At 28.4% G+C, this 108414-nt stretch overlaps 1 protein-coding gene and 1 pseudogene across 3 annotated transcripts; one reads left to right on the plus strand and one right to left on the minus strand.

Annotated features, from left to right (window-relative positions):
* Window positions 1-554: 554 nt before the first annotated feature.
* uex (metal transporter uex) lies at window positions 555-103923 on the minus strand. 3 transcript variants are annotated; one of them, XR_016190270.1, is made up of 13 exons: window positions 103090-103923; window positions 89951-90207; window positions 83494-83764; window positions 82266-82937; window positions 17125-17299; window positions 13929-14120; window positions 9751-9897; window positions 9535-9675; window positions 8773-9045; window positions 7207-7460; window positions 6462-6536; window positions 6203-6333; window positions 4077-4217 (listed from the first exon to the last, which is right to left on the minus strand). XR_016190270.1 is itself a non-coding variant. In XM_089219532.1 (13 exons), exons 1-12 carry the CDS (start codon window positions 103393-103395, stop codon window positions 5156-5158), a joined length of 2853 nt encoding a protein of 950 aa, XP_089075658.1. In that variant the 5' UTR covers window positions 103396-103923; the 3' UTR covers window positions 4078-4217; window position 5155. The 3 variants fall into 3 exon arrangements, 2 of the variants coding, with proteins under 2 accessions (XP_089075657.1, XP_089075658.1); XM_089219532.1 differs by lacking the exon at window positions 6203-6333 and adding an exon at window positions 5155-5245 and having other exon boundaries at window positions 4078-4217; XM_089219531.1 differs by lacking the exon at window positions 6203-6333 and having other exon boundaries at window positions 555-4217; window positions 103090-103922.
* On the plus strand, window positions 96030-96812 carry LOC149060315 (uncharacterized; annotated as a pseudogene).
* Window positions 103924-108414: the final 4491 nt, after the last annotated feature.

Raw genomic sequence — 108414 nt, forward strand, 5'->3', positions numbered from 1 at the left:
TATTATTGATAGCATTTCTTATTTTTAGTTTACAAATGTAATTATGTGTTAAATCATATATTTAAAATAACTTAAATATTTGAAAACAAAGTCTTTGCTTTAGCAGCTACATATTATTCTCTAAAAATTTGATAATAAGTATATAATTTTTCTCTTTTATTAACTTTAAATAAATTGTAGTAATAATTGGGTATGCAGATTTACGATGTTAAGTATCTATAAGACATATTAAGTAGGTAGCTAATAACTAATTAGTGATGAGAATTTAGTTGATATGTAGATAGCAAGTAGGTATAATATTTTGTCCTCAATTATTAAAAATGTAAGACTACTAAGACTTGTGGTTATGAAAAAAGGTTGTGCTATTGGTATAATAATGCAGTAAATTATTAGATACATAAGTCGTTCATTGACTTACTAGTTAATATGTACCTAATAACTGTATTTTTGATCAACATTTAAATTGATTTATTTTTTTCAAGAAAAAAGAAAAGTCCTTTTTTTTAGGACTTTAGGTCAAACCTCTGCAATAAATAATTAATAAATACTACAAATAAACATTAAAGTCAATTTTCTATTTATCTATAATTATAATAATAAACGTATAACATAATATTACATGTACTGGACAACAGAATGGGTTTTAATACCTGATTATTATAATTATAATATTAAAAAAAAGATTATTTGTATATCATTTTAACACGTTAAAAATAATATATAACTGTATGGATACTATAATATTTTTAAGTACTATAAAGGTTACTCTAATTTGATTTAACTCCATGCTGGTGTGTATGTTAATATATTAAAGCTACTTGTGTATATATAAATATATAGGCCCCAGAATTGGTACTGGCTGTGACAATTGTATAAATAATACTTAACTCAAACCATTTAACATAATTTAATCTCATCAAACTGTTGATTTTATAGATAATTTAAAATTCAATTATAGCCGAACATTAAGGGCAGCACAGCCAGTATAAATATAATTTTTAAATTTTTAAACTAAATCAATTACAAATAATAGATAATATATTTTGTCTATTAAACATCAAGTTATAATGGCATATTTGTTTTATTATGACCATCAATTAATTAATAGAAGATTAAGTGTTTAATATTATAATTATTACTAGGTTAGTCTATACAACTATTGTGAATCAGCAATGTCAACTAAACATTTTTTATTCGATCATCACTGATAATATAACAACTAGTACTTGGCTGAAAAACGATTATAATTATAATTTAATTTAATTTTTTTAACCTTAAAATTAGTTTATATAAATTATTATAATGCCTAATCTAAACCCAACAGCAATATAGTTTTTTAACAGACTGAACGCGATAATAGAAATATCCATATTTGTCCCATAATTTTATCGCATAAACACTGTACACATTATTAGCAAATTAAGTATAGCGAAAAACTATTCTAAAAAAATAATAATGATATAAATAATATAAATAAAATAAATAAAAACAATATTTTCTTATAACACGACATTAGATGATTAAAAAACTATAAACTAAACATATAATATAGTTATATGCTCAACAATAATATCTTCAACATTAAAATATAATAATATATTATTGTATATGGACACAATAAAAATAGGTACAATAAGGCACCTACATATTATTTAGTTAATATTAAAATAGTAATGGCTGATAACACAAAAATGTTTTTTGTTTAGAAATGATTATACTATACGGTAAAATAAACAATTTAACAACGAATACTTATACACAAATAATAATTATAATAATAATAATAATAATAAAAAAAAATGTAATATTTAATATTTATTATTTTGATCATAAATTATGACAATGCGAAATGATAATAATTATTGGTGTCAGTAAGATAATAATAAAATTCAGATGTATACAAAATGTTGTATAGATACCAACTTAAAAATAAGGAAAATGCATACAACTAGAGAAATGGGCAAAAACAGAGACAAAAGTAAAATATCATATTATTGGTAGGCTATATTTTGAATGTGTGTGTACAACAGATATCTTTTTTTACCGAATGAGCGCTCATAAAACGTAATTTATGTGGGTTTAAGAGGAGCCTTCAAATACTGCATAAATCGTTATGGTCTTCTATTAGTTATATTCGCGAACAATCTGTTATAAAATTATTCAAATTTTCTAATTTATATGATACTATTCATCATTATAGATATAGATAGGTATTTTGTTTGTAGCATATAATGTGCCAGTACGACTTTACGACATACCTATGATTAAATATATCACTTTCAGACACAGATGGTTCGATAGTGTTTTAAATTTTGTATAGGATACGTTTGCGACATTATGATTCATTTGATGTTTCAGGTGGATGAAAAAAAATTATTATAATAATAATAAGTCCAACAATAATCAGGCACCATAATTAAATGTCTACAAGGTGCATGTTCGTACCAATACGCATAGTTGTTATATTATATTTTATTTTAATTTTGTCATCATGTCAGTCAAGCGCAATGTGCCAAACCACAATAATTGATAATATAATCGGACTCTTGAGTAGGTTGGGAAAATTTTGATAATCATCAGTCGATTATTGTCGAATATTAAATTAGTTCTAAGATTATTATTTAGCTTAATTATATCATAAGGTATCTAATATTATAATATAATTACTTACACGCAACAGATAAATATTACGAAAAATTTAGTATACAAACATTAATAATTATAATATTATCAATAATAATTTATTATTATATATAAATATATGTTTATAAACTCCCAACATTACACTTCTCCCCTTCCACATTAACTAATTATTTTTGTTCCAACTATTCTTCTTTTTCTTAAATTTTTTTGTCAATGAACATCACCATATTATATTATATCATAATATAAAATGAACAGTAAGCTTAAAAAAGACTAGTCAACTCTGAAGCTAAATATTCTGTAACGAGTCACCAAACGTTATTCCGATTATTTTTATAACCTATAATTACTTAGACTTTAATTTTTGAGCGCAATCCTAAGAATTATAAAACGCCACTTACTGTGTTAATTTTAAAGTCAATTAAAAACTTGTAGAACATATTTCTATACATAGCAATATGTAATACTCAAATTAATAAAAAAAAGTAATAACGAAGTTGAAGAATGTATTTTAAAGGTAAACGATTTAATGTTATGTTTCAATTTAAATTATTTTGTTTTTTTTTTTATTCTATTATAGAAGTAAAATATTACTTATTTCATTAAAAAAAGAATGAAAGAAAGAACAGTACCGATATTGCATAGATTCGTCGATTTTTTAATACAAATTAATATCAAAAAATACGAGGACTCGCTAACCTCTGAGATCACTCTGAGGGGTCGTAAATCGGTTGAAAATTTAAGAGACACGAAAAGCCTTGGAGATTCGCTTTTGCATATATACAAAACGGATTTCCGCGTCACCGGGACACAAAGCTTAATTATACACGTAATATTAATATATAATATATAAATGGGTGTGTAGTATGTATATATTTATAAATAATATGAAATAAACAAAGCAATTATATTATAAATCGTAAAAAAAAGTACAATAAAATAAAAGCTGGTTGAAGTAGTTAGTCACTAGAATGATAAAATGGGAGTCGAGTCATCAGTGTGCAGCCGTTAAGGCAGTTTAATTACTATGTTTGTCCTAAACTAGGGTAAAGAGAGCATAAATAAATTTAAATGGATACATATATTGATTGACTCTCGTATTCAGAAAGACTCTGTTGGGATTTTTTGGACATTTACTGAACACAATAATGCTGGACTAGAACTACCTAAGTCAAAAATTATACGTAACACATAACAATAAAAAAAAACTTATAAATAATACCGGCTACGTGCTTATGTGTAATCATTGATTAAACAAACAATCAATGGTGTAATGTACGTCCCTAAATAAACGTTATTTAATCTAATGTAAAGCAGAAAAAAAACATGACAATTATAAAAGAACAGACTAACAATTAATATCATTATCGATAGACCTAAGATGATGGATCAGTAGCGTCCGATTTTGTAGTAGCGGCCATCGTGTTTGTGCCCAAAAGTGTGATTTTTTCTTCAGCTGATGCATCAGAGGTACCTTGAGGTGTTCGTGAGAATGCTACGGCTACAGGTTGAGTAGGTTCCGCGTTGTTAAGAGATGTTGAGTTGGCCGAAATTGTAGATGGCTGTACTGTGGTCTGTAAGTAATATACATTTTATTTGACAATGGTAAACAAATATTATAGGCAACATGTATTTGAATTATATATATAAAAAAAAAATGTAATTAAAAATTAATACTCAATATTTTGTATACTTTAAAGCTCAAAGTACAATAATAATGCGCGTATTTTTAATATACTATTGTGTATTTGTGTAATGCGTGTATGGGAGGTATAAGAAGAAATAAGAAATATTATTTTATTTTGAAAAAAATAATACATAAATTATAAAATGTTTGAGTTTCAATGTTAATTATTTATATCAGCATGAGAAGATTATGTTATATTGAAGTAAAACAACTAAAACACATACTTGACAAATGTGCACTTTAACTACCTATTTTTAAATTATTAAATTGAAGCAAATTTAATTATACATCTCATCAACTGTTGTAAGATGCCATATGCATTTGGATAACATTTTAAAAAGATTCAACGACAAACCAATTGATAATTGGTTTTAAAAAATTCAACTATTAAATTATGACATACATTTTATGACATAATACAATTATACAAATACAGTTTGGTTATGAATCAGTACTGTTTTGTATTTGAAATAATTTCACAAAGAATATGAGTATTGTGTTTGTTTGATGGGTGTTAATATATAAAGTTTGCGTAAAAATTAAAAATCTAAAATAGGTACAATTTGAATAAATACTAACATGGTAGAACAATTTGCAAACAAATGTTAAAAAGCATATCATAATTATTAATATTTATGCATTGTTCATATATTATAAAGTAACTTTAAATAAACATGTAAAGTATTGAACCAAAATATATTGGTCATTAAATTACTATCAGTCAATGTTAGAAACCAACTAGAAATCAAATCAAGGTTAAAATCGTAAATCAGTTAGTGAACAACTTTAGGCATTATTTTATGACACTCGCTCACTCCTACTACCTCATATAAACAGCTCGTTGCTGTTTCTTTTTGTATTACTCGAACGCCCTTCAGACTTGAGGGGTACAATCGAACTTTTACGGTGATTTATCTGTGAAGAAAATATTATTGTAAAGAATGTATACAATATGTCAATATGTGTATATATATGTATGAATGTATGTATGTATGTATGTATGTATGTATGTATGTATGTATGTATGTATGTATGTATGTATGTATGTATGTATGTATGTATGTATGTATGTATGCATGCATGCATGCACTCATGTACAATGTATACCTACTATTAGTGGCGTACACAGCATTTTTCAATAGGGAGCGAGAGGGGGGAGGGCTGGGAATCACTCATAGTTTTCACAACTTTCAGGATTTAGTTTAAAAAACAAAGTGGGTAGGTACTTTCTTAGTTCTAACAGATTGAATCATTAAAATGTTTATCATAAGAAAAATATGGAAATAAATTAAACTTTAATTTATATTTCGTCCAGTATAATAATTTTAGACGTTTTGGTGAAAAGTATTTGATTTTTGTAAAACTCCAACTTCTCCCAATTGTTATTTATGGTAGCTATAATAAGCCTATATTACTAAATCAACTCATTCAATAAACTAATTCGTTGATGTGTATACGAATACGCCCTTGATTACTGATTTGCTACAGTTGAAATTAGATAAATATAAAAGAAAATATGCTGCAATGAGAGAGGTGGGCTTCATTCCGTTAGTTCCTATCCTCTCTGCGTACGCCAACCCATTATTATCCAAATAGGTATAAATATGGATCAATACATATATTTAAGTGTATCACTAGGATAATTTTAAAAACAAATTTGCCGTAATAACTCTAGGTCATGAGCTAGGTATATTGTCTATTTATTCGTAATGAATGGACAAAATCGAAACGATTGAAGCCAATTGAAAATGAATATGATAATATCATAAACGTGGAATAATATTTCAAAGCGTGCTTTTCGCATAGTGACGGCAAAATCATATTTTATAGTAAATTATTTTACTTTTTTTTTCATTTCAGTCTCCCACTCACCATCAAATGATTAAGAAAGGAAAATATAATGTTTTGGTTTACAGACTAGTTTCAAGCAGTTTAAGTGTTCGCGGTCTGGTGGCAGCGAACAAATCCACCTAAATACGAAGTGCGAAATCTGAGATGTTGGGCTGAAATGCGTTTACACCATAAATATTGAAATTACAGAAACTGCATTTTAATAATTTTTTTCTGTAGTTTTTTAAGTAGTGATCTCTTGTGATGTGTATGAAATTTATAATAGATCGCTGCGCTTTACCTGAGATGCATTTCTAGTGACGTCTGGAGAACCTTGGATACTCTTGCGATCTTCGTCTCCATAAGTATGGAACAGCTTTAACAAAAAGTAAATAAAGATTTATTAATCACTAAATTAAAAGAATTTTATATGAAATCAAATTTGCTGTGCAATTAAACCACTGTAAAATTTTTTAATCGAGTAAAATATAAATATGCTGAAATATTTGAGGTGATTTAATGAGGAGAGGGAGCGAGGCGGAGAACCTTATTTTAAAATGTAAAAAATAAAATTTATTTAAAATATTATTAAGTATAATTAATACAATCATGAATTCTATAGAATAAAAAAAAAAATAAAACCAAAATATTAAAAAAATACCAGTCTGAGATCCATGAAATAGTGACTGGTTTAACATTGTGACTGTGGAGATTTTGGAAAATTAGCTCTGTTGTGTCAATAAATTATGCAATACGTAAGTGACTTTGATTGTGTCAGTAGAAACACTATAAATACAAGTTTTTCTATTGAATTTAAATAAATAAATCTGTCCAACATAAAATTATTCATCATAAAGCAAATATTTTTTTTTCAATTTAAGCGATAAAAAAAGAAAATTGTGTTTGGGACTTTGGGTAGTTGGTCTGAGGGACATGAGCCTCCTGAGGGGAAATAATAGATAAGGTTGCACACTTAATTCCTAGACTAAATGCTCGCCTATGGTGTATTTTTAATAAGAGTCGTACAAGATTTTGAATCTAATCACCTTGTCTACTTCTTCGTCGAATTCACCAGCGTTTGACATTTTCTTAGAACGTTCCATGAGCGTAGCGCGTTTAGCTGCCATATAAAATGAACGTTTCACACGTAAATACATCACTTCAGTAACGGCACGCACTGAGTAATCGGGCACGAAAGTGTAACGCAACATGGCATCGATGTTGACCGACTGTATACTGCCCATGTTGTTCACAGTCGAATTAGCCATTGTAGGGTTGGCTCCGGACGGTGGTGACTCGCCTGAAATAAATTTGGTAACATTGTTAAGACTAAAGTAGTACTATATCGTAGATGGTCAGCGAACGTTTCCTCGTGTATATAGGACTATTGAGATTCAATCGTATATCTATTTATAGACTTCTGGTCTTTAGATTTTTTAGTAAAATTAAAGATCATACTTTAAAATGCTTAAATTTTGGTTCTTATAGAATCGAATAGGCTATTATATGGCACTTTCCTACTCCCTCAAAGTTCAAACAAACAAACTTTTTCTTAACGTTACCTCCAAATCACTTAAACCTATATCACTCATTATCGTCAACAATCTTTTCTTAGAGTACATCCAAAATAATTTCCCCAATTCTACCTTAATTTATACCGATGGTTCCGTTTCCTCTTTTTCAGTCGGATACGCTTTTTTCATTCCCGATTTACACATCTCCATGTCCAACAATCTACCCCCTTCTGCCTCTTCATTCACTACAGAATGTTTCGCAATATTATAAGCCCTTTCAACTATTTCTACCCTCCCCCCCCAGTACCTACCTCATCGTTTCCAATTCCTTATCAAGTTTTCTCAGCCTCTCCTCCAATTTTTTCAATTTCCGCACCTCTCCTATTTCTATCAGGATCAAGAAACTCCTATATAAACTTACTCTTTTAGATTTTATAGTGGAATTCCTTTGGGTGCCCGGCCACTCTGACATAAAAGGTAATGCAATAACGGACTCCATTGCAAAATCTACCTCCTCATATTGGTGACCTCCTCCAACTCTAATTCACTGGACCAATTTTTGTCCCCCTTATTAAAATCCCATACATCTAATTTATGGCTCAACCAATGGAACAACCTAGCCCCATTATGCATCTTGGTACAAACATATTTCACTATCTATACTCTCCCAACCTTGGTTTCACAACTTCGAATTAAATCGTAACATAATTACTTCTTTTTCACGCCCAAGATTTGAACACACCTACCATCACACTCTTATAAACTGTCTCTCAATGACTCTTCTATATGCATGGCACATATCCACGACCCCGTCATCTGCGATATTTCTCATATACTTTTTCACTGTCCCTCTCTGGCTCCCCAACGCAATATCCATCTCGCCATAACTCACTCTTTTAAATTCACCATAATAAATAAATCATTTAAATGAAATAAAATTCTAATACAATCGTTTTACAATGTAGTAATATTAAAATATATATTAAATTTTGAGTATGCTTAAAAATTATAAAAAAAAAAAAAAATATTGAAGAATAATCTTAATAATAAAATAAGGGAATGTGTGCTTAATGAATCCCTATTTTTAATCTAACTCACCGATTCCGATGTTCTGGTGTAAGGCCTGCGATCCAAAGTATGTAAATGGCCCGCTTTCGAATACAAGATTTTCACGGCCGACGGTGACTTCGACACGCCCTTCCAATATGAGCACAAAGTAATCGACTGGTTTGCCCTGCTGATAAATGATACTGGCCGGATCAGACTTAAATCTTTCTTTATCTTTCATTTTTATGTGGAATATCACGTCTTGTTTGAGCAGTCGCATTAAAATAGTTTCCGATACAACGTCTGTTTTGAAAGCTTCGACACCTATTTGGAAAAAATCATGAAATCAAAATGCGTTTACATAAAATGTATTAATAAAGCAGTCTAATAATATTTAAATGTACATATTATATTATACAGAGAGAACTTCTGTATCGGTGTTCTTACACAAATATCAGCTCATCAATATCATAAACGATCGCTTCTTGCCTAACTATTTTAATATCCAAAGGAAATCAGTAATTACACTTTTAAAATCTCAACATAAATAAGTTCTAAGATTTGGTATCTCAAAGCTTCGATAAACACGAAAAACACGAGACAACAATTAAAATGTTCTTATTTCGAGTGAACCCAAAACTACAACGTGGAAATAATAATTTTGGCTCTCTAAGACAATTACAAATACCCCAAAAATTATAATTAAAAAACACTTATTAGAAAAAACAAATGATTGTCTGGGACCATCGCGGTGAGACATTGGGACTATAAGTGCATAATATTATGCATACAAGAATATACATATGTACATACTCGATGACAAAAACTGGAATGTGGCCAAAGTAAGTTGTGGAGAAATGTGGATACGTTGGTTTTCATTGCGCTCAGCAAATGCTGTGAAATCTTGAGCTCTGAGTGAACGTTGTTGACGACGTTGTTTCGAACGGTTATCGGCTGAAAACGATATAAACAAAAAAAATTGTGTTAGTATAAAAATATTTTACAGGCACTACTTGACACGCTACTCACTGTAGACATCAGTTTCGTCCATGATCTCAGCTTGAATCAATTCTTCAATTACATCTTCAAGTGTTATTATGCCAACGGTTTCATAGAACGGATCGCCTTCACCTTCGTTATTCACACGATGAACAAATGCCATATGTCCTTTAATACCTGTTTATTTTAAAAGATAAGAAAAAAAAACAATGATTCTGTTATACAAATTGTCTCACTTAAACGATGTGAATATTATTTCAAAAGCAAATTATTTTTTCACGGGAAATTTTTTGTTGTGACTACGATAAGTAACTCCGACGTTGAAGCCTTTACTTTAATTTAAAAAAAATAAACTTTCATTGTATTCTTGTTTATTAGTTATCTTATTATTGTTACTATTATAAATGAACGATAGCGTTTAGGTTCCTCAGAAGCTAAACTTAAGCAAAACAAAAACAGAAATCATTATTTTAAATTTATTCAATTTTAAAAATAAAATAATTTATCTGCCACTTTTATACGTAGTGCAATAAAATATCAAAATTTTAATTAAATATTCTTGATACTATATCCACAAAATATAATTATGGCATTTAGAACAAATAAAGATTTAAAAGTTTTTGACGTTAAAATATATTACTCTTAGTTTGACATTTTATTAATATTGATTCTTAGAAAAAAAAGTTAAATGCGGGAATTTCAGTGCCGATATAGAATTTTTATAAGCCTAAATACATCACTGTCAAAAGTTAAATTATTATTTTCAAAATGATAAAAAATACATTTAAACGAATATATACATAATACAATAATACATATATTATATGTAAAAACGCGTAACGAGTACGATTTTTTCATGTAGAATAGAACTCAGAAAAGGTTAATATTTAATGGCAATTTATAAAATAGAATAGCATTTGATAAAAAAAATTTCAGATGCATGCTCTTTGAATGTTGAAGGGTTTTGGGTTAATTATTGCTATTACAAAAGCATTTGCTTTCAAGTTTTCACATTGCATTGAGTTTAAGTACGGTACACGGGCATTCAAGTGTCAGAATACTCAGAATGTTAAGTTTAGGTATATGTATAGGTACCTCATTAATCTGAGTACTTAGAATCCCAACAGCATAAGTAGTTAGCTTATAGCTTTAATAGTTAATCATATTTCTAAAAACAATAATAGGTACGATATTTTCGACCACAGTTGGACTAGGGTTGTTGTCGTCTGATAGGGAGTTTACCAATTGTACTTAACATCGCCTTTTCATAAACCAAGAGCGCTCAAAACATTGAAAGTCGAATAATGATAGACCAGCAGTTAAGTTTGGTCATTTGTATGCTCGATTGACCAATTTATTGTGATAAATTAAAGCCATTGCATTGGTCATTTGAATATAACACATGTATAAATAATATATTTTATTATAAACAGTACAAAATTAGTTAAATTACTTAAATAAAATAAAAATAAAAAAGTAGGTCCCTATATCTGATACTATTATTCATCATTTATTTTATAATATACAGATAAGCCCTAGCATAGGAGTTTTCGGTCTTGGGTGACTAAAATTCTTCTACGATGGCTTATAAAATTAATAGTATCATCATTAAAATGTTATCCCGAGTTATTCAAAACAGTATTGTACACTGCAACGGATTAATTAGGTCGATTAATAACACATATTTTATAGCAGGCGATATTGAAAACGTCATTCCGTCTATACAGGGTGTCCCACAGAGATCTGGCATTCTGACAAATGAAATATACAAACTTACAAATTGGCTATATTGAATATTTCGAAAAAAAATTTATCAATTTTTAAGTTTTTTATTTTCAGTATTAAAAAATAAAAAATGTATTCTAAAAATGTAGCGCAAGTGTTTATGGATTATATTTAAAAGAATTTTTTTTAAAATATTGATTAGAACAAAAGTTATTTCATTTGTCAGAATGTCAGATCTCTGTGGGACGGTTCGCGGTGAATTGGTCGCGAATACAATTGGTCGCCAGGATAATTTATCGTCAAACGAATATTTTTAGTTTTTTAGTTATTTTATTATAATATTAGGTATATTTCCGAGTTTTATGTTTTTAAAGCTTCTCACAGTTAATTAAATTTAAAATTATAATAAATAAATAAACAATAATAATAATAATAATAATAATAATAATAATAATAATAATAATAATATTAATAATTATACATTTTAATTTAGTTTTTTAGTTATTTTATTATAATAATAAGTATATTTTCGAGTTTTATATATTTAAAGTTTATATATGTAAATATAAATATTTATATATAATAGCATATAAGACCACAATCACACAGTAAATTGGATTTACTGTACGTTATTTAAAAATAAATATGAGTATTTGAATCTTCTAAAACAATAAACATAAAATTCAGATGTGTATATTAAATATTAACTATGTAATTGGTATAAAAAATGTATAATTATTAATATAATAATAATAATAATAATTATTATTATTTATTTATTTATTATAATTTTAAATTTAATTAACTATGAGAATCTTTAAAAACATAAAACTCGGAAATATACTTAATATTATAATAAAATAACTAAAAATGTTCGTTTGACGATCAATTATCCTGGCGACCAATTTGCCCGCGATCAATTCACCGGCGATCAATTGTTCGCGACCAATTCACCGGATACCCTGTGGGACACCCTGATAGGTACCACTCAAATTCATACCTATATGTATGTTGATTATTATTTGCGTTTCATAAAAAATCTCATATTGCTAAAGAATATTATGGTTGCTATTAATATTTTAAATGCGAGATTTTTACTTATATATTAGCTCAATTTTAATTTTGTGGTACCAATCATTAACTACCTATTTTATATTTTTAGCTACTCCAATTTTTTAAATGGTAATTTTGTATATAATTGTTTAATGTATGCAATTGTAATACTTTGTTACAATAACAATAAACAAAATATTACTTCTTTTAAAAAAAATATATAGGAATATTATAATAAAATATCACTTGCAAATTTGCATACTAACTAAAATAATGGATATGATTACAACACAAATATCTTGTAACTAATATATATATATTATATATGTTATGATGAATGTGGAAATTATGACATTGGCCGGGAAATTTAGTCATTAACCTAAAAATCGAAAATAATGTCCGGTCATTGTACTCAATGGCCAGTTATGAGTTGGTCTTAAGCATTAAATAGATCTGCCTAAGTAATTTGAACAGTTTATGATCAAAAGAAGATACTCCATGCAGGAGGAGTTATGAAACATACTCCTTGTAAGTATATCTCTGTCCTTATCGAAATGCATAAATCAGAATTTAAAATGCTTAATCAGCACCAGACAAAAAAACAACAATTGCAATCTTGCGACTTAGTTGAAAATGCTATAACTATGTCAACTTTGACAACTCAATCTTTGGAATTTACGCGAAAGGTATCTTTTTTTTATATAGATACTAGGTACATAATATTTAGTTACCTACTATAAACTTTTTTATGTGCCGTGTTTTTGTATGAATTTAGTTATTTTCTGTTTTATAGTGTCTTTATTTTATTTTAGCATATGCATATACACTTGTGTCCCATGTATTGGACACGAATTTAAAAAAGTATTATTTTTTTTTGATACGAAACCAATGTAACCGAACTTTATAAATCTTGATAATTTTGCCAAAACCATTACGATACAGGAGACAACGGCTGTTAGTTTTATAAGTGGTAATTATAAATTATCTCAACGTCTATCTCAGTTGGAATATCTGCGAAGTGATTATTTTTAAAAATCTATAATTATAATACGTACTTGGTGTCGTGAATTATTTGTTAGTTTTAGTAATTTTGATCTATTATTTGTTGAAGCTTAATAATAGTGTAATTTAGTAGCAACCAAAATTGGTGAAATAGCAACCAAAAGATCTCGTATCCACCAAATGAAAATGATACATATTTTTTAACACGTCGGCTTAGGACGTTATACTAATTAGCTAATTATTTTTTTATTTGGTATGATTTTGTTCGAACTCGGATAGGGTATGCAGGTTATTAGAAGTGATTGGTAATTTAGCCAAAGCTATATAATGATATGTTGAATAATATCAACCGGTTCAACCTCCTTTTCCGAAATGCGCAATGCGCTCGACCATCGCAGTGGCAAACGGCCTGCACAACGATTATTTACCTTCTTTGAACTGCTTGAACAGTACGTCGAGTGTGGTGTCTTCAAATACGAAATAACACGGATTCTGGTAGAATTGGCACAGCGTTTTAAGCAATGTGTTGTCGTCGGGATCGACCAGCGCCAAGTCCTTGATGTACAACATGGTGACAATGTTTTGACGGTTGCCCTCGTACACGGGTATCCTCGAATATCCTGCAGATAAAAATAAATAAAAACAACATACATGATTCAGGCATGAAAAAGGAAAGAAAAAAAATTGAAAAACATTTTGAAAGCAATCTGCAAATGACGGTTATCCGCAAATGTCCGCACGCGCGAACACGTGACATTCGTGGTATAAAATGGTAATACTTTAAAAGCCGCCGAAAGTTGAGAATACATTTGAATTGATTGCGCGTACGTGTGAGTGACAGCGAGCTAGAACGTGAGTTGAAAGATCTTAAGATACCCTCGGGGCTATATTATTAAGTACCTACACATTTCCTAAAGGTAATTTCTAAAATGTGCAGATTTGATGCGAGACACACACATATTGATCCGATATTTTACACGCAGTAGGTTAGCGGGTATTTTATACAGTATTATATACGTTTCTCGTAATGTAAATACAAATGCGTTTTGAAGTCGAGAACAACCCTTCGGCCTATTGGAAAAAAAGAATAACGTAAAAAATTTCGCACGAGTTACACGCCGCTGCTCTACGTCGTTGCCGGTACGGCGGCAGCGTTATATTTATAGTTGGGACTTGGGCGGTGGCGGCGGTTCCCCTTTGGCCCGGTGCCCACGGACTTCTCAAAACGGATTTAATTTAAATTTAAATTTAAATTTTTTTAAACTTTTTACTCGTTATCCGCTGCCCACTCTATACACAACGGGACCATTGATACCAGAAATATTTATGAAATAATATAAAGTCGAAAAATCTTTCAAATGTCGCGCACCTGCAGAGTAGAGTATATAACCACCACGGCTCGGGAAAAATATAAATATAGATCATAATATAATATGCGAACCGCATGGCGGACAGTATACAGGCGATTGCCAAAAATCGATTTAAATATATTTTGTAGATTCCTATGGTTTTTATTTTTATTTTTTACTTTTATGATGACGGACGACTGCTGCGGCAGTTATGTTATTCATTAAAACAGATATGGTAATTATATTTAACAATATAAAATAATATTATTGGTGTTAAGACTAAATTACAATGCTATGTACCAAATATTTTTGAAACCAAAACGGTTTGATCAGAGCACTCGGGGCCGTTTGCGGCGGAGAGGCAACGGGACTATTTTGCCCCATTTTTGGAATATTTTCAGGGGGCCTTAAAGTCTTGTTGTATAATCATTAATGACTGTCACCGATATTGAGCTATTTCTCGACTAGGTAAATGTACCGATTACGTCTTTATTATTGGTGTAAACAAATAATTTTTGTTGCTTCAGTCATATAATGGTAATAACGATACTCCAATCATTTATATTATATTGAGGCTCAATTTGCTACGGTTAGTGACGAGTGCAGACAATATACAGGGTGTCCCGCGAGGATTTACCCATTGCGATATCTCATATGAAATAATGAAGATATATCAAAATTCTGGTTTTATAATAAGATTCATAGGGATAAGATTTACAATTATTTCATTTTTTAATTAATTTTTCTGAAAATATTGACGTTTCAAAATTTTATTTTCATTAATTTCCTGATTTTTAATACTTTTTCTAGTTTTGAAGAAATTAAATATGATTAAAAATTTATAACTATTAGGAACACGGAAAGTATTCGGCCGGCCGTATAGGAATGCGCGCGGCGCGGTGGGTCACATGTTAAATGTTTGATAACATTATGGTGTTAAATAATTCGCAATTTTTCTCGAAACTAAAAAAAAATATTAAAAATCAGAAAATTAATGAAAATAAAATTTTGAAAAGTCAATATTTTCAGAAAAATAAACTCTACAAAATGGCTATCTTTAATACTTTTTTAGAAATAATTAAATATAAAAATATATTTTTTAAACTTTTTTACCAGAACATTAAAATAAATTAAAATATGTATTAATTGTAGTTCTTATCCCTGTATTTTATTTTAGACCAAAACCACGAACATTTACAATCATTTAGGAATAAATTGTACGTTTTAGTATATTTGATAGTACATTTCTAAAAAATTGTTGAAAATGTAATGCAGTACGTGAATTTTAACGATCTTGGTTGGTTGAGGGTTGGAATAATACGTTTGTAAGAATTGTTTTAATCTCAGAGAGTATTTTGTTTATCACATCGTATTATGATCGTCGAAAGGCTCCCATGTCAGTTTGCCGCAGACCCCGAAAACTCTCGGTATAATAGTCCTGGCTAAACTCACAAACAATCTTTCGTTTGGACACATACGGAATTAATATTGAAATGGAAATAATCAAAAAAATAAATTAATATGGCAATGTGTTTATATCAAACATATTATATTAACACGCAAGAGTAGGCATATAATTGTTTTGTATTTTTTTTTTTTTACCTAATCCGAAGATATAGCCATAGCTGATTGTCATATTATACGCATAAATAAATCGTATTGCAAACATTTTAATTGTATTTTGTGAATGTTTTTAGTATTTCGATAACACATAACAGCATGATGTACCTACACAGTATGTACAGACACGTTATATTATGCACCCCATACTTCCAATTATTGATTTTATGTTAAAATTATATGGTAATAATATTTATTGCTCGGGCGTGAATAAACAAAACAGTTAAGAATTTAAATTTATTATCATTGATTTACTTAATAGTTAATGGTAACTATATTATATATGCGTAAAATTTTGACTAAAAGTTGTATTTTTGTTATCTTTCAATATTACTTTGCTATGGCATTTTATCCAATAAAAAAAATCTTATCATTTACTATGAAATTGATTTGTTTTAATACACCACTATTCAGAGGAACTTTGCATAATACATTAAATTTTTATCAAAAAATATCTTTAATTTAGTTCAATTATTTAATTTAAAGTATTACAATTATTATTTAGTTTAATCTGCCAATTATATACTACACTGCGATATACCAACTTGCGGGTTAAAATATGCCGAACGAATAGTGATTACAGTGATAATAACTATTTCGTTGATATCAGGTCGAAACAACTGTAAAATATATAGGTAGTAAAATCTTTACATACCGGATTTCATGATTTCTGAGACGGTTTCAAAGTCCAACACCGTATCGTATGACAGCATGTACACGTCCTCCAATTTGGTCATTACATCGCCGACTTTTTTGCGATGGAGTTCGAGGGCTCCAGAAATGATATTAACTTCGTCTTTTTCCAAGTCGTTGTATTCGTCACCAGTCATCTATATGGAACGCATAAAAATACATTAATACAAATTTGTACGTCGTTAGGTACTACAAGACAAATAAATGTAAACTTTGACACACAACGCACAAATACGCTGCAGCGCTATCAAATAAATATGTATATTAATATTAAATCAATAAATAATTCATACAAAATATCGAGCTAAGAATCTCATATTATTGGGATGTATTTTTATGTTATTACTTTTGCATCACAATATAAAATATGATGTTTCTAAAAAAAAAAAAAACGAATAAGAGACATTGTTTTAATGCTGAACATTAAAAGAAGTATTCAAAACTATACGGCGTGTATATAATAATATGATGTATTATAGTAGTTTTAAGAAATAATAAAATTTTCCTTCCTCGTTGAGTTTATAAGTGACTACTTAATTTTATTTTGTACGATATTTAATTCATGAATATACGAATATATTTTAGTTCTTTTGGAAATATAATAAATTATTCATAAAATCGGGCACACAATAGTTCTGCTCCGAATAAATTTACTTATTTTTCTCGACAAAACGGCCCTATTGCAGCACGTTGGTATAGATACAATACGATGTTCGGTGTTATATGTATACATATAGTGTGTCAGGTCTTGTTAATGATTTTTCGTATCACTGCGAAACAACGTTTCTTAGCATGTGTAGGTGTACACACACAGTAATCATTGAACGGTTAAAATACGGTAAGATCAATAACTCGGCGGACTGTTGGTTTATTATTATTATTATTTTTTTTTTTTTTGCAGAAGCAGTTGACCTCAAGTGTTGTAAACGTACCAGTGATTTTGACTGTAAAATTCGCTAAGCATTTTCATAAATGTGATTTTTATATTTTAGTCACCTGTACCTACGATTGATTGGCAAAGTTAAAAGTAAAATTTAAGTAGACAGCTGTAAATCCTTGTTGGCAACTGCAGTGGAATAGTGAAATGAAAGCGAGTCATGGTAAAACGAATTAAAATTGTTATTATTTTTCTTGTGAACATTATCTTTTCTGGCCAATGATGATTCAGCATCAATTAAGCGATGTAGGATTTTTTTTTTTAAATTAACTCAAACGAATATGACATAATAATAAATAAGTAACATAACACAAACGACCGTTATGCAGTTATCATTACGTATGTGTAACTATTATATTATATAATTTATGATGAAAAATCAACTTCTAGTGTAAAATTTTGATAAGATTATCAATAAATCGACTAACCTGACAGGTTTAACAAAAAGTTTCCAATATAATATAATTAGGTATTTAAAATCGTGTAGGCATGCTTAAACGTGATGTTTCTTTCACTAAAACTTGAAAAGATGTTGATTTTTCTTTTTAATTCATCCACCTGTAATATTAGACACTATTGCCGGGGACAGGCGTATCTGCAGGTCATGTGTTCAAATGAAATTGATTTTTCGTCGATTACAGTGACGACTGGACGAGATTAAAATCGCACGACTCAAAACGTTTGCGTTTCACAGGTGCCAGTAAATAATGTTATTGTCTGCACTTTTTTGTAGTAGTCAGTTGATAAAACGGTTTCAATGCGAAATCGAATCAGAAACATAAACGGATTACGATGAATGAGATAATTTTGGTAACTGATCGAAAATACCATTATTGCAATATATCGATGGACATTGGTATAATGTAGTTTGAAAAGAAAAACTTTTAGAGATCTTATCGTGTGAACCGTACCTACAAGGTATAGTACCATTCAATTAAACACAAACCTTTAATCAGTCTTTACACATGTCTAGCGACTTTTAGACAGTGTGCAATTCAATTACAAGTATTTCCAAGTTTTTGCAGAGTTGGAGTGACTTTTTTTTTTCTTAAATCACGCGACAGTATAGCTGACGGCGGCTATTAAAATCAAACCGTTATTGACCATTTGCGGTTTAACCGGTGTATACGTTTTATCACTGGACGTGAATTAATAAATTATTGGAAAACGTTTTATATAGGGGAACCATATATAATCACGAATAGGTATAAATAAAAATCAAGTACGTGTTCAAATATGTTTTAGTTGCATTTCATCAGTAATAAGATTTTTTAAATAATGTAGGTACTATACTGTTGAGAGTGTAAATACTAAATATAAACCATAGAATGCGATTTACGCAGTTATTTAAAGACAAATCCATTTCGTGAAGTCTGTAAAAAACAATCTTTGCAGCTGTAATAACCGATCACTATTGTTAGAAAAAAAATAGTATAAACGATTTTTAATTAATAATAATTAGTAATGATTTTAATTAATTCAAAAATAAAATTCAAGGTATTGGAAATACACTTGGGAAAATACAGAGTGAAAACGAATAGTTTAATACTTTAATTCTACAATTTAAAAAAAATGTACTTTAGATCAGCACGATCTGCACGAATGTCTGGAACTCTCATTTAGAAACGAATTGCTTACGCCTCCAACACTATATTATTTATTATTAATATCGATAACCGTTCGCAAACAAACCTCCAGAGAATGCAATGATGTGAATATGTGCGGTGGTGCAATATGTGACGATCTACAAACGAAGTTGACCTACCTAATTATTATTAGTCGTGGACCGCGGTGTGTCCTGGTTGTAAACTGGTGACCAACCAATAAAATCCATCAACAGGGCTCTATGATACACAAATTAAATTTAACGTTTAAAAAGCGAGTTAAGCGAAATTGGTCGATTAAAATAAACGCGTTATGCCTTTACAGCATTGGCACAACTAGGGGGAGGGAGGCGCTTAAGGTTTTTAGCATCCCCTAAGTCAAAATTAGGACCCTTAAAAATTAATTTAAAAGTCAAGTCTCACAAAGTAGCCCCTTGTTCAAATATCTGGCTGCGCCGATGGCTTATATAGAGCAACTATTTGTTGTCTGTGCAATATAAAAGGTTAGGTTAACGGGCTGTCACGGTCGGTATATGTATGACAAGTTGTAAATTTTAATATTACCAACGACATTTTGTCGACCCACAAATGCTCGCGCAGTTACGTACATATTATCCTATTCTCATAATAAAAAGCGTATAGAATCATCTAAATAATGTATGGCATTAAAAGCTAAACAACTTGAAGAACAATGATGGCGGCGGCGTGTTTATCGCATCCAGACACAAGGGAGCCATAAATTTTGAAGTCGTATCTCCAATACTAGAAAACATTGTTTAAGTAACAACAGGTATATGTCACCAGCGGTCATACCGGTGATTTGAAATTTTTAAGGTGCAAACTACTGATTGTATAATATAGTAAATTGTATTTATTATTTTTTTTTTGTTAAGAACTTTCAGTATAACTTTATTATAGTTCAACAATTGTCAATTACAGATTAATACCTATATAGATAGGCGAATGATTTAAATATAACAATAAAAACAAATGGTAAATTGTAATTGTAAGATAAACGGTATATTATTACACTTATTTATTTTATCAATTAAAGAGTTAATGAATCAACATTTTTTTTTTTAATGACAATATTTTTTTTTAATAGTTTTCAAATGTTAAAAAAATTCGGACTTATCTATTTGAAAAATTCCTAGTACACTCTGGGGTCACTTAGACATAGAATTCCCATCAAAAAGCGTTAGACTGTTGGCTTACCTTCAACGCGGTGCTTATCACTTCAGCAATAACCGAGTTCAAAAAAATCGTAATGCGCTGCGACGGCAATAATAATAATTAATATAACATTATGACCCCGTTTACAGAGAAAAACACACATAAACGCACACTAATAATATTAATCGAGTTTCACAAATAAAATATACAAAAGGAATAAGAGATGATAATACGTATTATTATCATAACAGTAATATATAAATTGTGGTAGGATTTGGAATGCGCACTTACAACACGGTGGCTTACGCGAAAATAATATAATAATATTATTGTTACGATGATGATCGACTGGAAACGGTTCCCTCATCGTTTTCTCCCCACTTTGGAATTCATTCCACTTTGCAGGTCGTGCGAAGGTACCTATACAGAGAAACGTTTATAACGACGTCTTGTGAATCGTTCGCGTGCTGCCCCCGACGAGGGGGTGCGAGCTAAAAACGTGTACCCCACCCGGTGACTATTACCGCCGTTACTAAAAATATTGTACGGTTATTATTACTGCAATAAATATATACCTATACAGCTATTATAATACATACATCGTAACGCTGTAATGTTGTCGTGTACCGCGTTTAATAATAATAATAACAACAATAATAAACCCTTTCGCAAAAATGACGATTATCATTTTAGAGCGGGCGAACGCGACTCGAGTTTTCCGAGCGTGACGAAAAGCGTGGAACGAAAAAAGAAAAGAAAATTACCGATGGGACGGACAAAAAGAGGCGGAAAAGAGTGAAAACTTGCGCGTCATTATTTTACATTATAATGACGGCGCGGCGGGCGGGAGAGGTCACAGTCCTACCCGAGTCGCGAAGTACGCACGACGCCTTAACTCCATTACGATTACACATCTCTACTTTTCTTTTTTCAGTAGGTAGGTATATTATTATTATATTATGTAATATGATGAGCTACACATGAATGATGCCGAGCTAACGTCGTCGACGTATAACTACAGTCAAGACCGTGTTTAAGGGGAGGTTCGAAGGGGCAATAGGCCCCAGGCCCCAGGAATATGTTAAAAAGGAGCAACAATATTTATATGGAGATAAAAAAGTTTTCTGAAAAATTATAAGTTATATTAATAATTCAAATATATTAATATTATTTACCAGTCATCACTTATGGCATTTGCTTGTTTTTTTTTTGTTTTTAATTTTATTTATCTATAGTTAGAATTGCTTACTATAACTATAGTTATACAGTTAATAGTAAGCTAAGTCGGGGACGGCCCTGACTGCAGCACAACATTAAGGGCGCCATTATTATAATGTGAACAATAATACACATATATATTATATGTTTACGTAGGTAGGTAGGTAATATAATATTATTAAATATATGGCAGGTATTATGGGGGCGTACAACGAGCAAATGTTTTCGTGGATAAAAAACGTGCGCGTGTCACTTGAGAAAGTCATCTATACATATCAAGTATTATAGGACGCCACTTGTCTGTTGGAGCGATGTAACAACAACAATATTGACGCGCCGGGAAAAGGGTTAATTCCTAAGGGCGGTCGTTGCGTGTGCAGTACTACCTTTAAGGGTTGTGCCTATATCATATATTAAGTCATCAAAGATAACAATATGTACATGTCCGAACCACACTGCACTACAATATAGCTGCAGTATATGGTAGTGGCGCACAGTAGATTTTTCACAAGGGTGTCGAAAATATATATCTCGCGGTACCCACCCACCCCACAAGTAAAATCTGAGTTTATACTCTTTATACAATTATTAATATTGAATTAAACAAATGTTTATAAAAATAACATCCGAATTCACCCAGATCCAGTCACACTCATCCAGTCACCCACCAATTCTCTGAGGGGTGTCAGTCGACACCCCTGACCCCCCAGTGTGCGCCACTGGTATATGGATATATGCAACGGAGCTGCAGAATTGTTTGGAATACACTACGACATCGTACATTACACCCCCCCCCCTCGACCCCGGTTATGTTTCTTTTTTAAATTTTACATTCATTCAGAGCACTATTCACGCAATTTTCAATCATCATTTATTTTTACGTCTAAACATTAATGCTGCAGGATGCAGTTCTCTACGGTGGGTGGTCCCCACACCTAAAAAAATCTACTATGAGATTATTATGTTACAAATAAATTATTTGTTCGGTCTTCGGTATATGGTACCCATGCTACGTTTGCATTGCTATAATATTATAATACTACGAACATGCTGTACAATGCACATGCACTTCCGATACAACGTTGCAGTCCAAGGACAATTGTCCCTATTTTTCCTTTTCTTATTCTATACATATATACCTGCAAGGTTACCTATATTTTATATTATTGTCATATTATACTGATTAACTTGCGATTTATTGATTAATGCGACAAATCAATTTAAGGTAGTCGAGTAAACAGTACATATATATACCTAGGTAGGAATAGTGATGAGTTTTTAAACTCAATAAACAATTTAAATGACTCGACTATAGACGATTGATATGTGTCTATATATTACAGTGTCGCAAAATGTAAATTATTATCATCATCATTCATCATACCTATATTGTACTGCGCTACGTGGTTTTTTATATTTTAGCAATGCGTCTATATAATATATGTATTTTCGGCTTTATTTCCAACACTCGTGGAAGAGTCGAGCCGGAGTGCGTGCAGATCTGCACAATTCGATTCGATACTATTTTGCGCACAAACCTCATCGGTATAAGTTACACACTCTCCACCGCCGTGGTACGTATTATATAATACTATAATATTCTGCGATGTATTTATTGATTTTATTATATTATACTGTCGGTGCATGTATAATGGATATATAATACGGCGAATAAATGTACAAATTTTTTTTTTTTGTTATTTCCTATGCAACTATAATATTGGCAGAGTCCGTTACCGCCTTACCGGTGGTAACGGATACAGATCTGTCTATTACCACGTTTATATAATGGCGTTAAAACCCTCGCCCTATGTAGTTTGAGAATTAAAAACCGATTTTATTTCAAAACTGTTTTAACGCCATCACATAAACGCAGTTAATAATTAATTAAATAATAATATGTGCAGCGGCTCGGACGATGGTCGAAACGAATTTGACAAATTTTAAAATGAAAATGAATAAAAGTCAGACTTGTCGCAGGGTTTGTGGCTTCGTGCCGTTTATTTGCACAAAACTATGAACGAAAAAAATCCTCGTTTGGTAAAAATAATAATATAATCATCATCGAGACTAATGCTAACGTACGGCGTGTGAGGTGCCAGGGCGATAAGTTGGGAATTTGTTGATATTTCAGGCCTAGTCACTGTTTGTCGACATCTTATGAATAGGGCTCGGATTTTAAAGCAAATGCTTCTTTTTTTATACATATATCATTTTTATACATAAATTCGTTTCACGTCACTCTCATTCTAAATAAACCAATTTATTTTTGCTTATTATTGTGTAAATGCTTTTTTCTAGCAGTGGAATTTTGATATTATGTTTATTATATGGTATAGGTATAGTAATAAAAAAAAGTTTAATTCAATCAATAAGAAAATCCGGAATACACAGCTGATAATGATTATGTTGTAGGTATGGTTTTCTATATTATGTAGAAAAACGTTCTGTCAGACAATAGAGTCGCAGTTTCATTACTGAAAATCTTTCCAAATACATTTTAGAGAATTTATTTTTAAATTTTTTTAATTCAGTTTTACACATAATTCATGTTAATTTTTGGTCGTGTTTTACTTTTGCTCTTTTTAGAAATAAATACGCTTCATTTTTGCTTTTTTAAAAACAATTTTGTGCTTTTTTGTTATTTAATATGTTTTAAAATCTGAGCTCTACTTATGAATTATGATAATCCATAGGTAGCACAATCATATAAATATATATATAATTAACGTGATTAGAGATTAGTTAAAAAGCTACGAAATAGTTTTATGGTAGTTAATATAGTAATATGCTCGTAAAAGTAGCAAAATAAAAATTAGTACCTACTAACTAGTATTTGTGATACAAAAATTTGAAAATCATAGGTTATATTACAATGAACACGAGTTTATTAAAAATACAATAATAAAAAAAAAATTTTTTTTTATTAAATATAAATCGACAACATTTCAACTGAATAAAAATAGATACATTGTTACAAATTTTATTATCACTCAGTTATTTCTGCAGCGTGCTATCTGATCCAAATATAAGAGATTACAATTTTCGTTATACTGGCGTATTTTTTTCCCTGTCAAAGATATTCGAATATTTTTAACAAAGAACCACAAATACACCGCACCGTATCGTAACTAGATTTTTGTTTGTTCACCATATAAATATCCAAAAATGTAACGCATGACAACAACACCATGGCAGGTTTTGTTTTGTTTTGATCGCGACGAATATATTAAACGTTTTGGTTTAATCGATGGTATCGGATTATCTATTTTGTACATTAAACACATTTTTTCTAACTCATTCGTGTGGTATTCACATTATGAATTCGATTTAATTGCTCTACAACACATTCCAAAAATACAAACTATTGATTGGTACAGCAAATCACTTTACGCATACACAGATTTTTATAAACTATACACTTATTTATGGTTTCAACTTTATTATGTTTAGAAAACTATAATATTATACGCAATGGCGAAACGTTACATGTTGCAGAATACATTCTTTTTCGCATCACAACAAAATTAGAATCGAAATTTGTTGAAAACAGACGTTGCGTAAACATTCTCGGTTTCCCATTGTTTTTACAGTTTTAGTAAGTATTTTCCGAGCACAAAGAAAAGTACTGCAGAGAATACTTTTGTATTTCTAAAGTACAAACTACGTACAATTTTTTACCAGAAACCTTTGTTGGTGTTGAATGTTGAAGAATTTTTTTCTGCTACAAAATTTGGTAACGTCGGACGCATAAAAACAGAGACGATTTTTGAGCTTTTCTTAAATACTTCAACTTTATAAACGTTTATAGAAAAAACAATTACAACAAATTTTTTTTTTTATTCTATTGTATTTTATATATTTTTCATAGTTAAATATGTATGACGTCAACATAAAATTAAGTATAATAAATAACCTAAGCATACAAAATATTGACCTACACGCCTGTTATAAAACTTTAGAAAAATTTTAGTCTTTAAAGGTAATTTATTATCTTGTCACTACAAACCTTTCTTGAGCATTTCTACAGTATTGCGGTTTCTATGTCATTAAGGTAAGATGGATGAGTTGGAAAGCTTACAAAGATCTTTTCTGCAAATTCATTTATTTCAAATTGACTTTGAATAGTTAAACTATAGAATATAGAGAGATAAAAATTACCATGAAAATATTTTACTAGTCGGCTAGTCATTGTCTAAAGTTTCTGAAAATGAACGTATAAAGAAATACTAAATAACCTAATAAATTAATAAACTTATTTTAAAGTTTAAAAAAAGTCATATTATTATTATTATTTAGTATATTCCATATTAAATCTTACGAATAACTGTATACTATGCTACTAGAAATAGTAAATCTCTATATTTGGTTAAAATAATTATCTAGCCAAAAATCAATAGTATCTAGAAACTTAAAATAATCACATGGCTAGATAATTATGATCTAAATAAATATCTATCAAGGTATTATAAATAAATATCTAACAGGGTGATTCTTTTATCAAACAACACTCATTATTTCAAAAACTATTGAGTTTTTTCAAATTTTTTTTTTTCAAAACTATCTTAAAACTATCTTGTTCTAGAACTATATATATATTTTTAAATATTTTCACCCTTATATTTATCAGGTTAACCATTATCAACTTTTGATTTTCAAATGACAACCTATACTTAAAATTTCATAAACTAAAAAGGCTATTTTTTCAATGAATTTTCACGTTTAAATTTTCATTTTTCGTTAATCCGTTTACAAGATATAGCCTCCCAAAATTGGGTGGTTTTGGGTGGTGTTTGTGTGTTATAGGTGTATGGTAGGTGGTATTTACACACAAACACCATATAAGTGTTGTTTGATAAAAGAATCACCCTGTATATATATAACGCCTAAGAAAAATTTGTTTTATTAAAATAACAAATACTCAATCGGATATGATGTGATACGACAATCAATAACAAATAAACCTTTAGTTAATTTATATTTTAATAACTTTATGGCCATGTTCAGTGTAATACACAGCAGAGAGCTGATTGAACGATAATCGAAACATTTTTCTTAGATATAGACATCTCACATGCCATACATCGATCGTGAGTAGTATTGGCGGTTTTCTTTTTTATTTATTTATAATAGACATACGTGAAATATAAATAAAACGCTTTCATATAATTGAATCATTTTTATGATTTTGGAGTAATCTTAGAGCAAAATCACCAATCACAAAAATTATAGAGGATACTTACTGTTTGAGGGTACGGCTTATCGCGGTTTTATATTTTAATATTATTTGATGTTGTCTTCAACTTTCAAAAAAAAAAAAAATTGTAAATTTTAATGACGTTTTAATCATGAATTGTAACACACATTGAAGAAATTGAATAAACATACAAAATATTCACCAAAAATTTCTTAAATCTCTATAATTATAATATACACTCCATTTACATTAAGAAGAGTAATTTCGGCATCGACCAGTTTTTGTCGGGCCGTGGTCAGGCAACACACCATCTGTGTGACGGTTAAGCCACGCCCTTGCGCATAAGTCAGCCGCCGAGGTTTCTTTTTAACGGAATGGAGTATAGTCTAATAGGTAATTAAAATTTAAATTCTGAGAGTAAAAAGATAGGTTAAGTGATTAAATTGGATTTCCGAACCCTTTAATTATCCATAAGGGCACCCGCATTGCAGAACCAGCGGCGCTAGCTATAACCAATTCGATAAACATGTGCAACAGACTTCAAAGATATGTACCTTAAGAGGACGCTACACCCGCATGTGTTGTCTTCGTGTTGTCAAGTGCGTAACATAGCAAAATCTGTTTAGCGCGGGACAACTGTTCTCCCTCAATATTTATAATAGAATTTTCAAAATTTCACAACGCATAGGTAAGAACTTTATCTGTGTCATAGCGTCGTTATTTTTTTGATAGCACAAACCAATAATTTTAAGTAATTTAATGAAAAAATAAAAAATAAATGTATTTTCTTAAGCTTATAACTTTAATTATATTTATGTTATCAAAAAAACAACGACGCTATGACACGGATAAAGTTCTTACCTATGCGTTGTGAAATTTTGAAAATTCTATTATAAATATTGAGGGAGAACAGTTGTCCCGCGCTAAACAGATTTTGCTATGTTATACGTTTGTAAGACGGAGACAACACATGTGCCGTCCTCTTAATTAAACTACAAATTTTTTTATCGTTCACTCTGTTCAATTTTGATTTTTGATTTGAACACTCATGCTGGACCATTTTAAAACAGAAAGTTACTTATAAAAACATTAAAATTTGGAACACATAATAAACTCACCCTCAAATCAATACTATAGAAAATCAAAAATTTTAGACTCTGGGCGGAACGGGAAATGTATTTGTATTCAATGTTGTGTGGTTTTTTTTTATTGTTTATTTAACTTTTTTTTTGTAACTATCATCAGCCAAATAAGTGTGCCTTAAAATAATTCAATCTCCAACTTCAAGGGAATATAAACTTCATAAAATAATTGGGAATATCAAAAAAAAAAAATGGAAAAACGGGCAATTGTACGAAACAAATTAAAAAAAAAACAACATCTCAATATTTTTATTATATAACTACCCTAGTCTCATATTTGAAAACTATATTTTACATTAAGTATAAAACTTTCGATTTTAAATTGAAAGATAAGTACACAATATTTTAATTAAACCTGATCAATATTTAACTTAAAGTGATCATAAAGTAAAACCATATAGGCAATAAGAATATTTATTGATCATTCTGAACATCTCAAACTAATTGCAGACTCAATTAAATTAAGTTTTTAAATAATTAACCATCTATGTCTTTCAAACCACTTAAAATTCGATTTAGATAGATCACAAAGTTTAAAAAAAAGTCATTTGATTAAAGATTTATCTACTGAAAATAAATTGGTGATCTCATTTGAAAATAATAATTTTATCATCAATCTTTAAATTATATAAAAAATCTTAGTATTTTAAAATAGTATGGTTCCTAAGTATATTTAAAAGTTTCTAAAATCAGAATTTGAATGCAATATTCATTACTTATTAAGAGGTCTCATACAAACATAGGTACGACATGGCAAATTTTCGCTCACTGTTGTTTAAATTGAGTGCTGATAGTTTTGATAATATTACGGAGTGAATTGAATATTGACCTACTATCAAAGTTTTGAGAGAACATCATTGTCTTTGCTTAAACGTTGGTGGTTTTATCAATGTTTTTATTTTCAAACAAGATATTATGTATATGTGAAATATTACTAATTAAAAATGCTTATATCTCACTTAAAAATTATAATATTGAATAAAAGCCAACGCTTATCCTCAGATAATGCTCTTACCTAAACGTAGTTTGACAACAGGTTAATTCACTATATATATATATATATAATATTAAAACTAACGACACACTGTTGAACGAAAGTGCAGTGTAAGTGTGTGAGACGTAGACGACGAATGTATGGAAAGCGTCATTGTCTTTGGTAAAACGATTGGTGTGTGTGTGCTTGGAGAATCAATCTGTTGTATATATTAAGAAAAAAAAATGAATTTTCTATTATTTCTCCACCCACCGACGACTGAGTAAAAACGTTGAGAGAAATGCATCAGGTCGCACAAACAAAATATAGTGTTTATAGGGTTAAGTAAGTTGGAAGAACACAACCGTTTATTAGCACGACCTACACTGTTCCATCTATATACACCAGCAGCGGTCGGTGTAAACTAAGTTTCTAATAATAATGTACCTACTTTATAGGTAGGAATTTTAGACTTTGGTCTCAGAAAAGTGAATATATGTAATATAACCTTATGACGTAAGTACTATTTAGACGTTATTCTACAAAAATCAAATTTCACAAACACCGTTTTCAATGCGAGTGAGGGCGACACGTGTTTGTAGATATTATATTGTTGTGCAAGTTTATAATTAACAAACTACTTCGATTTTCATTCAGTCGAGTATTATATAAGAAGTTGCTTTTTTTTTGTAGTCCCGAGAATTTAAAATATAACAATACGGAAATAATAAAAATACAACTTCCCTTCTGGAGATTCGAAATTGCAATTTCTACAATCTTTTGTATGTTCACCATTTAAGCAATTATTTAATAAAGGAAATCAGCGTAACCTACATAATATAAAAGAACTTTGTTAGTATCTATACCCTACGAATATTGTACACAAAAAAAATTTGTTGTAGGTGCATTGGTAAAGCGATGACTTATAGAAACGCATTTCAGCAATAATTGGTAAAACATAAAAAAAGATCAATTTATACGTACATATATAGAAGGAAACAAATCCCACGGAATCAATCAGTTAGTTTAAACCTTATATACCTATAATGTAATCAATCGAACAATTATGAAGATATATAAATCACAGTATACAATTCACAATGGCTTATAATAACATAATAAACTATAATAATGTGTCATGTTTGTTTTTTAATTGAAGCCTTTGGTTACACTTCAAAAAACTCACTCATTTCCGTTTGTCACGATATTAATTTTGAAATGTGTATTTGTACTGTTTTGTATATAGGAGAATAATGTGATACTGAAGCCATTTACGGATTTACGAGGTTGAGTTTTCTATTTATTGGCCACATTCGGAGATCATAATGAATAAACTTTATACAATGACATGTTTTAACTAGGTACCTAAAGGCAACTTAAAAATGAAAAATTATGAATGGGTATAAATAATTTAACAAATTGTATTAGGTACTTAATAGATGATAAAATAAATACCTATACATTTTTTAAAAAATAATTTAACTATAATAACGGGTAATTTATAGATATAATAAGCCTCAGTTGTAATATTTTTGGCATTTAAAAATATTATAATTATATACATATATATGTTTTTGTTGATTATAATTTATAATCATATGAGTAAATTCTTTGAGTTGAACGATATTTATGAATACAATATAAGTACAAATATTAAAAATGACAAAAACCTTCATGTTCTTTGGAATAATTTCATTAATACATGTGTTGGGAACCATTCTATATTTAAATAATTTATATAAATATATGTTTTGGCACGAAAACAGAATTGCGTTTAAACAAAAACTGTCACAAAATCAATTTTTCGTCAACTATATACAAATTGTAATTTTTTTTTAATGTTTATATGGTTCATAAATCACGAAGAATACATTAAATAGGTACCTACATATGTAATATAATGTTTAATTTTTAGATGATATATTTTTTGAACAATCATTAATGTTATAAACTTAAATTGTATACACAACTAAATGACTGAAAATAAATATATTGATAAATATCGTGCGGTCATAAATTCGAAGTGGTCGATGATTACTCTGATTAATTGTTTAGTGTAAAAGCTATCTCAAAATATATGTTACATATTGTATAATAATATATTATATTTAACAGATAAATACATATTGTACCATAACATATATTTAACAGATAAATATATATTTAGATACATATTACATACTATACTTGATCAACAAAGTAAATACAAAGTTAAAATAGCAAGAATCAGTCATTTTTAAAATAAAAGTGAATGTTGGAGTAAAATAGGTGCTCGTAATATTGCAGTGCTGCACACTAACCTATTATAATCTATATCAAAACTTATTTAGCGTTTCATTACAAAAATAGATATCAAAAAGTCTTCAACAATATATTGCATATTTTGTATGAGATCTTTTTTTTTTTTTTAATGGTAAATAAGTACCATAATATCAATCGTGAAATGGCCTATTCCTACAATCGATATTGATGTTAAAAATAGTAAAGGTAATGCAAATTTAATAAATTACTCAGTTTTTATGGAAAAGGTTCGCAGTAGCTGATATAGATATACGTGTCAATTATACATTTTACAACTCAAGTACCTACCTACTAATATTTTATTACCAGCAAAATAAAAAAATTGACAGTAGGCTAAATAAGTTATCTTGAGTATTTTGATTTCTTGGTAATATTTTAATTTTTTTAATAAAAAAATAAATCAAATCAATATTAATTAAGCAAAAAGATTAAAATGAAAATGTCATGATTTTTTTGCTTAATTAATATTAATCATCAATGACATCGGATTTATGCATTTAACCGAAACATAAATTTTATTTATATTTTACTCGAGTGATGTTTTACATCAATAGTTTTTCCATTTAATTAAATAATATCTACTATTTACGGAATATAAATTAAAAGCTTGTTATCGTGTATTACTGTAAAAGACAACACAATTGCATGCTGTATTTTTATATTTTAATACATATTATTGTATAAATATTAACAGATATAATCTAGGTGAAATAAAAATTTCATATTTCATAAAAGAAATTTGAATATTTGTTCGGTGGCGGAATTTAATAATAAGCATATTGTGTAGAAATGTTTATTTCTCATCACTCATAAAACCACAAACACTATAATATGACACATGTATAATATAATGTACTCTATAATATTGAAATATGCAAATATTTATTAGAGTTTATGTGCAAACAGAGTGAAGGTATCGATTTATTTTTAATCCTTTTATCCATTTTTCCACATATTAATAAACTAATTAAAATTGTTTAAAGGGAAAGATAAATTTCTGTGATTATAAAATATTTGCAGTATCTAGTATGTTACCATATTTACAATATATATTTTTTTTTAAAGGAGTTATTTTTTCAAACTGTAAATTATAGTTTTTGTGTTAACCCAAAAATGGAATGATTAATGATCTCAAACAAAGTAATAAATTTAGATACTCTATAATGAATACTTTATACGAAAAAGTTAATTTTAGTTAATCAAGCAAACTTTATTAAAATATTAAACAAAACATACACCAAATATACAATATTGCAGTACGCACACACTTATACATATTTTTAAACTTGTTTTTACAATTTTTTACCGTTCAATGTAAACAGTAATTAAAAAACAATAATTTATTTAGTATAAATTATAGTAGTATATACTTAGCACAGTTGGAAATAGAAATTAAATAATTCTATAGAATTATATAAATACATATATCTTATATATGCGCAATTAAGTAGGTTGCTATACCGCATATGAAATCTATTTTTCTCATAAATTGTTTAAATTATATACCAATATATATACATTTAAAACAAATCTAAGCTAAATATTAGATAGTACATATATACAAACGATAAACAAGGGTTAATACTTTTAATTGTAAATAGATTTATACATGGTTCGAGTAACATTTATATTATACTATCACGCCTGTTCTAAGCTTGTATGTTAAAATACAGGAACTACCTAATTAAATACATCGACAAGTATAGAAAAGTAAAGAATGTTAAATAAATAAAGATTTTTTTTTAGATGCTTCAGATTATAATTATATCTAAGTAGGTATATATTAATTATATGTGTACCCAATACCTACAGCTACTATTACCTATTTATAATAACACATTTATTTAATATTTATATAAAATACATGTTTGGGACATTTTAAATGGAAAAAGTGATGAAATAATTTATTAAAAGCTGTAGTGTGTGGTCAGGTTATTTTAGAAGAAAATTGGTTAAGTTTGGAACAACTTTTCCTGGCACGATTTTGATGTGTTTTTTTAAAACAAAGTAGGTATTAATACGAAAATATTTAAATAATATACATAACGGAAACAGGTAAAGGAATGTATAAAATGTTTATTAATTGCATAGATTAAATATATCAAGAAAAGTATAAAAACATAAAACAAAAGTAAAAAACATGACAGTAAGCCAAAGTTTAAAGTTGAATATTAGGTATATTTTGGGCTTGTTATTATCATACATTTTAGAATCTAGCTATAACATGATAAAATTACAAATTCGAACAATTATTTAAATAAACAAAACAAATGGTTATAATATTTACTGTACAAATAATTTTACTAAATATTGTTTGGATATAATGAAAACCTATAATCTTTGAGAATAAAAAATATATTTTAGAGTTTGGGCGAAGCGAGGATAGAATATTACTAGTCAAATAATAATGTTACTATATTATTTTAAAGTCAACGTATAGCAAAATATGCATTGGTTTTACAATATTTATTTTATTACATTTTATTGAGAGTAGGTACTTTTTTAGATGTAAGAAGTATTTAGAAAGTGTTATATACCAATACCACATTAGGGAATCAGTAATCGATTCTAAATGGTGGGCACTTGAAAAGGATATTTTAAAATATTTTCAATATTTTCTACAAGCACCAAGATAGACTACTGGCAAAAGAACGCCGAACAAATGTCAAGAAGCGCTCAGAATCGTTTTTCAAATGCGATGATTTATTATTGCTCTTATGTTAATTATAATATATCACAACAAAAATACTGTTTCAAGTACCTAACCTATATCTGCTGTGTCATGTCTAGTTTTATTTATTTTTGCCTGTACCTACGGATTTGATAAATTATTAAGGACGAGGAGAGCGTTTCGTTGGTTGTAATTTAAATCGGGATTTTATCACATAGGTATAAGTTTTTTGTTGAAGATTTTGGCGGTTTTCAGAATTCAGTTATATAGTTACGTTATTGTTATATAAGAGTTATACACAAAAATGCTGAACAGCCATATGCGGTGAAAACTTACGATAAGATATACGCTATCGGAAAGTCGTAAAACTTATATGCATAATTAAACTGTAAATAATATATAATAATGTAGGTGGGTATATCTGCTGGTTCAGCTGTAGTTATAAAGCACGAACTGTACGAGAGATGTAGTAATTATACCAAACTGAAATCATAAAATTTAAGAGGAAATGAATAAAATAGAATTTCATGAAATATGTGTGGATTTCAATATTTAAAAAAAAAGAAAAATTTTCATTGAAGTATTATGTCGAGGTTAAGCGATAGTTTTACCGTTTTTAGAATATATATATTATATATATATACAATGTCAACTTCCTACAGTACATTTATTTAGTTGTTTCAATATTATTATTAGACAGATATTAGGATACCATAATGATGATGTTTTTGGTGCTCATTTTGTTTTCATTACAACAAAATCCCTTAGGGGAATCGACCACGCGTACACTATGTATATGAAGAAGTTCAATTCGTATATTTATTTAAGTGCACCTACTCACATAATATTACCTCAAAAACACGACATTTTATCCATCTAGAATAATAAAAACTTTTAATAGTCAAATTGTGAGCTTAAATAAAAATTACGAAAATACCATATAATTCCCATTGACAATTTAAATGACAATACAAATTATATTAATATATATATATATATATGCCAGCCACGAGTAGAAATGTTAATTTAAAATGTTTCAGTTTGATTATTATAATTATTAGTTGTCGCCACAGTCGCTGTTGCTGTTAAAAATTTTCAGAGGAAACAAGATTATTTTCCCTCTTTTGAAGAAGAATAATGTTGGTTAAGCACCTAACAATTTACGATTAAAATTACGTTTTAAAAATGGCACATTTTAATCAATAACTAACAAATTTGAGAGTGTGTTGTACGCGACATTTACTTACGAACAACAAATAGTTGTTATTTTCTTCTCCGAGACTATTTTATACATAGGTACCTATTTGTTATTTGCTATTGATAAAATTCTACACGAAAACCCAGAGAAAAATATAATGCAGTGGTTCCCAAATTTTTTTTCCGCGATGCCCTTTTTTAAACCAAATATAGCTACGGTGCCCCGCTGTGAATACCATAAAAGACAGGACACACAAATGCTCATTAATAACGAATTTTTGGAAAAAAAAAAATTTCTATAAATTTTAAATTATTTATATTATGAGCCGTAGACCGCGAAGCCCTTAGAATGTGATCCTGGTGTACAGCTTGGGAACTGCAACTGGTATAATGGATATATAATTCCAAAATCTGAGAGCTTTTGTAACAGTTACTATCTCCATTATAGCTATCCCTACAGTGTCATTTATTCTGTCAACTGAACTCTACTGGTGTAATTTTCGTGATACATTTTGAGACGAGAAATTTCTGCGAATCAATATATGCAATCATACGAAATTAGTAAACAAAAAGAATCTATATACCCATGTCTCATTTATTTTTATATCTGAAACGTTCGAATGAAAAAATCTGATTGGTTTCTGTACCAGGAAAAGGTTGCGAAGGTGAAAAACCAATTCCGCAAAATCACATCAAAAGTTGAATAGATGTATACAGACATTGTTTGTACGATGGTTTTAAACTCATTGCTTTTGATTTTTATTCTTTGAACAAGAAAATGAAAAACCTTTTTATTTTTACAGCTAGGTATACTGACGATTAAGGTGATGGTTTTAAATTCAATATATTTTTTGTAAACATTACTTTGGGAAGAAGCAGTGATCGATTTTCATATTTTCCATAGGCTTCAGCACATACTACTGATTGGTTTATCCAGAAACATATTGAAGACATTTAAGTCAATATTGAACCCGATTTTACTGGTTTAAGTGGGGGTTTTTGTTAAAAATCAAAAATCGCTCAGCAACTTTAAAAAAAAACGAAACATTATTTTCAAATTTAATATTAAAAAAATTTCGATTCTTAAAGCCGAATTTTACTTATAAGTTAAAATATCTTTAAGATCAATAAAATAATTATTAATTATGTAAATAATAGGTATCTATATAAATAATACAAAATCAAAACTCTTAATAAGGCAATAAAATTGTATGTATTTTCAGTATTTTATATTATAGACAAATATTATTACTTATATTTATACCTATTGTTTGAAAAATTTAGTACTTATTAGTAATGTTTTGATAATCAATTCATCTAATAAGACTTAATTAAAAAAACCTTAAATTTAAACTACCTATGTCATTCCATTAAGTAAGTAATTTATATTGTTATATATAATATATAAACATAAATCTACTACCTATAGTAAATAATCGCAGTTTAGCATATTATACTATAACAATACATTAAATTATTGTATTTAAATCGATATCTAAATATTTTATTTGAACTGTCAAAACCGTCAAAACCGTCATATATTGGATTCATAAGGAACAATTAATTTAAAAAAAAAAATTAAATTCTTATCTTGAGTTTTAAGCAACATTACAAAATTCATAAAAATAAGAGTGTTTTTTAAATTGAACTATTTAAAGTATAATAGTTTTCATTGTCAATAATTTTCAACTTAAATTCTTCATCACAAATTCACGCCCAGTTTACGCTGGACAAGGTATAAAAATATACGGACATCTCTAATGTCCAAAAACACATTTATTTATTTAAGTAGGTCAAGCGATAAAAATAGTTTTATTTGAATAGAAATAATATAAATTAAAATAAAAACACGAAATAATCATATTCTTGGTATTTATATAAATTAGCAATTAATTCAATAAATTGAACATAAGTCATAAATAAAACATGTTTATTAAAAATAAAGTAATATTATATAAACATTAAATATTAAAAACAATAAACATTGGCACATCTTGCTAATACTTCGTGTATTGAGTATAAATTATTTTAGTAGGTATACATTAATCATTAACCTAGTAAATAATCTTCGAAATTCTAAATGGTCTTCAACAATTATCATGGATACAAATAATTATCACAATTATTATACTTATAATATTTTAAATCGAAACCTCTTTTGGATAAGCAATTGGTAAGATCTAGATTTTATACAGGTGAAATCTACTTTTTTCTTTTTTTATTGGAATAAAAGGCTTCAACATCCCAGGTCATTGGCCTAAAAGTAATTATAAGTTAATAACTGTATGGAGATATATTTCTTTAAAGGGGGATGTAAAATATATTATGTACAATATTTTTTTTAAATTCATTTTGATAAACCTATATTTGAGAAAAAATTATATATATTTTTGTAGTTCTCTTCTCCCAGTGCTTGATTCATCGATGATGGATTTCCGAGGATTTGTCAATCTACTTTTTATTTCGATGAATTAAGTGAACAAAAATACAGTATAATGATATATGAAAACGAAAACAACTTTATACATTTTCAACTACCCATTTATATTATTCGAAATGATTGCTTTTTTAGGAAATATGAATAAATTATATTGTAGAACCAATCTCGACAACTTGAAAGTTGAAAGGCAATCAAATATAAGAACGACTTTGATGGTTTCTCACAATTACTTACAATACACCTATATTATAATTCATATGATTTATTCAGAAGAAAAACAAGTTAATTACATTTTACTACGATGGGTAAGTGCATTGATCGTATACAGTTAATAATAAGTAACGTTTATCCCAATTTCATTGGCCATAAAGTTTTAAGCTAAATTATTTATAACAAGTTTGAAATTAAATTTTTTGCCACTTGTCTCGTTTAAATTAGGCACCGTTAATTTTAAGCGTTATGTTCTACTAATTTAGTGAACAAGAGTAAAATTAACATACCTATATGACCGACCTACCTACTTATATAATGTAAGGTTCAAACTTCGTCTGAACACATAATTATTTTTATAATAATGAATATTAAAAATATAAAAATACACTAAATATGCAAACATTTATTATGTAAGTGATTGAAAATTAAACGATAATATAAATAATAATTACAAGATGATATTAGTTATTGATATTTGCATTGTAATACCTAGGTAGGAAATTTCTCGCACGTAACATATATAGTTAGGTTATGGTCAATTATGTTTCATTAGGTATATGGTTAATAACTTATGTTATTATACCACATACTAAATAATACCTATTTAGTATTTATTTTATTTCTCTGTGGTAACAATAAAAATATTTAAGTATATCGTATAAGTATGTAGCAAGCCAATAACTTTTAATTATAGGTATAAGTATTAATATTTTTACCTACTGGAAATCATAATGTGTTCATTTATTAAATTTAGTTATTTCTTAATTGTTGTACATTAGAATAATAGTTAGGTATAGTCACTTTTTGAGATATGTATAGTATCCATGATAGACGCATATTAGTCGGTAAAGAAGTGAATGTGACACTATACAGATCATTTATTTAATTATTGGAATCAATTAATGAATAAAAATATGACATTTTCACCAAGAGTAAATGTTTAAATTTAAAATACACAGGTTCTTACACATTTTTTTTTTATAAACAAAAACTCTACGTCAATATACTAATTCGTATACAATTGGGAGCAATTATTTCAAGTTTGATATATGCACAAGGGATGGATATGGCCATATGGGGATTATTATTGTTATCATTATGAACGAACAAGGGTCATGTAACATTTGGTAATAACTACATAGGTCAAAAATGGCCCCTACAACAACGTAATAATAAATCATTGTTAAAAATATTTACAATCGAAAAACAATATTTTAACTGCAGGGAAACCTGTAAGTTATCACAAATTAAAACGATCTGTATAAAAAATACTAAATAAAATACAGAGTACATTTCATGTCATCGATTAGGGAAAAAGAAATGTCAGCAGAAATACCAAAAGTTTAAAATTTTTAATGACAATACCTTATTGTTAATTATTGCATAACAATGCAATAATTTATCTCATTATATTTATTCTATTATAAGTATTTATTTGTATGGGACACAGATTACAATAATTTTAAACTATTCAAAGTTTTTTTATCGTACTAATTGACATAATTAATAAATAAACAAATACAATTATAATATTATTATTTATTACTGGAAAAAATACGTAAAACTTTTATTATTGATTAAATACGTCTATTGCTATGGACACAATAACGTGATGACGTAATCTATACGCGTAACTGCTATAAATGTATTATGTTACTGGCTAAACATTTATACACAAAAGCTGTATAGTAGAATAATATGTTCTAGTACAGTAGTAAAATAGAATGTATTTTTTATAAAACAAACAAAATTTCTTTTTAGTAAAATAATTGGCACGTTTTTGATCTAAGTTCTAAAATGTCACATCCAGATGCAAAGCATTTTCGTTCTAAATTATTGATTCACGGATGAGTGTATTTTGTTTAAATTATCGACGAATTAACGATGGTATATAGTCTTGCAGATATAGGTAGTACTTTATAACAGTTCATAAATTATTAATTTGTTGGAAAATCTGACTTCGTCTTGATAATCACTTTATGCATAAATAAACAATAAATCCATCCATAATAATGTTCAAATGATTAAAATACAGTAAGCTACCATAAGTGTAGTGTGCATTGCAGAGATCAGACTTGATAATATTATATATCTACATTAAAAAAAAAAAACTTAATTATTAGGATGGACCATATATTATTCCCTAAGATTTTATGTTATACATATTATATATTTGAAGTAGGTAATTAAATATATACGATCTCAGTGAGGCCCAATAATCGTTATTGATATAAAATCAAATATATTTATAATTCACAATAAGCAGACATCGGGTACACCCATAGTGGTATATATATCTATTATTATATCTTACGTGTTATACAGTTATACATGAATAATCGTATTATGAATCGCGCACTTAATTTAAAAAAAAACACAATAACGATTTTTTTTAAATCATGTTCAAATATCAAAAAAATAAAGTGAAAGTTGCGCTAACTAAAAAATCACGAATATTAACTTATATACATATATATAAACTTTTATTATTCTGTAAAATGCAATTTGTTCGACGACAAGCACACAAAACTATACTAAAGATCGGATTATTCAAATTAATGAAAAAGAAAAAAAACGCATATAGATTCGGGTGTTAATCCGGACAACTATAGATTATAACTACAAACAGCCGTACGCTTCTCTTATAACCAAAAAATTCTTACTGTAAATGATTTTACTTTGACTAGGTATACCTACTTATTACAATATGTTTAGAACATTATAAAATTAATATGGTCATCCTCAAAACGCAGATTATCGACTGACCCGAAAAGAATTGATAAATACACTACAAGGAATTAAATAATATTATGATAACGACGAGGCGTGCTGTATAGTGACCGATTGACCGTGTATTATATATATATATTATAATATTATAATATTACATGACTGTTATATAAAATCAAACAAACGTTATCAACCCATTCATCAGATGTGTCCGATAAGTAATAAAATAATATATAATATACTATTATACGTCATACTATATTACTGAATTTTAATAACGCGTTCGAAATTGTTGGCCGTAAGTACGTGCGCGAACACATAATAATAATAAATATAGGTAGGCGTGGGCGGCGTGAATTATTTTATTTCATGAGGCAAAAGTACCTAATAAATCCATATCTCGATAATGTAACGAAGATTACCTAATATTTACCCTAGTATGTTTGTGGTATGTGATTATATGACTATGTGAGTGTAAATTATAAACTAGCCCTATAGGTCCTGGAGTCATTGGGATACCCACCCTCACTTTTGTATGAGGCGGCCGCCTCATAAAATAGCTATTCGCGCCGCCACTGGGTATAGTACTAGGTATAGGTACTCAAATCGTAATAAATCAATACATTGAAAGGCAATCACAGTGAAAACAAAATATAGTTTATATAGTGATGCGTACAATAGTATATAGATAAACAGTTGCGTATCAGGATTTTTTTTAGGGGGAGGGGGCACATACTGTGTACACATTTTCCATATATCTTCACTATATAGGTACCTGCTACCAAGAAGAAAAAAGCAAATCAACCAACTATTTAATGTTTCTATAATGCAAATAATTTATTTATATTTTTAGTCGATCATTAAGTATCTTGTAATTCAATAACAAAACGGATGTTTTAATCAAAAAAAAAAAATTGAATAAAATTAGTGTTAAAATAGTGATTACTGATATAAGTATAGGATATTCATTGGTATAACATATATTTTAGTATGCGTTCACAAAAAAAGAAAATAGCAAATACAGCAAATGCCTAGACATGCCCCCCCCTCACCCGGGATATACCACTGTACATAAACCTATAACTACAGTCGTTAAATTGTTAGTCGTAATAAACTCGATACGAACAATGTACTGTGAAACAATTTAGAGTTTCGTAAAATAATAGGTATTTCTAATTCGAAGTCGGATAATATCATTACCTATTAAAACATACACTGTAAAAAAATTTACGAGTAAATTTTCAAAAAAGGTAATAATTTATAAACATTAATATAGTCAGTGGCGGTCCTACAGGGGGGGGGGGGGCGTTGGGTGGATCACCCACCCCCTGGTTATAAATATAAAATATAAAATTATTGCATGAAATACATTTATTTATGACCCCCTGGAATTGGTCGAGGACCGCCACTGAATATAGTAGAAACTAACCGATTAATAGTTGGTAAATCTATATTTGTATTCAAAATAACACTTATAATTTACTCGCACATTTAATGTAGAAATAAATAATAATGTATTGAATTAAAATTTACACATAATGTATACAAACATTATTTACTTATAATTAGTTATGATAAATTTACTATTTTTTACGTATAAAACAATTGACATTGATAAACTGTACATATTCAATGGCACTTCTAGTTAAAATTTACACAAAAATGTATACAAACATCATTTACATATGAAATCGTGACAAAATTACTTACATTTTAGCAAAAAATGAATTTATTTTGATAACCCCTGTTACATTAACTTAATATAACACTTTCGGTTGAAATTCACATAGAAATGAGTATGAATATTATATACTTCAATACTTGTGATAAATTCACCTACTTTTACATGAAAAATTAATTAACTTACTAAGCATGTTTACATAACGATGTTAGTTGACATTTAACAACATTTTTTACACAGTGAAATCATATAGCCTTCGATTATTTTGAAGACAAAATAATTATATATATAACTGAAAACGTACGAACATATTATTATTATGGATCTATTTTAATTTCCATCACGCTGTGTAGTCGATTATATCATCTGCAGCGAAATATTATAATGAATTGTCGGCCGCGTCACTTAAAAGAACAACAAATTTCGTTTCATCGAATCCCCGTAAAACGTGCTGTTAATATTAATAAGCTTTATTGCCGCCGCCGGAGAAGCCAATGCTGTGTAAAACAAATGAATATAAGCAATATGAACCTATATATACAGAATAATGATCAAAAAAAGATCGATCGTCAAGCCGACTATAACGCACACGGCTGGATGAACACCGCCAATTCGGATGTTTAGGAATTTAGGTACGTACCCAAATAATATTCTTTATACAGAACGCGAGCAACGTGAAGATGGTATATTATACGATGTACCTATTATATATATATATATATATATGTAATTTTAAACTTTAAGTCGACGCGGATCAATCGGAAGGAATTTCAGTAAATAATAAACAAGCCCGAAATCATACCTACTCGCAGTAGGTATATAATAAAAGGCATTTCCTCTGCAGACGTCAACTATATTTGCAGTATGATGTTATTATGATATAATCGGCCGTTAAACAATAGCGGGAGTTGCAACAGCGTCTGCCGTTTTGAACCGGAGCACAGTTGCAGTTATTGTTATTTCTATTTTACAAAAAATAATGCGATACGCACAAGAATACACTCGCCCACCCCCTTAGTCATAGTCCGCAGCCTTTTAAATCGATACACACCGCAATACTATATATACACTAACACATATTCATATACAGTACGCGGAACTATATAAAAACACACACACAGATATAATAATATGTTATATAACGCGGTCACTCTGTATACAGGGTGATTTTTTAAACACGCTCACCCCCATATTTCCCTTCAATATAGTACATTTATTCAAATTCTGATTTTTAGAATTTTTAATTAGACTTAAAGACAATATTTTCAAATTTTTAATATTTTGTGTACTATAATTAAAGAGTATCCCGTGGCGATACCTAACAAAGCTTATTTGTACTTAAAATTATTTGGCGGATAATTTTTTTGAAAATTTTAATTAATCTGAATCAAAATTCTAATGAATAGTTTTTGAGTTAATATAATGTTCTCGTACTAAGAATAATAATCCTTAAAAATGGTTTTATAAAAATTAAAACTATATGTAATGTTAGATGTGGTATTTATTATTATACATGGATCATTTTTACAAATTATTTATATTAATACATCAATAGTAATCGCTAACTTTTTCAAATCGTCTAATTATAATTAAAACACAAAGTTACACAACTCAAAAACTACTTGCTCGAATTTCAACAAAATTTTCGAAAATCTGCTTATTTATAAAAAAAGGGAGGTTTCTTTTTGAAAAACTAAAATTTGTACTTTACAAGATCATTCTAAAGTGGTACAAAAAACGTCAATGATTCGAAAAATGGTCTTCAAGTATATTTAAAAATTCTAAAAATCCAAATTTTAATATATGCATAATTGAACCATAAAAATATTAAATAGGACGAGCATGGTTGAAAAATCAACCTGTAAGTATATATATATATATATATATGTATGTATATAATTATACACAGTGAACGCTGCGTGTACAGGTCGTACAAAGGACAGGGTAAAAAAATTCGGGAATTGGCACGCCGTATGTGAATATATTATACTGTACTAAATTATTACCTATGAAAATCGAATAAAAATTATAATAAAATGCACTATACATTGTACGTTTGGGAAGTAAAAAGCGAACGTACCTACCTATGTATTGTTTAAATATTTATATCGAATACGATTTCGCTTCGTGTTATGTGTATAAGTACATAATATATTATTACATAGTATAGAACATTCGTAACAGCTATAGCTATTACCGTTTAAATTCGGAAAAACTCGGAAAATTTGATAAAAAAAAAAAAACCACTTTAAATCTAATCAGCAGGTTTTGATTTACCGTAAAGGTATATAAACGAAAAACTGCTGAAAAATAATATAATATACTCGCGCGTATACATACACTCGCACTCACACGCCGTATGTGCTTACTCGTTACCATAATCAGTATCAGTCGACGGATCGTAAAACAGCGATAACGACTTCTCATACATTGATAACAAGTCAAATGTTGCACAAACAATAAGACGTGTTCAAATAAGTTAACCCATCATAATATCATCATTAAATATCAATTGATAATAATAATTGTGCAGTAGTATACGAATAAAATGATTTATCACAAACATTAAAATATGATTTAAGATCAAACGCGAATGATGATAATATATCAACAAAGCGTTCGTTTTATCGGTAACCTATTCACATAATAATTAAGGTAGGTATAAAAAAACACAAGTTGGGATAAATTTTAATTAGGTAATTTAATTGTGAAGGAACTATATAATATTAGTAGATATTGCACGTGTGTTAGAAAAACACATAATTAAGAAATTCAAACGACGAGAATTCGGCGTTCCTCCTCTGGATTATGATGTGATGTGTTTAACATTATGCAAAACATTTCTAGGAGTAAATATAATAAAGATTATGCAGATGCAGATAATATTATAATTCACCAGAGCTGTAGAATTTCGTTAATTGTTCAAGTATAAAGTGGCTAACATTACAATAAAACTATCTAAGTAGGTACTGCAGCAGAGAAATCGTCTGTCGTTTGTCCTTCGAATTGGAGCGAATACACTACCTATATAAAAAGTAAAGATTTCCTTCTAAACATATAATAGCACGCTGATACTATAAATAGTATAATGTCTGTAGTAGTCGCCCGTCAACTCTTTGGATCGTGTCGTAGAAAAATCACATAAATAGGACCATAATCATTATCGTACAACTGCTGCCACATATAATATAATATGGAACGAGAGGATAATATTATAAATGTATAAATATTATGTATGTGCGTGTGTTTAAATTGTACGAGTATCGTGTATAGGAAGTGTTTCTTAACCTTATTACCCCACCCCACATATATTTGTTTGTATACTCGCACAGAGTATAGATTGATTTCCACACATTTTTTGTGTTTTAAATATTTAAATCATACGCGACCCTAAATAATAAGTTGGTGACCCCCAGATTGAGAAAAACTGGTGTACACTATATATATTTATAATTATTATACATATTATATAGGAAGATGTTCTCCGGGAGATTTTGGGTAGGTATAATAATATTAATAATATTTTCAATTTTGAGACTACACAGTATAAGTAATTGACGGTGGCACACCGTCCAAGTAATAATTCGGCCCAGATTCCAGAAATAAATGTCACTATGATGAGGGAGTTGTATTCAGGTGCAACGTATTTACTATAATTATTATTATATCATATTAGCAAAGACATGCAGCCTCGGAAATTTGTTGTTGGTGTTTAAAAAGTAAAGAGTACCTTTTACTAACATAGTATTTAATTACCTATAGCTAAAAATCAAACTTTTTTAGTTTCCACGAATAAAATAAAACCATATAATAATGAGCTGTTTTGTATGCTTAATCGATGTTTCACGATATTTGATTGAACTCAAATCAATCCGTCAATACTTTGATGATTTTGATCTGGCCATCATCGACCACAACGCCCACTACAAAGGTTGAGCCCAAACACACGATCAATATATTATATTTAAATTAATTTAACATTATTGTATTAACTAAGTATTGATTATTTTAAAGGCGTATTAAATACACATTGAAAATATCAATACTATTCTAATATATTTGTCGCGACGAATAATGTAATACATATTTTATCGTGTGTGTATGTGGAATAACAAACTTCACAAACATAAATTATTTATATCATTCATAAGTCATAGCATATATTATTATAATATATATATATATATATAGGTCCGTAGTAGTCTGGAAAGGGTATAGGATAATAGAGTTAAAAATATATAGGTACCTTGCAAGACGAGTACGGAATCTATAAGAGTATATCTATATAGATATACATACGACAGGGGTTGACCTAATGGGCCTGTAGGACGTAAGAGGTGGGTGGGCACGAGGATACGACGCGCGACTAGGAGGTATAGTTGTCGTGATGACGGTGTGTGTGGGGTGGCAGGGTGGCACGGCAGTCGGCAAGGGTAGGTATAAAATATATAAGACCTCCTAGCATGTATAGGTACACCAGCTAGATATAATTTAATATTACAATACCTAACGACAACGACCGCGAAAATCGGCGCGCACACACACACACACACACACACACACACACATGTACGTGTGTCGGACACTGCAAGTACGAAACGGGTGAGCGCTCGCGCGCGCGTGTGTGCACGACGATCGGTGCAGAAGTATTATATTATTATGTACTGTGCGGACTGAGGCGGTGGCGCACCGGCGGCGTAAAAAGCGACAGCGCGCACGCGCCGCTCGGTATTGACCTATATCGAAGGTTATTTCGGCGCGCGTTTCGCCGCGGCTCGGTGCCGTCGTCGTCGGCGTCGCATGCACCGCCACCGCACCAGAGTCCGTTTTCCACCCCCTTCGGCACCATCAACACACGAGCGCGCCCGAGAAGGCCGACATTACGACACAACAATAATATATATATATATATATATTGTATAAACTACAAGCGTGCATCAGACGTCGGTGGGTGCCCTTTTTTTCGTCGTCTTCAACGATCAACGACGTCATACACGAAGCTAGTCGACCGCGGGGGCGCCGTTTCCACATTTTTTTTTACTTTTTCGAAGTACTATAATATAATCATCATCGCGATTCACACGCACCGATATAATACATATTATATCGTTCTATGATATATAAAATACAAACAGATATATATATATATATATATATATATATATATATTTAGGTATACGCCGTAGATATACTAGACGATGGCTGACTTACTACGGTTTCCTATTGAAACAAATAAATTGTCATGTCAATGACATTATATTAAATGATAACATATTTCAATAATATTTTGGTATTGAAATATCTGTAAGGACATTAAATGCTTATCATTTAACTATTCTGAATAAATAAATTCTAAATTTACCATGTTTTTATAGTGCACTATGTACTATACAGATCTCATTTATAACGAAGTGTCTGATTTTGATAGATTATTTTTAAAAACACTTACTTTTATTAGCCCATAAAAATAAAAATGTCTTACTATTACATAATACGTAAGAATAATTATTATTTCAGGTATAAAAAAATATTAATGTACTTAAGACAAATTGTGAAAAAAAAAACTATTTGAATTACGAAGTTGCAGTAATAATAAATGTAACTGAGTTATGCACATCATTAATAGGCATTAATTTTAATCATTGCCAAAATATTTTTTGTTTAAAAATGCTTCACTCGAGTTAATTTAGTTTTTATTATATATACTATATATAATCTATTCTATAAATCTATGTACGTATAAGATAATTTTATTTGCGAGTTATAGCTACTAATCATTGTTAATAGATTATTAATATGTATGTACCTAAGTATATACCAATATACCTATATCATGTAATATTTTAAAAATTGTTTACACATAAGAACTCTCATATCTATCACAAGCTGACCCAAAGGAAGTGAGCAAATTTACTTTTTTAATTATGTAGGTATTTTACTTGTTAGCGATAAATTTGCAAATACACATATTATCATCATTATCAATGGCCACCATTTTTGTGACAGTTAGATAATATTATATAAATAGTCAACATTCGTAAATATTTTTAAATAACTTTTGATAATATAGGTACCCATAATTCCAACAAAAATATGGATTTTGAGTTCTCCTATTATCACGAGTAGCAATCTAGTTTGTTATTATTAATTGTACATCTGTCATGCGTTTCACTGTATATATATATACCATAAATTATAATAATATTGGTGTTATTTGACAATAATATTCGATATTATTTTATATATACGCATTATAAACGGAACACGATTTATGTGGTCGTGCATAGTGGTTGAAAAATTTAACGACATTTGTTGTGTTCGGGTAGTCCCACGATGGGACTCCCACCAGCGTGAACGTATTGATAGGAAAAATAGGAGTTTACAGAGGGAAGGCGCGCGCCAAACGTATTATAACTACTCGTATACGCGCCCCGTCACGTAGTCGTTATATAATAATAATAATATTATGTGTGGTGTGTCACATAACGGCAGGCGGAAGGAGTCGAGAGAAACCAGAAAAGTGATCAGAAAAAAGGGCAAGTTGTTCAACTTTTATGCCTATTAAATTATATTATTGTTGTCGTCCTAAATTACCGCCTCGTCTCCGTTGATAGATAGCAGCGCATACCGCCGTAATTTCTCCAGATTTCTGTATAGATTTACAATAAATCAAACTGCATTAAAGACGCATACTGCTGCAGGCGTGCGCATCACGTTACACGTTTTATGGTATGCTGCAGAACGCCACTATCTGTAATCTGAACGTTATTTTAAGAGTTCGAAATTCTGGCAGGAAAGTATTCCTACACAAATACGTCTAACAAAGTGTTTAACAAAAACAAAAAACAATCGACCTTTTTAGAATTTTTTCCGTGTTTGTGTAGCCTTATTGGCATGTTTTTTTTTTGATGATCTTATTATTTTGTTTGAGCTAGAAGACAATAATTATTGTTATTTATCTTTGCTATTTCCAGAAGAGAAAGACATTGCATATACATATATATGATATACCCTGCGCAAGCCTAAGTATACAGAGGTGTCATTGATGGAGTTTAATAATATCAGTGACGTAGTTATTATTTTGTTTTGAGGGGCGGATTTATAATTTATAACATGATAATATGGGTAATTGTATAATCAAATATTCTTATATCAAGTACAAGTCAAAAAGTCAATGCAACAAACTTTTTTTTTTTAAAGGCGAGATCTATCCCCATCAGCATATAACTACGCCTTTAATTGACATTAATTAGCAGACAATTAAATGGTATTATCATAGAAAAGTGGCTTATATAGTTATATACTTATATATTTATAAGTACAGTGATATTGTGACACAGAACTAAATCCCTGTACAGGCTTCTATATCGAATCAACGATTCGGGACTGCAATCTCATTATTGTACACGTGCACGCAAGCAAAATTATGGGCGTAACTAGGATTTAGTATAATTACATGGACTAGAGTCCTAGAAAACACGAAGATAAAAATATATATGCCATTCCCATTTATTTTGTGTAAAAAATAATTCTAATGATCAAATGTATACGTTAAAAAATTAGTAAGCTCATGCAATTTTTTATACCATACACTTTACAGTAAACACGTTTCTGTAAATTTACTATTTAGATGCCAATTACTGTTTAAACATTAAACTACATTATGTATAGCAGTGTTTCTCAACCTTTTTGATACCACGGAACACCAAATAATAATATTTTTTTCATGCGGAACCCCTTTGAAAATTATCTTTAGAGTACTAGTCGCCAGCGGTCTCTCTCTTGCGATTTTAAGTTTTCGCGGAACCCTAGGGTTCCGCGGAACACAGGTTAAGAACCACTGATGTATAGGTACGTAGCTACTAGGTAGGCACATTTTATTTCCTGAGTGGAGCGATATGAGAAATATAAATGTATTGATTTTACAATAATGTTTTTTATCTGTGTCTGTTTACACGATGAATCGTCGATAATAGTTTAACTTAGTAACATCAGTAACATCTTATCCAGTTAGGTTAGGTTAGGTCCAGAAACTGAATCTAGTTGATGCATACGGGAGGTCAAAATTTAAAAATCGATGACATTTTCAAAAACGCCAGGAAAAACTAAAAAACAATAAAAAAAAAACGGGAATTTGTATTCAAAATCAGTTATCAACAAAATCGATTTTTGTTTCATGACATTTTCACTGAATGTATATATTAGCATTTTCTATACCTTGTAACATTTTTAAAGTAATTTTACTCGTGTCAAGCTATTTATAGACATATTTTCGATTACTATATTACATAGTTATTTTAAAGTTAATGTTGGTAAAAAAAATTTCACTCGGTCATGTTGACACAATAGTCAAAAAAAAAAAAAATATAATACAATAAGTTGTTGTTAGGTAGTGAAAATTAAAAAAAAAATTGAATCCACAATACATTTTTATGAGCGTCTGAATTTCAAATTTTGACAAAATCCGAAAATTTGCTAATTATTTTGAGTTAGAAAATAATAACAAATTTTCTTTTTATATGAAAATTTAATACAAGATCCCTATAATAAATCTATCTTTGTAAAAAAAGAAAAAAAAAGTCAACTGGAAAGGAGAATTAAATTTTTACGAGCGTTTGGAGTTCATATATTTTTTACAACATTGGATAATTCACTTCTTCTCGTTGCCTTAGTAACGCCAATGACACAAAGTTAAAAGAAGTGTAAAAAGATTGTGTTAAACGAACTTGTCGGTTTTCAGTAATGGCGACCACAACACCATGTGGTCTATAATACACTGTAATATTGGATTCTGTAATAGTATATAATATTATTATTTATTATCTTATGTAAATTTCAGAATCTTGAAAGTTTCGATTTTCTTTTCGATCAAAAATTTACCACACACACACACACACACACACACACATGTACACACTCGCACGCGCAACATATGAATATTACAGCCGTCACATACATCGTTGTTGTCGTAGTCGTCACTTATACGTACGTGCCATGCAGCTTGATGTAAATAACATTTTTCACCGCCGGCGTGATCCATCTGTAGGTATATTAATAGCTGATGATGTTTTTGTGTTTATACAGAGTGGTCCGAATCAAAAGTCCGGCCGATAATAATACTATGAATTAAATACGTCAATATTTATTTTATTAGGTCTTGTGGTAACGATTGTCATCGAAGTACGACTCAAATGGCCATCACGAATTGATCATTATCACTACCTGCTGTCAGATTTAACTTGCACATTTACGTCTAACAAAATTAACAAATCTAACTTTCTTAAAAATAACCAAACTTTATAACCTCATATAATTTCATATGTTTTCCTAGATATTCCCCTACTTTAATTACACCTGTATATATAAGTAATATTTTAAAATATGTAAGCTAATAACCTTAGTTGTTGAGGCTTTAAAGTAATAAAAAAAAAAAAAAAAAAAAAAAAAAAAATTAACAAAAATATTTTTAAAATAATACAATGTAAAGAATGGAATTGGGTGGAAAAAAATTGTGCAGTATAGGTATTAATACCTATTAATTAATATTATGTATACCTATCTAATAGCTATAATTTTTAAACCTGCGTATGGAGGCATATGATTTTATTTAATAACGTGTAATTGCTTAATGTTTATGTATATTTGTACAGTGTGTTTAGGAATTTGTCATGGAGAAGGCTCAGATAATTTTTAGAACACAGAGTCGTGGAGGAGGGATTTGCCCCTTCCCCCAATTACTCTATATTAAGTAACTATAATACCATATTTATAAGACATTTTAACATTTTAAAGTTTTTAATTACTTTATATAATATATTATATTTATTCTATAAACTTTGTAAAAATAACAAAACCACAATTAACGAACAAAATGTTATAAGCTGTTATTCAATATAGTAAACTAATAAATTGTTGATATACTTAGTTAATTAGTCATGATTGCATCAATTCAAAATTTCTATTTTAAATGTTATAAATACACACACAAGAACTTACGGACTGTTAACAATTTATCGTAATTACATTTAAATGATATTTTATTGTGGTATAACATGATTACAAAACAAAATCTAACTGCCAAGGACTTAGCGCCATTTCTTCAATTATTTCATCCACATTGATGGGTATGTACTATGTCCGATAAATAGACATAAATAAGAGAAACCGTCTGTCATTGTTATTACTTATTATTTTTGGCTATCATTTAGTTAATTTTGATAACAGCAGAGCGTTTGTTCAATAACCAAGAACATGGTATTTTTTAACCATGTTCAGTACCAAATTTATACAAAAAAAAAAAACAGTTATGACATTAATTGAAAATGTTGATAACTGAAGCTTCGAAAATTGTTTATAAAATCCTTCGAATTGTATGAAAAAATGTGTTATTCTTAAAACACAAAATTCTATATGAACGAGACATGAGTCAATGGGAGGGATCCATACCTCATGTCTCCCCCATTGGTAAATACGCCACTGCATTTATAAGAATTAATTACTATTACGAATCACATAGTAAAACATTATATAATATGTGCGCTGATTCATGAGTGACGATGTACAGCAATCGATCTCATAAGACGTTGTACATCAGAAGGCCTCCGCAGGAAAGGAGCAGATTTTTTGAGTCAAAATAATGCTCCCAGTGTTATCGTGTTGTAGAGCCGGCAGTATCACCAAATCGGTTAAAAAAAAAATAAAAAACAAGAGAGAACCGAAAAACGTTATATACCATTACCTCCAGACATAACACAAGAGAATGAATAGCTGCAATAAGTATAAGCACTTTAGAAAATGACGTAGTATTACAACCTATCCATCACGATACGTTTTATTATGTGTACAATACAAATAAAGCGAAATGTGGAAACAATTTGTAATTCGCGATTCATGAACATAATATATAATGAAACACGTGTTGTTCGTTGGAATATGCCTGAGAAGTCGTATATTGTTCACTGCAAAACATTCGATTTAAATGGATTTTCCCTGAACAATATTAATGATAATATGATGGTGGCGAGCCAACTAAATGTATTAAAAAGTAACATATTTTTATGCATTTTTACATTTCTACGCAAAATACGACTGAGATTATAATAATAATAACAAGAGTTAAGATCGTCAAATGTGGTTGACGCGTATAAACATAATATCTTCCACCTTACCCTCCCGAGATGATCGTATTCCTTCCTTCCGCTTAGTTTTCCCCCGAGGCGTCAGCCATCAGCTGTGTTCGTTCACGAGTATAGACGGGACCCAATCGATTATTAGTTAACGTTTTGTTTGCACATGCCATGAGCCCATTACCCTGCGGCCTGCGACTGTAGAGATAATATTAACCTATATAATATATAGTATATATTATTATAGTCGTTAGATATTGTCATATTGATATATTGATATACTCACGTTCATGACCATCTGCCACAAAAAACGGAAATTCTATAAGGGCCACGGATTTTTATTATATTACAAGGAGCAATAGTTCCAAGTTTAAGAAGGAGAAGTTTTTATATCTACTTACTTACTTAAAATAGATGGTTAACTGAGTTGTATGTAATTATATAAGTTATACATGAACATTTTTCTTTTGGAGGAAAACATTAGAAAAAAAGTAGTTCCTATTCCTTGTTAATTTTTGCATTTAGTGGGTTCAAGCACATAGCTGACGAGGAGCCGATTCACCCAAAATATTTCACCCTAACAATCCGTTTACGCAAGAAAATTATTGGCTATGATGAGGCCATCCCAATTGTGTAATTTTAGCTACGTGATATTCTTTAAGTTCTAGAAAACTATCAGGCAACCACCGAAAAGCAGTATCCCAAAAATTTCGTACTGGGTCGCTCACCACGAATATGCCAGAATAATAATTGTGGGTTTTAGGTGGGTTGAAGATATATGTTACAATAATAATATGGTGTAAAATGTAAGTTAAAACTTCAAAGAAACAGTGAATGACTTTAAAACCTTTTACGATATTAAAAAATTTTCGAGTATTTTGTTGTTTGTTATATAATAAGACCAACTTATAAACATATATTTTATTATACGATACGTTTTGTACTTTGATGGTGTTTTTTTATTTTTTTACCATAGATCACATCAAAGAATCAAAACACGAAAATAAGACGTAGTTCGTTTTATATGATTTAACGTTGCTGCATAAAGGTTTTAAATGTTATTCAAAAAGTATCAAATTATAATATAGTAAACCTCAGTCGATTTGTTTTTGTAGTACAAAAAAAGTTTAATAGCCCGTGGTGGATGTTTTTATTTTAATTTTTTTGGAACATCGTGTTCCACCACATTAACTACATTTTTTACGCAATATCATTGTGTGCACACCCTAACCATCACAAATAAGTATAATAATATCAAGACAAATATAAAATATAAATAGGTACTCATATATATACCTGTTATTTTAAATGTAGGTACATATTATATCAATTTGATACCCCATTATATTAATGCGAACACTCGAGTTGTTGACTATAGTCGGTTTAAAAACGGCTAATTTTTGGAAAATTATTAAATTTAAATATTTCACACACGAGGTTTTGAAATTTATTTACCAATAACTTACGAGTACACTAATAATAAGATACTATAATTGTCTTTATTGAAGAATTCCAATATAAATAAAATAAAAAATGAGTTAATTTTGGACCACATTATAGCAATATTTTATAATATCTGATATAGATAGCTGCGCGGTTTAAATTAATAATCAATAAGAGAGAAATTTAATGAAACATCGTGTTAAGTACTTAATTTCTTCTGGTTCAATAAATTTTACTTGACGTCTTGGCATAACAGTAAGTTGTGAAATAGTTTCCAAAAGTTTCCGAAACAAACAAAAACGCCAAAGACAGATACCAGGAAATGTCATGAAATTCGATCAACTTTGGTAGTACCTATAATTTTTAGCTTTCGAGGTCAATGCAATTGGGTGGCCGGAAGTATTGTTTATAACGCGTCGAATATCGAAATTATTTTGTACAATCAAATAGAGTCAATCACGTGTTGTAATAAATATCGAAATAATATAATGTGTAAGCTATTTGACAAAAATTCATAAAACCATAAGTGTTACAATAGAACAACCAACGACGTGGGTGATTCAAATAATGATATAGGTATTTCGAGTGCAAGAAGATGGATAATGGATATACGGAACAATAATTTAATAATATGAAATTGATATGAGCATTTATTGTACACAACCAATTTCAGTCTTTTCAAATAAATAATTCTTTCCAATATCGTTATAATAAAAATATGTTATTATGTCTAAATATAAAAGCTGCAGCTGTGTCATCGTCATGATGGTTACAGCCAAATGGAAATGTCATTTTGACTTCGCTTTTAACTGAAATTGGAAATTAAGGCTAATAGCTATTGTTTGCACATATGCTAATACGCGCCTTTGAATGCTGTAGATCCGCAATGAGTTGAAAACAATTTTTATATATATTAATTTTTATTTTAAAAACTTTTTAAGTAATATTATGTGTTTAGCCATTAGCATATAAACACGTTGACATTTCGAAATAAATTATTTTATTTTATTCAGTTAGCAAACATTCTGGTTAAAAAATGTAACTGAAATAAAACGTCTTACAATTTATTTATCGACATTAACAATTTGTAGATTTTTATTGAACACTTGGGGCTCCTATCAAGTGCTAGAGAAAACTTTTCAAAACTTTATTAATGTTTATACATTTATTATTATTAATTATATTTATTACATTATATATACGAAATGAAAAACCAATCTACTTAACTAATGGAATCTTTGTGATTGAATTTCTGAGAAAAGTTTATTCAAGTCTAGAGAGTAATTATATGTAGTACCTATACGTAACTATAAACAAGCATCAAAGCTGAAATAATTAAGTTAGCTTCTTAAGTTTTATTTTTATTCAAGTCCATGTTGGGAAACAAAAATATATAGGTAGAATAGGTAGATCCGAAAATTGTCAAAATTCCAAAAGTGTCTGTCTTTGCGGGTTTAAACTTTCGGTATGCACCAATTGTGGGGTTATCATTAATTAAAAATAGTATGGTATTTCATCAATAAATATAGACGTTAATAATATAATACAAAATCTCGATGTTGGTAATACAGAATTGTTGCCTAGATAAAAATAAAATGTACGAAGTTATCGTTTTTGTCAAAAAATACTTATTAATACACGACACTTCAAATTGGTTCACATGTGGATAAATCGGTAATGTAATGATAATATAATATTAGAAAATGTCTGTGGAAGTTTGTAAATAAAATGTATCTAAAAGATTACTGAAAAGGAGTTTTCGGTGAAAATATTAAAAAATGAACGACTGCAGTTACACGATTCGTCAAAAATGTAAATTCACACCTCGTACATTATAAAAAAATATATTATTTATTATATCCAACCGACTTATTATGATACCATATTGTTGGTATTTTTATTTTCATTATTTATAGCATTGGCAAATAGGTACATATATATTATATTGACATGTAACACCATAGGCATGCGCAGACTTTGTCCGCAGGGGAGCCCCGCACGTTAAAAAGATCTGAACCAATTACCAAAGATTCTTCAACTAACGACTACTAATATCATTAAACATTAAATCGTAAATTTTATAAAGTTAACCAACCAGACAGCAGTCACATTCTATCAAACACTCCACTTCAAAAAGCAAAACCATCCAAACTAATTCATATCTCAACTACACTCAAAAACTCAAAATCTCTTCCAGGGAACCCTGTCTGACGTCTAATTCGAAATTGGATCAGAGACTTTCACAATAATTTAATCATATGAATTTAAGATACATGTAAAGAGGTAGCTCTAATATGAGCTTCAATTTTCACCACACCATCACTACTATTCCTCCCTTAAATTTACTCACTGTACATTTTTATTAAACGTTATTTTATATGAAAAACATTTTTTTATAATGTTCATAATTATTTAATTCAATATGCAAATATAAACATAATCTGGTATAGTACCTATAAATAACTATGCATTTATTAAAGAAAAAGCCAGAGGGCGCACGCTTATGAGCAACACTTTAAAGCAAACTTACACATAGGTATTCTAAGCAGTACACTAAAAGAGTCTGCGTAAAATGCGAAGGAAATTACTATTGGTTAAATATATATCAAAACGATTTTAAAAGTTAATTTAACTTATAGCTGCAGTATTAGGCAGTTACAACAAGACAAATAATAATGTAACAAATCGACACTGATTTTGACCCACTGCTGCCTGGCGTTCCAGCCGGGGGAGGGGGAGGGTCTCATCGTGGGTATCGAGCAGTCGGATTAAAAAACCTACACGTACGACTCTCACACACACGTCGCACAAATAAACAAACATGCGATGCAACACTAGAACCAAGGCGGATATAATAATAATATATCCTCCGTCTTGTGGCACCCATTAATCCGTTAACGTACATAATATTATGTCTTTTACGCGACTCGTTTTCGTATAATATATAGGAATACGCAAAATATATTTATTTACGAAATATATTTTGCGTTGCGATCATAAATTTTAACTACCTACTGCTAAACCGACAATGCATCATACTATAACAACAATTTAATATCATTGCGATAAAATACTATGAGTACCTATACCTCTACAAGTAGTGCCCGTTTGACGGTTGGATTTTAGCTGTGTGAACAAAACCACGACACGCAGTAATCGTTACCAATTAGACTTTATCCGAATTGACATTAGTGCTTCGTGCAACAAACGAGAAACGGCCGCCATTAAAAGTTATTATACAGCGTTCGCATTTCTGTCTGCACATAAAAATGAGTGGCATTATCGACACGTCGTACATATAATGCGGCGCGAATCAAAATCCCAGAAACATTTTGAAAATTGATAACAATAATAAATATTTCGAAAATATTATCGTTTGTCAGAATTATACGCTATATCTGGGATTCGAAAAGGATTTTTCTTCGCGATCTGCAACAAACGTATAGTAAATCGCGTCTGCCACACGCGCGTGCGTTTCCGGCATCGGTGCATTTCACCACTAATTATTAGGTAATGTTGTAGTATACAACTGCAGTGTAATAGAACATAATATTACAATACAACACTGCATACAGTCGTCGTCATGATAATATAACGAGTGACGGACGGGATGAGCATTGTCGACGAATGATGCCCAACACGATATTATAATATCGTAATAATTCATCATCCACCTGCGCCACACAATAATATCATGACAAATCTTTCGGTCCGCGTCATAATAATAATCACAGCCATAATGTATTACCCATCCATAATATTCACTCTATACCAGTCGACCGCTTGGACGTAGCTATGCCGACGGTGGCTACCTATAATACTATAATACACACACACATTGCATTACTATGACGTGCTCGCGTTTTGTATATTATATAGGCATCATATAAGGTATACGTACTCGGGGGGAAACGGTGTCGCTCTGGACCGGAATAATTAAACCGTATAATTATATTATAATAGTATTATTAGCGACAACCGCTGCAGCGGCGATCGAACGAAAAGGGCGGACGAGGGCCAACCTAGTGCGCAATATTGTTGTTACGATTATCGTTATGATGATGCATAATAATATCGCAATGTATCGGCAGATATGGACGGACAGACCGCAATATTCAAATTTTGTGCATGCCGTGGTTACGGCAGGTAGGTACACTTAAACATAATGGACCGTAGGTATATAAGTATAATATTATATTGTAATACCTACGCCGCCACCACAGAAATATATCATATAATATCGATGATAGACCGCAACGGATTTACACACCCGGGTTGTTCCTTAATTGCGACGTAACCAACTCACAGTTGTCAATCAAAATTACGATGTTCAATATTATGCGAAAAGTATTAGACTACCGGAATACGGTCGATATATCGTTATGCACAACACGATGACGACGATAAACATAATAATATTGTTATTATACGACTACGCAATCAGAAAAACAAATTTCTCGAAGCGCGTGACATTTTTCATCATATTTTTATTTTTATCAGAGAACATACAATATCTATATACACAGAGACATAATAAGAATATGTGCTACGATATGATTTAAGAGGACGCTACATTCGCAGCATGTGTTGTCTCCGTCTTACAAGTTACAAGTGCGTAACATTGCAAAAACTGTTTCACGCGGGAAAGAACCGAGAAAGCTTCAGTTATAACTAAGAAACGAAATCTTCACCACATAAAAAGGAGAATTTTGTCTGTGCAATATCGTTTTTATTTTTTCGATATCACTTATAGAAAACAAATTCTTATTGTTTTATAAGTAATACATTAATTTTGTGTTCTTTAAGCATGAATAACTTTTTTTTCTAGTTCTGATACCGAAAAAATAAAAACGATATTGCACAGACAAAATTCTCCTCTTTATGTGGTGAAGATTTCGTTTCTTAGTTATAACTGTAGCTTTCTCGGTTCTTTCACGCGCGAAACATTTTTTGCAATGTTACGCACTTGTAAGACGGAGACAACACATGAGGTGTAGCGTCCTCTTAAGAAGAACGTGAATAAGGCGAGGGAATAAACGATGCTGCAGCGATCGCACTCCCTTTTGTTTCATCATACTTAAAAATTATTTTTTATCTTTTACAATATAATCTACAATCTGTAATTGGAAAAATAAGTAAAATAGATGGATGAACTTATGGCTTGAAAAAAGGCAGATTTTAAAGACGACTTCCAATATAAAGGCACTATGTAATTTACCTACGCATATATACATAAATACGTTTACAATAGTATTAAATTTTACTAGATTAGTAGGCCCCGACACCACCCCTCTTTCTGGGGTTATCGGGTGTATTTTTTTGTCACAAGCCTATTGATCAGGGGATTGGCGCGGTTATGAACATTTAATTTGAATCGCCAGTAAAATATTTTAGCTACATCGTGGACGGATGCGATGGCGAGATCGTTATGTTTTCATTATACTTAAAAATAATTATTTATTCGTCGAATAAAGTAAAAATTTATCATTATAGCTTGGAACCAATAAGTATAATATTTGACTATTAATAGTTGTATAACCAACACTTAAAGTAATAGAAGTGCTACAGAATATGCGATTTACACGATAAAGTACGCGTGTAATAGTATTTTTATGCGTGATAGACGAGCCGGACGAGGAAATCTAATGGGCGTAGCCCGTTTCGCCCAAAAACGACCGTCCCCGTTTGGCCCGGGTACCCGTTTCGCCCAAATTTTGTTTTTATACGATTTACGTTTCGCCCAGAGTAGTTATAGACCAATTTAAAATTAAGTTGGCAATAGTTCAATCAAATATTATATTTTAGCGAACGTTATAAAACATTTAGTAATAAAATTACGGTAATTGAGTTAAGAAAATAAAGCCAAAAGAAATATCGTTTATAAATGATAATATATCAAATTGATAACAGATAAGAAATCCAGTCGTTATCGAATTGAAATCGATCAAAATTTATAAAGCGCACCAAAAATATGATGCCTACGAATTTATGAATGCGCTGCATCATCGCCGTAGCTTATCTTATCTAATATAAAAGGTAAGTACATAACCATACAACAAATTACATACTTAAAACTTATAAAAGTAATGAACAAAAAAGATTATCAGATTTGATCGTAGTGCGTATATGTTAAATGACGTGTAAACATATTACACATTTTATTAAAATGGCCGTGTTTTTAAAAAGTAAAAGAAACAAAGATATGGTAATGTTTAATAATTATAAGTACAATTTCGGTTCAAATAACGCTAAATGATACTCAAATATTATAATCATTGCCAACTTAATTTTAAATTGGTCTAAACTACTCTGGGCGAAACGGAAATCATATAAAAAAAAAATTTGGGCGAAATGGAAAGGGTCATTTTTGGGCGAAACGGGTCCCGCCCAATCTAATCATTTACTACGGCCAAGTAAAATCCCTTCCTAATCCTATACTGCCATTGAATGAAAAGTATGACTAATTGGTAATTAGTCATTAATTATTACGATATAGTACATTATAGTTTCCATTACACGAATCACACTCTTATTGTACTCTTGTCAATAAATAATTTTCAAAAAAAAAAGATGCAGGCCATTATGTAATACATTTGTGGATCAATGACGCAATCGCAATTTACTCGACCGTGTGTTATTAAGAAGCTAATTACCTATAACAACACGAACTGGCATATTTGATGTTTGAGTACAATGTGTTTCATTGTTTCAAGCGAATAAAATGACTGAGATCAGAGTATGTTAAAACAGGCCACTTCTTTAATAAAGTAATGTCAATTTTCGTAGTTCTCAAGACACGCATACAATTAACATTTAAGCAAAGAAAAACAATTAATTTGTAATAAACGTAAACGATAAATACATTTTACAAAATGCGCACAAAAATCAAATCCGTCAAATATTCAATATAAACAATATTTAAGAGGTCTACACTATCATACCTTGCATAAAAACAATAAATCATGACCGTCCCAGGAATATGGTATGTTATATCATCTTGATTAGGTACCAATGTTTTGTCGACCGGACATTTTTTTCTGCTCTCTCCCAGGCCTATAGCGTGGGATAGTATTTACAGGACACTACTTTCCATTGTGACAAAAATATGAACAATATATATAGAGAGAGAGAGGAATATAAATATTAAATACACACAAATATTCAACGAAGATAAGAAAATCTGTGTTTACAACAACAAACGCAAAAAGAGCGCATTCACGTCTCTTAATAACGCATCATAATATTATGTATATACAGCTCCAGCAAACAGTTATTATTGATTGGTAATTTGAGCAATAATTATAATCCCAACTAGTCACTACAATATTACATAATATTATTATTATCTGTAAGTGTAACCGCAATTTCAGCCAATTCGTATTCCGACCACCAAATCAAACTCTATTCGTGTATTTCAATGCATGATTTAAAAAATAATATATATATATATATATTAAAATAAAATATTTTTAAGTACATAATATATACCTCAGGGGTTAAGTTTTACGAGAATCGTGAAAATATGGTTATGCTAAACACCATTTACTGAAGATATTCACAAAACACTATTTTTATATATCATATATCCATGTACGATATATATTAAATTATTACATGGATAGGATAGGGTTATGATTTTATGAATTATGATTTTTAAGCACAAACGTGCATTACTACAAAACATTTACAATAATTATAGTAACATTGATATTATTGTATTTGGTTTATAAATAACTAGGTAGGTACCTCACTAGGATTACTTTAAAATTCGTATAGCAATAGTTAAATTTATATTTTCATTGTAGTCAATGTTTTTTCTGTTCAACATAAAACGGCCATAAAAATAAATAAGTAAAAAACAATTCACAACTATACATCAAATAACTATGTATATTTTTAAAAGTGTAGGTATTATTGTGTTCTATTGTTAAATATTGTAAATGGCGCTTAAAATTATAAAAAAAATCGGAATATAAAATCGTTTTATTTGTATGCCTAAAGTTTCACTGCTATAGAATTATAAAACAACACAATTATACTATTATAGCTAGTTACTAGTTATAGTTACTATATTACTATAACTATAGTTATACTAGTTAACGAAAAATCAGAAAAAATTGTTTTTAACCGTAAATTGTAGCAACTTCAAACTTTATTTAATTATCATTTAATATAGATACAATAGAATGATAATTCCAAGTCAGATGAATTTTTTATGAAGCTGCTTATTAGTTTTATATGATTATAACCAAAATTGTATTACATTTTGAGAAACAAGTCAAGTTAATGACTGAGCATATAGTATCAAAAATCAAGTATTTTTATTAGGACTGTTAATAATATATAAAGTTATAACCACGGAATTCAGTGGCGCAACTAGACTGCACTTAGGGGCCCTAAAGTAAAATATAAAATGGAGCCCACTAGCAAAAAATGTATGGTGTTAAATAAGCAATCAAAGGTATACGGTACACCGCTTCTTCCCCACCCATAAGGTAGTCAAAACCTTTCCATCGTTAATTCTATATATTATATACAATTATATTATATTATATAAAAGCAACATGGAAATCTTTGTTATGGATTGGCTCCAAAAATGCATGACCGATTTGGCTGATTCTCTTTTTTGTGGTGTTCGTAATTAATAAATATTAATAGGTATGAAAGACAATTTTACCGCAGGAAAAGTAGAAAATTTGGAAAACAAAAATACAATAGTTGCACCATCTGTGCAACAAATTAAATAATAATGAAATGTTATTAAATAAAAGTTTTACTATCTAATTGATAATTTATTTATACATACAAACCATTTTTAACTGGCAACGAAATGCCGAAAATATAATAATTTTATAAAATAGAATCAATATTAATATTTCTAGAGTTTTTTGTAAAAAATCATCTTCAAAACGCTCTACAAAATATTGAGAAAAAACAATAGTAGAGAATATCAACTCTTGGTGGTAAAAATATAGTGTATGTAATCTAATACAATTTAGATTTAAGAAGTCGTAATATAAAATATATATATTGAAGTGCAATATATTATTTTTATATATCTATCATCATTGCCTACAGTTCAATTATAAAGTTTATTAAAAAATGCAAATTTTGATCTTTATAAAAGGACTTGAATTCTTTCTAATGAAAGTCACCTCGACTAATTAACTAATTCTTCTTTATTTTTAGAAGATGAACAATATCAAAAAGAAATAACCTAATTAATTAATATATTTTCCAGTTTTATCAAATAAAAAACAATTAGATAATTAAATAGTACATAATTTTGTTATTAATTATTTTAACATTATATATTAACATAATATGCAACTTAACTGTTGACTCTTAATAATGTAAATACAATTCAAAACAAAAATAAGATATAAGTACCTTGTAAACATAAAACATTGAATATATACAAATATTATCATATTTTTGAAAATATGTAAACAAAACAAAATATATTATTATAATTGAAATACATAATTGAATTAATAAATGTAATTTGGTTAATTTTATTTGATAATTTTATCTTAAAAAGTTGACTTATCTCAGTTTTCTGGCTTTAGAATTTGCGAATGTATTTATTACATCATCCAACTTTATTTTTGTAGCAACATCTCTTTCTTTTAATATAGTTTAAATATAATAGTTAGTTAAATACATTTAATAGTTAAAACCGAGACGTCCGACGATTAACTGGACGATTATAGGTATTCTCCAGTATTAAAATATTAAATATTATAGCCACTATCACTATGTCAACTTTCTTAGATATAGGTACGAATTACGATTTCACTAAACAATGGTACCTAACTTCCGACTGATGAACGAATAACGAAAATAATAAATATCGAATTGGCCCATCGCCCATGAGCATTATTATTAATTAATAAGTAATAACAATAATTATAAATAGCAACCGTTCCGATGTCACCACTCGGCCACTTCACCACAAATCGGCTATACTTCGTCAATATTATAGTTTATTATTGGAGTTGTGAAAACTAATTTATATTTCCCGGAAGAAAATATTATTTAGATAATTGGATATTAAGAACACTATTCTTGGCCTCCATTTATTATTTATCCAAGGTAATGATTTTATAATATTATTAAATAAATAACTCGTAGTGTAATCAGTGTCAGCCTGGTATACTACAGCCTTGGGCCCTGTAAAGACAAATTGTACATTTGTACCTAAAAACAACATATGGTAATTATTTTGATAAATACTTTGTAGAATCCTTACTCTCTGTAAAAAACAAGAACACGCCGCCACGCAAATAAAAATTGACAAGACCCTAATATAAAACAATAAACGGAGGGGCCCTGGTCGCATTCGCAGACTAGCGGCCATGGCCGGGGCAACACCGAGTGTATAATATAGGTAAGCCATAGCCCATAGGCTATTAACAATAGTCAATATTGTTTTGTATATATTATTGTTAATGATTCATTCTTGTGTAAAAAAATATTAATGTTAAAGGCCAATAACCTTTGTTGTTGAGGCTCATTTAAAATGAAAAAAAAAAAATAGTCAATAACTATTAAAATAACAGTAAAATAATTATAGTATAGCCATCACATTTTAAGTTATACCTATACGTCTATACTTAGATTTTTATAATAAAATATAGGTACCTACCTAATAATAATTATTATTAAGTGTGAAAAAAACTAAAAACTAAATTTTATTATGGAGCCCCCGATAAGTCATCGGCGGCCCCAAAGTTACACTTTGCTAACTTGCCCGCTAGTTGCGCCACTGCCGCGGATATAGATACTATTATGGTTGCACAGCGAGCACGGATAAGACGGTTTTGGATGTTTTTATCAAGAATTAAAAGAAAGTAAAGTCACATTAGTGCCTTTATAATGTATATTTATTGTACAACATCAATGTTTAACAGTCCCTTGCTTTTTTAAGATTCCATGTAATAATCATAATATTTTAGAATAAATTATAATGAATTTTATTTATTAGTTAATTATTATTATTAGTATGGTAACATAGTATAATAGTTCAGCTATAATAATGACTGTATAGGCCGCTTGTATCTGACTTTTGTCAGATTTGATAAGAACACTCGACGTCGCTCATCAGCATTGTGATCCAATATAGTCGTTTTGCAACCATAGTATCTATATCCGTGGTTATAACTAATAAAAATAACTATCATAATATATTAATATAGCGTTAGTAACGATTACGTCCTTAACTAAAAATAAATAGAATTTAACGTTTTACTAAAACGGCCATAAATTAAAAAATATTTTTGACACATTTTACTACAAAAATGTTCTAAGTGAAATTCTAAATATCAAATTTAATGATGGAAAGAAATTTGTATTTTATGTTATTAACTATTGAATACTATTCCAGTGCAACCATGTAAAAAATATAAAATGTATTAATTTCAATATTATTATAATATTATGTGTATAAAAGACTCTTTCACTTTCATAATTATCAAATATCAATAAGTTTAAATATTTAATTGTATTTAAAAAAATAATAAAGCCCTTTTGTCAGATACCTATTTAAATGTAATTTTACTAAATAATATTGTATTATTATTATTTCGTAATTATTATTTCGAGACGAGGAACATTTTTAAATTTTAATAAAATTATTTTTATTGCAAAATATAAACTAGATTGCTTTAAAGCTAATAAATAATAAAATTATATATTTGGTAAAACTGGATATTATCTTTTGCCCACATAAAATATTTTAAATATTAAGAATAAACAGTATCTTCATTGTATTGTGAAATAAAAAATTAATTGTTAATCGTTAAAAGATAAAATAATTAAGCAGTTTTCAAGATTTCTATAAAAACGAATTCATTTTCATATTTCTTCTATACGCTAAAAGCAGTTGTTTTAACAACTGTCTTAAAAGCTAATGAGAAATTTGAATAATTTAATGTCCAAATACTATTAATTGTGTTAAATTTTTAATCCTACGGATGTTGTTTTAGGACCAAATGAAAGGAAACAAAATAGTAAAAAGTTCTTATTATTTTATACGTATGCATTGTAATATTAAATCACATTCACTCAGTCTTTCTGTTTAGATCTAATACGGTAGTATAGAATACATCTAGAAAAGTTCACCATTATTCTATATAACTATTGTATTCTTTTAAAGTTAAATATTGTATTATAGTGAAAGTAATAACTACTTAACAATAATTAGTGTGACTATATTTGCATCGAAGGCCAAGTGCTAACTCATATATATAATTCAAAATGTTCAACAAAGTTTATTTTACTTACAAAAAAAGCAAGTCGCAAGAGTAAATAATGATATTGATCATCAATACACGATCCTATATAGACTTAATTTAGTTTAAAATATTCAGAGAACATTAAATTGCAGACAATTTTTAAATTAAATTACCTATACAGCTAAATTCTCTAAATAAGGTATTTGAATTTGTTAATTTTGATAGTAGTTTTTACAATTAAAATTTAAGTAGATCAAAAGAATTTTCTTTGTCATAAAATTTTGTTATAAAAAAATAAGACAATTCTCGCATTAAGCTGTTCAGTTCAATATTATATATATTAATTTCTAATAATCTTGTATTTACTCAACTAGGTTATCCAATTTTCAAGTGCAAAAGAGATTGAAATTATCTGATCACTGACAATAACCAAATGGTTTTAATACTATACATACCTACATAAATACTATACACAACTAGATTATAAATTTGTGGACATGTTTATTAACATAGTTTCGTTATAATTATCGAATTGACGTTGAAGCCATAAAAGAGATATTTGGTAGTAGAATATCTCGACCTTATATTATGTAATGTGCGGTTCTAAACTGTACAGTTTATTGTGTTTTAATACACCTAACTGGAGCACGCCTTTGTATTGATTTTTTTGAAAATAAATGGACAGAGTCCTGATTGTCTCATATAGTAATGTAGGTAGGAAAGTACCAAAAAATAATATACAAATAATCTTTTAAGTATAGATAAATATACATTAAAGGTCCTTAGTTCAGAAAATTATTAGATTTAAATGTTTAATTATAAGTCAATAAACTATAACATTGAAATGTAATTTATAAACAATAACTAAACTGACAATAACCAAAAATTAATGTATTAATCACTGAAAGAATCTAATGAACAAATTTTAAAAATCAATACTAACTTATCGCTAACACATTTTAGTCATTTGAAGGAAATGTTGCAGTGAATCATAAGTGTATATAAATTAAAACGCATTTAGCGCTATCGAATCGTTAAAAAAGCAGACATTCATGTGTCGAAATCGGACCTTGTATTTTCCAAAGAATTAATACAATAAATGTAAAAATTATACTTCTATATAAAGTAGAATATCCCCCCCCCCCCAACCCAAGAATAAAACCTCTATTTTAATTGTAACTTAATTTTTATCTTTAAATTATAGTGTTAAGAGTTATAGAGTAATAATACTATTGTTTAAAGATCCATTAAAACATTTTTATAAGTGGGAGTGGCGGAAAAAACTGGAATATTTTTAATGGCATTTTGTATTAGTATTTTCCAATTCAAAATCGAAGCTTAGATGTCATTACAGTTGTCAATACAATTAGAATTCAATTAGAAGTTATTTGTAAATTAAAATATGACTCAAAGAAAGAACATTGTACGTAAATACACAAGATTATAAGTTGTTTAACGTTTAGCGAAAACGGCATTAATAATTATTCTGCTCGTCCATTCCTGTATATCCCTCATATTATCTATATACCTAAATTATGCATACGCATTATTATTATAATATTATATAATATCATCCAAACTGGACAATTCCTATATAATCTTCCAACACTGTATGCAGAGCGTGACTGGTAATTTGTAGTATGTCCGTTAGATTTTGTAAATGGTTTAAGACAAAAACAACTGTTGTGATGGTTGGTGAATTTGCTCGCTATATATAAGGGCACCAACCTCTGCTTAAACATGCATAATTTGCGTAAAAGAACTTAGAAACCACACCACGCTTAAACATAAAATCAATCGGGTGTCTAGCAGCGTGATGATATAACAAACAAATAAATAGGTAGTTAACACCACCAGACCAGTGATGTAACTACATAGTACTATACACAGTGCACATTATTAAATGGGTATAGGTAATATGTATTAGACGTCAATAAAACGTTCATTTAACTTATAATAATGCGTGTTATTCGCAAGTAATAATTCTATTCGATATTTTAACCTTATATAAACGTTATAATTGTTACTTACGAAAAAAAAAAAATACCAGTTATATATATATATCATAAAATATCTTATTATATATCCTTGGTATGGTATATAATTATGGCAATAGTGATGGCTAATAGTTACTTTTAGTATATTTAGTATGTAATTTATAAATAATAATTGTAAAAATATAAATAATATAATTGAATATTGTTTTTTTTGTGAGTGTGATATTTCACGCTGATTATATCACCTAAAGCCAGTGGTGCGTAACCCAGAGGTCGTAAAATTGTTAAACAGGCTCATCAATAATTAAACACCAAACAAAAAAGTATTTTAAAGCTGTCTCGTAGAAATAAATACATTTAGGGGTTGTGGACGAATAAAGGCACAAATTACTGAAAAAAAAAACTTCGATTGATGATAAGAGTTCTAATAGTAAATAGTGGTTAAAAAATGTTACCCTTTTGGCTATTGAATAGTTTTCGGGATCGGACTTGGGTTTAAACGCGAATACTTATATTAACTATTAGATTTAGCGATAGATTAGTGTGAAAATTCGACAACACAGGCATGTCTAAAAATTGCCTTTGAAAAAGAAAAAATGGATCGATAAATTAAATATTTCTCTAAAATTAAAACTAAATATCAACTAAACATATTCGATACATTGTATAATACTTGTATCTTTACGAGCATATCCGACTTTAGTTCGCGGCGTTACAAATTTACAATCTATACGAACAACTTACAAGCCCACGGACGCTTATCGTATAATACCACGTAATAAACCCACATAGGTACATATTCTTTAAGGTTTATGTATATAATATACATATTATATGGCAATTATGCACAAGATGTAACGTAAACTTTTCTTTGCATATATAGTTTTCGTAGTGGTAATTGGAAGTGTGTTTTTAGGTATTATTATCCTTCTTTCGAGAGGCTTACTACTACAGCCACTCAATTGTATATATTTGCTATTCTTATCTATGTGTAATTAATAAAACATTAAATACCATAAGACGTTTTTATATACATTTAGAGTGCGTTGCGTGCAGTAATATCCGAAAATTCTATTATACAAGTATAATGGAAAATAATAATATATGAATAGTTAACTTTTTTATGTATGACAAATGGTAAGACGTATGATAGTTATCTTATTTTAAATTCAAGAATTTTAAATCTCAATAAACATTCAGTGTCTCAATGGTGTTTTATTAATGTAGAGTTGAACGTTTTTAGCAACTATTTAAATAATTGTGAGTATAAATTATACACTTAATAGGTGGATGTTATACTAAACTCTGATTATACCGAGTAGACTAAACAAAACTTTTTTATCTGCAGTTTGAGGATATGTATTATTCAAAAATCAAAGAAACGGAATAGATACAAATAGTAATGACAAACATTGAACTATAGAACATAATATATTTTATAATACCTAATATTAAATATGTATGGATGTTGGATGTTGAATGCCTATAGTAGGTACAGAATATATGGAAAGACATGCAATCCTAAGTATTATTCAAAATTATACTTATACATTAATATACAATATTATGTTAAATTATGTATTAATTGCATTTTAATGTAGGTATCATACAAATTTTATCAATAGAAGTATACATATTTCATAACCATAAATAAAAGAACTACATAAGAATATTATATGTTAAATACGATTATGATTTTGTATTTTTATTGTGCTTCTAAAATATGCATACCTATTGTATATCAGATATTACGTTTTTATATTATTCTAATTTTATACATTAAACATGTTAAGAGGATGTCAACGCACTGTTTGTTTTCTCTTTCTCAGGCCTACGCGCAACAGACAAAATGCATTCACACAAAAATATTTTAATTTTTTTTTTTTTAAATCTTAGAGTAAAATAATCAACCACACAAATTATAGAGTATATAATTTTTGAGGGTGGTTATATCAATTCATGTAATTATTGTCTCAAAATAATTTTAAAATAATTTATAAAGATATACTAGGTACCTACTCAAAAATCACAAAAATCTATTTCATGTGAGTGTTTCATCTATTTTGAGCGTGGGTATGAGAGAAAACAATTAATATTTCACTAACATTCTCTTAAATATGAGTTATAACGGTACTTTATTCACAGTACTGAATTCAATTACTGAAATGTGCTATGTTTGTTAGATATATCTAGTAGTGTTTGAAATGGAAATTGCACTCATATCAAATATGTATTTCAAAATGGAGCCGTATACACACGTATACATATAACGATTGTTTCGTGTAAATTTTGGTAAAGGCTTATGGGATAAAATAGAACATAATACAATTACATTCCAACTGAAACCATAAGCAAAATTTGTACAAAAGAAAATTATTTAAATTTACAATATTTAAATAATAATATCTATTTTAAATGTAATTTGTAAAATATTACTTATTTACCTTTTCTAACAAAATATTAAATAATTATATTTGAGATATCTATAATAATATTTAAGTCTAAATTATTTAAATAACATTGAATTTAGATTATGATGTTTTTATTATTTGTATTCAAAGCGGTGATAGAGTGTCAGCATTTATTGCTTAGAACTGATAAGGAATAATGAATAATATATTATGTAACTAATATATTTGTGTATTAGTGAATCTAAATATTTTGAAAATTCTGTTGTGAATAGATAATAGTTATAAACGTTATAGGCTTTATTATATCCATTGTAAATAATTGACAACAAAATATTTAAACCATGAAAAAAATTGATTTAAAAAAGTTAACATGCTTTTCAAAAAAAATATTTTAAAATTCGTTCTATATTGATTAAAATTTGTAACTTAAAAATAAAAACTTATAACTACAGTTTTACAGATTTACATATTCAAGTTGTATAACAGAGTTGAATCTTGAAAGGTTTCAATAATAATTAAATTAATTCAAAAATCAGTTTAAATAATCATTAGTACCTATATCGAGGCGTCCCATTAACATAGATAATTTGTATTAAAAAATTGACCTAATGTCACCATTGAAAACAATGATTGTTGTTAAAAGTGACTCATAATAATTATTCATAGCTAAAATAGAAACCATCTAATCTTTGACTATTACTTTATTATACTTATAGAATTCGAATGAAATAATAAAAGAGATATATTTTCAAATTTTCCCATGTCAAAATTATCAAGAGAATAAAAAAAAAAACTGGAATTCCTAATCACATAGTTTTATAAAAAATAATTATTAATTTACTTAAAGCGACCAACTATTACAAATTGTAATCTTGTGCTCAATATTTCAAACGATATAAAATGGGTAAGTAATTGCAACGCTCTTACATTTATAATATTACAGGGAATTTATTGGATCAATTGCATTGAAAAGTCTGAAAGTAAAATTTAACAGCATAGCAGTAGGTATCTTTGTACTGTAACGCCGATAAGTTATGCGACCTTGAAACAACACAGTGGTGTAGTGACGATTCATTGATCTTGTACACTGTATATGTGTGCAAGAACGTTTTGTTTCAATTGTTTTTAAAAACAACTGCCACTCGGTGGCATACGCTCAACTAGCTACAAATCCACATATGGCTGGTTTTGCAATCATCCAGTATAACGTATGGACGTTTCATTACTTTAGATTCATTTTCACTTTACAAGTGTATATATTTTTTTTATAAACATTTTTATAATATACGTAAGAAATAGCAAAATCAATGATAAAACAAATAAACTATTTTTATTTATTTTTGACATTACATAAAAATAAAATATAAACTATATCATATAATTATTTGAGAAGATATGTATTAAAAGCATAAAGATATATTTTATTAAGTACACAATGAATGATGTTAACTTATATCATTCAGACACAAAAATAAGATATCTACAACGGATGTAACCTTATAATGGTCTTATAATAAATATAATTGTTATAATTTAATTTTTTATTTCAATTATAAATATACAATCAAATGAAAAATATGAAAATACATTAGTAAAAAAAAGGCACAAAAAATGAGTTTCAATTAGATTTAATAATTCCACAGTATCGTATATAAAATTTATATAAAGGTTAAATGAGAATTTATAATGAAATAAAAATAAAAATATATATGTATCTGTTTGCAATTTGAATAAACTGCTAACTATTTTCAATTTAACTAACAAATCATAAAGGAACAAGTATTTTATAGTACAAGATATAAAGTACTCGTATAAATTTGTGCAATGTAAATATTTTTTATAAAGAAAATGTACGAAACACTGCAGTTGATTGAGGTATGAGTCCTAAAAGTTAAGTAAATACCTTATATTGTTTTTCATAAGTTAACATTTTTATGCATTATTGTGTAATTTATGATTCTTCTCTTTTTTATATATTTGGATTATAAAGGCTGATTCACTAAAAGCATATTTAATCTCATCTTTCCTTTAATAATAAATTATTAAAATTTCAAAATTAGAAATTCTTAGATATAATTAAGATCATGTTTATTTAGATTTCTTTACAATTCAAAAAGTGCTTTGTGGGGTTAAAAACGACTATATTTTATACTAAACCATTAATAAGGCCTATTATTATTTATGCTTAAGATTAATTATTCAAAAACTTCTTATACGGATTTCAATTTATTCGCAACATTTACAAAAAAAATTATCAGCCCAATAATTAAAATTAAAAATAGGGTATGTTAATTTTATAAAAAGATGTTGGTACCATCACAGGATATTTTTTTAGTGGTAAAAATATATAAATATTTGAAAATGCAGCCTTTCAGTTTATTTACAAATTTAAAACTCAGAATTTCAAAAACACATTGTTAAAACATAAAAGGTGACTATATTGGTGAATCACTCTGTGTATAATCATATTATTTTATGAGGTACTTAACTTATATTAATTAATTAATTTAATATATCTAATAGTTAAACACTTTCTGTTGCAATCTTTACAAAAATAATGAACTATCTACATAGATAGTTAATAGTTTGCGTATCATGTGCTAATTTAAAAATTACGTATATTTCAGAATTATTTGATATTTCAAAGAAATTGACAATTAGAAAAGGAGTTAACTTTTAGTATAGTCTTACTCGTGAACAGTTATATAAATTTACGATTATATCATCAGACCTAGTTACCTATTACATTATTTACATAATATCTTATTAAATATATAAAATTATAAGATATAAATAATATCAAATATATCTCCGAATTAATTTGTAAAGTATTCCATAAAACGCAATAATAATCTTTAGTACTTTAATATTATTACTATGTCAATGTCATATGCTTTAACTCACAATTTTAACTTCGATATTAATATTAAACCTAACATTATTATATGCAAAGTAATAAATCATATATATAATAAGTATATTGTATTAAAATCAAGTAGTAGTTTTATAAAGTATTGTGCAGTGCAACGAACCATTTAGGCCGATGAATCCAAAACATATTATAATAATGTTTGAATGTAAAATTATAAGGTAAGCGCAATTGATTTACTGAATTATGAAAATATAAGAAGCACAATTGATATAAAATAGCTGATCCAAAAACTCAACATTTTTTTAAGGCGTAACTGGTCCATGACCATAATTAGATAACAATACATTCCATCACTACATTATCTGTAATCTGTACATATATCATTTAAAGATATAAATAGGAAAATTTATCAATTAAAAATAGGACCCAACTCAAGTACTTAATTCAAAGATTGTTTTCAGTGTTTAAGTTAAATAAATATAAATTAATAACAAACATTTTAACTTACCAAAATATAATATTCATAAATTATTTTCAATTATAATAATTTAAAAATTAAAGATTAATTAAAAGGGTTTAATATTTAAATTAAATATATCAATTATTTGTAATTTTTTACACGGTAAATAATTTAATGTAAAGGCTCGTTAAATAAAAATAAGTTCTATCTACTTGATTATATAAGACCTTAATTTGAGATTGTTCAAATGTATTTGTTTACATTAAAATGATTTTTAGTCATAATGGTATTTTACAGCATACATTAATTATTTAATTAAACATTCAAAAATTCAATGCACGTAGATTAAGAAAACATTGGTAATGAAGAAATATAGAAATATTCAGATTTTCCTGTGGTAAAGACATTCTAAAATATGATTTTATACATTAATTACATAATAATAAATCAGAAATTTCTTGAAGGCAATAAAAATTGCATTACATCAACTTGTTTATTTTTAAATTATTCATAGGTATTTTTCAACGAAGCTTATATTTTCAAAAATCGGTATCGGAACATTTTTTAAATTCAATATTACAAAGATGTATTTTATAATTCAAACATATGTAAATATAAAAATTTCCCCAATTGAGATTATACCAAATGATATATAAGTTAATCCTTCAAAAAATTATAACTATTTATTGTAGATTTATGGAGTCTAACGAATAATAACTTTTAATTAGATAATTAAAACGCTAAATGAAAGTACGAATGACAAGATATAGTTATACTCATCAAACGAGTGCAAAATATTTATGTGATACTACAACTATTACCATATACAATACGTTTACCGCAGTATAGGATAATACGTGCATAACTCGTCAACTTTTTTATTATTTTACCTATGCAATATATGTGTCGATTTATCCTTGCATGCGTATGAAATAATAATAGATATAATAATAAATATTTATTTAAATGCAATATAAATGTGTATTCGTATAAATAATAATGATAATAGTAATAATAATAGTGCCTAATAAAAATATAATATTATATTATAATTATATGTTACCAAAAGACTGGCGATGAATAATCATGAAATAACATATTCAAGCAAAAGCATACACAAAATCGAGTTAAAAATAATTATAAACGGAACCTTGAGATCATTCACAATTTTAACTAAGGCGAAAAATTATTGGCATAAGAAGTGCTGCCGAAACTGTTATGTAAGATATTTCTTTATTAAATTTACGAATTACGATTTTATATAACAAGGCGAATAAAAGTATAACTGTGTATTTTCGATTATTATTTTTATGGGCTATAATACTAGGTATACTATACTATAATTAATTTCACATTAGTATACATTTTAGATTCTAAGCGGAGCGATAGATGTATTGCAGATTTTATAGTGATGTGTGTTTTTTTGTGTGTCTGTGTACCTACACAATAAATTTTAAAAATAGTGCTTCGATTTTCAGCTTCAGTAGCTTTTCCAGTTGGAAAGTGAATCTAGTTGGTGCATTGGGGAGATCAAATTTTGAAATTCTAAGTAGTTTTCAAAAAGCACCAGGAAAAAAAAATAAATAATTAAGAAAAAACAGGACTTTGTACGAAAAACCAATTTTAGAGAAGATCGATAATGGATATTAGTGTAACTAAAAAAAAAAATAACCTTAGACAAATGACATTTTCACTGAATATTTATACTGGCATTTTCTAAACTTGATCAAATTTTAAAACTATTTCAAATCTTTTAAAGTTATTTATAGACATTTTAAATTTTAAATCTTTTTAGTTTTTTTTTTTATAAATGACAATACAATTTTATTTGTTGGGTAAAAAAGCTTAAAAATTTAATACAAGGCTCTTTATATATTGTCACAATGGTAGTTATAAAATAATAAAAATATATAGCCACAATTTTTTTTAAAATAAACATTGAAAACTTAATTGTTGATCAAATACGTAAAAATCACGAAAATTTGCAATTTATTTTGAGTTAAAAATTCGTAAAAATGTATCTTTTTAAACCGTAAAACGAACCATCTCCACCCAGAATCGTTTTTCGTATACATTGATATTATATCATTGAATTCAAATTTAATACCATGCATTGCAGTAATCCACTTGTAATTTTCTGTACAGCAGAACGATATCCACTTACCCGCTTTTTTAATTTTAAAACTAAAACATGTACTTAAAATTGTTTCTTTAAGTATATCCAATTTTGGGGAAGTAATGCTAACAGTCCCCTCCCTGACTCTCGATAATACGAAAAAAAAGTATATCTAATTTATTTGACAATCTTAACAATAAACACTTTAAATTAGGTAGGTACGTACTTATTAAAAATCAAATGGGTAAATTGATAAATATTGTTCATGCAAGTCAGTGATAATTTAAGGTTTATGCACTACGTACCTACCTAAAGATATTTTTTTTACAATAATTTTAAAGATATATTTGTGCTAAATAGATTGTTTGATTGACATTTGTCTAAATAAATGTCAAGTTAGTATGTTGAAAGCAAACAAGTCAGGATTGTTCTAAAGATAAGACTAATAATACGCTCAACAAGATTTAACAATGTAACACGCCCATAGAAGTTTCGCGCTTTTAAAAACATCAGCTAATTTACAATAATAAAACATTTATTATTAAGAACCGATAAAACAAAATAATAAACCAAAAATGATTAAGATATAAAGATTAAATTAATATATTTTATTTAAAAATCGGTAAAAAAAATAATAAATTAACGTAGGTACCTATATACTATGTTGGTTATACATTTCATAGTTTTAAAAGTATTTTAAAGATTGTTTTCAACCATATTAAATATTAGGTATATAACAAACAAATATTGTTGTTCAAGTATAGTGGAATATCCATAATACGACTTATATTTAAAATATAAAATACTTTTTTAATAAAATTTCTTTTATATATTTTGAGTTAGAAATTATACACTTATGAACGGACCCTTCGAAGTCCACAATCCACCGCAGATGGATTAACTATCTAGTAAAATATATTGCAGCTCACATAATATCAAGCTAGTCTCACGGGCAATGACGCGCGCCGAGCGGGTTGGCTATATAATATTATATAATATTATATAATCGAGTGTCCTGACTGATTCACAGGCCGATAAACGTAGAGCCTTAGTAATGATAAAGCTTGAGGCTTGCAATTTTCAGAACACCTTCGTACGAACTTATAAGTAAGCACTAAGAGAGTATTTCAAAGTTGTTTTTGCACAAGTATTTTGAGATTAGAGATATTAAATAACAATTTTAAATATTTGAACACACAAAAATTGAACTTGAAACATAAGCTTCAAGTATAAGTGATTTTTGAGTGGGAAATTGTATTATGCATTTATACATTAAATTTGTGGAAGGATATTATTAGGTTCTAAAAATAAAACTAACTTTGTAGGTATTACATTTGTTGAGCTTTTTGAATACAGTTTTTAAGTTATCAAAACTTGTAAAATAAATTTAGACATTTTAACTGTCTATAATTAGTTACGAAAAAAAACCAAGGTATCATAATATATAAACTTTATTATGTGTTAAAGTTAATTGTCTTGTTTAATTTAATTTTCGAAATACAACACAAAAATAAAACTATTTTTGTTATAACCCCAACGTTGCATAAAGTTTCGCAGTTTTTTTCGTTTTGTAATTAAATATTTTGAAACGTGGGTACCTATAGGGAATATTCACATTTGGCTATCATAAAATCTAATTCGTTACCAGAAATCACTCTTGATATTGAAACATTTTTTCTGATGTAAAACGTGTGTGTGGTAACACAATTAAAAAAAAAAAAGGTGGAAGACAAGTGAATAACGTTTTAACATGTTTAAAACACATTAGGTGTTTCGAGCAATCACTGAAAGTATTGGACGTGTTAAATTCTTAAATTTGAATTCAACGATATAAAACTGAGCGAATACTGCCTGTCGGGCAGCTATATAATACAAATAAAATTATTTAATGATATTACTCTGATTAAAGATATTTATTTTACTTCCTATAAGGTATTAATACTACAGTGGGTTAAATTCATTTTTTCCAAAAAAAAAAAATTTTAAAGTGTCAATAAAATGTTAAATAACACCATATATATATTAGCTCAAATCGTTATTCTTTGTTTAAATATCTAATTTCGTGTTATTTCGCTAATAAAACTGATATTTTAATGTGTCTATAAATAGATCAAAACGAATTAACATATTTTGAAAAATATGTCATGTATAGAAAATGATAGTACGAATTTTAAATATCTAAGGTTGTTAATTTTTGAATTACAACAAAATGATAAAATACTTCTACGAAAATTATCGTTAATTAACAGGTGAATATCCTAGTCTAACTTCAAACGCTCATAAATAATTATTAAAATGTATGAACGTTTTTTAAATTTATTAATTATAGGAGTAAAACATTTTGTCTTTACGGATATTATAATTTTCATTCAGAATAATATTTTTTGAAAATGTAGTAGGTTTTAAGTTTTACAATGTGTTTTACAACATTTAAATCAAACTATTAAATTTAAAAAAATAAAATAATAATAATAAGATTAATATAATATTTCATAACTATTCTTAACTACATATGCTGATATACCCATTCTCTCATTCTTCATCACTCTGTAGAATCATATTTTCATAATAATTATATACCTATAGAGCATAAGTACATTTATTTATCACAGAATTTAAAATATGTGATGCCTACAGTCATTACAATTTACAGTATCCTACTAGATGACGAATTTTATTAAAAACTTGCTCTACAACAAAGTTGCAAGTTCATCGGACGAATGTATTCATTTTATAAACATTTAGTGAGTGTGTTTTTTTTTATTAGGTATTTAAAGGTACACAATAAGTAGACGAAAAAATGATTCAATTTTTAAGATTTCAGCATCTTTAATGGTAAAAAATAAATATAGTTGGTACTTGAAGTCGAAATTGAAGATTGTGATTCGTTTACAAATGTGAAAAATAGGAATTTTTACGCAGAACCAGTTCTTGAAAAAATTTAACGGGTAATTATAGCGAAACTCAAAAAACGAATAATGGTAGATATTTGGCATTTTTTTCAAATGTTTAAATTTTCTTTTTCAAAATATTTTGACTATTTTTGAGCTATTCAATGGTACAAGAATATTACGATTTTGATACATTTTTTCAAAAAATAATTGTTGAGAAAAAAATTATTGCTCGGTCAGAAAGCTTGAAAATATATTACTCATAAGTAGTTTCATACTACAAACAAAAAATCTAATAAATTTTTAATACATTTTGTTTTTAATAAATACTTTAAGTTTTGATTTATATGTTTTTCGTGGATACTTGAAACATTTAAAATATACATACTGTGTACTATTATATTTTATACACGAAATAGAATTTTAAAATTAATTTTGTTTTAGCCTATACTGTTTTACTGAAGGCTAATAATACAATAAATTACTTTAATAGTAATAATATCATAAAATAGTATGTAAGCTAGAAAGTATTAGCTCAGGATTTTTCTTCGAATACAATTATTTTATATCACTGAATTCACATTTTAAAACCCTATAGAGTTCAGAAAAGCGGTCATCAATTTATTTCTTATATACCTTTATTCCCATGAATACACAAATATTTTAGTAAAAATTAATTTTTTTAATGGTAATATTAAGTATCTAAATTATATTATACTTGTTTACAGTTGTTTACTTGTATGTACAAATGATAATATAATTGTTCATGCATTATTAATTATTTTTAAGTTTAGTTAGTACTATACAATGAATTAATTTTTTTTAATTAAGACTTTATTTTTAATAATCCGTTTGTTATAAACTATTAAAACTGAAATCCATACAAAATGTCATGTATTATGAATTTTCAGTTCGTGTATACTTTTTGTTAATTTATGTATACACCACAATACATTTTGTTTGTCATACAATTAAATTAATATTATAAGCTATTAGCATGCATGTCTCAAATATTTAACAACTAAAATCTTGAACATGTTTTCTATAATATTTTTTTTAAAACTAAATTTGTTTATATTTAAACAAAAATTGTTGATTACAAGTAAAAAGATGATTTAAAGATTTTTGAATACCAAAATTATAAAATTCGTTAATATTTATAATAAATTTAACATAGGTATGCTTTTAAATCTTCCTTCAACAAAAATGATTTAATAATTACTATGTAATATTGATGAGAAAAGATGAAAGTATGATGGAGAAATTGTTGTTTGTTGTAATTACACACTGTGCCTATTTTTAAATAAGCCTAAGATAAGTAGGTACATACTTATACTATAAATAATAAAATGAGAAAATAAAATTTTTATATTAACGTATTTTACAAACTTATTAACATCATACACAACCTAATTATGTTAAACCAAATTTCAATCAGATTTGTTTAAAGTAATATAATAGTAAGTAATAGGTATGCAATTATTGATAGAATAAAATAAACTGATAGGTACGTAGGTATATACACTCTTTATCGAAATACTTCAAATTTTTGTTGAATATTTTTTTTAGAATAATAAAAATCATTATATAATGCATAATTTAAGTTTACCTTTTGTATATAGTACATAAACTGTATAAACTGTAAACTTATCGCTATTAATTAAATAGTAATTAAATTTAACTGAATAAGGCAGATTTAATTTTTAAGTCAATTGATTTCTTTGTTTAGTTCTACAGATGAAATAAAAAAAAAATTTTAACAGTGAAATCTAAAGTAATTATAAATTTTTCATTAGAACATAAACAACTAAAATCAATTTATAAATGTATCGACCTACATTTTAGTAATCATATTATAAATAATTTTAATTGATAAGTCTAAAACATCAGAAGAGTGTTTTATTGGTCTGTAAGTACTTATAAATTAAGAATAAGACTACCTATACAAGTTAATTTTATCTCATATCTGCATGTTAAGTTATGCTGTGTGCCAAAGTTTATAAAACCAGGGTTGAAAACCATAATATTAAACTCAATTTAAAACTATATGTAACAGAAAATTAGTGTCACTAACCTTGACTAATTCCTTGAGACGTTCTCGGTTGTATGTGCTACCGATTTCCTCGCCGAGAGCCCAGTCTAAAGCCTTACTGATGGGCCAAGACAGCGGGGTAGTAAGCACCATTACGGTTTTTGTGACGTAAATGGTTTTGGCTCCGATGGCCAATCCGTGACGTGAGCAAACAGCTTGTGGAGTGATTTCACCGAAGATGACAATGGCCAGAGTAGAAGTAATTACGGCCACCAAGCCGGACGTCAAGTCATCCAACAAAATGGTAAATATCGAATTGACCATGACGTTGCCCAATAGAATACTACATAGCAAGTAGTTACCATGAATACGCACAGGCAATATAGCTTTGGCGTATTTTCGTTCTGCCTCTGTACCCGTGTTGCAAATGATCTTCAGGTCCATTCGATTCAACGACATCAGACCCAAGTTTAGACCGGAGAAAAGGGATGAGAATGATAAACACGTGAGAATAATAGCAACCTGCAGCCAGAAAGGTAGCATTTTTTCGTACACTCCCATCTGTTTATAATATTCGCTACCCATATGTGTCCAAATTGCACCGGACTTATCGCTCTCTTTTGAACAGAAGTAGAATACCGTACCAGCTTTACTGGCTTGCGGCAAAATGATATTTATTTTAACAGTGTTTGGTTCGTTTGGTATAATAGTTACCTGAAAATTCAATCAAAAATAATGTAATTATGGTCTTAATGAAAACAGTTTAAAAAAAATCAGATCATAGAAGCGTATTTTAATAACTATTATTATGATTTACAAAAGATGATTGTGTGCACAATTCAGTTTATAAATAAATGTATTAAGTACATACGAATCAAAAACATTATAATATTTACATTCTATATACCTACTTATTAACTTGTTTAGGTAATAAATATGAAAAAAAATTAATATATTATTTTTGAATTTAAATGATTTTTAAGTATATATTTAAATACAGTAAACTGTAATATATATATATACTGTATTTCGATTAAAATTATATAGTAAATAATACACTTTCGATATAAAAGTGATTAATAAAGTATTTCTCATAAAAACCAAGAATAGTAATAAAAAGGCGTAAAATGTGCCTAAATCAAAATCCACATTATAAATGTATAATTTTTGTATTCATTATTTAAATAAAAAAAAATATTTAGGAAATAGCCATTCGTATATTATACTGTATTAAGTAAAAATGAATTTAATAAATAAATATGATACGTACTTCTTGAATTTCTCCAACAGGAAACTCACACGGACCACCTTTTTCACCAATTTTTTCCGTAAGAACAAATATTGTTTTTTCAGTCCAGTCACTACCAAACAAACGAAACGATGCATTTCGTTGAACCAGTAATTGAGGTACTCCTCGATCATCATAGTCTACCGCTGCATCTGAGTACTCCACCCGTAAGCCATAAAAGTTTACTGGAGATATGTAAGCTGTACCTAATGGGGTAACATTTTTTAATGTTGTTCCTTGTTGTCTTATCTGTCTGCAAAACAAAATTACCAATTATATAATTTGCAGCATTCAGTTGATTCACTAAACTATGCGTACACCAATCATAAAAATAAACGTTCTGGAAAATATACTTGAAGAGTGATTTAAATCAGATTTCAGTCTTAAACGCATCAATGCATCACTACATTGATTGATATACGTTTAAAATATATCATATAATTGACTTATAGCCATATGATAGTTGTATGAGTTATATGATCTAACCAATAAAGTCATATATTGTTTGTGTAATAAACATAGCTAATCACAATTTAAACTATATGTTGTCTTCTTAACAGGGACGTCATACAAATTTACAACTTTTAAATGTTCATAAATATAGATCCATTATTAAATTAATATAAAAATACAACGTGAGGTAACAATAATAATGTTCCTACCGCCAAATAGGATTTAAAAGTCAATTCACTATAACATTTACTTTTTGTTTTCTATTTCTGATCCACACATCACAATCTAGAAAATTCTCTTGACAACTCAAAGTAGATTCTACTTATCACGAAATTTGGTATGTTTTCAAAAAGAAAAACACATAGTATATTAATATCCTTTAAATAAAACTATTTTATCATACATAGAAAACGATAACGAAAAAAATCAAGCAGATCGTAATAATGCGTAAAAATTTCATTTATTTTGACACCTATTTATAAAAATACACAATATAGACAAATGTTCTTATTATGAAAAAATAAAATGAATACATTTTATAGTTATGCATTGTTTTATTTTTAACTTTTAAAAAATATATACAATCTGTGCCCGTGGGCACAATAAGAATATGTGATAAGTGTGAATTTATAACATGAAACCACGTGAGAGATGAAGCCATCCAGTGAAAGCACTATATATTTATTTATTTTTGGTCTTTTTTTTTTAATTATTCACTAAGCAAATCACGAGACCGAATTATTTTAAAACGGAGTAAGGGATTGCCCGCAATTGTTAGAGTAGCTACAATTATTTTAGATTGGGATGGGGTGAGTTGTAACAACTCAAATTGTTCCAAGTACTAGGTATGCTTTATTTAAAAATCAATAACCGTTCTTAATTAAGTCAGTTTTTATTCTAAACTTTTGTCCCAATTGTTTTTATTATGAAATTCTATCATATATGTTTAGGCATGAGTGGCATGTGGCTACTAGTCTAGCACTATCACTGGGGGAAAGTATTTCATTGTATATTGTTCTCCTAAAGAAACGTCTTAAACTACAAGTCAACTAGATTTTTTTGAATAGATATATCAGTGTATCTAATTATGCATTCATTAATTATTTGAATATTAATTCATAAATCACAAATTAACGTTTTTTTTATTATGACCATAAAGATTAATCGCTACAGAGATTAACCTGACGGCTAACATAAAAGTCAATGGATAGGCACGAGTGGTATGAGTCTATTGAACCACCTTCATTCTATTTAAATATAAATCACCTAAAAAACATTGGTTAAAACTTTTTATACATAATAAATTCCAGTTCTGTAATTATTAAAAATACAGTTCCATATACTATTAAAATAAAAATACCCAAATTCATACCCTAACCTAACCTAACCTCAAAAACAGTTTAAAAGGTGTCAATTTAAGCCTTGGAAAAATTTGAAGTAACAATTTATATAATAAATATAGATTTCTCAAATAATTGCATTGAATTGTAACACATTACTATATTAGGAACTTTTATAGAACACAATGCAAAATAGAGACTACAATAATAAATTACTTTTATGATTACATTTTTAGTGATTCCAGATTATGTTATAAAGAAATCTAGATTTTTCATTCGAAGAAACTTGAACAAAATTATTTGAAGGGTTTTTCATTTATACAAGTCATAATTACATATATTTGTAGTCAAACGCCACAAAGGTACTGATTAAAGTATATAGGACGACATTTTAAATTAAAAAGAGCTAAAAAAACAAAGATAATTAAAACAGCTAAACAAAGGAAATTATACAATGGAAAACTTTAAATAACATAAACCCAAATTGTATTAATGATTTAAAACTGTAATAGCACATCAATACTGCCTAATCACGGTTTAGAAACTATCAAGCCAAATATCCGGTGTTTGTAATGTTAAGTAACGTTTACTCCGATATTCAGCAAACGGACTAACAAAATCTCACCGTTATTAAACTTTTCAAATATTTTCAACTATAAAATCTAATTTATGTAGTTCATGTCTGATTGAAACACTAAACAATTAATTGTTATTACTAATATGCGTTGACTTCATACCTCCACATAATATAACATGCTAATATGTAAAAGAAACCTTAAAATAAACGCTGTTTCAACTGCTATTGTCCTTTGCATTTATAAAAATAATCATCCAAAAGCAAAAGTATCTACAGTATCCTTATTTAAACGCGGTTGAGTTTAAGATGGACGATGACAAACCAATTGCTAAATAAGACACTCACGATGGTTTAACGATGATAATTGAAACTGACGAGACAATTATTATGCCATTTATGCTAAATATTGATGAAGCTCAGTTGACGTATGGATGCAATAGTTGAATAGGTAGTCTTTATTATAGTTTTTTTTATCTAACACAATGATTTCTTTCAAATTTATTTGTGAAATAAGTCATCTATATAAACTCTTAGCAACAGGTAAGTACTACAATTATATTTAAAGATATTTATATGTATAAACCTACGAGTATTAATGCAATTAAATAATTTCATGTTATTCAAAATTAAATAATTAATTATGGTTTATGGCTGTCAATCAGATAGGATTTTCATATTTTATGAACAAATTACATTTTTAATTGATGGAAGCTTACTTATAGATAGTTTAAATACGCAAAATGATTTTATTTTTGATGGCGTTGTGTTAATAATAAGTACCAATAAATATAATTAATTTAAATTAGATGTGAAAAGTAATTTATGGGTTAATATTTGAGATCAGGATCTAAATGGAATCAACAAAATATTAAATCAGTCAATAATCTTGGTAAGGCATACTAATAATATCACAGTGTTCTATATAAATCACAAAGACAATGATATTCTTAAAAATAAAAATAATAAAATTAAATAAAAATTATTCACTGCTTATTTATTTCTATTCATCTTTTGGAATTAAAAAATGTGTTTTAAGACGCATGAAAATCAGGGGCGTATTTAGACCGGGGCCGCCGGGGCCTAGGCCCCGGGGCCCCCTAGGTGTGCCGAAGTCGGGGGCCACAGGACCTTTATTATTACATAAAAAAAAAATACTGAATATTTTTTTTAAAAATTATATTTACGTAGAAAAAAATTTGATCTAAAATATGTAACAAAAAAATATGTACAGCGCGGCGGTAACGTTCATTATCGAATTTAGAAGAAGTAATTGACAAGTTTGCTCAAATGAAGGCTCGAAAAGTTAATTTTTAAGTATAATACTAAAACATATTATACGTTTTTATTAATAAAATATGTAATAAATAATAAAATAAAAATATATTTTATAATTATTATTAGCTCATGAATCATTATTGAATAATTTATACTTGTATTATAGTTAAATTTCTGTGTTAAAGGGGGCCTCTGTCTCTTATGGCCCTAGGGCCACCAAGTTCCTCACTACGCCACTGATGAAAATAGCACCTTTTTAAAATTAGGTACATAATATGTATTTTTAAGTTTTAAGTTTTAACTATTATTGTTTTTAAAGGGCATTATACCTACTTGTATTGGTCCGTCTTACAAGTGCGCGTAACATACCTAATTTTACGCTCAACAGATCACGTTTAACTCCATTAGTTTAAAATTTAGAGTAAATTGACCTCTTATAAGGTGACATTATTATCGAAGGTTTCTCATAGGATTTGTATTATTATTTAATTTTAAAGCGAGTTATGAGTATTTTAAAATTGTAAATTGTTTGTATATCTTAAAATACTCATAACTTGCTTTTAAATATAATAAAAATCCTATGAGAAACCCTCAATTATAATGTTACCTTTAAATTTTACAAGCAGTTAATTCATTCTAATTTTTGATCTAACGGAGTTATACGTGATCTGCTGGGCGTAAAATTTGCCATGTTATGCACTTGTAAGACGGAGACAACACGTGCGGGTGTCACGTGCTCTTAACAGTCATGATGTAAGTGTATAACAGCGGTTCTCAAGCTGTGTTCCGCGAGAGTAGTCTAGGGGCTCTGTGGCTCCCTGAGAAAGTGAGAATATTTGTATTAATTAAATTTTAATTATTAATATTAATTAAATAATTTGTATACATTTGTATTTTACAGAAAATAAGTTTGAGAACCGCTGGTATACAACATAAAATGCTGAACAGAATATAGAAATGAGCCAGGTATAACTAATAACAATTAATCAAAATTTAAAATGCGCGAAACACGAAGACTACATTGAGTTTATTTTTAAATAATAGTTCCAATTATTGTAATGTTGATAAGCACAAAGTTTTTTTTAAATATAATTGATGATATCATTTGATGGACAGGTAATTATGTCACGATTTTTAACATCCTGATAAACTATATAAGACCATTATATTTTTAAAAAAACACGCCTACATTATAAAATATTCATCCTCTTCATGGATTAGAGATTAAAGGTGGAGGTTTTATTAGGTACTAATAATAATACAATTCGAACTTTAATAATACGTTCAACGCTCGAAAACTTATTATTACAGATTAATTACATTTAAATTAAAACAATCCAATTCATCACAATTGCCAATCATCAAACCAAAATTTAATTAACACTTAGATTTAGCATAAAATATACGTAATTAATTATTTTCTCTTGGTAAACCTAATGGCTCATGTTGTTGGGAATATAAATAACAATTTAAAAAAATTAAAAATGTTTAAATCTATATTTAAAAAAACGAAAATAACAGACGTACTAATATTAATCAAAATAAGATTTTGAAAATTATTACTAAATTAAAATAATCATGAGGCAAATTTATTGTGCATCATGACTATTATAGTCCATAATATTATACAATAATACGACAATAAATGCTGAAAACTAATAGGAATAATAAATACAATAATTAGTTCTATTAATATTTAAAAAGTAAATATTAATTAAAAGTTAAAAATTATAAGGTTTGAACTTAGTTAAATATTTTTCAGATCTCCAACTGTATATTTTTTTATTTATTTTGGTATATTGCATAAAGAACATTTTTTTTTTTTAACGTATTACATTTAGAACTCCAAAACTTATGGAAAACTGCAGTTGATTAATTCAGCGTGGGTCATGAGTAGGGTTTGGATGTTGTTGCATTTGCAATTTTTTTTCTATTGTTCGAATTCGTTGCTAAGTAAGTTATGAATTTATTTCAAACGAGTACCAATTAAAATATAAAAATTTTAAGTGCAACTTTTTGCAATTTTTTCAATTTTATTGCAATTTTGTTGATTGTCGTCATTTTCAATACAATTTTATATACTTTTTTATGTTTTCACTTTTTTTTGTTAGATTATACAGTGCAATAATTTTTAAGGTAAGGTTTTTTTAAAAAAACAAATCAAACATAGTTTAAATAAAAAGTTATAAATTTTGATAAAATTATTTGTAGATTTCTGAAAAAATAAGAAGACCGCACAATTTACCAGATTTTTGATGACAACTGACGAGAATTTGAATTTGAATCTTTTTTATTATCTACTCGTTTAAAACCTATTTAATAAAACTTTAAAATATTACTTAATAAAATGACTTAATCCATTTCATAAAATAATTTGTTAATATATATTTTTTTATTTTTTTGGTGCAAAATATTTTTTTATTGCAATTTTTAGTGCAATTTTGGGTTTTTTTCACAGCAATAATGCAATCAATTGCACAACATTTTTAGTGCAACAACATCCGAGCCCTAGTCATGAGCGTTATTTGAATAAGAACATATTTTTAGCATTTAAAATTCTTTCCGGTTAAAATGTATATCAAATTATCATTTGATTACGTCGTGAATAAATTGTGAATTGAAAGCTGTGGTTGAAAACTAAAAACCAAACAAAATAATACTCGATCAAGTATAGGTACTATCCAATGAAATCAAAAAAATTAAGCCATAATATAGGTAAGTATATAAAAAAGCTACACTAATTTAATTTTTAAGTACAGTAGGTAAGTACTCTCGATATGCTAAAGTTTCTTACCTGCTTAGCAACGAATCCAATGAATTGTCGGTGAGTTTTACCATTTCATTGGATCTAATCGCAACCAAATCACCCTGGTTCACCCATCGACCATCACTGTCGTCGCCAGCACCACTGAAAACGCTCCACAGCAACGAGGCCAGTCCGTTAGGTGGTTTACGTGGTTCATAAAGGCACAAGTATACGTTTCGTGTAGTTAAGTCTCGATCAAACTTTAACGTGATGCTCATCAACAAATATGTACCATTTGTCCACAACTGAAAAATAAAATACAATAATTTCCATTCAAATGCTAAAATATACATTTCATTCACCACAAATAAATTGAAGGACTTGTTAATTCGGTAAGCACATTATGCGTACCTACAAATATTATTGGTATTTTTAATGGTCTATACTCTATATGTCATAATAAGGATCGCCTGGTCGATCTTTAGAGGAACATAATTGGTCGATCGTATTAAAAATTGATTATACCAATAACGTTTGATTACATTATTTTAGACATACTTTCGATTTTTATACAAAAGAAAGTATTTACCTATTAGGGAAGAAAAAAATTTTTTCAATGGAGTAGCAATAAAAGAATACAACACGACATTTAACAATTTATTATTAAGTCGCATGTAATAATAATTAATAGGTATTAATAATATACCCAAATAAATTGTGGTCGATCACCAGTTACTTAAACTTTTTTTTTTTAAATAGCTTATTTTAGGCAACCCCTGCTCTACGGCGTAATACGCGAAGGTACAGTTCTATTGGAATAATTCAAAAAAAGAGGGGTACAGACAAAATATTTAACTCTTTTAATATAACGATTACCATATAAATTAAACTTGTCATTTTTAAAAACGATAAAAAATAAATATATCAAGAAAACTTTAAGGTTTATGAGAAGGAGTGACGTAGATAGGGAAGATTGGAGGGGGAGAATCCATAGAGGGGAGGACTATTATTACTAGTAAAAATAACAAAACTGAATTTATTACGTCTAACCTCAACGTATGTTTAGTATAATAATATAATATCAGTCCAAGACAGTGAAAAAATTATATACGGGCATCACGTGACAATATAAGACGTACGTCTTTTTATTAAAATGTCATCCAAAAATTCAGTAATAAGGCAAATTACCAGACAATATGAGATCCAATTAAATATATGATGTTAATAGGAATAGTTGAATAAAATATGAGACGTCAAAAATAAATTTTGTATCACAATTATAAAATATAACTTACACGTCCTGAAATAGTTCTTTGAGCATACTTTGCGCATATACAGAGTGGCCTACCATGTTTAGATACTGAGATTTTCACAGTATATACCTAGGTAGATAATAATTTTCCCCAATTAATTTTTACAAAATAGGAAAATATGATGATTTTTAATCTTTTGTTAGGTACATATAATATACATTAGTAATAATCAGTGTAAAAAATGAGTTAGAATAGTTAGAAGACGTAACTGACCGATACAAACACGACGTGACACTGTATATACTACGTAGGTACCTATATTGTATAATATACAAGTGTAGTATATGTATAAGTGATAATGCAATGACTAATGAGATAAAAAATTGTTTTACAAATAATATACGAATACCTTCACCCTACCTACACAAAATTATGAATGAGATAAACAATACTTTTATAATAATATAATAACTATTATAGTAGAATTGTCCCCGTTATATAGAACAATAAATATTTATAATTGTTTATTAAAAAAAATTTTGTAATTGTTTTCTTAACATATTAAAAAATTCAATAAAATATAACTAAAGTACAAGTAATGAGACACGAATCAACTAAAAAAATATGTAAATTTTCTTAAAATAAAAAATTTTAAATTTCTTCATTTTGTATTGAAATTTAAAAATTAAGAAACTATTGATTAACTCAGTACTACTGAAACAGTGGTATTCACAGAATTCAACACTGAACATTTTTCATAATTAATGTAGGTAATATACGTATAAATCAAATCTATACAAATCTGATACATACAAATCTGATATTTTAAAACATACGGAAAAGAGAAGCGTGAATCGAGAATCTCCAACCTTTTAAGCTCAAAGTCCAGAGCAACATCTAACAACTATAGATACTTGAATTCTGATCGAGAAAAAAACTCGTCAATCAAATATAAAAATATTTTATAATAATACAGGTATCATGATTTATGATACATAGATAAACTTTGTAATTCATTTTATATTAATAAAACGCGTTTTGTATGAATTTCAAGCAAACCCCTATTATAGTTACTATCTACAAAACATATTTGTAATTAACCAATTAGCAAAACACGATATTTAAAATTTTCATTGGTAGGTATGTATACATATTTTAACTGTACCTATTACAATTTTTTTTTTAAACTGGTTGATTACATTGCCAGTTAAAATTAAATTTTCACTGATTGCATATCTGTTCAACAGGCCAATAATAACAGACAACAGATAAACACACGTAAATTACAAAAAAATATGAATTGCGTAATATTTAGTTTGCACAGTTATTGTATTACACAGCACTGGAGGAGTTCATTTACTATTTAAATAATTTTCTAGGACTCATAAAACTAAACTTAAGTAACCGTGTTTTAGCACCTATCTCGTATAAAACGTTTCCAAGAATAAAATAAAAATTCTTATTTCGTTGAGAATAAAGAGTATAAATATTCTTATTTTCTTATTTATTACTAATATGTTATAAAATAAAAAGTTAAGCATCACCATGTAACCAAATCCTAAAGACATAAAATTATGATAAAATGTATCTTCATCAAAAGTATAATAGGTACTACAACTATACCAAATAAAAGTGATCTGAATTAAACATTTTAGAACGAATTAAGTGCTTGTTTTTTTTTTTTTGTATTTACTAATAGAGTCCATATTTTAATTACTCATACAAACGCTGAAAACTTTGGAAAAACTCTTTCATTTACAGTTGTAAAGTTTTTGGACTTCTATAATAAAAATTCAACTGTTAACAATAAAAATATTTTATGTTGATTTGGAAATATTTGATATATTTTTGTAATAAATGTATTATTAAGTTTCTTAAAATAATTAATAAATACATTTAATGTGTTACATCAGTAAAACATAGCAATTTTTCTCTAACTTTGTTTTAATTTTGATATAATTTATTTAATTTGGATATGTTCGGTTAATGTAAAAATTCAGTGTCAGCATTGTTGATATTCCTATTTCAACCATATAACTATAAAAACGCAAAATATGATAGTAAAAAAAATTAATCTCGAAATTAATAGATAATCATTATATTTATATACCTACATAAGTACATAATATACTTAGTACTTACCTACTATATACTATAAAAATAAAATAATTCTAATTAAATTCTATAAAAATAGTTTATGCGTAAATAAATTTGGTAAGTTTCTAATAACGAACCTCGTAATGAATAGAACATATTTTTATTAGACTATTATGTATGATATTATCGAGGATATTATATAATAATACATAATGAAACTTTAAAAAATTATATGTATCTGTGCATACATTTTCCTAAACCAAACATTTAATAGATATGTTAGGGTACATAATTTTATTAGCGATAAAGATAATAAATGGAAAACTAAATTATAATGTGTTAAAATTGTAATAAACTCAATTAACTTATATAAATTAGTTAGATACCATTCTTTTACCACACTACCACAGTCTTATTTCATTAGAAATGTATTTAAATATAATGCAAATTAATAATATTTTAATTTCAGGTTTAAACTATATGTAAAATATATTTTTTCAAACCTTGTAAATGTATCTGGATAAAATCTGAAATTCTTTAAAAAGATACGACATTTTAATTAATTAGTTTTATTTTCAAACATTTAATTCAAAATAAACGTACCTACTCGTTTTCAGAGTAATTTTGTACAAATATGAAATATGAGTTTAAATATCTGTACCAATTACTTAATATTTTTTAAAAGAAAGGTTTGGTAAATGTTTATAATATCTTTATTTTTTACATTTATATTTAAACATGTTTGATCTCGAGTATGTAATGTGTAACAGATTTCATAAAATTATTTAAAAGTTTATCGTGATTCTTACTTAATATGGTAAAAAAATAAGTGAAAATATTAATGTTCCATAAGAAAATCATAAAAGCTTATAGGTACCTACTACTAAATTATGTAATGAATGAATACTGTAAAAGTGTTTAAAGTATTAATTGCTTCGATTTTTACTAAATTTTACAATATAATTATGTTACTGATATTAAATGTTTGTATGTACCTTGTGATTAAGGGAGCACATTTGTTACTATTATATTTTAATTTAAGGAATAATTATAAATGTATAATAAATTATTAAGTCACCATAACTAAAATTAAAATTAAATTGCTCTTTCCCTATTATGAGTTCTAATAATAATAAATTAATGATTATAAAGACGGTAAGGCACTACGGAGGTAAAATATGATAGGAAATGAAAATAAGGCAATGAGAATAACACACACTACGATAATGTTGCCATAGATGCGTTGACGAGTATTGATTTGTAACACGGGCGCTCACTAACAATATTTTCCACTCGGCTGCGCCCAAGTATACTGGTAAGAATCCCGGTATCAGTATGTTAGTTAAGTAATACGGGTACACAGCAAAGCAGGTATTGACGTCTTAATGGACGAATTCACATGCACACGTCAATTCAATCAGATGACAGATCACAACATTAAACGCAAGTACAGTATGATATAGACACAATGAATGGTTAATGACAACTTATGGTACTGATATCATGAAATAATAATATCATTGATCATATCCATGTGTATGAATTAAATAACTGTACAAATAATGAAGAAATTATAATAAGAATATTATATCTGTTAAAATATTTAAACTACGAAAATCACCAAACAAATAATAACGCACTTATTGATTTGGGTTTAGAGAAATAAGCTATTAAAAATATATCTTAAAATTGGTCCATCAACTAAATTTGAATAAAATAACCACAATGATAAATAACTTAAATTTGTAGGCATCTTAACATTACAACATACACAATTTGATAAAATTCGTAAGGAAAAATATTTCCATAATAAAAAAAGTCGATAAATTACACAAAAATAATTAGATAACATAACAACCTATCTTTCGAGTAAACTTCGCTAAATCATACAATTTTAATTTATTATTTTTAGAAATCAACCATTAAGGTATTTTAAGTATTTATACCCTCTTTGTTATCCCTATTTCTTATTGTTTTTTTTTTTTTTTTTATTGTAAAACAGATTGAATATTTAATAAAAGAATAAAAAAAAAAGAAAAGTATTTGGCATTTTTATACTAACAAAAATATAACTTAAGTTTAAGGCACGGGATTTGTACTTTACATTAATTACCAAATACTTTATTAGTTCAATGTATTCTATGAATTGTATATGAATTATCATAATGATCTTGGTGAATTGGTACTTGTTCAATATGCTATCTACCGTAAATATTTTATCTACTGTTATTTTACTATAATTTAGTATGATATCTACCGTATGCCCGTATATGCTGTATATTAATATATTATACATACTTTATCATTTTACGATTAATCTTTTATTAAAACCCCAAATCATATATTATATTTATATTTTATACCTTAGTAAGTTAGGTAGGTTAGTAGTTATACCTTTATATTATACCTGTTTAGTGTGTGTTTGTGAGTTGCGTCGATTATATACGTGGTTTTACTGTGATTTATTTATTATTAAATATTATTCAATAATTATTATTATGAGTTTTTCAACTATGAGTTCTTTATATCGACACATAATTCAAAATGAAGAGATGTGCGAAATTTTTTTAAGTATACGCGGTTTATTACCAATCGACCAAACTTGTACAAAAATTAAAAACCAAGCAATTTGTGGTGGTGAGTTAATAAAAGTTCTGAAAAATAGTCGAAAACGTGATTCGGAAGGTAATATTTTGCAAACAATTTATAATCGATGTACGAAAAAAGGATGCCAAACATTTTAATCCATACGCAAGAACAACAACTTTTTTACGTATATGGATCAAAATGGGAAGTGTAACAGTGGTTTAAGTTTGTGCGATATCGTAGAACTTGTTTGGTATTGGGTATTTCAAATAAAGGTAACACAAGCCGAGGCGTTTACGAAAATATCAAGACCAACTATAATTGACTGGTATAATTTATGTCGAGACGTAGCAGTAGCTGAATTTCAAAAACGTAAAAAAATGGGAGGTCCTGGCCTAGTTGTGCAAATAGATGAATCCTTGTTCCAAGGTAAAAGGAAATGTAATCGTGGAAGATTACGTCTTGGAGTTCGCTAACCCGAGGAAATGTCTGATGAAAATGAAGAGAGTTCAGATGAAGACGAAGTAATAAATAATCAAAATTACGGACAACGAATTCAAGGGCCATGGATTTTTGGTTTGTGTTGTAAGCATGATACCATTTTAGAGAGACGTTTTTTTAAAGTTGAAAAGCGTGATCGAAATTCCTTACTACCAATTATATTAAATGAAGTTGAACAAGGTACTACTATATATTCCGATAAATGGCGTGCGTATTCTACTTTAAATGAACATGAGTTTATCCACAAAACGGTTAATCATTCAGAAAATTTCATTGATCCAATAACTGATACTGAGACCCAAACTATAGAAACTCTTTGGAGACACGTCAAAAATAAATTTAACATTAAAACACGGGGAGTGACTAACATATTACCATCACCACTTCAAGAAGAGTGGTGGCGTTCGTTACAAAAACCAAATTAAGACCTCTTTGAATTATTCCTCGGAGCGATCAGAAATACGTATACATAACTACACAGTATACAAAAATGACAAAGAAGTAATTCTGCATTATAAAGGAAAGACAATTTACATTTAAATACGTGTTGATATCACACTTCACCAACATAAAATGACGGTAGATAAAAATATAAAATATTAACGGTAGATAGCATACTAAACCATCAAACGTGCGGTAGATAGCATATTGAACGAGTACCGGTGAATTTGGTGATGCATCAAACACATTATGTACAAATTACCACTTTGTTTAGGTTATTTGGTACCTAATAGATTTTTGATAGTATACAAGTTTCTATAAGTAATTTATAATTATAATACCATACATTTTGGTATTTAAAATTTTTCGCCGTTATTTTTAAATGGTATAATTGATAGCTACCAAGATATATAATATAGTAAATATTTAGTGGTGTAATTTATATTATTAGAAAGCCTTACTAATATTTTAGCCGTAGAATTTGGATTTTTTAATTAGATCCAATTTTGTGGTGCTTTAATATTACAGTTGATTGACTAATATTGTAAATATAGAATATTAAAAGCAGACGCCCAGAGAAAGTGCAAATGCACCACTTGAGAATTTTAATTATTCGGATTTTTTAAATACATAACAAACATAAATTATAATTTAAATATCGTAACTTTTTACCGAAAATGTTTTCATGTACAAACTGAAACACTGATCGAGTTTTTAAATTTATGTTTAATAATATGTCAATTCATTCTAATTACAATACAATGTTAGTAGATGGTTCTATTGAACGTAAATTTACTTTGTTGTGAGTGGACCGGAAAGAGAACGCAAAAAGTTCGCTGATAATTAACATCCTCTTCATTAATTTTCCAAATTTTGGATTTTTGTTACCCATATTAAGCCAGTATTACATTTATTCGACATTGGTCGTATCGATCGACACAGTTAGTCATCGACAAACAATACCTATCGACTAAGCCCGTAAACATAAAATAAAAATATTTGTCAATATTGTCGATTGCCAAACTTGCAGTGCAATACCTGCTTTATAAACTATTAGCTAACTATATGCCATCATAAACAATTGTGAAATATATTTTTTACACAATTTCAGTAAATTTTGTATTAGAAAATCGAATAATATTGTCAATATATTTTCAAAGCAATTTTGGAATAAAGATTTTTACACGTTATATGACATCTACCGTGGCTGCAACCATTACAGCAAGCGATTGGTTTTAAATTATCGTATATTACCTTTAAATGGTTAGAAACCTCGGAAACGACACACCGTTACCGGCGTTATCTATTAGCCGTAGAAAATATTAGAAGATATTTCAACGAATTTCATAAGTATAAATTCATTTGATACCTACATCGTTTTAAAATGTTTTAAAGGTCACTAAATTATTTGATGAATTTCAACTATAAGTATTAGAAAAAATTAAGAACTAATGACTTAAGTTTGTTTCATAGCAACATAATCATGCATGATTATAAAAGATAGTTAGGTAATTGTTATTTTTCGATTAAAAAAAAGCGATTTACAAGTCATAAATCATAAAAATGAATAAATGAGTTAATCAGATAGAATGGAAAAGGGAAAACACATAGGTATTATTTAGTATTTACTAATTTGAAACATTTCTAGAAAAAATTAAACAATAGGGATTCGTTAAAAACTCAAATAAATAGTCAATAGAAAGGTAATATGAATATTTAATGTACAATAAATCAATAATGCGTCTTGCATGACTACGTGAAGATTTTTATTACACACAAATCATTGGATAAGTAAAAATATACTTTAGTTAAAAAAATAACTTATCTTGCCTGATGTTTCTATATTAGAAGTATAATATTACATTAGTACCTATAATGAGTGTATTATACTTGTAAAGGATTAGATCCGATCCTAAGGACGAGATGATACTCTTTAATATGTATAATCCCGTATACCTATATTTTCAAGAGGCAAACAATAAAATTACACTTCAGTCTTTTGTTGATCAGTTTTTAAGAAAAGTGCAATATATAATTAGCCTTTTTTCGTTTTTGAACCGACGGCGTCGCGGGGACAGCTTTCGCAATACTTCCGCGACAATATATAATTAGCCTAGTCTAATAAAAACTCACCCTAAAAATGCAGAAAAAATTCTTTAAAAGAATCATTTTTTTTAAAAATTATTATGATCACAGTACTTATATCATCTAATTTAGAATTGCAGAATTAATATTTAAGTGTTTTAAATGGTTAACACTGTCAATTTTCAAAACCTATATAGTAACATTTTGCAAAATACTAAATATTATATAGGAATTATTTCTATAAATAATTTTTGACCAATTATAAATTATGTAATATGCCGTTCTTTAAAAATATTTTACGACATAATACTACAATAGGTGTCTACTATATCTAGTTTTAATTTTAAATAATTAAAAATACCTTAGTCTTTAAGTGATTGTACATTGATTATTAGTTAGATAAGCATTGACGAATATACCTATTTATTTATTTTTAAATAAAATAAAACATAAATTTTCATAAAACAAATTATTAGATTTTAAAGAAATATAACAAAAGAAATGTTTACAAAAACAACAACTACTATTTCTATACTCTATTTTAGTATGTCTCGACCGCTACATGTACTACTATAAATTATAGTGGACAGTGGTAGGTATATGATAAAAAAAATCTCCCGTAGAAAAAAATGAATGGATTATTATTCTCATTAAGACTTATTTAATATTATTTGAAATTAATAGTATTGATACGAATAATAATTCTACATTTCCTTTTTGTAAATGAAATGCTTAATATTATATAATTATACTTAATTGTTTTATAGTTCTTAATAAAATACAATTCCTTGTAGATATGTAAAATAACGTATGCATATTTTATAAGTTATAACTTATAACCAAAAAAAAGGTGATTTGATCAATTAGAATATGAAAATTTTCAAACTGAGAAAGTGCTACATGGATATGAAAAAAAAGGATGAAAACCGCTGCTCCATCAAGAATAAGAAAGGTACCGATCGGCGACCAATTTTAATCAGCGGCGCGGCGGTCAGATGCTACTCCCACTAACGCTGGCGTGAGAAGCAAAACTTCGGAATTAAGCCACGCCCATGCCCACAAGTCGGTCGCTCAAACTAACTAAATTGTTACATTTAAATATGAAAAAAGTATTGAGTAATAAACTTCTCGGCAATTAAAAATAAAATCAATAGAGTAGGAAGTAGGGACCTATTATAAAATTTACTAAGTACTAACTGGTCTTTATACAAGTATATTTAGCTACATAGTACATTGATAATTGATAAAAATATGTATATTATCTAACTATAATAATAGGTTAACAATATAACATTATATTACCTATCAAATGCCGAATAAATCTCGCATAACAATTATTATCAGGGCTATTGTTAGGGTAGGAGGGGGCGAATTCTCACATGTGTAATACCTTGCGCTTAGAACTTCAATTTTATAATAATTCACAAAAAAGTATCACTACCAACAAAACCCGAAATAACTATTGAAATGTGAACAATTCCTGAATGTTGTTAATATTATTTGAATATCCACAGAATTCGGTATATACTCCTATAGTCATATATCGTAATTATTATGTTGGTAATTAAGTATATTTTATGCCTTATACTCAACTATTCATAACTATAGCAATAATCGAGAAAATAAGCGGTAGTATATATGAGACAACAAATGTGATTACCAACAATTATATTAAATTATACCTACCAAAAATGTAAGGCTATTTTAAATAGTAACATCCTTTTTAAGTAGGTATGTATGCAAATTAATTTTTAGTTTTTACTAAGGTATTGTTTAATAATTAATAATATTAACAGTTAATTTATTAATTGTATGTCTATTAAATTGTTTAATACCATTTTTAAATAGCGGCTATCTACAAAAATACTCTTACTTCTCTATAATTTTATCAATGTTTAATTTCTAACTTAAAAATTGTTTTAAATGTTGTTTTTTTTATTAACTTGGCCAATAGGAACTTGACAGTTATTATTTGGTAATAAAAACAATATTATTACCAATTAGGTTAACATGTCTACATAATAATTTTGAACAATCATTTATGTTAGTGGACAACATCTAAAATTAACTCAGTTCCTTCTACTACTTCATTACCTCATTCTCCACACTGTAAAATATTATATTATGTTTAAAATAACATGAAATGTGTACTACACTCAAACAACTTATTAGTAGTAAACACTACAATATTATAATAATAAATTATTGTCAAAGTAATATACGTACCATGATTTGTATGTTTGCTGTAGGTACATATTGAAATATATCAAACTATAAAAAGTATTTTTTGTTAAAAAGATTGTTGCTATCAAATCATTAATAATTTACTTTTTTATTTTGTTTAGAAAATAAAAATAACTTTATATGGCTACCTTTTACCTACTGTAGTATTAAATGTATGTAGCGATGTTAGATGTACCAATACAACATTGATAGTTAAAATTTAATATTCTTCTAGAATTCTAAATAATATATCATGAACAAAGTGAAGAAATAACTAGTTTTACAATGATGACAAACATATGAGTGTTAAAAGTAAAATTGAGCAAATTACAGAATTCAATACTATCTAACTTTTATTAGATTAGGCGTGTGTAGACTTTTATAGCAAGGTATGGAGCTAATAAAATATGCTTTCCAAAGACTTAAATACCCTTAAGTAAATGTTTATACTAGAAAATGAATACCAATATTATCAAGATTATAATTAATACTAGGTACCTTTTGATTAAAAAATTAAAACATTAATTATTTTGATAAAATGTTCATCAAATAGGATATAATTGATAATAAATTAAATTGATGCTTTTCACAAATATAAGCTGTAAACATTGTTGATATACCTACATATTTTATTCCCCATAAAATGTATAATTTTGAGACCTGATTTGAAACTGTTCTCATGCCATATATAAAAATGATTTTCTCCCAGGCCACATAGTATGCAAATTGCAGGCGCGTGCATGTTATCTGCCTATGAAATAAGAATTGGATTTTTTGTTAAGTAGGTAGGTATGCTTATACACCAACACCTGAATGCATAAATATTAAATATCAACAATCTAAGGTAATATTAAATTTAAGAAATATATTATAAAGATACTCAAAGAAAAAACTAGAATTTAATTAGAATTTTGCTGAAATCTATTAGATTCTAGAATCTACATAAAATAAACATAAGTATTTGATTTTAGTCTACAAATAGGATAGGTACCTACAGTTAGGTTTTTGAAAATTTTATTTAAAAAAACAAATGGTTACATACTTTCATGCTATACTTAATACATTAAAAGATGTATTTGGTTACTTTATTAGGTAGATATAACCAAAGGTGTAACACAAGTTAACAAACTATATTACAAGACATAAACTGTAAAACATAACCTTAGGTACTAAATATTTATACTCGTTTATAAATATAACGTTTAGTGAAACAAATTGAGTAGGTAATCACATTGTATGGAAAATATCAATAAAAAAAATTTGAGGGAAGTATTTATATCCAGTATCCACTAAATATACCTATTATTGCTTAAATAAAACACAATTATAGATGACCATCTGCATCATAATTTAATAGACCAAATAGGTATAGGTGCCTAAGTAATAAATATATTTTGATTATTATAACTTTAATTGGTAATGTTTTATTTCCTGAACATACACTTCCTAATTGAATTATTTATAAGTTATATTTTCATTCTGAAGAAATGTAGTAATTTAGAGTTTGTTTAAATTTTTAGCGGGATGTATATTTTATAAATATGTTCAAAGAAAAATTAACTGTAATAAATTTGATAAATCAGAAACTCTTGCATAAATAAAAATATTATAGGTAGCTCTTATAAATATAATACAATTTATGTGTAGTGTGTACCTTTACATATTTGAGGATGGGTAGATCATATTGAGTAGTAATAAATATAAAGTAAATATTAACTGTAGTTCTCGAGTAAGAAGACAAATTGATAGATAATGGAGTTATTGAGTTAGTGAACGAAATCAAAGTAGGATTGCTTATTTTAAATAATTAAATTATTAGTATTCCATAGAAATCTGAGGTTAAAGACTAAAACAATAGTAAGTTTATTTTTTTATAAACAAATTATACAAGTAATATTCTGCAACTGAATATTATATTAAAGCTCTTATTAAAGCCTTAGTTAAAGCTTTCCAATGGTATATTACATACCAAACTAATAGTGATTATAAAAGTAAGCATACCTGTTTGAAAATATGGTTGTCAGAATCAATGTTCTTCATCGGATGGTTTTTATAACACTCAGTACCATGTAATGCAATTTTAGAGGTGGGCCTGATTTTTATGTTTTCATTGAGTCCTTGTCCAAACATGCCGACTGTCAAATTGACATACAAATCTTTGGTTTCATCCTGGGTGAACTTTGTGTGGTTGACGACTTTCACCAAACTCACAAACGAACCGCCATACGATGCCGAAACGACTAATCCGTCGCACAACACCAACAACACAATAAACGCTAACGTTCTTTTGGGGCCGAACGCAGCCATCGTTGTTATCGTTCGGAACGGTTCAAGCGGGCGCAATGGGCTATTCGAAGAGCGGGAAATAAAATTTAAAAACTAAAAACAGTCTACCAAACAAACGTATACGACTTATGGAATTTTTAACTGTGTGTGGGCACAGCGAGCATGGTTACGTACATTGCGGTTACGAGTCGAACGTGACGCAGAAGGTCGAAGTAAAATGTGGTGTGCACTCTAGCTGATGTATTATTTTAGATTTTTTTATAGTTATTCGTTACCACGTAGCCAAACCTAAACGTCCGGTAGACGGAAACAAGAATTCAAAAATCGGATCGGAACGTGCACGCCGGGCGTGCAGCAGTAGGGACGATGGCACACGGACTGAGGACGGCGCGCGACTGAACAGCGACGAGGGAGAAAAATACCGGTGGCCGGCTGGAAACTGGAAACGCGCGCGCGGAGCCGAGCAGCCGATGCAGCAGTGGCAGTGTGGACGTAATGTGCGCGCGGCGGTGTTGCGATGAGTGCGCGGCGCGGCGGAAGCACGGCGACCGAACTGAATCATCGTCGGCGGCGGCGGCGGGCAACAGCAGCTGTTGTCATCGCCCCCACAGCGCCGGCGGCTGAGACGGCGCGCCGCAAGTCGTGTCGAGTAGTTGTTATCAGTAGTCAGATTAGCGCGCGTGGCTCATGCTCGACGTGATAGTGGCAATGTGGTCCGACCGCCGCCGATAGAAACCGTTGGCTAAAAATGTTAACATAATAATATTATTAATATTATTGCGACGGCGCGCGTAGGCACCACCGTCATTGTGCTAGTATCATGTTCATATTATTATTCTGATGTCGGTGCAGCTACTGTCGCTACGCGCGCGTGACCGGTACCGGCGTGTCGCGGTCCGGTTGATAAACGATCGGGCGCTTCCGTTTTGGTGACTGATCACCCGGCAACAAGACGGGCGGTCGTAAAACGGTTTGGCAGAAATCGTTACTGTGGGGCAGATATTATATACCAAAAAATTTATTTATTTTTTACCCATCGTTAGCCGTACTTTATGGTCCAAACAACCGTACTCAATATTGATATCCATGTATTATAATTTATAATATAATATATTTATCATTTTCACACCTATGGGTAGATATATGTATTTCCGATTTCCTATTTAATACCTATAACATATTAACATGATACCTATTAATAAATATTAATACCTATTAATAATACCTTTTAATCGGGTCATTATAATTATTATCATATCTGTATTTCACTGATTAGAAAATTATTTCTAAATTTCACCGTAGAAAAAAAACTAATGTTTGATATCCCATACGCATAATACTGCGGTCATATAAAATTATCAACATACGTGACAAATCGCGTTTGTAAAACTTAAATATTATTTTAATAATTATTATCATTTGAATAAAATGTGAATGTTTTACGTAAAAACAATTTAATGTTTTTATATTTTTGGTGCAACTCAAAAAACTAATCACCGTAGACGCTTAAAATTTTCACCAAAATGTATTTTAGCTTTTTAAATATTTATGATAACATGCTTAAATACCTTGGCTTTTTGAACAATTTATATCCTTATAGTAATTTTTCGAATATTGAAATTTTTTTTAGGATTACGGTAAATAAACCTTTTCTCTTTTCACACGTTAAAAAGTTTGAAAATTTAAGGAAATTATCATCAAAAGTTGCTTGAATAACAGTTAAACAATATTAAAGATATATCGATACAGTTATTTTTCATATGCATTTAAGTTTTAACAAATTTTGACGAAATTCATCAACATTCAGAAAATTTGCAATATGAGATATTTAGCGGAAATTAAATTAACAAATTCCCATCAATTGATTTTATTTTTTTGTAATTCTAAAACGAAAAACCATGTAGGTATACGATGTATCGTTAACAAAATTGAGATATTCTGGATTTAATACTCTTTCAATATATTTGGGTAGGTACAGTCGACAGTTATCATGGTATAACATTTCTGTTCAAAGAAGATTATTGGAAGGAACAATTGGAATATGATAATGAAACGTGTTGAAGTACACCAGATACACAGAAGCTAAAGGTAAATAATAATAAGATCGGATATATGTAATAATATAATAATAATATGTATAATTGATACGAATAACTATAGTGCTCCGAGGCGTAATATAAAACAACGACTAATCGTCCTACAGGCTACTACATAGAACGAACATGATGCTAGTAATACAAAATGCCTATTCAGCGTCTGCTGTACTACAGTGTGAATAATTTTACTTATAATCTACATACTATAGGGTGTGTTGTTTACATTCAACACTTCCCCTTAAACAATATACCCTAACTTAGAATTAATTTATCTTATTCCCATCATCTCCCTGAGTTCCTGGAATCTTGGTCGTGGAGTTGGCTTAGTCAATATGTCAGCTAACTGCTCCTTGCTTGGCACATACTCCAGAGAAAACATCCCTTCACTGAACTTCTCACGAATGTAATGATAGCGAATATCGATGTGTTTTGTTCGCTTATGGTATTCTGGATTTTTCACTAGTTTGATGGCGCTTTGATTGTCTGCATACAAAACAGGTGTATCTCCCTGTGGCTCCAGAAGATCACTGATAAGTAGCGTCAACCAAGTGAGTTCCTGTATAGATTGGCTCAGCGCTATGTATTCTGCCTCAGTAGTCGAAAGTGCTACCGATTTTTGTCTTTGTGAACACCATGCTACGATTCCATCTCCCATCATGAAAATTAATCCTGATGTTGATCGTCTCGTTGTTGTGTCACCAGCATAGTCTGCGTCACTATATCCACGCAACTTTGGTGTTACACTAGAATCATAAATTAAACCATAATTAAATGTTCCCTTTAAATATTTAAATATACGTTTCACCGCATTCCAATGAATTGTCAGAGGCTTTTCTAGATAACGACTGACAAGATTTACTGCAAAAGTTATATCAGGCCTTGTTATTTGGCTTAGATACAACAAACTTCCAACTGCTTCTCTGTATGGAACTTCCCCTGCTTCCAATGATCCTGACAAATTTGGATCTAATGAGTGTTGTGGATCTGTGGGAATATGCAGGACTTTGGTTTCTTCCATATTGAACCTCTCTAAAATGCGCTTGCAATATGAAGATTGGTGTATGAAAATTGAACCATCAGGTCTCTGATCAATTTCAATACCCAAGAAATGATCAAGTTCACCTTCCTTCGTCTCGAAGTTGTCCTTTAGATACTTCACCATTATGTCCACCAGCTGGTTATTTGTTGCTGCGATTAGTCCATCGTCTACAAAAATAGTGACAATTAGTAATTGATTGTTTTTATTACTTACGAATACACAAGGATCTGCTTTTGTTTCCTTTAGGTCAAAGTTCATCAGCATATTTTTGAACATTTTGTTCCAGCACCTGGGTGCCTGTTTCAACCCATATAGGCTCCGTTGAAGTTTGCATACTAACTGTGTTCCATCTTCGTAACCTTTAGGCTGTTTCATATAAATGTCTTCTTCAAGATCTCCATATAAGAATGCTGTTTTAATGTCAAATTGTCTGAGTACTAATTTTCTGGCTGCTGCTATCGCAAGTATTACTCGAATAGAATCATATTTCACTACTGGGCTGAACGTCTCTTGAAAATCTATTCCATGAACTTGCGCACATCCCTTTATTACTAACCTTGCTTTGTACCGATCGACATCTCCGTTCGCTTTGTATTTAGTCTTGTATATCCAACCATTATTTATAGGTTTTTTATTTTGAGGCAAGTCCACAAGTGTCCATGTTTTATTTTTATTCAATGACAACATTTCATCGTTCATTGCTGCCTTCCAATCATCTGAATTGTCACCTGTCATAGCGTCTTCGTATGTGACTGGATCATTACATGTTGAAAATAATGCATCTTTATACCTTATAGGTTTATTGAGTTTTCCTCTGTCTCTGAGTGTCATTCTTGTTTGCTCTTCAGCTCCTATTGGTATCTGTTCATCATCATCCAACTTTTCTTCGTCGTCGTTGTTGTCTTCCTCATCTCCAGCTTCACCTTCCGAATTTATTTATTCCTCTTCTTCTTTATTTATGATTTTTACTTGTGTAGCTGTAGCTGTAGATGGACTTGTTGACTCTTTGAATATTACATCTCTGCTTATTGAAATTTCTCTTCCATTAAAGCATATACGATATCCTTTGGTTTCTTCTGAGTATCCAACGAATATACCTTCCCATTTTCTTCGTTTTTCTTTTGGTATATGTGCATATACTTCGCTACCAAAAATTTTCAGATGATTTATATGTGGTGTTTTATTGAACCATAATTCATAAGGTGTTTTTCCTTCTCGATCTGTGTTACCTGTACGATTTATTGTATACACGACTGTATTCACTGCTTCTGCCCAAAGTGTCTTGGATAGATTTTTGCTATATAACATAGTTCTGGCCGCTTCTACAATTGTTCGCATTGATCTTTCCGCCTTTCCATTTTGCTGGGGTGTGTATGGTACACTCGTCTCATGTTTTATTCCAAATTTATCCAATAAGGCTTTTACTTCAGTATTTTTATATTCCAGACCACAATCACTTCTTAAAGTAATTACTGAAATATTTAACTGATTTTTGACTGTATTTAAAAATAGTTCAAATTTATTTTTAACTTCTGATTTTTGGCTCATAAAATACACATATGTATATTTAGAATAATCATCCTTGAATATAACAAAATACCGTTTACCTCCAAGTGAATTTTCCTCCATAGGGCCACAGACATCACTGTGAATTAATTGACCTGGTTTTGTAGTTTTTGTATTGCTCAGTGTAAATGGCTCTCTGTGTTGTTTACCATAAATGCAAGCTTCGCAGAAAAATTTGTTTTTCGTTTCTGTAAATGGAATCCGCATATGTTTCAAGTAGCTCTGAACATATTGGACATTCTGATGACTCAACATTTCATGCCACTGTAGTAATGTGAGAGTTTTAACTGCAACATTTGCTTGTTCAGCTTCTTGCACTGACTTTGTCTTCAGAGCCAT

The sequence above is a fragment of the Diuraphis noxia genome, unplaced genomic scaffold (assembly GCF_037042655.1).
Source record: "Diuraphis noxia isolate RWA-SAM2 unplaced genomic scaffold, SU_Dnox_SAM2 contig0001, whole genome shotgun sequence".
Lineage (NCBI taxonomy): Eukaryota > Metazoa > Arthropoda > Insecta > Hemiptera > Aphididae > Diuraphis > Diuraphis noxia.

Coding starts and splice junctions, on each gene's coding strand:
- uex (XM_089219531.1), bottom strand. CDS start 103,395: ATGGCTGCGTTCGGCCCCAAAAGAACGTTAGCGTTTATTGTGTTGTTG. Junction 9,898..13,928: donor GTTCAAGCAGTTCAAAGAAG/GTAAATAATCGT, acceptor TAAAATAAACAG/GTATTAAAGGACATATGGCA. Junction 9,676..9,750: donor GGACGAAACTGATGTCTACA/GTGAGTAGCGTG, acceptor TATCGTTTTCAG/CCGATAACCGTTCGAAACAA.